The sequence below is a fragment of the Schistocerca americana genome, chromosome 4, assembly GCF_021461395.2.
Source record: "Schistocerca americana isolate TAMUIC-IGC-003095 chromosome 4, iqSchAmer2.1, whole genome shotgun sequence".
NCBI lineage: Eukaryota > Metazoa > Arthropoda > Insecta > Orthoptera > Acrididae > Schistocerca > Schistocerca americana.
This window is the reverse complement of record NC_060122.1, coordinates 485,853,825-485,998,003: the sequence shown is the minus strand read 5'-3', so window position 1 is coordinate 485,998,003 and position 144,179 is coordinate 485,853,825. Positions and strand designations below refer to the sequence as shown.

At 43.3% G+C, this 144,179-nt stretch overlaps 1 protein-coding gene across 1 annotated transcript; it reads right to left on the bottom strand.

Moving 5' to 3' along the window:
* Positions 1 to 22,692: 22,692 nt before the first annotated feature.
* Positions 22,693 to 108,499, bottom strand: LOC124612773 (facilitated trehalose transporter Tret1-like). The gene is made up of 5 exons (XM_047141167.1): positions 108,395 to 108,499; positions 79,694 to 80,079; positions 55,395 to 55,604; positions 41,749 to 42,207; positions 22,693 to 23,645 (listed from the first exon to the last, which is right to left on the bottom strand). The coding sequence occupies exons 1-5, from the start codon at positions 108,465 to 108,467 to the stop codon at positions 23,298 to 23,300; spliced, it is 1,476 nt and encodes a 491-aa protein (XP_046997123.1). The 5' UTR covers positions 108,468 to 108,499; the 3' UTR covers positions 22,693 to 23,297.
* Between the last annotated feature and the right edge of the window lie 35,680 nt (positions 108,500 to 144,179).

Genomic DNA, 144,179 nt, shown 5'->3' with positions numbered 1-144,179 from the left:
ATCCTACATTTCAGCAGGATAATGCACGACCGCATGTTGCAGGTCCTGTACGGGCATTTGTGGATACAGAAAATGTTCGACTGCTGCCCTGGCCAGCACATTCTCCAGATCTCTCACCAATTGAAAACGTCTGGTCAATGGTGTCCGAGCAACTGGCTCGTCACAACACGCCAGTGACTACTCTTGATGAACTGTGGTATGATGTTGAAGCCGCATGGGCAGCTGTACCTGTCTGTACACGCTATCCAAGCTCTGACTCAGTGCCCAGGCGTATCAAGACCGTTATTACGGCTAGAGGTGGGTTTTCTGGGTACTGATTTCTCAGGATCTATGCACCCAAATTGCGTGAAAATGTAATCACATGTCAGTTCTAGTATAATATATTTGTCCAATGAATACCCGTTTATCATATGCATTTCTTCTTGGTGAGCAATTTTAATGGCCAGTAGTGTATAACCTCTACCCATACTATTTCGCAGGAACTATCTACTACAATTTCACTACAAGGTAAACTAGTTCCGACAGCAAATCGAGGTGCTAGAAACGTTGCTTTCTTTATTACTCAACATCTTAGTCTCATTCTGGTGCCTCCAAGAGGTCACCTTGGTGTAGCTACTGAGAATCGTGTACATTGATACGTAGTAAGAGGGGATAGGGCAGCTAACTATCACTGAATTGTAGGAAGTCCAACACACGCTACGACAACTGATGAAAAATGCTTCACTGTTATAAAGACACGTCGAAATTATCGTGAAAAAAAAGCAGCACTCGTAAGAAAAGAGTCTTAACGCAGCACACGTACTGGGAATTGAGAATAATCGTTGTAATAACACAAATACCACAAAACTGACCCCAAAACATAATACTAACAGATATGGGCCGCAGCTGCAAGTATGTTCATCTATATCTATTCGACTGCAGGATACAAGTCACACCTCTCTTTCCTTACCTCTTTCTCTCTCTCTATCTATCTCTCTCTCCCCACCTCCCGTTATTTTGTGGTATCCAATTGTGCGAATAAAACGACTACAGCACTGCCCTTGATTACAGATCTGCAGAGGTCGAAGCTCTTTAGCAATACTTCTGACAGATGTATTAACTTATCGCTCATCTCATATACATGCCCACCCTATATAAAATCGAAAAATCTTCCACTATTTTGCTGTGAAAACTACAAATCACTGCAGAATTCCTAATTATTTCGAAACTTTCCTTGGAGTAAACAGAAAGCGAGAATTTAAACTCTGAAGAAAAAAGAACATACAGTCTAACGAAACATCTATATTAACCTGTTTCTTTCAGTTTGTTGGACAAAATTACATGGTTTGAGAGCGTCAGTGTATGTAAATAAACTGTCATGCACTTGGTTATTGCAAACATTTCAGTAATGTGAAATAGCATTAGGAAATACAGTCTTTCAAGGTGTCTGTTCACATGTCGGAAAAACACCATCATTTTACATTCAGCAACAACAAGCTATAATTCAAGAGGACGTCGTTGTTTTGTAAACTATGGCAGGTGCATTTTACCACTGCAATGTTATTTGGCGCTGGCGTTTACAAAACATGGAAACAAGTTGTCAGAACTTGCCTTGTAATAGATCTCCCTAATGTTAGTTAGTAGACAACACAATAAGATTTCACCGTTGCATCGAAAACAGACGCGATCTGCGTGCTGATTCTAGACGTATTTGCTCCATATCTCGCCTCTTCCGACATGCGGGTAAAGCTTCTGTCACTTATACTTGAAGAGGAAGACCACGCCATGCAGACCATCGTTTGCATGCAGACCATCATTTGCAAAAGCAGCAGACTCTTGAGTTCTAATTCCAGAGGCAATTTGGTCATCTCTAAACGTGTTTCATGCAATACAACTCACATGTGGGAGAAAAACACTATCATTCTTTTAAGTTCCGCAACAAACTATAATCCAAGAGGATGTAGTATTTATACCATGGCAGGTCCTGCTTTACCAACGTAAAGGTATATGGTGCTAGCGATTATGAAACATAAAAGAACCGGCTGGAAGAACCGTCCGCTGCCATAGGCGATGCAAGCAGATGTTCCAGCCACCCAGCAGCCGAAGTCCCTGATCTCTCGCCAAGAGTACGTAGCAGGCCGGTGGACTACAGAACAAAGAGAGACAACTAATCACTCTACAGCACAAAGAAGAGAAACATGATTTTTTCCCTAAGATGTTTACCTGTGAGCACTACATCATCTGCCGACTGCAGGTGAATCCGCTTGCGTTTGCTGTTCTGCAATAGAAAATTTATTGGAGCAATTGTATTTGACGTCAACTTACCTCTTACAAGGAACTTTCTATTAAAAAAAACGCACAATCGCGTTCCTTACGAGCATATGAAGTACCGCCCACGTCATTTTCTTTACACATGTCGGAACACTAACCGCAATAACTTTATATTCCGACAGCTTAACATTTCCGATTACCATTTGTAGGTGTATTGCGTCCGAAAAATTATGGTATGTCCATATTCGCAGCAGCTGAGTATCGTTTCGCACTCCCCAGTGGGAAAACCCTACCGTCATTTCGTCATAATCGTGTATGAGTCGAGGAATAAAGGATGTAATTACAATTGCGTCTTTTATTTATGTTACTTACGATCCTGCACGACAGTCAGCGTATACCAGAGCTTGAAGAACGGACACGATTATTACAGGAAAAGTAACTTCAGGGGGTCTAGCTAACTACTACAAAAACATCATCTCACCGCCAGACATCTCACGAGGTTTTCCGACTTCGCCACTTCCACGAAATGATTTAGCATACAGGTCGTCAAGTCGATCAGAATCGAGGAGAGGCAGCGATTTAACATACGTGCCACACTTAACGACAGGGAGGCCGTCATTTTTTCGTATTTTAGATACTTTCACACTGTTTTTAAATCCAGCCAATGCAGTGGCGTCTTATATTCGGACGGCCAAACTGGAGTTCATCAGCTGAATTTGGGTTAGTACATTCGAGCCGTATGCTACACGTTTCCTACATATTTTTACAGACATGACTCAAATGTTCAAATGTGTGTGAATTCCTAAGGGACCAAACTGCTTAGGTCATCGGTCCCTAGACTTACACACTACTTAAACTAACTTGTGCTAAGAACAACACACCCATGCCCGAGGGAGGACTCGAACCTCCGGCGGGAGGACAGACATAACTATCGTAGACTTAACACCCATGTCATACATACGAATTTATTGACAAAGGCATCGTTACTGTATATTAGCTTACAAATGTTGATAGATGACTGAGCAGCATGAATATTCGGATTTATTCTCAGACATGCGCACAAAGTATTCCAGACTGCCCTATACCTGTGGAGTTAAGCCACCTGCATACCGGATGGTTATAATTAAACTTCCCCAATTTAACAAGCTATAACACGGAAACTAATTACCGTACGAGTACCAAACATGGTAGCATTAATGACCAGAGTAAGGGAGCATGATTTCCATGCGTCAAAACCCCACCGTCCTGTTGCAACAGTGGCCACCAGGTAACATGATCAGCCTTCGTGATTCATAGTCTCACACACCTGACAAGTCGCAGTGCACTTGTTGACGTGTCAACAGGAGCTTGGAGAAACGGAGCAGGGCGTTGTTGGTGAAGCTGTATTATCAAAACAACAGTAATGCTGCAGCTGCACTTAGAGAATATTGCCGGCTGAAAGGATTATGGAAGGGTCCTATTTCTCCACCTGCTGTGCGGAGCGTGATGAAGTTCGAATCAACTGGAGAAATGGGCGTCGGTCCGGGAAGAGTGCAACGATCGGTTGCACCACAGGTGGCTGATGCAATTACTGTTGCTATGGCAAACAACGCTGCGGGCAATTCCCGATCGTCAGACAGTGCGCGTGCTGTTTCACGGCAGTTGGGTACGTTGACCATTCTCAAATGGTATACGTAAAAGGTCCATATCGTACAGCAGTTTGCACCACAGGAGGCACAACGATGTGTTGACTTCGCTCTCCACTATCTCGCAAGGATTGAAGTTAATGAGGGCTGGCCCTGGACCATCCTATGAAGCTCATTTTTCTCTAACGGGTGAGATGAACACATAGAATTCCCAGGTGTGGGGATCTTCACTTCCAGTCACTGTGCATGAAGTTCCTCTGTATGGTGAACGTGTCACCGTATGGTGTGGCTCCACGGCTACGTTCATCATTGGCCCATTCTTTTTTGATCAAGTTGGCCATGAAGGACCAAAGACATCGAGTGTAACTGACCAGCGTTACTGAGATAAACTTCACCAGCATGTCCTCCCATCCTATAGGAGAAGACGCATTGAACTCAACAGTTTTCATGTAAGATGGAGTCGCACCGTACGTCGATAGTGAAACTGACCTGTTTCTCCGAATCACATGTGGAAACGATCGAATTATCAGCCGATCGTTTCCAAATGCTTGGCCGGCACGATCACTTGATATCGCTCCCTATGATTTCTGTTTGTGGGGCTACCTAGAGGACAGGGTTTACCAGGGGAACATTCAAACATTTCCTGATCTGAAGAGCAGCATATCGAGAGAGATAGCCAGCATACCTAACGACATGCTTCGTTCTTCTATGTAAAATGCAATCCTGCTATTTCAGACTCTTCTGGACACTGACAGGCGTCGTATTGAGACCCTTTTGTAGCACTAATGATACTGGTTCGTAATGGTATGATGTACCCTAGTAGCATATTAAAAGTGTTTGAACTGAATTGATTATGCATTATTTCTCTTCCCATTTCCTTGACAATAATGCTACCAATTTTGGCACTTGTACGGTGATTAGTTTCCGTTTACAACGTGTTAAATAGGGAAAATTTAATTATAACCACCCGGTATTTCAGAACATCGATTATAGTACGAAATTTCGGTGGTCACAAGCACCGGTTCAGCCATTTTCACAAGTCCTATCCTGCATTGTGACATGTCAAATACTTTACTACGAATTGTCGTTAAATACTTGTCTGGAAAATCAAAGCTCGGCATCAATTTTTTGACGATGGACGCACAGGATCCTAATTTCCCCCCTCTCAGTTCCGACATGACAATAATCACTCCTACAACCTTTCCTAAGACACCCATCATGCTGGTAGATATTTTTTAATGCGTCTCAGAGCCCCCAACTGAGATAGGTTCTCCCTCCCCCCCCCCCCCCTACAGGCGGAGGACACTTAACACTCACTTACGGGCAGAACGGGAATGGTGTTGACTATAAGCTACCTTCCCCTATACACGATCACCGTTGGTCACGAAAGGCAAAGGCTATCCCCAACATCTTCCTCCTCTGACGTGCCGCTTCTTATGCAGTTATGCAGTGGGTGGAGCTCTCACTGTCCATCAGAAAATTCTCTAGGTGTTGCATCTCACATATTTGTCTAGTGTGTACTGAGTATTTCTCTTTTTGATCATTTGACGGCTTATGCTATAGCTACATGTGTGTGTTGGTCGCTATATGCACTAGGTTCCTCACCATGTCCTATGATCAGCACATCCAGAAAGAGTAGTTTTCAGTCCTTTTTTTACTTCCACCGTGAATTTTATGTTTATATGGAGACTATTCTGGTGTCCTAGGAAGTGACCAAGTTGTTCCTCGATAAGAAAGTATTGTCGATGTACATCCGCCACTCGAATTGCTTATAAACCAACTAGCCGCAGTTGGGAGGCTGTCTCTCAGGAAATTTACCGATTTTATAAGTCTTTTAAGTCGGAAACTCACGTACCCTCAATCACATTTCCCATGTCAGTTGTGCTTATTACTAGTACTAGTAGCGGTTTTTGAATATTTTCGTTACTTGATACATTGAGTTCCCACGCGCGTCCTTCTGCATGAAAACGCACACGAAGAAACAGCGACATCTTACGAGGAAGTAAACACCACGATCAATAGCCAATGGAGATGTAACAGTCTTATTGCTGTTTACAGCAGCATCACCACGGCGCTGATAGCCTTACTCTTGCACACAGAAGTCATTATCTGATGTTAGGTATTTTTGCTTATGAGTAGAATAATATAGCAATTCCGTCCAAACACCTTTAGAGTATACCACCTCACACTATTAAGGCAGATACATATAGCATCAGTCCACTCTTCTACTGAACACTCTACGGAATGGCGCTAGTCTCTTGAACACACTGATTCTTCTCCTTAATACTTGTGAACTAACATTGCTTGTGAGAACCAATCCTAATTCGGTCACATCCATATTCGACTGCACGTGTGAGCACACTGTCCTGGATTAGGAGACATACACTCCTGGAAATTGAAATAAGAACACCGTGAATTCATTGTCCCAGGAAGGGGAAACTTTATTGACACATTCCTGGGGTCAGATACATCACATGATCACACTGACAGAACCACAGGCACATAGACACAGGCAACAGAGCATGCACAATGTCGGCACTAGTACAGTGTATATCCACCTTTCGCAGCAATGCAGGCTGCTATTCTCCCATGGAGGCGATCGTAGAGATGCTGGATGTAGTCCTGTGGAACGGCTTGCCATGCCATTTCCACCTGGCGCCTCAGCTGGACCAGCGTTCGTGCTGGACGTGCAGACCGCGTGAGACGACGCTTCATCCGGTCCCAAACATGCTCAATGGGGGACAGATCCGGAGATCTTGCTGGCCAGGGTAGTTGACTTACACCTTCTAGAGCACGTTGGGTGGCACGGGATACATGCGGACGTGCATTGTCCTGTTGGAACAGCAAGTTCCCTTGCCGGTCTAGGAATGGTAGAACGATGGGTTCGATGACGGTTTGGATGTAACGTGCACTATTCAGTGTCCGCTCGACGATCACCAGTGGTGTACGGCCAGTGTAGGAGATCGCTCCCCACACCATGATGCCGGGTGTTGGCCCTGTGTGCCTCGGTCGTATGCAGTTCTGATTGTGGCGCTCACCTGCACGGCGCCAAACACGCATACGGCCATCATTGGCACCAAGGCAGAAGCGACTCTCATCGCTGAAGACGACACGTCTCCATTCGTCCCTCCATTCACGCCTGTCGCGACACCACTGGAGGCGGGCTGCACGATGTTGGGGCGTGAGCGGAAGACGGCCTAACGGTGTGCGGGACCGTAGCCCAGCTTCATGGAGACGGTTGCGAATGGTCCTCGCCGATACCCCAGGAGCAACAGTGTCCCTAATTTGCTGGGAAGTGGCGGTGCGGTCCCCTACGGCACTGCGTAGGATCCTACGGTCTTGGCGTGCATCCGTGCGTCGCTGCGGTCCGGTCCCAGGTCGACGGGCACGTGCACCTTCCGCCGACCACTGGCGACAACATCGATGTACTGTGGAGACCTCACGCCCCACGTGTTGAGCAATTCGGCGGTACGTCCACCCGGCCTCCCGCATGCCCACTATACGCCCTCGCCCAAAGTCCGTCAACTGCACATACGGTTCACGTCCACGCTGTCGCGGCATGCTACCAGTGTTAAAGACTGCGATGGAGCTCCGTATGCCACGGCAAACTGGCTGACACTGACGGCGGCGGTGCACAAATGCTGCGCAGCTAGCGCCATTCGACGGCCAACACCGCGGTTCCTGGTGTGTCTGCTGTGCCGTGCGTGTGATTATTGCTTGTACAGCCCTCTCGCAGTGTCCGGAGCAAGTATGGTGGGTCTGACACACCGGTGTCAATGTGTTCTTTTTTCCATTTCCAGGTGTGTATGTTTCGGCTGCTTTAATATAGCGCTTCTGTGTAATACTTATATCATCTTTGTTGAAGTATGTGTTACGAATGTATCGTTGACGTATGTGCTACGAATATTCCCATAGTTTAGAGGGGGTGGGGCACTTAAAACAATGCAGATAGAGAATGATTCTTAAGCTTTTCTCGGTCTTGAGAGCAGCGGTACCCCAACCTACCTAAATTCCCCGCATTTCATGGTATTTTTTCTCTACATTTACGTATTCCTAGTTAGTTTCCGACTTAAAAAACGTATAAAATCCATGAATTTCCTAAGAGACAGTACAGCAAGCAGCCTCCCAACTTCGACTACTTAGTTTATAAGCAGTTCGAGTGGCGCATGTACATCGACAATACCTTCGTAATGAGGAACATCTTGGTCACTTCCTAGGGCACCAAAATAGTCTCCACACCAACATAAAATTCACGATGGACGTAAAAGAAGGACAATGTGGCTTTGTTTTTTAGAAAGATATGAACAGCGGTATGAAATTTTCAAATGGCACCCTGTATTTTTATTCGGTAATTCATTTCGTCTCCTAAAGAAGTATTCAAAAATGTATTAGAGTGTACCATTCACTGAAACACAACGTTATTAATTACATATCGCAACACTGAGGTTGGCGCTCCCAGTGCTTAGTGCAGGTACTCGGAGTAATGGAACACATCCATGTGCGGACGTTGACAGAGGACAAATTAAAACATAAGTAGAATGCCCACCCGTCATTCGGTCAACCATCGTCAGTTGAAGAGTTGTGTGAGTATAATGTACACCAATGAAGAGAAGATAGAAATACTACTCATCTATGGGGAATGAAAGTTAGCAGAACAGTAATTGCATTACTGTTTTCTTATGTACGGGGCGGGTGAAGTTGCAGCTGAGCAGCGGAGGCGCGCACATCTCTAGTGAAGCGCGCTACCTGTGCTGGGCGAAAAGATGTACTGCGAAGCCGTGCTCTGACTGTGACGCGACGCTAGCGCAAATTGTCGTGTGTCGTTTTTACGACTCTGCAGATTTTGTCGTGTTTTCTCACTTCACAGTATGGGCAGAAACTGACGGAAGAAGAAGACAGTCGTCGAGAAGAAGCCGCCGACGCCGCAACCCGGCAGCAATTCGGATCGAAAGCGTGAAGAGCATTATGTACCTGTCCCCCCTCTGTACATCCAGTGCAGCAGAGGGTCGTGGACAGAGATATAGGCAGCTGCTGCAGCGAAGAAGTAGGCGTCGGGTCACTTGACTCAGGCGCCATGATCCAACTGCAGGCACCGAGTGGATCCACCCGGCGTGGAGAAGACGACCGCGCCGAAACAGCGCGCGAAGCAATACGAGGCCCTGATCAGGGGGCTCCCTTGGATCTGCGACGAGGAGACAGTCCAGGAAGGGCTGACACGCGCCGGATTCCAGGGTGCAACTATCAAGCTGCACAACCGGACGAATGGGAAGAGGCCGCCGCTGTTCATCGTCGTAGTGGGTACTGTGACGGATGGCTGCGACATCTTCGAGTTAAGGAAGCTCCTAGGCTTCCCCGTGACCGCTGAAGCTATACCCCTGGACATGGACCCTAAGCCACAGTGCTTCAGGTGCCAAGCCGAGGGCCATGTGGCCAAATGCTGCCGCAACTCACCGCGGTGCGCCGGTGCTCACGACAGCCGCGCATGAGACAGAAGAAAAGAAGAGGCGCCGAATTGTGCTCGCTGCGGCGGACCACATGTGGCGAACTGGCGCGGCTGCCCAGCTTTCGCCAGCGACGGCTGCGCTGGAGACAAGACGCATACCGAGAGGCAACGACGACGGTGCCGCAGGCGCCGCCGAAGACGTTACCGGGAGGAGAGAAGACTGCTCCCACTGCCCACAGGCGGCGGGAAACCGCGCCAGTGAGAGTGGATCGGGGGACCGGCCGCCGACGATGGCAAAGCAGGCGCCGCAAGTACAGGAGATGCGCGCCATGCTGGCGGCCGCGGCGGAGTAGGCGATTGCCTCCTTCAAAGCCACCATGCACGCGGATAGGGCGACCTTCAAGACCACCCTGACCACAGAGACGACGAAGGCATGCAACCAGCTGCGGCAGTTGCGCTCGCAGATAGCCCAAGACATCCGTGCAGACGCAGCAGGCGGAGAAGAGACGTCAGCCGCCGCTCCCCTGTCGGAGCAGCCGGTGGCAGGACACACCGCGGCGGACACACCGAGGAAGAAGACGGAACGAGCTGCACCGACACCGAAGTCCATCGGCTCCGAGCAGCTCTGCTCCGACGATTGGACAACCAGGGCGATAAGGACGCTCACGGACATGGGCTACGTCATGCGCAACACGAGGAAGACGCAGCCACGGCCCTCATTGAGCCTGCCTGGGCAGCCAACAAGCGAGGACAGGTGCCGCTACGCGGTCACGCATCTCCGAGCGCTTGGCTTCGACGCACGCCCACCAGACGCCGATGGACGACCTGGGCCCTCTTCCGCGCGATGTCATCACTGACAGCGCGGTAGGGGCTCTCACAGCTCAACCTGCCGCACTCTGTGCTGCAGCACCGTCCAGCACTGATCTCTTACGACGAAACTTGGCATGAGACGGTATCCTATCGCACGATGCCCGCTTCTAACATGACCTCCTCTCGCATGACCTATCGCAGTCAGCAAGACATCCGCTACTACTCTTACTACCCGACCTATCGCAGAGGATTTTTTACATTGGCGCTTGCCTTGGCACTTTTTCCCCTCTGCCCTTCAAACCGCTACCCTTCGTTCGACTTTCGACCCAATTTATCTCCAGATAGCGCGTGTAAATGGCTAACCGTAGCCAGACGTACGAAACCATCGCAGTACCCACATCCTGCGACACCTCACTTTAGTGAAAACTAACATTTATGCAGAGATGGCAGTAGACCTTTTGAGTTGACCATCATACCGGTGTGGGCGTGGAGCGGCTCCACCTCTTTTCTTTCTCTTCCTATGTACGGGTACGTTTAGTATAGTAGTTTGGTCCTTTTAAATACTGTTGTGTAGAGCAGGCCTACAAACTGCATCGACATAACGTTTCTTTGATTGTTGTTGAAAGTAGGCGAAATGCTATGCAGGCAGCGGAATTGACAAGAACTCACGTTCCCGACGGATGTTTTCTCGTCTTGTTGCGACGCTTCAGGAAAAGGGAAGTTTCAACCCACGACAACGCAATCGTCGTAGACGAAGCTGCCGAAGTTAATCTCGCTTCCGTTGCTATCACTCCACATGTGAGCACACGACAGCTTGAACACGAGACTGGCACTCCTAAAACCAGTGTACATCGTATTCTCACATGTCACCGGTTCCATACTTACCATGTACATCTCCACCAAGAATTGCATGGGAATGATTTCCAGAATTGTGTACAGTTCCGTCAGTGGGCACAACAGCAAACCCTCGCCAACTCGAAATTCTTCTCCAATGTTCTCTTTGCTGATGAATGTTCCTTCTCAAATAAATGACAGGTAAATACAAGGAACATCCATTATTGGTCCAGCGACAATCCACGATGGCTTAGACAGGTGGGACTTCAGCGTCAATGGAGAGTTAACGTCTGGTGTGGGATGCTTGGAACTACAATTATTGGCCCTTATTTCATCAATGGTAGTCCAAACGGCACAGCGTATGCCAACGTCCTCAGACGAATTCTTCCTCCTCTTCTGGATGAAGCGCCGCTAATAACCAGAATGTTTATGTGGTATCAACACGATGGATGTCCAGCACGTAATGCCTTGCGTGCACGTCGTGTTCTGGAGCAAAGGTATCCTGCCAGATGAATTGGTCGAGTTGGAACAGTTACTTGGCCTGCTAGGTCTACAGATTTAAATCCTGTGGACTTTTTTCTTTGGGTTTGCATTAAAGTCGTCGTCTATCGCGATATTTCAACAACTCCAGAGGACATGCCGGAACGTATCGTGATTGCTTGTAATTCTCTTCAGCAGGCAACACTGGAAGCAGTAAATAATTCTTTCATTCAACAAGTGCAGCAGTGTATCGGTGTCCAGGGTTATCACTTTGAGCACCTTTGAATGTTCTACTCCTGGTCAACGGTACAGGAGAGTCAAAGTCAATTTTGTGTTATGTTTTTACTTGGTTTTCATTTGTTTTCTGACAACTCCAGCAAGTGGACGAGTTTGTGATCCCACGGTCAAAGTCAATGTGGTTGTTGTTGTGATCTTCAGTCCTGAGACTGGTTTGATGCAGCTTCCCATGCTACTCTATCCTGTGCAAGTTTCTTCATCTCCCAGTACCTACGGCAGCCTACATCCTTCTGAATCTGCTTAGTCTATTCATTTCTTGGTCTCCCTCTACGATATTTACCCTCCACGCTGCCCTCCAGTACTAAATTGGTGATCCCTTGATGCCTCAGAACATGTTCTACCAATCGATCCCTTTTTCTAGTCAAGTTGTGTCACAAACTCCTCTTCTCCCCAATTCTATTCAATACCTCCTCATTAGTTATGTGATCTACCCATCTAATCTTTATCACTCTTCTGTAGCACCAGATTTCGAAAGCTTCTATTCTCTTCTTGTCTAAACTATTTATCGTCCATGTTTCACTTCCATGCATGGCTACAGTCCATACAAATACTTTCAGAAACGACTTCCTGACACTTAAATCAATACTCGATGTTAACAAATTTCTCTTCTTCAGAAACGCTTTCCTTGCCATTGCCAGTCTACATTTTATATCCTCTCTACTTCGACCATCATCAGTTATTTTGCTCCCCAAATAGCAAAACACCTTTACTACTTTAAGCCTCTCATTTCCTAATCTAATTCCCTCAGCATCACCCGACTTAATTTGACCACATTCCATTATCCTCGTTTTGCTTTTGTTGATGTTCATCTTATATCCTCCTTTCAAGACACTGTCCATCCCGTTCAACTGCTCTTCCAAGTCCTTTACTGTCTCTGACAGAATTACAATGTCATCGGCGAACCTCAAAGTTTTTATTTCTTCTCCATGGATTTTAATACCTACTTCGAACTTTTCTTTTGTTTCCTTTACTGCTTGCTCAATATACAGATTGAATAACATCGGGGAGAGGCTACAACCCTGTCTTACTCCCTTCCCAAACCACTGCTTCCCTTTCATGTCCCTCGACTCTTATGGCTGCCATCTGTACAAATTATAAATAGCCTTTCGCTCCCTGTATTTTACCCCTGTCATCTACAGAATTTGAAAAAGAGTATTCCGGTCGACATTGTCAAAAGCTTTCTCTAAGTCTACAAATGCTAGAAACGTAGGTTTGCCTTTCCTTAATCTTTCTTCTAAGATAAGTCGTAGGGTCAGTATTGCTTCACGTGTTCGAAAATCTCTACGGAATCTAAACTGATCTTCCCCGAGGTCGGCTTGTACCAGTTTTTCATTCGTCTGTAAAGATTTCGCGTTAGTATTTTGCAGCTGTGACTTATTAAACTGATAGTTCGGTAATTTTCACATCTGTCAACACCTGCTTTCTTTGGGATTGGAATTCTTCTTGAAGTCTGAGGGAATTTCGCCTGTCTCATACATCTTGCTCACCAGATGGTAGAGTTTTGTCAGGACTGGCTCTCCCTAGGCTGTCAGTAGTTCTAATGGAATGTTGTCTACTCCCAGAGCCTTGTTTCGACTTAGGTCTTTCAGTGCTCTGTCAAACTCTTCACGCAGTATCGTATCTCCCATTTCATCTTCATCTACATCCTCTTCTATTTCCCTAATATTGTCCTCAAGAACATCGCCCCTGTATAGACTCTCTATATACTTCTTCCACCTTTCTGCTTTTCCTTCTTTTCTTAGAACTGGGTTTCCATCTGAGCTCTTGATATTCATGCAAGTGGTTCTCTTTTCTCCAAAGGACTCTTTAATTTTCCTGTAGGCAGTAAGGCAGTATCTATCTTACCCCTCGTGAGTTAAGTCTCTACATTCTTACATTTATCACCTAGCCATCCCTGCTTAGCCATTTTGCACTTCCTGTCGATTTCATTTTTGAGACGTTTGTATTCCTTTTTTGCCTGCTTCACTTACTGCATTTTTGTATTTTCTCCTTTCATCAATTAAATTCAGTATCTCCTCTGTTACCCAAGGATTTCTACTAGCCCTCGTCTTTTTACCTATTTGATCCTCTGCTGCCTTCACTATTTCATTCCTCCAAGCTACCCATTCTTCTTCTACTGTATTTCTTTCCCTGTCAATTGTTCCCTTATGCTCTCCCTGAAACTCTGTACAACCTCCGGTTCTTTCAGTTTATCCAGGTCCCATCTCCTTAAATTCCCACCTTTTTGCAGTTTCTTCAGTTTTAATATACAGTTCATAACCAATAGATTGTGGTCAGAGTCCACATCTGCCCCTGGAAATGTCTTACAATTTAAAACCTGGTTCCTAAATCTCTGTCTTACCATTATATAATCTATCTGAAACCTTCTAGTATCTCCAGGGTTCTTCCATGTATACAGCCTTCTTTCATGATTCTTGAACCAAGTGTTAGCTATGATTAAGTTATGCTCTGTATAAAATTCTACCAGGCGGCTTCCTCTTTCATTTCTTAGCCCCAATCCATATTCACCTACTACGTTTCCTTCTCTTCCTTTTCCTACTGTCGAATTCCAATCGCCCATGACTATTTAATTTTCGTCTCCCTTCACTGCCTGAATAATTTCTTTTATCTCATCATACATTTCATCAATTTCTTCATCATCTGCAGAGCTAGTTGGCATATAAACTTCTACTACTATAGTAGGCGTGGGCATCGTGTCTATCTTGGCCACAATAATGCGTTCACTATGCTGTTTGTAGTAGCTTACCCGCACTCCTATTATTTTTTTATTAATTATTAACTCTGCTCCTGCATTACCCCTATTAGATTTTGTATTTATAACCCTGTTATCACCTGACCAAAAGTCTTGTTCCTCCTGCCACCGAACTTCACTAATTCCCACTATATCTAACTTTAACCTATCCATTTCCCTTTTTAAATTTTCTAACCTACCTGCCCGATTAAGGGATCTGATATTCCACGCTCCGATCCGTAGAACGACAGTTTTCTTCCTCCTGATAACGACGTCCTCTTGAGTAGTCCACGCCCGGAAATCCGAATGGGAGACTATTTTACCTCCGGAATATTTTACCCAAGAGGACGCCATCATCATTCAATTATACAGTAAAGCTGCATGCCCTCGGGAAAAATTACGGCTGTGGTTTCCCCTTGCTTTCAGCCGTTCGCTGTACCAGAACAGCAAGGCCGTTTTGATTAGTGTTACAAGGCCAGATCAGTCATTCATCCAGACTGTTGCCCCTGCAACTACTGAAAAGGCTGCTGCAACTCTTCAGGAACCACACGTTTTTCTGGCCTCTCAACAGATACCCCTCCGTTGTGGTTGCACCTACGGTACGCCTATCTGTATCGTTGAGGCACGCAAGCCTGCCGACCAACGGCAAGGTCCATGGTTCATGGGGAGGAAGTCAATGTTGTGTTATGTAATTAATAACGTTGTATTTCAGTGAATGGTACACTGTGATACATTTTTGATAGGTCTTTAGGAGAGGAAATGAATTACCGAATAAAAAATACATGGTGTCATTTAAAAAAGTGATACCGCTGTTCATATCTTTGTAAAAAACAAAGCTACAACGAAGGCAATCAGGCTGATTGACGTCTCCCTGACGGCTAAAGAACATTTGCTTGAAACACTTTTACAATTTGAATCTGGACAGAAAGTTAGTTAGGGTGGGCAATATAAATGAGACACCCTGTATATTAATGTATATGGCGCCTATGCTTATTAGTGTATCATTTGAAAATTTGAAGTAAATTGGTTTAGAACTTTCCGAGATTTATGTTAAAATTCGAAAGTTTAAGTAAGTTTGAAGTATATTGGTCACGAACTTTTCGAGATTTTTGATAGGGTTACGTGACACATGAGGTGACATATCAGTTATTATTTCATTCAGTAGGTGTTGTACCTAATAAAAGCATTTCTTTTGGGCTATAGTTGAGTACAATCCCTATGTCTAATATTATAGCAATAAAGATTCATTATCTCACCATCTATTTTTGCTAGGGAGGTGCTAATTACAAACGCTGTTTCGACGTATGCAAAGGAAGAAAACCAAGAAAAAACGTTTTAGTCATAATATTGACCCTGAATAATGAGCTGGAAACAAGAATAAATGATAAATAATAATTGCTTTGTTTGTAACTATTTCTTCCGAGTGTTAGTTACGTAGTGCAAGGATGGTGAATTCTAAAATATTAAACGTACTTACTTTGACTGATGTTCGACTTTATGGCTTACTGGTATGGAAAGGAATATTAAAGTTGTGTTTCTCGTCTGGGAAGAAATATTACAGATTCCAGATTTTGTATTGCTCAGTACAAGAAATACGGTGGGATACGGATGAGAGCGCGTGATATGTCTCGGAGTATGGGCATATCGCTAAACGGCGTTCAAAAAGTTACTCCCTAGAAGGAACTGTATCTCTGACCACAATGAGATGGTCTGATAGCTTCATTATGATGGCTGGAATGACTTCTTGTGAAATGATATGATGTGTTGTGGATGAGTGCGGAATGTGGCGAAAACAGGGACTGAAAATCGGTGCTACCGCTTAGTCCACTTTCCTTAAAACGCACTGAGCAGATCTCAGCATCTGGCAGTCCTATGGGAGAGATGGATTACCACAACACTGATGCACGTCATCACTCCGTGAGACACTGAGGACAAAGTTAGGATTCAGACCAGGATATTTCATTACTGTTTTGAGATTATGCTGTTGCGTCTTCTTCCGTTGTTCGCCAAATTCTTACACCGCCCTGAATGTGCTATTTCCGCATTACTGCAACATTTCGACTTGGCTATGATACAGAAGAACAACACGCGCTAATATCTCGACAGCGTATGAGTGCAGTTGCGATTGAGATTTTTGTACTCCGTAAAATCCATTCCAGTAAAATCTTCTCAGTTTTTGTTTATGAAGGTGATATACATGTTTTATTGATTTCTTTTTACTAAGGTTCAAATGAAATTTATATTAAATGTATTGTAACACTTTAAAGAAAAGATCGGTAAATTCATTCTGTAAAAATGATCTTTTGTCGAGCACCAATTCAAGATGCTTGACATAGAACGGTTCAGTTGATATTTTTACGCTATAGTTTAACGAGTAACACTTCCAGGTGGAATGACAACCTTCTATACGCCAACCGTGATACTGACATGTACTTTACAGAAAATCAGCCGAATTATTTTCTTCCAATTAACGATATTTTATTACATATCAAAATTACTAGCACAGTTGAAAAGACACAATAAATCAATACTAATGAATAGCGAAGCAGTTAAAACACGAAGTTTCTCAATGTAGCCAGTTAGTAAATAACATTGGTAACTGCCACATAATGGAAGAAACACAGAAATTCATTTACAAGAATTTATATCCTATTTTTGCACTACTAAATGAATTGAACAACAAAGAAAAAGTCACATCTTAATGAAAATCATTATCGAAATACATTTTTGACGAGAAGACGCCAGATTCACTTTCTCGTCAAATTAGTTGTACTATTAATTACCGAAATTGTAAAAGTATGTTTTCGTTATTAATCATCGATACAACACTACCTTTTTATTAAATAAAACATCAATATCTGACCTATTTTAACACTAGTATTTTTTCCTAATAAACATGGTGTAACGAAATTACGTTATAGTTGATGCTTTGGTGCAGGACGTTTGCCAAAGACTTTAGTTATTTCTGACGCGAAACTTACTTGTGATGTGAATGTCCTGATAAGGAAATAAATTTCAAACGCTTTGTAATTGTACTTACTGCGCAACGGTGTCGAGGATTGTGCAATGAATTATGCCGAGTAGAGATTTGCCTACCAGTGAATTAATGGAGATACACGCATAGCAGTTTACACTTTCTGTGGTTTTCGTTGACAAGCAGCGGAGAACATCAAACATTGCTACACGAATTCCAGGACCGGGGAACACACTACGCAAAGTTTTAAGTTAGAAGAAACCAACGCAACGAAAGATAAGTACTAATATTTCGATCTGGCTCCATTCATCTATCTTGCAGTAATGAAGTTTGAAGTTCCAACCTCACCGCATGCGAGAGCACTCCTAAATTCGTGAAGAAATTTGAATGCTGTGTTTCAGTATGGAACCACGTCTGTAAATGAATGTTTAGTTGTTTATTTTATGTAACGTCAATGAAAACATTGTGCTTGATGTGAAACAAGTTCTGTGTCAGTAGGCTAAATACCTAGCATTAATGTCCTTGTAATGGGTAAGGAGACAGTTGAAGAGTGGCGTAAAGAGAGTTTTAATGGAGAGCGTTAGCGAAAGGACGATCCCGAATTTTTTTTCGAGTTAATTTCGTACTGTGACCTGTACGAATCAGAAAAAGGAACGATTACGAGAAGTGGTTAAACTGAAGCATTTTGGAGGATTAGAAATGAACGTTACGAAGAAGTTGTTGGAGATGATATAATGGCTTCACGTTATAATAACTCAATTAACTTCTCGACAGAACATTAGGTTTCTAAAGTGATGGAGGAAGGTGTATTACGAGAGAGAAGAAAAACAATAAACTGAAGTCGCCGCAGAAGAAACATAGAACACAATAGAAGAAAAGGAGACATCGCAAGAAAGACGGCATTTACGTTATCTTGCAGACAATTAGTAACTTCTCAGACTTTCATCGATAATACGTGGACTTGGTAGTCAGATATTACGTTATCCTGAAGAAGTTAACTACCCAGACCATTTTGGTAATGTGTGGATGGAGGGAGTGAAGACTGGGTGAGAACTCTTATTTGTGGGCCTAAATGAAGACGTGCATATTAACATTTGTTAAGTGCCTGGGCTGTGATTTAGCAGTGAGCGAATTTGTAAAACTTGTTATCTGCATAGCACATTGAGCTATATTATGTTTGTAAGAGCATCGCATGTACTCGAGAATGGAAACTTTGAATTAATTGATGCCACGCCACTTGGAATATATAATCGCATTGTTGTCAGTTGCCACCTGTAATAGTTGTGTGTGTGTTCTACGAAATAACTCACTACATCCCGTCCAGATACCTCACCTGAAGTGATTTAAAGTATTTCTTGCCGCCGACCAGTGTTGCAAAGTTATATTCTTGATTTGAAGAAATTTTCGGTTAACTTATTTAATTTCTCGAGACGGGACGTCGCCAAATTAATTGTTAGAGCGGAGTATTGGTCCAGAGATCCTCTCGCCAGCAGCTGAAGACAATGGAAGCTCGACAGCGCAAGATACAGAACTTTCTGATTTAATACTTTTGTCCTCGAATCAAAATAAACAGACTGCCAGTACACAGCCAGTGTCCTTTCTACGATAGGGATGTCAAACTCTAGCTGTCTGAATGTGCCGGCCAAAGAAGCTCGTATTTCGTTTCTTGCCTAATTACAATATGGTTGCCACGAAATTTCATGAGAACATAAAATGAAAATACTTTTCGGTTCTGTTTTCACATCAGCCTATTACATCGCATTTTGATATAATGTTCAAATATAGAAAGAAGTAAAGAGTTGTTTATCATGTAAAGACCGATGAAAACGTTTAAGCTTAACTATAACATGGCGGATAATGCAGATGACAAGAATCTGCGGCACATTCAGACGACTAGATTGTAGAGTGTTTCATGCACTGAGATCTAAGATCTACATCCAGGTAGTATAGAGATCACTTACACAGCTATACGAACGCTATAGAACTGCAAAGAAGCTTTCAGCTCGGTTGATAAAAACATTCTGAAGGGCAAAATTTTAAATATAGTGAGCAATTTATCAACAACAGAAATATTCGTGTGTTACAGTAAAAACCAAACTCTTGGTTGCAGCTAGATAAAATATGGTTGCTCGAGTGAAACTTAAATCTGTGGGATTATCACTTTGCGATGAGTTTCAAAAAAGTAGATTAAATTCAGTAAGCGGTGTAAGACTTATCCACAGGACTACATATTTTGTGCAAATACGTTACAATAATCAAAGACAGTGCAACATTAACATTATTCGGCATATCATAGTAGATGTGGACATTAACTTGTTAAATGTATGAAATAGTCAATCATCATCGTAGTTCATTGCTGTTTATTTTATGTTCTGTTTGTCTCGTTGGTATGTATGAGACTGTGTGTGTGTGTGTGTGTGTGTGTGTGTGTGTGTAGACTGTGTGTGTGTGTGTGTGTGTGTGTGTGTGTGTGTGTGTGTGTTTTCGACTCCGATGCAGTGCAGTTTCAAGGAAGGCTGCTTATCAGTTTCTATTGTGTGTAGATTGCTTTTGCGAGAGCAGAGTAATAACGATTTTTGTTGACGGTAGTAGTATACAATTATCATTAAAATAGTATCTCCACAGGTAAACAGTCAAATCACAGTTTACAGCAAAGACAGTGCTACAGTAGTTTGATATAGGAACAGCTCAAACACAGAGTTCGTTTCTGGGTGAACGATAGCCAGCAGTTAAGACATACAGAGCACATGTATTTACGTCAGAATTGTTTTACATTTACTTTTCTTCCCATTCTAACTATCTCCTTTCATTTAACTAATTTTGCGGGACGTCCATACTTACTACATAAAGGAACCATTTGGAACTGTCTCTCTGAAATGGGTTATCCATCTCTAAAAAATCCTCTCTGAACAATGGAATCACTACTTCGTTGTCATTGAATACTTTACTTTGTAATAATGGGTGGCAGTCAAACTGGCTGCGTAGATATGATACAGTTAAATCTCTATTGAAAAATAGCGACGATGCTCTCTTCTGAATCAGTACTGAGGGTAAATGCTCCTATAAGTTTTATGAAAAAAAGTCCGTCGACTGTTCGTATGCTGATTTTTTCAGGTTTTTATACCCGGTACGTGTTTCAGAACGAAATCTCCATCACCTGGGTCTCACCAAGATCTGCTGAAGTAGTCGAACTTGAGGGATGGACGTTATTTTTCCAAGTTGAAGAATTTCATCAGGGACCACCCAGTGAAGAAGATTCCGGCAATGTGCAGGTATTTCATAAAGCTCTTGATTTTTAACTAATGCTGACGTTTTTTCGTTTGTATAACAATATAACACCGTTCGTATGTACTGCTTCACTATATCACGAAGAAAAGCCCCAAGTGAGGGTTGGAAACTCTGCTAAAGGAGCTTTCACTCCAAAATAAGGAACGGAAATGAAAACCTAAAAAATCGAGATACAGACAATGGACGGAGTTTCATTCACAAAATATGTATTTTTCATTATATTTGTATGCCATCTACATCAATTAAAGAGTCGTTAAAATGTTCCTAGTCTAGAAAAAAATAGCTCTGTTTCTCATGTCACATACTGATTTGTGGTACTTATTAAGGAAGATTTGCAGTTTGCAATGCTTGAAGGCAGCCTGTGCCCTAGTTGTACTGTAATCGACAGCGACCATGGCGTGACTCAGCTAAGGTTTCAGGACTCACCAGTTTTATAATCGTTATTATACCTCGTCAGAGAGAAAAATTTCTAGACTCAGGTTTTAATGCTTCAGATATCTACATAGCTCCCATACCCTCCCCCCTCCCGATTACAATGCACATAACGTTCATACAACCGTGTGACAATGTCAGAAAAATATTTCTTTGGAATGTTGCTCAACTCGAGAGTCAGATTGGCCTGAATGTCGGTTATGTCGGCAAAGCGTTGACCCTTCATGTGAATTTCTGCTCTTTTCGTTTTGTGGTACGTTCATGTTGATAACACTAACTCTAGGCACTCACCTGTGTTTTTTTCCATGGGAGAATTTTCAGCGTTTCGCATTTCAATCAGGACGCAGAAAGCATCCGTGCGTCGTTTTTGTTCAGTAGTCAAGGTGTGCACGACAAACTTTGTACACAATTTTCTTTTCTTCTGGAGAATGTTTTGTTCACTCGATTTAGAGAATTTGCTACATTGCGATTTGTCACACAGTGCCGCCACACTTGCACTGTTTAACACTGCCTGCTCGCAATTGTCTGGTCGAATACGCGTCTGTTGCTCACAGTTGCTGGTTTAAGGTGCCAACGTAGTTACTGCACTGACGTCGCTTGTACACCAGAAATAAAATCAGTCTCGTAACTTTTTGGACGGACAGCGTAAATTTTGGGATGCTGGTTGAGGTAAATGAAAAACTGAAGTACAGCACTGAATAATAATGCGGAAGTTTCTTTTAATTTAATAATTTAACACAATTAAATACTATCACATTGGTAACAGTTTTAAGGAACTTTCACAATCAATCGAAGTCTTGAGTTTCTAACGAAATCTTCAGGCCTGTGGCGAGACGTATTGTTGACTTGGAAACTCGTGGCTAGTGTTGTACTATGGTCGCTGTGCTGGATTTTCCGTCAATGTAACACAAGGCGGTATCACTGTTGTACTTAAGAGAACTGCTTACAAAACAGTCCTGCAGGAATCCCTTTATTGAAATCAGCGTGAAGTAATCAGGATATGCAGTGGGTGCGCTGTATTCCTCGACTCACTTATAAGATTCATAACACGACTGTTAGTTTTGTTGATCACTCATGATTTTTAGTTTCTATCAGCCGTTATGCAATAAAAACTTTAAAATTATTAAAGCCGATCTCTCTAATAAGAAGCGTGTAGTGGAAAACAGTAAGAAATCTGCAACATTGGTAGGAGAAGTGTTCAGTTCGATGTTCAGATTTTAATTGAAATACCAAATTTTAGTTCCATTTCTGTCCAGTGTTTTCAACTCCTAGTTCATATTTAATTACTGTAGAAATGGCTAAATACTCAACAAAATTCGGCTCACAGTAGTCAAGGTGGAGAATCAGGATTAAACAAGTTGCACGTGAGATGTGGATCCCAAAAGCCCACCCAGTGGTAATTTATAAGATACGCCGACGCTCTGTTTTTTTTCTTTCATAAACTACAGGACTAGAAACTACTACATTTACAAGGTTTTCTCGGCGTCATGGCTTATTCGAATCATCAGGATGCCAGAAACAATTGGAGCTAGTAGAGGCTGTATTTGTTATCTTTATTTGTTATCAAGGTCTTGGAAGAGAGAAAATTTCTAAGGAATCAGCACAACAGAGGAAAAGAACGGGTAATTTAATTTGTTCCGCTCATACAACGAACCGAACGCACGTCCTCTATTTATGTCTGAGTAAATGTGGTAGACACGTCGCAACTGAATCCTACGAGGTATGTCCACATACAATGCATTGTAAATGAGGTTCCCATCCATTATACGGAGCCCAGCTTTGTGTATAACGAAGTACACATGTTGTCCAGTTCGCAGTTGGCTGGATTAATCGAAATGATGCCACAGGCCTGCAGACTATCCTTCCTGGTGACGAGGAAGATATCAGCCGAGGAAGTTGCAAAAATTCTTTGTTTTTAGTCAGGCAACTGACGTAGTAGCACCTTGGGAAGCGTAATGTTGAATGGAGTGGGTCGAAGAGATGGCCATAGTCGTTGAGTCAACATGGATACACTTGAAATCTCGAGCTCATCCAAGAGCGATCAGCACAATACACAACACCGAGGGTGTCGCATGGTACACCATAATCGTGTATGGGCTAGCAGCGTCCATCCTCTGCGTCTCCGTGTGTGGGCTACACCTTGATCTTCTGCATCTCCTCTGCCGTGGCGGGCACGTCGGCAGTGCGGCCGGGTTTGAGCCCCGCTATCTCGAGTGCCACCTCCTCTGGGTGCCTGCCCTTGGTCTCGGGAACAAGCTGCCACACGAACACCATTCCCCCCAAGCAGATGGTGGCGAACATCCAGAAGGAGTAGTACAGGTCAAAATAGGTGTACATGAGGTGGTAGGTTTTGAGTGTGGCGAACGCCGATCCGCAGTTGACGATGGACAACACCGACATGGCGACGCCCTTGACACGCGGCCTGAACACCTCGCCGCACACAGTCCATATGAGGGCTCCTGGGCCCAATGTGTTGAAGATCTGTGGGCATACGATATGGCATTATAAGTACAACATTTATCGTTCTCGATAAGCCGAATAACACAATATTTCATTGCATTTGAAATTTGATATTGTTATAGTACTCGTAAGTAATAGCAAAACATCACTGCTTCTTCACTACGAACTTTCAACCTATACTGTTTTTGTTCTGGGAAACTTTAAACCTAACTTTTGCCATCGATAATAATAACGTTTTATCCTGTTTCCGACGGTCAATATCTCAATCTTTATGGGGGGATGAAGACAGGTTTTAGCTAATACTGTGTGTATAGATGTGTATTATCTCCTTTGAGAGTGCTACACTTTACGTTATGAAATAGTGTGTATAGAGACATACAGGGTGTACGGCGTCTGGAGTACAGAAATGAATGGGCAGCGTAGGACTAGTTTCTTACATTATAAAATAACTTCTTGGCAAATATGAATTATGCAAGCCAGTTTAGGCGACACCTGGACCATTTTATTCATATTCAAAAATTTTTGTTCACGTTTAAATCCAAAACAATAATTCGGCACATTCTCTCTCTCTGTGCCCGATCCAACCATCACTTCAGCATAAAAGCTGTTTGTTCTGGTTAGAGATGGTGACAAACAAAGCTTGTCAAACTGTGGCCAATTGGCAATCTCTATGAAGGTTGCCAGAGGGATACTAATTACAAAGCCGCCCATATTGTCGCAATAAATCATGCAGTTCATTTTTCAATAGAGCTCGCCGTATAAACATTACTCATGGCGATAGATTACAATCATTTTATCTACCTTCTTGTCTAAGAGCCAGTACTCAACATCACGCTAAGGTAATAAACATGAAACTTCCATGTGCAGCATATAAAGAGGAGACTGGAAAAGTAAGGAAACTAGTTAATAGAGTAAATGAGTATCTCAAAAAGTGATTGCTTGCAGTTTTATGTATATACATTGAATTCATAGACACAGGTCGTAAAACATTCGTAAGGGATAAGGTTATCTGTTTATTTTTCCTTTCTCTGTATGGTGCAGCTACTAAACAGGGTACTTCAGATACGTTTTGTTTACAGAAAGTTGAAAAGTTCTGAACCATAGTAACTTATGAGCTGTTTCAGAAAAAATATCAGACAGTAGGTTTTTGCATTTGTAGAGCTTCAATGGCTTAGTTAACACTGGGGGATTTAAATTTCCTTCTGTAGCTTCAGATCAAACTTTCTATGAAAGAAATTACAGAAACGGTGAGAGAGATATAGACAGATCAAATAAAACAGTGAGACATCCTCAGTTCATACAGTTTTGGAAAAATAACTTCAGCGTCATAGACTTAGGCTATTACATAAGCTTGGAATTTTGTGTAGCATCACTTTTCACACTTATGATGGAGGTTACATCTCGGGGTATGGACTTCACCGAAAATAAATGCGTTGGGGACCCAATCTCACAGATCAGGGGTCTCTCCAAACGTTTTCGCTTAACGGCCACACTTGCTCTTCCATTAAGTCCCAAGGCCAAGAAATGTTCAAATGTGTGTGGATTCCTAAGGGACCAAACTGCTGAGGTCATCGGTCAGACATACATACTACTTAAACTAACTTATGCTAAGAACAACACACACATTCATGCCCGAGGGAGGAATCGAACATCCGGTGGGAGGGGCCGCGCAACCCGTAACATAGCGCTTCAAACCGCGCGGCCACTCCGCGTGGCCAAGGCCAAGCCCTAACTACAGTGGGTCCAAGTTTTCTTGTGGCCTGATACCCTGGCACGGCTCAGAACTCGTCTGTAGAGCTCAGAATTTTTTGTGACCCTTACCACTACTGCCTGTCGTTATGAACTGACACTGAATGACACCACAGTATACATTACCCAGTGAACTGCTTATTTTTTGACCTTGAGCTGTGGCCTTAAGTTCATTTTATATACATTGCTATAATTAAATGCCACTCGTGAAGGTAGTTGTAAAGTGCTTTCACGAACCTTGTTACTTCCGCGCTTCATTAACATCACAGCAAGTGTTCAGAACTTAGCGCGAGGTGCATATGGTGTCAGCACTGCGGGATGCTTTCCCACCGCAACATTCCTCGCCACGAGGCGGCAATAGCGGTTACTTTTTCATTCCCTGCGATCACCGTTGGTATGGCTCAGGAAAAGTTAGACAGACTATACTTCATTGTACCAACATACTGTAGTGTTGAATTACGCGCAAATTTTCGTTTGAGGACAACACCGTGATTGAGGTGAGGTCAGTGGGTACAAAATAATGATAATAATAATAATATAATAAAATTAAAAAAAAAATGCTAATACATTTGTCCCACTGGTGCTTCCACTGTTCGAAACATTTTTTTCTCGACTTCTTCAATGTTGTCAAATCGGTATCCTTTTAGGCCAGTTTTTATGCGTGGAATTAAGAAAAAGTCGCACAGAGCTAGGTCAGGAGAGTAAAGTGCGTGGAGCAGCGGAACCATGGCATTTTTAGTCAAAAAGTGTTAACAGAGATGGCTGTGTGTGCAGGTGCGTTGTCATGGTGGAGGAGCCAGTCACCTGTCTGCCACAAATCTGGTCTTTTTTGATGAACACTGTTGCACAATCTTTTTAAAACTTCAAAATAAAGGGTTTGATTGAAGGTCTAGCCTGGAGGAACAAACTTTGAATGAACTACGCCCTTGGCATCAAAAAAGCAAATCAGCATTGTTTTCATGTTTGGTTTGGCGACATTTCTTTGGACGGGGTGACGATGACGTCTTCCATTGGCTTTGACTACCGGCCGCTGTCGCCGAGCGGTTCTAGCCGCTTCAGTCCGGACTCGCACTGCTGCTACGGTCGCAGGTTCGAATCCTGCCTCAGGCATGGATGTGTGTGATGTCCATAGGTTAGTTAGGTTTAAGTAGTTCTAAGTCTAGGGGACTGATGACCTCATATGTTAAGTCCCATAGTGGTTAGAGCCATTTGAACCATATTTTTTTTGGCTTTGACTGTTGCTTCACCAGAAATTGTGGATCAGTTTCAAGCTGTTGTTTCAAAACATGACATGTTTCATCTCGACGGTCCTTTTGACTGTCAATCAGAATCCGAGGAACAAACCTGGCAGCAACCCTTTTCATTCCCAAATTTTCCGTTAAAATTCGCTGAATCGATCTCCAAGATAACACGCTAATCTCTGACAGTTGGTCAATTGACTGTCGACTGTCTGTGAGCATAATCTCTCGAATTTTTTCAATATTTTCGGCCATTCGGGCAGTTGATGGACGTCCAGAACGAGGCTTGTCGTCAATCAACATGGCGCCTGTTTCAAATCGAGCAGACCACTCGTACACTTGACTTTTTCCCATACAGTCATCTTGGTAAGCTGTTTCCAACACTGACACGGTTTCAGCTTCATTTTGAAGGAGTAGAAAACAAAATTTCACAGCTGCACGTTGTTCACCTAAACTTTCCATCATAAAAAAATGGAACAAGAACAAAACAGTTCTAGCAAAAACAATCACACCATGTGAACAGAACAACACAGTTGGACAACACAGGCGGCACTGAACTGACAATGAGTTGAACTACACACGCGTGGCGGCAGAAATGCGCACTACACAAGCTCCGCCCACGGCAATGTTATTCCGATTTTTTTTTGGTAACCATCGTATCTACGGCTCAGGGAGCGGGGGTGGATTTCACTTCGCGATTTCTGTTGGTAATTACGAGAAAGCGTCCAGGTAATTTCATTGCTACGGTGATAGCCGATGCGTGTACTGCACTTTACGTACTGTTGCGACTACTTCTGGCAATGCTAAATGTATAGCAGTGAGACCTTTCGGAGGTTAGAGAAATCAATTGCAGTAATACAGCACCAACTTGTGGTTGGCGGCATCTGAAAAGCAAAATATGTTGGGACTAGCCTGCTTTGTGACTACAGTTTCTTGGTGAAGAAGCAGAATTTAAATTAATTAAAAATTGCCTTAAAGATAAATCCAACGCAATTCTTTACCCAGGACCCTTGCGTTTAATACTATTAATTGCTACATCCCTTTTATGTGGATTTGTGTAAATATGGAAAAGAAACGGAAGATAGTGAGTGCATAAATTTTAAAGAGCAATGGGGACATCACTGTTCCGCGGCTGAGTGAGTAGAAAGGTGTATAATTTGTATTGAAAGAATATCAGTAATCAGAGAATAGGTACAATATAAAACATCATTATAGGACTAAACATTCTCAGAGTTATTACAAATTTACCGGAAGCCAAGGGTTAGATACATATACACCTTTGAAATGAAGTTTAAAAACTCAGCAAATGTTGGTTAAGAAAGTAAATGTTAAACCAGAAGTAGCAACTCGCGTTAGCTTTCACTTGGCTCACTCAATAGCAAAACATTGATAATCATTTACTGACGCCAAATTAATACAGGACTGTATGACTGCACCAGTTGAAGCAGTGCCCGCAAAGAACTAATTTATTTAAAAATATCAGTTTGTCAGCAAATACAGCAAACATGGTTGCTTGAAGAGAAAATGTTATTGCTGAAAATATATTGACTCAACTGTCTCAGAAAATTTAATATTTAAGAGTGGCTCTATTTAGCTCTGTAAGAGTCAGCAGATGTTTCAGACACTGCGCAGGCGTTAATTTTTATTCGAGGGATAAACAAAAAATATGAAGTGTATGAAGATATTCTTGAAGTTCGTAGCATTCGTGGAGAAGAAATTTTTAAAGGAATGGAAAATGCTATTCAGAAAAACAAATTTCAGTGGAAAAATTTAAGGTGCATCACAACTGATGGTAGTAAAAAACAAGTGTGGTAGAAATAAAGAAACAGAAAGCGACTTTGGATCAAAGCCATGAATTGTACATTGCATCATTCATCAACAGTCTTTTTGCAGAAACTTCTTGGATATGTCAGAAGTTTGAAAGCTAACTCATGTCCGCTGTTAATTATACAAAACCACAATATTCCAACCTCACCAATCCCGCGCTTGTATTGAAGAGACTGAAGACAATGGCGTAGCTGTGGAAAAGCTCTGATGCAATGCTTTTGTAAGTAGACAGTTTAGGTTTTTATGTTGGTAACGTCACCTAGTGCTCTGTATGAAAATCACTGGCTGTGCTGTGTGCAGTCTGTGGCTGGTGGGCATTGTTGAAATAGTCTCTATTGTAGTGTTGGGCAGTTGGCTATTAACAGCGCGTAGCGTTGCACAGTTGGAGGTGAGCCGCCAGCAGTGGTGGATGTGGGGAGAGAGATGGCGGAGTTTTGAGAGCGGATGATCTGGACGTGTGTCCATCAAAGACAGTAAATTTGTAAGACTGGATGTCATGAACTGCTATATATATTATGACTTTTGACCACTATTAAGGTAAATACATTGTTCTCTATCAAAATCTTTCATTTACTAACTATGCCTATCAGTAGTTAGTGCCTTCAGTAGTTTGAATCTTTTATTTAGCTGGCAGTAGTGGCGCTCGCTGTATTGCAGTAGCTTGAGTAACGAAGATTTTTGTGAGGTAAGTGATCTGTGAAAGGTATAGGTTAATGTTAGTCAGGGCCATTCTTTTGCAGGGATTATTGAAAGTCAGATTGCGTTACGCTAAAAATATTGTGTGTCAGTTAAGTGTTGATCAGAATAGGTAAAGAGCAAAATGTCTGAGTACGTTCAGTTCTGCTCAGCTGTTTGAAAATCAAGTATTGTAATAGGTTTATCAGCACAGTAATTCATTAATTTTTCTAAGGGGAGGTTTCACTTTCAGCTCCAAACACTAATCGAAATTTTCTTGCATGAAAGGAATCGTTCTCTGGCTGAGACAAAAGAATGAGTTCTTATTGAGGTCATTTTTGTTCAGATTTAACTGAAAATGCCAATGACCTTAACTTAAAATTACAAGGAAAGAACCAGCTACTGCATGATTTGTGCACTCATACTAAATACTTTCTTCAAAACATTATTTTGTTTGAGTCTTAACAAAACAAAAAATATTTTATGCATTTCAATACACGCCAAACTTTTAGTCAGCAACCAGAGACTCCATTTCCTTTATATTTCGCAGCTGATGGTTTGAGTACTTCAAAACTAAATTCCCAGTCTCTTTTCACAGATTTTGATGTAATTGCAAACGGTATCGACATTTTGCAAAATCCTTTTATAGCCGATACAGAAACTATTGCCCCAGAATTTCTTAGAAATGGCAGATTTACAAGGTAGCGATGTTTATAAAGATAAATATTAATATTTCTCATTGCCGAAAATTTTTAAGAGTCATTCACTGACACCGCTTGAGGTTCATAATTTTGCTATTAGCTTTTTTCACTTTCGGCACTGCGTATCTCTGTGAAAAAACGTTCCCCAAAATGGAATATACAAAAGTTTTTGCAGATCTAAACTAATTGATGAGCATTTGAGGTCACTGCTGATAATTTCCACTAGTAAACTTGATCAACAACTCTAAACAATTGTATGTGAGAAGTTACAATTACATAAATCTAATTAATTACAATTACAGTGCCTGATTTCATTATGTGAATTGCCTATGTATGTCACGTAAGGTAAATTTTCAGGAAATTTCATATAATTAATTGTGGTTAAAATGTTCAGTTGCATCGTATACGCTAGTTAATGTGTACCTTAATTGGTCATAAAATAAAGAGAAATGATTGTTTTACGTTTGTTTGATGATCGTAATTTGTTCCTGAATCTTACTCGTAATTGACACTCGTTAAGTGAAACACTTTTTTCGGTAGGAATCCATGTAGAATGGGTAAATGCGCTTCGTTCCGATAAAATAGGTACTCAAACAGATTTATGATACAATATTGTCATCTTTTATTTATAGCGCACTACATGTTATTTTAGAAGAAAGTTGTCTAAAGATATTGGTTTATGCCTGTGCTTCAAAATTAGTCGAAAATAAGAGATGTATAATTACTGTTAATGGAATTCGTAACGTGCGTAGCTACTGCCCTGTGGGCATCTATGAATTCGTGTTAGCTAACGACAACAAATCAAAATTGGAATTCATAAGCAGATACTGCTAAGTAAAGAAGGAAAGATCTTGTGACATCGTTGCAGTGAATCTACAACATCGACGCGGAAGCCCTGGCAGTGGTTTGGCTGACAACAATTGCAGCTCGAGGCGCATTGCGAGCAGTACAGCTAACTGAGTACAGCATTGTTGGAGCCTCTACCTTAAAGAGCAATAGTTTACAGGAGAACACTTGACTAATACAGTGTTCATTTACAGTGGCCAAAGGGACCGATTCACGCCAGGAAGTGGTGTCTGAAATAGTTATAAAAGACTGAAAAGAATAACACTAAACTGTCTTCATGCGAAGCATCGTTCGTTAAAAAATATAAAAAAAATCGGTGAGCCGGATATCATGGATATCCGATCCGTCACCGCGGACCGGATTGTGGTGCTTGCGGGCCGGTGTTGACCCGCGGGATGCAGTTTGGAGACCGCTGTGATAGATAACCCTTCAAGTGTCAGTCACAACTCACTGCTCAGAGCGTGGCTCAAGGAGTGCAGTCTTCTTTGTGTCATCCCATATGCGTCCAGTGAGACAGAGATCTTGTGTTATGGTGGATCGCTCAACACACGTCTATAATATTTCTGAAGCCATTCCAACAATATCCAGAACCCATAGCGTGACACATTAGTGAAGATATGGATAGTTCGAGAAGTGCTGTTGACGTAAAAATGGATGAATGTTATTGGAAAATGAATTCTCGGATAATTTTCCAGTGGGTCGTGATGGCAGACAGATGACCCATTTTATCATCGGCCAACTTTTTCCTCATGAGAATAGCACCACCACCCGTCCTAAAGGTGTGTTATCGGCAAGCAGAATGCGTCGTGTGGAAGATAATAAAAATTATGACAGAAAAAATCGAAACAGGTTATATATAAATTATGATAGCCCTGTAACTCAACCTGGACAACGCAAACAAAGTGATGATATTGTATTAAGTGCGGTCATCACCAACCAAAACGCAATTATTATCCAGCTTACTACGACAATCAAAGCATGCTTGAGAAAGAGCAGACGACTGTGCAAAGAATGCATACTCCCACTGTGTTCACTATTAGATGTAACCTAATCCAGAACTAAATAAAAAAATAAATTACGTGTGACTAGGGCCTCCCGTCGGGTAGACCGTTCGCGGAGTGCAAGTCTTTCGATTTGACGCCACTTCGGCAACTTGCGCGTCGATGGGGATGAAATGCGGATGATTAGGATAACAAAACACCCAGTCCCTGAGCAGAGAAAATCTCCGAACGAGCCGGGAATCGAACCCGGGCCCACAGGATTGACATTATGTCGCGCTTACCACTCAGCTACCGGGGACGGACAATCCAGAACTAGGAAAGCATGAAATTTGTCACACATCCTGTTTTACACGTTATAATATAGGCATTACTGTCTTAAAGGAAGAGATTATTAAGGCAAGTGGAAATTATGACTGAAGAAATTATAATGCCATTTATAGAAGTTTTTACTTGCGAAGGACATGATGCTGGTTTGTTAGACTAAACACTAATCCTTTTTTTCTTTTCTGTGGTGAAAAATGACGAAGTGAAGCAGCCAGAAGATATGGTCGGATGTCAAATTTAAAAGAACGCAAAATCCCCAAGATTGGCAAAGTTTTACAGAAGTTCGAAATATAGCGCGTACTTCAATGCGATATGCTTTTAATAAATTGCACAACGAAATTCTGTCTCGAAATCTGGCAGAAAACCCAAAGATTCTGGTCATACATAAAGAACACCAGTGGCGATAACAACGATGAAGTCACTGATGACAGTGCCACTAAAGCAGAGTTATTCCACACGGTTTTCCGAAACTCCTTCACCAAAGAAGATGAAGTAAATATTCCTGACTTCCAAATGGCTCTGACCACCATGGGACTCAACTGCTGTGGTCATAAGTCCCCTAGAACTTAGAACTACTTAAACCTAACTAACCTAAGGACATCACACACATCCATGCCCGAGGCAGGATTCGAACCTGCGACCGTCGCGGTCGTGCGGTTCCAGACTGTAGCGCCTTTAACCGCTCGGCCACTCCGGCCGGCCCTGAATTCCAATCAAGAACAACTACCAAGATGAGAAACATAGAAGTAGATATCCTCGGCGTAACAAAGCAGCTTAAATCACTTAATAAAGGCAAGGCCTCCGGTCCAGATGTATACCAGTCAAGTTCCTCTCAGAGTATGCTGATAAAATAGCCCCATATTTAGCAATTATATATAACCACTCACTCACAGAAAGATCCGTACCTAAAGACTGGAAAATTGCTCAAGTTACACCAGTACCCAAAAATGGAAGTAGGAGTAATCCGCTGAATTACAGGCCTATATCACTAACGTCGATTTGTAGTAGGGGTTTAGGACATATACTGTATTCGAACATTATGAAGTACCTCGAAGAAAACGATTTACTGTCATATAGTCAGCACGGATGCAGAAAATGTTCTTGTGAAACAACAAGCTCTCTATACTCATGAAGTAATAAGTGCTATTGACAGGGGATATCAAATTGATTCCATATTTTTAGATTTCCAGAAGGCTTTCGACACCGTTCCTCACAAGGCTCTTCTAACCAAACTGCACGCCTACGGAGTATCGTCTCAGTTGTGCGACTGGATTCGTGATTTACTGTCAGAAACTTCACAGTTCGTAGTAATAGACGGAAAGTCATCGAGTAAAACATCCGGCGTTCCCCAAGGAAGTGTTATAGACCGTCTATTGTTCCTGATCTATATTAACGACATAGACAATCTGAGTAGCCGTCTTAGATTGTTTGCAGACGATGCTGTCATTTACCGTTTTGTAAAGTCATCAGATGATCAAAACGACTTGCAAAATGATTTAGATAAGATATCTGTATGGTGTAAAAAGTGTCAATTGACCCTGAATAAAGAAAAGTATGAAGTTGTTCACACGAGTACTAAAAGAAATCAGCTAAATTTCGATTACGCGATAAGTCACACAAATCTGAGGGCTGTAAATTCCACTAAATACTTAGGGATTACAATTACAAATAACCTAAATTGGAACGATCACATAGATAATATTGTGGGTAGAGCAGACCAAAGACTGCGATTCATTGGCAGAACACTTAGAAGGTGCAACAGGTCTAGCAAAGAGATTGCTTACACTACGCTTTTCCGCCCTATTCTGGAGTATTGCTGTGCGGTGTGGGATCCGAAACAGGTGTGACTGACGGATGACATCGAAAAAGTACAAAGAAGGGCAGCTCGTTTTGTATTATCGCAAAATAGGGGAGATAATGTCACAGACATGATACGTGAATTGGAGTGGCAATCATTAAAACAAAGGCGTTTTTCGTTGCGACGGGATCTTCTCATGAAATTTCAGTCACCAGTTTTCTCCTCCGATTGCGAAAACACTCTACTGGCACCCACCTACATAGGGAGAAATGGTCATCACGATAAAATAAGAGAAATCAGGGCTCGCACAGAAAAATTTAAGTGCTAGTTTTTCCCGCCGTTCGAGAGTGGAGGTAGAGAGACAGCTTGAAGGTGGTTCATTGAACCCTCTGCCAGGCACTTTACTGTGAATAGCAGAGTAATCACGTAGATGTAGATGTGTTGTTACCAGGCCTGGTAGGGTATATAAGCGGAGTGAACGGCGTCAAATGTTGATTGATCGCTGTGAAAGACACAGAGATGCTACGTACTCGCATGAGACAGCGTTATCAGCACTAGACAGAGTTTGAAAGGAGCCTCATTGTGGGAATACTTTTGGACGACTTATCGAATAGTACAATACCCAGATTTTTGTTTGTTCAGAGGTGACAGAGGCCCAATGTTGGACTGCGTAGGAACGTGAGGGAAAGCACACACTTTTTTCAAGGTTCTGGTCGACCAAGTCTGACTGATACAAGGAAGATTCACCATATTATGTGCCAAGCACATCTTAACCCCTTCACATCTGCGTCTGCCATCCGGGAGCAAGTAATGGATTCCCTGCAACGTCCTGCGTCATCCCGCATAATTGATCGGAGACTAGTAGCAGCTGGACAAGGAAATTACCATCCCATACATAAGCTGTAGTTAACACCACATCACAAACGGCTGCATTTGAGTTGTGTTGTGACTAGGAAGCGTGGACTGCTGATGTATGACATTGCATTGTGTCCAGCGATGATTCGTGGTACTGCACCACTCCAGATGAGATGACTATCATCGGCGAGAATGGCTACAATAAGGTGAGCAGACCATTTCTTGCCGTGCTACAAACAGGCACAATGGTCTTACTCGAGATGTAATGCTATGGGGAGCCATTGGATACCACATCAGGTCATGTTTGGTAGTAATTGAGATTACTACACTATGTGATAAAAAGTGTCCGGATACCTGGCTGAAAATATGTTACAAGTTCGTGGCGACCTCCATCGGCAACGCTGGAATTCAAAATGGTTTTGGCCCGCCCTTACCCTTGATGACAGCTTCCACTCTCGCAGGCATACGTTCGATCAGGTGCTGGAATGTTTCTTGGGGAATGGCAGCCCATTCTTCACGGAGTGCTGCACAGAGGAGCGGTATCTATGTCAGTGGGTGAGGCCTGGCACGAAGTCCGCATTCCAAAACATCCCAAAGTTGTTCTATGGTATTCAGGTCAGGACTCTGTGCAGGTCAGTTCATTACAGGTACGTTATTGTCGTGTAACCACTCTGCCACATGCCGTGCATTTTGAACAGGTACTCAATCGTATCGAAAGATTGAATCGCCGTCCCCGAATTGCTCTTCAACAGTGAGAAGCAAGACGGTGCTTAAAACCTCAATGTAGTCCTGTGCTGTGGTAGTGCCACGCAAACCAACAAGGGGTTCAAGCCTCCTCCATGAAAAACACGACCACAGCACAACAACAGCGCATCCGAATTTTACTGTTGGCACTATACATGCTGGCAGATTACGTTCACCGGGCATTCGCCATACCCACCCCCTGCCATCGGATCGCCACATTGTGTACCGTGATTCGTCACTCCACACAACGTTTTTCCACTGTTCAATGTTTAGCTCCTTACACCGAGCGAGGTGTCGTTTGGCATTTACCAGCATGATGTGTGGCTTATGAGCAGCCGCTCGACCATGAAATCCAAGTATTCTCACCTCCTGCCTAGCTTTCATAGTACATGCAATGGATCCTGATGCGGTTTGGAATTCCTGTGTCATGGTCTGGATAGATGTCTGCCTATTACACATTATGACCCTCTTCAACTGTCGGCGGTCTCTGTCAGTCAACAGACGCCGTCGGCTTATGCGGTTTGTGCTGTACGTGTCCCTTCACGTTTCCACTTCACTATCACATCGGAAACACTAGACCTAGGGATGTTTAGGAGTGTCGAAATCTCGCGTACAGACGTATGACACAGGTGTCACCCAATCACCTGACCACGTTCGAAGTCCGGAGTGCCTCACTCTGCTCTCTCACGACCTCTTATGACTTCTGAGGTCGCTGATTGGAGTACCTGACAGTAGGTGGTAGCACAACGCACCTATGAAAAACTTACGTTTTCGGGGGTGTCCAGGTACGTAGTTACGACGGCACAACTGCACTTCATGGACACTCTATGTCCTCAGTGCTACCTCTCATGCGACTGTATCGTGGTGCCCCATTTCAATAGGAAAATTTTCGCCAAACATGGCACGAGCCTCTATGAACTGTGTGTTGTAGAGGGACTCCTATAGTCTGCGAGATCTCCAGATCTGTCTTCGATGAAACATGTAAGACCAGCTTGAACGTCCTCATTGTACTAGCCAGGATATCAGTGGCCAGTTACAACAGTTACGGGTTAGCTGGCCTCAGGAGAGGATGCAACGGCTTTACTACCTCCTTCCCAACCGAGTTAGTGCATGCGTCCAGGCCAGAGGGGATGAACGAGCTAATACGACTACGTTCTTTGTAAAATTGACTCGTTTATCTAATCACTGAAAAAGTATCAAATACTCTCTCATCCCGTGGAGTTTAATTTTGTTTCCCTTTCTCTTTTGGGTGCTGAACCTTTTTGTTAGGTAGTGTATTAGAGGACGCCCAGATATCCTGTATTCCATCCCACTTCATGTTTTGAGTAAGATCACATTATATAGCAATCGATAATAGATCTGCGTAAGGGCTTTAACTAGCATTAAACTGCCTCAATATGCCACCAAAAAAATCTTGAACGTTTATTGCAAAAATTGGGAACTGTATTGTATCGTCAAAGTACAAGTAGCAGCTAACCTTTTTGTAGAAAACTTCGAGGATAATTCTCTTTGAACAACTGAACAACCGAAATCTTTTTGGAGATGTGTAGACGGTACATCTGTCATATGGTCACAGAGGGTCGCAATGCGGCCTTCGTTTGTAGGGTTCCGTACTTTAGTCGGTAAAACAAATGGAACCCTTATAGGATCACTATGTTGTTCTCTATGTCCGTCTTTTGAGATCCCTTTTTCTCAGAAACTGTTAGCGGTATAGAGCTGAAATTTCTGTAAAAAAGTTTAATCTTCTAAGTCAATGATATCAAAACATTCCGATATTTATGTCACATTTTATGATACAAAGAAATTCATCAAAACTTAGAGATGAACTGTATGTACATAAATAAATTTGTACGGAACTATCAGACCGAATGTCCTACTCGCAGTTACCTGGGTTTTAGAACATCTAAATTCTCTCCAACATACCATTTGTTTCACCAAAAAGTGGATTAAATTAGGAGATTTCCATTTTTTGGATCCATGTTTCGTAGGAAAGAAAAAGCGTCACAGCATATATCGTTAACCAAGACAGTGTATTTACGAACTACTAGCTGGGAAAGGCCGGGTGATACGGGAAGATTTCAGTTAGATTACGTTTTGATCAGACAGAGATTCCGTAATCAGATGCTGGATTGTAAGGCGTACCCAAGGGCAGATATAGACTCAGATCACAATGTAGTAGTGATGAAGAGTAGACTGAAGTTCAAGAGATTAGTCAGGACGAAACAATTCGCAAACAAGTGGGATACAGAAGTACTACGGAATGTCGAGATACTCTTGATCTCTAAGGCTAAAGAAAAACTTAGGTACAAAGAAGCCAACTGCGAAGAAACTACAGACAACAGAAGAAATACTTCAGTTGATCGATGAAAGAAGGAAGTACGAAAACGTTAAGGGAAATTCAGGAATACAGAAATACAAGCCACTGAGGAATGGAATAAATAGGAAGTGCAGGGAAGCTAAGACGAAATGGCTGCATGAAAAACGTGAAGAAATCGAAAAAGAAGCACTGACTGCTTATAACAAAGTCAAAATAACCTTCAGTGAAATTATGAAAGCAAGAGTGGTAACATTAAGAGTGCAACGGGAATTCCACTGTTAAATGCAGAGGAGAGGGCGGATAGGTGGAAAGAATACATTGAGAACTTCTATGAGGCCAAGACTTAAATGAAGTTACAGAAGAAGAAGCAGGAGCCGATTTAGAAGAGATAGGGGATCCAGTATTAGAATCGGACTTACGTTCAAATAAGGCAGAAGGGATAAATAAAATTCCCTCAGAATTTCTAAAATAGTTGGGGGAATTGGCAAGAAAACGACTATTCACGTTGGTGTGCGGAATGTATAAGTCTGGCGATACACCATCCGACTTTCGGAAAAAGATCATCGATACAATTCGAAGGATTGCAAGAGCCGACAAATGTGAGAATTATTGCACAATCAACTTAACAGCTAATGCATCCAAGTTGCTTACAACAATAATATACAGAAGAATCGAAAAGAAAATTGATGTGTTAGATGATCAGTTTGGCTTTAGGAAAGCTATGGGCGCCAGAGAGGCAATTCTGATATTGCGGTTGATAACGAAAGAAAGGATAAAGAAAAGACAAGATCATAAGATTTGATGACCTGGAAAAAGCGTTCGACAATGCAAAATGATGCAAGATGTTCGAAATTCTGAGAAAAATAGGCGTAAGCTATAGGGAGTGATTGGCAATACAAAATATTTACAAGAGCCAAGAGAGGATAATAAGAGTGGACGGCCAAGAATAAACCGTTCGGATTAAAATGGGTGCAAGACCGGGATGTAGTCTTTCACCCCGAACGTTCATTTCGCACATGACAGAAGCAATGATGGAAATAAAAGAAAGGTTCAGGAGTTGAATTAGAATACAAGGTGAAAGGATATCAATGATATGATTCGCTGATGACATTGCTATCCTGAGTGAAAGTGAAAAGGAATTAAATGATCTGCTGAACGGAATGAACAGTCTAATGAGTACACAGTATGGTTTGAGAGTAAATCGGAGAAAGACGAAGGTAATGAGAAGTAGTAGAAATGAGAACAGCCAGAAACTTAACATCAGGATTGATGGTCACGAAGTCAATTAAGTTAAGGAATTCTGCTACCTAGGCAGTAAAATAACCAATGACGGACGGAGCAAGGAGGACATCAAAAGCAGACTCGCTATGGCAAAAAAGGCATTTCTAGCCAAGAGAAGTCTACTAATATCAGATACCGGCCTTAATTTGAGGAAGAAATTTCTGAGGATGTACGTCTGGAGTACAGCATTGCATGGTAGTGAAACATGGACTGTGAGAAAACCGGGCCAGAAGAGCATTTGAGATGTGGTGCTACAGGCGAATGTTGAAAATTAGGTGGACTGATATGGTGCGTAATGAGGAGATTCTGCGCAGAATCGGAGAGGAATACATGGGAAACACTGACAAGGAGAAGGGACAGTATCCAGTATGTAAGGACATCTGTTAAGACACAAGGGAATGACTTCCCTGATACTATAGGGAACTGTAGAGGGCAAAGACTGTAGAGGAAGACCGAGATTGAAATAAATGCAGCAAATAATTGAGGACGTAGGTTGCAAGTGCTACTCTGAGATGAAGGGGTTGTCACAGGAGAGGAATTCGTGGCAGGCCGCATCAAAACAGTCAGGATACTGATGACCACAAAAAAATAAGCCTCTGGATCACGGGGCCTCGGGTTCGACGGTTTTCTCCGCCCTGGGACTGGGTGTTTGTGCTGTCCTCGTCATTCCATCATCACTCGGTGAAAGTGGCGTGACCGGACTGTGAAAAGATTGCGAATTTGTACAGGCTCTCATAACCACGGAGTTGATCGCCCCACAAACCAAATACACTACTGGCCATTAAAATTGCTACACCAAGAAGAAATGCAGATGATAAACGGGTATTCATTGGACAAGTATATTACACTAGAACTGACATGTGATTACATTTTCACGCAATTTGGGTAAACAGATCCTGAGAAATCAGTACCCAGAACAACCACCTCTGGCCGTAATAACGGCCTTGATACGCCTGGGCATTGAGTCAAACAGAGCTTGGATGGCGTGTACAGATGCAGCTGCCCATGCAGTTTGAACACGATACCACAGTTCATGAAGAGCTGTGACTGGCGTATTGTGCAGAGCGAGTTGCTCTGCCGCCATTGACCAGACATTTTCAGTTGGTGAGAGATCTGAAGAATGTGCTGGCCAGGGCAGCAGTCGAACATTTTCTGTATCCAGAAAGGCCCGTACAGGACCTGCAACATGCGGTCGTGCATTATCCTGCTGAAATGTAGGGTTTCACAGGGATCGAATGAAGGGTAGAGCCACGGGTGGTAACACATCTGAAATGTAACGTCCACTGTTCAAAGTGCCGTCAATGCGAACAAGAGGCGACCGAGACGTGTAACCAAGGGCACCCCATACCATCACGCCGGGTGATACGCCAGTATGGCGATGAAAAATACACGCTTACAATGTGCGTTCACCGCGATTTCGCCAAACACGGATGCGACCATCATGATGCTGTAAACAGTACCTGGATTCATCCGAAAAAATGACGTTTTGCCATTCGTGCACCCTCATTCGTCGTTGAGCACACCATCGCAGGCGCTCCTGACTGTGATACAGAGTCAAGGTTAACCGCAGCCATGGTCTCCGAGCTGATAGTCCATGCTGCTGCAAACGTCGAACTGTTCGTGCAGATGGTTGTCGTCTTGCAAACGTCCCCATCTGTTGACTCAGGGATCGACCCGTTGCAGCCTTGCGCATAAGATGCCTGTCACCTCGCCTGCTAGTGATACGAAGCCGTTGGGATCCAGCACGGCGTTCCGTATTACCCTCCTGAACCCACCGATTTCATATTCGGCTAACAGTCATTGGATCTCGACCAACGCACCGAGCGAGGTGGCGCAGTGGTTAGCACACTGGACTCGCATTCGGGTGGACGACGGTTCAATCCCGTCTCCAGCCATCCTGATTTAGGTTTTCCGTGATTTCCCTAAATCGTTTCAGGCAAATGCCGGGATGGTTCCTTTGAAAGGGCACGGCCGATTTCCTTCCCCATCCTTCCCTAACCCGAGCTTGCGCTCTGTCTCTAATGACCTCGTTGTCGACGGACGCTAAACACCAACCACCACCACCACCATCGACCAACGCTAGCAGCAATGTCACGATACGATAAACCGCAATCGCGATAGGCTACAATCCGACCTTTATCAAAGTCGGAAACGCATTGGTACGCATTTGTCCTACTTACACGAGGCATCTCAACAACGTTTCACCAGGCAACGCCGGTCAACTGCTGTTTGTGTATGAGAAAGCGGTAGGAAACTTTCCTCATGCCAGCACGTTGTAGGTGTCGCCACCGGCGCCAACCTTGTGTGAATGCTCTGAAAAGCTAATCATTTCCATATCACAGCATCTTCTTCCTGCCGGTTAAATTTCGCGTCTATAGCACGTCATCTTCGTGGTGTAGCAATTTTAATGGCCAGTAGTGTTTCATGACCATCATCATCACTACTAATGTAGTGCCCCTGCCCAATACTCTCTTTACTCGCGGGATTTTGCCGATTCTCGTTAGAGTTCGAGCCAGGTGTGCATGTCCACTGAAGAGATTATTGTCCGTCTTCACCTTAGTTGTCCGAAAGGACAGACTTCACATACATATATAACGTCTGTAACCATTTTGTTGGAGTAGTACATGTAAGGATTAGTGAAACGAGTTCCTTATGGAATGGACTACTGGTTAAATGCTACCTAGGTGAAATTGATCACTGTGACTGTGGTAAGCCAGTCGCTAATGACAACATAACATTAAAGCTGAAACTCAGTCCAGCACGCTTACCAAGAAAGCGATATGAGCCGTGAGTGGAAGCCAGCCAATGGAAGACACGTCGGCGTGGAGACCGTCCTTCATGTAGAAGTAGAAGCCTTCTGAGATGAGCGCCAGGCAGGCTCCCGAGAAGCACACCATGAGCGGTATCTTGCGCGTGCGGAAGCGCTCGACGGCGACGGAAGCGACAACGCTCATGATGAGCTGGATGACGGCGAGCGAGATGGACGATAGGTCGGGGTCGAGCGAGCTGCCGGACAGCTTGAAGAAGAAGGTGGCGTACGTCATCATGACGAGGAAGCCGCACCACAGCAGCAGCGCCTGCAGCGCCGACGCGAGCAGCAGCGTGCGCCGGTTCACCGGGTCGCACACCAGCTCGCGCATCGTCGCCGCGTATCCGCCGCGCGCCAGCGGGTCGCTGTTGCGCTCCTCCACCGCGCGGCGCATCGCCGCGAACTCCTCCTCCACATCCTGCACAAAGGAATTAACTGTCATGTGTCAGTGCTTCCGAGGAGGCACTGAGGGGTAGGTTCAGCCACCTAATCGGAAAATGTTTTCTCCCCCGTTCAGAATGATGTCTTTCCTCACGGGGCGTGAGGGTTGTGTGTGTATCTGTTGGGTGCAACTGACTATAAAGGTTGTGTTTACAACAAGCTCCTCGCCTAGCCGTGGACACGTAAGGGATGTCTACCGGCTTCTGTATCACCGCCTTTGAGCGTCATGCAGGGGCGTGGGACCAGGACACAGCTCTCTCGAGCGTTTTACGGTCTTTGCAGACCGTGCAGCCGCTACTGCTCGGTCAACAAGCAACTCAGTTGCCATCATGAGGCTGAGTGCACCCTATACCAGTCACCTAACTAAGGGAAACTCCTTGGGAGTACCGGGTGTCGAACCAGAGTCCTCCACATGACACCTATCTAAGCTGACCAATCAGTTATGGAGGCGGAGTTTGCGTTTAGAGATGGAGAAAAATAATCTTGCTGTGTCTACCAGAAGATGCAAGATAGCCATAACCGAGAATAGAATACTTCACAGGGCAAGGCAAGCTCCATAAAGGCTCAACATATGGCATAATGTCTAGACGACACGGACTGTATCATACACTTTTTTAAAATTTTTTAATTTTATTTGCTATTTTCCTTTAGTCTATTATCTATATAAAAGAACAGACTGAATGCTGCATATAGTTGATGTGAATATAGCACATAATATTTTAGCATAATTACAAATATTTCAGTAACAACTTAGCATTATGCTATTTGAAAGAGGAAGAAAAAACTACGTAGAATTACAACATAAAAGAAACAAATAATTAAAAAATTTAGGAAAGGTCTACATATAACCATTTGGCCGTCTGACGTACAGATATCTGTCCATCCGGACATCAGGAGGCACACGCTACTAGTTTACTGCATTATTCTGGACTACACTACACTACACTACACTACTGTACTGTACTTGGTATCAAAACCATTTGTCTAGATGGTTAGCCCCCAGCGCGCTTAGATGCAACTCAGAATTCACTGATGCTGTGCTGCTGTTCCTGACAAGGTACGGAGACTCGGACTGACAAGGTACGGAGACTCGGACTGACTGACTAACTTCATGAAAGTAGATCTTAAGTGGACACCCTCTGCTATACGCAGATAGAAGCAGGTGCACCGCTCCACTCCGCACTTAGTCAACAGTATCAACACTGTGCCACAATGCAGCATAAGATTTAGCTACAGTTGTCACCCAGAAGATCCCAACTGGACCTTCTCCTAATTTTGTTGGTCTTGTTCGTTGGATTCAGGACTGGACCAGTGTTCACAGACAGATCAGTTAATGTAACTCAAGTTACTTAACGTATCAGTGGGCCGGCCGCGGTGGTCTAGCGGTTCTGGCGCTGCAGTCCGGAACCGCGGGACTGCTACGGTCGCAGGTTCGAATCCTGCCTCGGGCATGGGTGTGTGTGATGTCCTTAGGTTAGTTAGGTTTAAGTAGTTCTAAGTTCTAGGGGACTTATGATCTAAGATGTTGAGTCCCATAGTGCTCAGAGCCATTTGAACCAATCGTATGAGTGGCATTCAGACGAAAACAGAACACTCGCTACAACGGGACCATGGGATGTTTCCGTCAACAGTAGTCACCTTACACTTTAAGACATATATCGCCCTGGCAAACGAGACGAGCAATTCCTGTTTCGTTTCGTCGAAAAGCCGCGTAGCTCGCGGAGAAGCTCAATTGTCGGAAGAGTCACTGACTCGCAGTAACCCGTAACTTCGGTTACAAACTCCCTTGGCGAGACTATCTCGTTCTGTGCTAGGGTTGATCAGTGCCAGGGGCCCGTTCACGTCGGACCACCCCGCGTACTGTAGGTCACTTCTCTTCCTCCGCACCTCCTTTAGGTGCCCCGCCACTGCACCAACGGCGCACGCTAGACCGTAGGGCATTCCCGCTCTTCTGTAGGACCTATTTGGCAGCTTTTCTTTTCAGAAAAAGCATAATTGTCGTGCCCCCTCACACCTAATAAAGCTCCTGAAAGCACCAAGATGGCAGATTCCACCGGTGTTTCCCCCGCCCTAACCCGCAGCAAGGCTGCAGTTAAAGAGGCGCGTGAGTCGGCTGTTCCCGTCGACGTCAACGTCCCGCTTGCCGCCGTTGAGGAGGTGTTGGCCGACAAGGATCGGCAGATCGCTGCGCAAGCGCAGGAACTGCTGAGCCAGCGTCGATTGATAACCGACCTCTGTGGCCCAAGTGAGTCCCCCACGCGGACAAGTACCCTCGACATCACGCTACATTCACCTGCAACTGGTGACTCATGCACTACCGTCCCACTGCGGCAGCTGACTCCAAACGGCGGAACCAGCAGCTGCAGATGCAGACACAGAACAACACTACACTGGGCCCTGGCAGGTGGAGGGCCCACGACGCAAACCGAGAAACACCACGCAAACAAGCGAGCAACCATACTCGCAAGGTAGCCGAAAGGCGCTGCTGCCTACACCAAAACCAGCACTTCCGGTTAGGAACACCAACACAACAACAAACACGACCCGACCTGCGGTCAGCAACACCACAAAAGCGCCAACCGCAGCTACTCCCGCACAACAGAAGACTGGTTTTCCCCCAGTCGTAATACAAAACTACGGGGACCTCAGTGTCCTCAACACAACATTCGCGGAAAGGCACACACCTTGCACGCTACACACGAAGTACTCTGGGGTTAGGGCCTCACTGTACGTATCAACTAACAATGAATATAAAGATCTCCTTATATTCCTCAAAGAAAAGGGGATCGAACATTATACGTACAGGACTGCTGAAGAACGGACACAGCAGTAAGTGGTAAAGGGAGTGGACCCCAGTACCCCAAACACCACAATGCAAGCGGCGCTCAACTTCCTAGGATTCGACTGCAAAAGTGCTTCCAGGATGACGGGCTTCCGCTCCCACCACCGTCTACCACACTACCTGGTCGAGATGGCCGACACGGCCGCCTCCCGCGGCCTTCTGCAGATAAAAAGCGTTCTGCGGATGGACGTAAGGGTAGAGATATACGAACCGCCACAGGTCCCACAACAATGTAACAACTGCCAGCGGTTCGGTCATTCGGCCCTCCGCTGCGGCCAGGCACACCGTTGCCGCGGATGCGCTGGCAAACACGCATCCAACGCATGTACACTAATCCACGAAAACATACGCCGTTGCGCCAACTGTGGCCAAGCCCATGCGGCCAACTACAGGGGCTGGGACGTGTACAAAGAGGCGCAGAGGCGCAAAAATCAAAAGTCGAAGCCACCCAACGTCATAACACGTCCAAGGCCCGCACCAAACCCTGTCAGGAACGGAGCGTCGTTCGCCATGGCTACACGCCCTGGAGGAGCGGAGCAGGCCGCGGAACCTCTGCGCCCAGCACACGCACCTAACACAACCGCTGCGACAACAACATAGTCGTCTCAGCCAACACGCAACACTACAACCACACCGGTACCAACACCAGCCCCCAAAAACAACACAACCCCACCCCCTGAAGCCACTGCCTGCGAACCTACACACGACACACAGGAAGGCACACTCACACAAGGAACCCCAGAACCAAAAACTCAGATAAGGCGTAGGCGACCACGCGGAAACAGGAGTGGGAACACACGTGCACCACAACAAAGTACCCAACAACAACAAAACAGTCGGCCGCGGTGGTGTCGCGGTTCTAGGCGCGCAGTCCGGAACGGCGCGACTGCTACGGTCGCAGGTTCGAATCCTGCCTCAGGCATGGATGTGTGTGATGTCCTTAGGTTAGTTAGGTTTAAGTAGTTCTAAGTTCTAGGGGACTGATGACCACAGCTGTTAAGTCCCATAGTGCTCAGAGCCATTTGAACCATTTTTTGAACAACAAAACACAGACACACAGTCAGCAAGCCAGTGATACCAGCACACACACACTACTCAACCCCTCACCACATTTGACACACAGGCACCTCAAAATGTTCCACATAACAACAACACAAGCGCCAGCCCACACAAAACGCCAACACCCCCACCAGCGGCCGCCAACACCACAACCGAGCCGCAGGCCGACACACACAACACCAACACAACAGGGTTTATTGGAAACAATATTCCCCCATCACACGACCGCTCAGATCTTTAACAAGTTCGCGGCGGCCGTCACCACACACGTCGCACGGCTCTTGACTGCTCAACCTGGGCAGTACTGGGTCGCCATACAAACAGCGCTCACCACACTGTTTACACCCATACATGGATAACACGCCACACCCGGCCCCCATCGCAAACAACCAGACACTGACACAGATCCTGTTCTGGAATGCAGACGGGATCAACAACAAAAGGGCGGAAGTTGCCGCGCTCATGGAGCGTAAGGGTATCCTTATCACACTACTGAGCGAAACTAAGCTGAAACCACGCAACCAACTAAACTTCACCGGCTACTGCGTCTATCGTACCGACCGACCGGACGGCTTCGGTCACGGCGGAACAGCCATCATCATACACAAAGACATATTACACACAAACATAGTGCTCCCTGAACTTGAAAAACTAGAGGCAACCGCCGTCAGTGTCATGTTCAACGGAGCCTACACTACACTGGTGTCAGTATACAACAGCCCTAAAAACATTAAAACACGCGACATCAGCACAATACTCAACATATCACCGCGCGTGATAGCCGCTGGAGATCTTAACGCAAAACACCCGGACTGGAACTCACGAATACGAAACTCCAACGGCAAGAAACTATACGAACACGCACTAGGACGAAACTACATCACACTAGCGCCGACCGAACCGACGCACATTCCCTACCGGAGGGGACACAGGCCAGACGTGTTAGACATGGCCCTCATCAAGGGCATAACAACGACACTCAACGTTGCCGTTGAAAACGATCTGCCCTCAAATCACCAACCCGTTATACTGTACATTGAAGAAACACTGCAGCACATGGAACAACGCAGGATGTTAGACTACAGGCGCGCGAATTGGACCCAGTTCAAGGAAACGCTTGACAGTCGCATCCCACCCACCCACGCGATTAACGAGACAGCCCAAATTGACGAAGCAGTTGAAACCCTCACCGGCGCCGTCCAGGACGCAATAGTCGACACCATACCAATCCCCACGCCACAACATCACAATGCTGCCCTGCCCCAGAAGATACTGAGCCTGATCTCAATGAGGAACCGCCTCGGGAGACATTGGCAGCGTACCAGCCGCCAGCACTTCAAACAGCACATTAACAGGCTCCAGGGTATAATCCGGGAAAAAATACAAACATTTAAGACACAACAGTGGGACCAAAAACTCGAAGGGTTGGACACCACGCGTGTGGCAGCTAGCCCGACACTTCACCAGGGAGAAACTGTACACCCCCACGTTACAAGGGCCCGACGGACCAGCATATTATGCGGAAGAAAAAGCGGAACTGATGGCCCTCACACTCGCAGCGTCATTCACACCGAACCTGGATCCCTCAGACACGGCGTTCAGACTTGCTGCGGACCAGGAGGTCACACGCATCTTGGCCCATCCAGCGCGCAACATCATCCGACAAGCTAGTACAGCTGAAGTCAAATGGGCCATCATGCATACCACCGCTAGGAAGGCCCCTGGTCACGATGGCATTCAAAACCGTGTTCTCCAGGAGCTCACAGACAAAGCTGTAGACTACCTAACACACATCACGAATGCCAAACTCAAGCACCAACACTTCCCCGCCTTTTGGAAGACGGCCAAGGTCCTAATGTTCAGGAAGCCGGGGAAAGACCACTCCCTCCCACAAAATTACCGACCCATCAGTCTGCTGAGCGCGCTCAGCAAGATCGTTGAGAAGGGAATGTTAAAACGACTCACCAGGCACTGTATCACAAACGACACCATGAGACCGGAGCAATTCGGTTTCAGGAATCACCACTCAACAACACAACAACTCCTCCGCGTCGTTGAATACATAATACACGGATACAACACAAACAAAGCAACTGGGGCGGTGTTCCTGGACATCGAAAAGGCTTTCGATCGTCTATGGCACAATGGCCTAATACGCAAACTTAGCGACGCAGGGTTCCCCGACGGGCTCGTACGTCTCATACACTCATATCTCACGGACAGGAGTTTCAACACCGACGTGCAGGGCAAACAATCGACACGACATGGTATACGGGCAGGAGTACCCCAAGGAAGTATCCTAGGGCCCTTACTGTTTAACCTCTACATTAACGACCTCCCAGCTACACACAACACGACGGTAGCAATCTACGCGGATGACACCGCCATCCTTGCGCAAGATTGGAAGCCGTCTAACATTAACTCACGACTACAGACTGCACTCAGAACGGCGGAGCCTTGGCTGCTGAAATGGCGTATTAGAGTAAACGTCGACAACTGCGAGGCCGTTCTGTTCACTAGAAGACCGAAGCAACTGCGCAAACATCAGCACTGCAACCCAATAACACTACACACACGTCCAATACGTTTCCGCGAGAAGGTCAAATACCTCGGTGTCTGGCTGGACAGGAAACGACTCTGGGGGGACCACATTCAACACGTGACCAACAAAGCTAACGCGAGGCTCAAACAACTCTACCCTATGCTTAACAGGCGTAGCACACTGAACAGGAGGGTGTCTAGGTCCATGTACATGACACTTATTAGACCCCTGATGACGTACGCAGACCCTGTCTGGGGATACGCTGCGCCAACTCGCCTGCGCCGTCTGCAGCTCATACAGAACAAAGTACTCAAAATCATAAGCAACGCTCCGCGCTACACACGCATCGCGGACCTTCACCGGGAATACCGGCTAGATACTATCTTGCAGGTATTCCAAAAACTCTCCACACGACTGTACAATAACACGAGACACTCACGCAACCTGTTTATCCTTTCTCTGGGTAACTACGACCACAACCATAGATGGAAGCATAACAGACCAAAGACATTACTGGCTAGGAACTAAACATCTATGGTCCATAGAACGCTAACACGTTAGTACTGGCGAGCCCCTGCAACACAGTTATTACTGGAAACCCCAGATGTTCGACCAGCCGAAAAACAGGCAACCGCAGGGAAACCGTACTGTACACAGCACGCAAACCAGCCACACACACCCCCTACACCGTCTGTGAGCCGATATATCACCGATCGCCCACTAATCTACAACGACTTTGAACTGTTGCAGGGACGCAGCAACCGCAGCAAGTGCCGCAACGAGCTCCAACAACGACAAAGGTAACGATGCACGATACCTCGAACTAACATAACCACACCTTGCATTCACTGTCGCAGATAGCAAGCCGCTACTGCCCTTACCACCCGTCCTACTGTCGCAGAGGTTTTTTTCTCTTGGCTCTTGCCTTGGCACTGTTTTCTCCTCTGCCCTTACAACCGCTACCCTTCAATCGTTTTCGTCCACTTTTTATCTCCTGATGGACCATGTTAATGAGTAATCTTACCCAGACGCATGGATAACATCACTGTGACTCCTGATTCAAAAACTAACATGTTATAAGGAGGCGGCAGCAGAACTTTTGGTTTGGTCACCATGTTGGTGTGGGTGTGGAGGGGCTCCATCCTTTGTGTTGTCCTGTTTCGTAGAATACGGTCGGCCGCTGACGGATCCAGAATCGAAACCACTCTTGCACTTTCTCGTCCTGCTGAAACCAACATCCGCGCATGTCTTTCTTCAGGTCTCCACAGATGTGAAAAGGATATCGTGAAAGATCTAGGCTGTACGGAGGATGTTGCAGTTTTTCCAAAGAAAATGCTGAATCGTGGCCTTCGTCCAATAATCAGTGTTGGGTCAAGCGTTATCGTGCAACATGACTCCGTCCGACACCATTCCTAGGCCTCTTTATTTATTACTGTTGTTGGATAGGAAATTTAGGAGTATTGATCATTAGGCTGAAATGGTCTGTGTCCTGTATGGTGTCTTCTGTGACGTTAAGTTTTCTTGAATTCATTCTTGTCTCTACCTGCCACCCCGTTGTATTTCTTAATTTGGAAATGAAATTAGAAGTTTTCTTCGTTAACCTATTGTCGTTCATTCCGTAAATAAGACAGTAAAACTTTAATCTCCTCTTCCTTATTGCATGAGTGTTTCTATGTTTCTGTATAAATCTTCATTTCTCCTCTTCGTCCAGATGTTGGCATTGATCTATTGTGGCCCTAAAATTTTTATGAGTATTTTCCTTTCTTCCTTTCTTTCTTTTCTTTTTCTTGGCAATCTCTTTTATACAGTGTTCAACATTTATATCCATATATGCTTCTGGTTTAATTTGCTCTGACGCAATGTTTAATTATTGCCTGGAACGACATTGATCGTTTATTACATCAGTTTCGGCTGAGTTTCATGGTTGCCACAAGTTTCCCCAAGTGAGGAGTTTTCACCATAGTCAAAGTTTTGTAATTTATTACAGTATATAATGTTTCGTTGTATGCTTACTTTGAGTAAAAATAAGCTTTAAGGATATAAGAGGATTTAATTTCTTAAAAAAACATATAACAAAACATTTCGCACGTATTGTTGAGTAGTCGTCATTTTCTTTTTCACTCCTGAGGAATAAAACCTCACAGTGCAACAAAAACAGGTATACATTGAAGAACTGTAGTTCTATTGCTTGTAAACGGAGCTGTAGGTGCGTTTCACCTGGTCACATGTAAAAACGATAACCATCGCATTAATATTAGGATTTTCGGAGAAATAGGTTAACCGCACTACTACATATGTAATATAAATAAGGCACGTTGTTTTATTGTTAAAATCAATGCTTGATTTCAGTTATAAAAGAGAAAAACAGTAACTGTCAACTCCACACAGCTCGTAATGATGGAAACTCTGCTTCCTACACCGCGACACGTGACTTAGACGTTGGTTTCAAACCTCAACACGGCAGAGATAGTGACGTGTGCAGTCTATGGTCCGTAGGAACAAATGCCAATTGCTACGTATCAACCGGCAATTGCTATGGAACACCCGACCAATGATAGTAAAAGAAACTGTGGAGGACAAAACAACTGCAGCGAAGCCTGTGCACGAACGCTCTGTATGCCTTCGACATTTCATGGTAGTTGGGTGTTAGACGAAGGTTGCTGTGGACCCAAGTAGTGCGACATTCCGTGTGGTACGGCAACATGTCTGTAGGAGATCATTTGACTATTTACGATCATGGACGGGTAGTTGGACAGCTCGAAGCCGATCAGAGTGCCACCACTGTGGCCACCGAATGGCTGTGTTCAAAAGAACCATATTGCACTTTAAAAAGGCCACTGAAGGAGTAAGTGATACGCGAAAGCGTAGTCGCAGACGGCCTACCATACCGCAAGAGGATCGACACGTAGCCCTAGTGAAGACAAGCGTATCTCACTCCTAGGCAGATCGCTGCACTTGTTGGAACCGCTACTCGTATACATATCTCTGCCAGAAACATTTCGCGGTGATTATATCAGGCTGGTGTGTATGCTTGGAAGCCTGTTGAATTCGTATATCTCCTACTACGCCACTACTGAAAAAGATTTCGTTGGTGTAGGGAGAATGTTGGTTGTGGTCAGAAAAAGTGGTCCAGAATGATAGTCTCCGATGTATCCCGCTACACTGTGGCTAGTGATTCCGGCCACTAGTTAGTGTAAAGAGAGACGGTATACCGGTGCCTCTTCTTTAGTCTTTTCCTTCTTGTTGTTTATCCCGGCTTCTTGAGATCTCTTGTGAAGAGACGCGATACAACAAGTTCCGTAGCGGTGTAGGAGAGTCAATGAAGTTACACAACAATAATTTAACTTTTGAAACTGCCGGTTTATTGGCATTTATGGAAAGAAAAACACTCTCATACTCTCAGGCGGTCAGCAAATTTCGTGTAATATTTTGTGTGTGTGTAATGGGCCTTACTACGTCGCAAAGCGTTCTAATGAATTAACTAAGCTGGTTTACAGTGATGCTAGGCAACGTAATCAACAAGGTGATACGTGTCTCAATTAAAACTGAACCTCGATATTCTGAATAATCTTTCGGTTCATTTATTTTTGTAAAAATCAGCACTTGTCTCAAAATTAATTTCCAGCTTCGTGCATTAAGTACAAACGCATTTTGCAACTATTGTACTCGATTTACTGGACAGCTCGATCACGCACTGGCGTGTAACGTATTTCAAATCGAATGTGCAGGTTTCAGTTTTCCCTAATGGGCTAAACGACTCTTTTGTAATAATGTGATGTGTCTATCTCGCGTAAAGTTTAAATGAAACTGGATTTACTCTCTATTCGGGTCAAGATCACAAAATAAAAATTCACCACATAGGTCAGCGAACTGAACACGCTCACTTTTAGCACTAAGTGATAACTAGTCTCAGACTAAAAACCGCACATAAATTCACACTTTTTGATGCATACAAAGTTCAAAACTGCATTATATTAAACAAATAAATTATGGCATGTAATTACTAAATAAAAATTTCCGATTCTATATAAACTTTAAGAACTTTTATTCCATAACCAATAAAATTTTATCAACTGAGAAAAATTATTAGTTTGCTGAAACGGATTCAGATTACTGTCGTGTCTGGACGATGACATCACGAAGCCACACTTGCTTGGAATGAACGAAATACCTGTACTGAAAAATACTGTCCGTTGAGTAATTTATTGACTTTTGTAACAAATTTGGTGCCCTTTGCATCGCTACAACGGGAACACGTTACCGACCACAGAATCATCGGTATGGCCTAGGCATTACGGTGTGAGCAAGCATTATACACAATGGCCAAACACCGCTGCTTATCTTTGTGCGAGGTACTGTTACAGCACAGCGCCATTACGGCGAGATTATTCTGGTTCATCTCCGTCTGTTTAGGGGTGCGGTAGGTTTCGATTTTCTGTTTATAGACGACAATGGCCGCAGGCACAGGACCGCTGAAGTGCTGGACACCCTGGAAAGTTAAGATATTGACAGCATGGAATGGCATACGTGTTCCCTCCACCTAAACAGTATAGAGCGTGCCTGGGAAACTCTTTGAAAAGGTGATTCTGAACGGAACACTGCCTCCCCGAAAAGGGCAAGAAAGAAAAACCCCTTTAGAGGGGAGTGGGACGATGTCCCGGAGGACTCTTTAACAGTTTGGTAGCCAGTATGAGAAACAGGTGAAAAACGTGCATCCAGAGAGGGCATACTCCTTACTGAGAGCGTCATATCAACAGTTACATTGGGAGTCTGATCTGTCTCAAGAATGAACGTTATTAAATGAAACAACAAGTTCACTGTTACCAGTCACCGTTTTATTTATTTCCAGACAGAAATTACCCCACAACATCGGCACACGAAACCCACTTCATCACACTGGTGTGTACAAAATTGAATGTTTGGACTGTGACTGCTTCTACATAGGCCAGATAGGCAGATCATTTGAGATTAGGTTCAAGGAACACATGGCAGCACTAAAAAACAAAAAATATCACACATCAGCAATAGCTACCCACCTGCATGAAACAAAACACCATGTTAACAACACAAGTATTTGCATCCTACACATCCAACCAAAAGGCAGAAAACTAGACATCCTTGAAACACTCCAAATATACAAACATCAAATGAAACAACCAGAGTCCATCTTAAATGACAAAAATGACAATATTTACAATAGTATCATCTCCGTTTTCAGCAACTACCTACACTCTTAAAAATACACACACACGCACACACACACACACACACACACACACACACACACACACGCAACTAACATTTATCATATATATTGACAGCTGTGAAGAGTACAACAGACTGACTTCATTCACAGATAATTCATCACAGCAACAGCTTGTACTCCTTGTCAGCTTGAAACTGTATGTACGTCAACTACTGGCACAAATGTATATCTATCTGCATATTTTATAGCACTGACCAATGTATTACCCCAACCTTTAGGTAGCTAATATATGCAACACGCAATCTTAAGACTCCTTGCCATGTAAATGTTTGCTCTCATATAATCACTCTTTCCTCTCTCTTTCTCTCTCTCTCTCTTTCACACACACACACACACACACACACACACGCACTCACACACTCACACACTCTTTCTCTCTCTCTACCTCTCCTTCTGCCTCCAGCCCCTCACCTCACATCTGTTTATTAATCCCAATCAAAGAGTGTAATGTATGTATGATTTTACTGTTGTAGCCAATATGATCATTGTAATTAAAGTCTGTAACATTTCACCTAATTGTTATCAACAAGTATGAAGTTTAAGCCATTTTAACATTTCACGTGATTGTATAAACGAGTACGAATGTTTAGCTGTTTTAACTTGTCAGAATTGGATTTATATACCACCTGATGTACACACACATATATTTGACACCTCAAAACAAACACCACCAAATGCTTTAAACAATTATTCTGCAATAATATTGTTACGATGTATATTCTTTGCACTTTGCGATTATGTCTTCTCTTCTGCTATACGAACCTTGCACCCAGCTGATTCCAGACGCCATATTTGTTTACAAATGTGGCAGTATACACGCGATGTGTTACGACAGCAAAAGGAACCTCTGACCACTGAAGGTACTCTACTTTACTTATTTAATGTTTACCATTAGATATCAGTTTAATTTTTTTGTCAAGGTAATTCTAAACCATATTCTGAAATAGTGTCTTGTTTCTCCACTAGGCAGTGCCACAAGTTACTCCAAAATCGTAACACAACACACACACAAATGTAATACTTACTAATGTAAATCCACCCGATGATGGAGGTTTAAACCTTCGAAACGCGTCGTGGAAATAAATAAAACGGTGACTGGTAACAGTGAACTTGTTGTTTCATTTAATGTCAGTAACGGTCACGGTAAAGCCTAACCTAAAAATGTTCGCATTTAAAATGAACGTTATATATGCCTGTTACTCTGCTTTCTCATGTGGTTAAATACGGTATCATTTTTCGTTTTAAATATATTACTCCACCCCTATTACGTATGTATTGTGTTTCATGTAGTCCCTCATTGCCTGTGATTATTCCAGTGCAACAATTCCTTTCGTTCCTTAGCACCTGTCAGGCAAAGCGGAAGTAAATGAATACGTCATACATGTTGAAAGGCGGAAGAGTGGATGTAAACAAGCATTCTTAACTGCTACTGAAGCCAAACATAATGCGCTGTACCTCGAAGTTGTTCATGCCGCGCAGCCTGACGAGCGACTGCTGGGCCTCCTTGTTGCGCCCCCTGAGCAGCAGGTAGGTGGGGGACTCCGGCATCCACGAGAGGGTGGCCACCAGCAGCAGGGGGAAGGCCAGCAGGATGCCGGCCAGAGTGCGGAAGTGCACGTACGGCGCCACGCAGAACACCACCAGCGTGCCCAGGTTCTGCATCACCTGCACAGTGCACCCACCCAACAACGTATCAGCTCCAGACGTCCACTAAGACTTCCAGTGTCTGACGAATCAAGAGATAATACTATGAATCAGTGAAAAGTGTCACGGCAGTCACTGAAAAACGTGCGTTACTTTTGCTCGCCTGCTTTTACCAACTATGATGGAGTTCTAGAGGATCACTGTTGTCCAATATACCGGGTGATCAAAAAGTCAGCATAAATTTGAAAACTGAATAAATCACGGAATAATGTAGATAGAGAGGTACAAATTGACACACATGCTTGTAATGACGTGGGGTTTGATTAGAACCAAAAAATATATACAAACGTTCAAAAAATGTCCGACAGATGGCGCTTCATCTGATCAGAATAGCATAAAGTAAGACAAAGCAGCCGGCCGGAGTGGCCGTGCGGTTCTGGGCGCTACAGTCTGGAACCGAGCGACCGCAACGGTCGCAGGTTCGAATCCTGCCTCGGGCATGGATGTATGTGATGTCCTTAGGTTAGTTAGGTTTAATTAGTTCTAAGTTCTAGGCGACTGATGACCTCAGACGTTAAGTCGCATAGTGCTTAGAGCCATTTGAACCATTTTTTTTAGACAAAGCAAAGATGATGTTCTTTACAGGAAATGCTCAATATGTCCACCATCATTCCTCAACAATAGCTGTAGTCGAGGAATAATGTTTTGAACAGCTCTGTAAAGCATGTCCGGAGTTGTGGTGAGGCATTGGCATTGGATGTTGTCTTTCAGCATTCCTAAAGATGTCGGTCGATCACGATACAGGTAACTCCAAAGCCAATAATCGCACGGGCTCTGGTTTGGGGACGTGGGTGGCCAAGCATGACGAAAGTGGCGGCTGAGCACACGATCATCACCAAACGACGCGCGCAAGAGATCTTTCACCCGTTTAGCAATATGGTTTTTTTTGTTCTAATAAAACCCCATGTCATTCCAAGCATGTGTGTCAATTTTTACCTCTCTATCTACATTATTCCGTGGATTATTAAGTTTTCAAATTTATACTGACTTTTTGATCACCCGGTATGTGCAATATATGATATTGTTCAATATATGTGCAAAACTACACTTGACATCCCACTATTGTGTTCAACTGCACAAAATGAGTGCCCAATCCCAGGCTGCGGGTTGCAAGCCGTCTCCCTCCCCTCAACCCCTTCCCCCCCCCCCTTCTCCTTCCTTCAAGCTGAGGAGACGGATTACGACATGTTACATCAAAGGTGTCGGACAGGATCTGAAATTTATTGAGGTGCAGATAAGTGAACGACCCTGACGAGGAATAAGGGCTCTACAGTCACAGGAATGGTGCGTCCAGTGCTGTTCATATGTCCTAATAACGGCATCCGGTGTCTGCAATACGTTTCGTTAGGCAAACACTGATAACACTCACTTGAATTTTGGCATGTATTGAAACAATTAATGAATAATTAAATAAGTTAATAAAGTAATGAAAATTCAGAGGGAAGTAAATAATAAGAAACGTAATCAACACTGTAGGGAAGTTGAGTTGAATGCTAAAAAAGTGTTCGTTAAAAACACAAAAATAAACATAATGCTCTTACAAAAAATCATTAAATGCATGTAGGTTCGACGGCAAGGTTAAAAATTAAGTATTCTAGGTGAATGGGTTATGATTGCGGGAATAATCAATGAAATTTGACAGATTTACTAGTTAGTTCGCCTGTGTGAAAGCTGAACCTAAATCTAGGCCACGACCATGTCTTAATGTGAAATTCTGTCACTGATCTGCTTCACTGTCTGTTAAACTTCAGCACGAAATAGAACTATCAGTCACGCAATGTTAAAATCTTACAGTCGAAAACATTCCTTGCAAAATTTTAAGTGTTGAAATGGCTCACCTGGATTACAGCTCGTAGATTAAGTTCAAACCCTGTTGAACACCGTCCAGACTCACCAGCAACTGTCCGTCAGACCCAACCATGCGAAAACCATGCAAGTTCTTACAGTGGCGTCGAACACTGCATCGAACTTGTGACAATTTGAGGTCCTCATTTATTGTGTAAATTGTTTGGCTTCAGTTTTAGTATTTTCTGCGTGGTATTGACGAGCAATGTTTCGTAACAGAGAACTGACATTTAGACCGTCGGCCATCATCTACAGCCAGCTTCAGAACCAAAAATCTGTCAGGGCTTTCTAGTTATAACCTACAGCATTCATCGCCCTGCTTTGTTCATCACCAGTACACTCGCCTCCAAGACGAAGTCAGGAGTCAGCCAGGATCGTAAACTCACAGGGTAAGGCTTCACTTCGTGGCATCAGTGATTCGTCTGGTCTCAGGCAGGCAGGCACCCACACAACGACGACACGGCAAAAATCGTAGCATATCTGTAAGCATTTATTTAACCAAAAATGAAAGAGAAGGTCCTCAGGTGTTGAGAATAAAATGATCGTGGATGTTGACAGACTGAGGCAATATAGAGAATGAATAACTTCGTCTTGCTCGGTGGGTGGTGGTGGTGTGGGGGGGGGGGGGGGGTGACTGTCTGTTAGAAGCTTGGCCTACAGGTAAATGTGGTGGACATTGACAGAAGCCATCACGGTGGTCGGAGGCTACCAGGTGTCATGAAACCTAGGCTCATAAGCATAACATTATATCAAGAAAGAGCGGAAGAGTTCAGTTAAAAGGGGGAAACTTGCCAAGAAGGGTGACCCATCTCCGTCCTTTTTGGAGTTTTGGTGCCTGATTGATAGTGGTAGGGAGTTGGCGCCACCACACACTGCGTAAACTCACGGTCCACGTGACATCGCATAGCTAACTAATTGTAAAGAATAAATTCGGCAAAAGAGTGTTTTGTAATGAGAGTGCGCCGCATTGCTAACTAACTGCTATGTATAAATCGGCAAACAAGTGCTTTGTAATGTGAATGCGATACTTATTTGCGAATAATAAAATCTTTACCAATAACATTCGCTTTATACTGCAATATAGACAGATCCGGAACAATATTCACTCCAAGTAAATTCCAGGTCTTCTGCAACACCTTAAACATTTTTTCTCCTGAAATAAATTAACAGTCAGTGTAGATTTTCCACATGAGAGACTAAAACTGTTAACTAGCGCCATCTCTCGTTTAGTTTACAAAGTTTATGCACTCAGGGTAGCACTGTCATAGTGAGAAAAGCAGAAGTAAGGAAATCAGTGATGAACATCAGTGAAATGAAAGACATTAACTTAAATTCTACGAACCACAAGTCATATTAAAGGTTTGTTCGTTGTATGAGTTTTCTTCCACTATTATATTCTGTTTTGTTAGTAATTATTTTGTAAATATTTTTGGATTTATTTATGTCAGCATAGTTGGTATTTACCTGCTATATTGAAAATAATCTGCTCGAACTTTCCTTGCAATTAGATGATTCCCGTTTTTCCCACTTTTATAACCTAGTTCCTTATTAGCATTTTTTACAAATTATGTCTCAGTTGATTAATTCATTAGAAGTTAATTTATGTGCTATATATATATAATGATCCTGTTCCTAAACAATTCAACTTGCCACCATGTCACTAGCGATTCATTCCAGTTCGGCACGTAGCTTTCTTAAGGCTTGTGAAAGTAAATACAGACAACAATGGAAAGATTGAAGGACGAACAGGGGTTGTACACCGCCAGAAATCGCGATACAACGTGGGGAGACGTTACTACACGCTCTAAAGAAGATATGCCTGCCTGTGGCATGCGGATTACAATAATTACTTCATTACAGAGGTGCATCATTCTATGGATAATGAAAAGCGTTCTCATCGCTTATCAAGAACTCTGTCATCTCCCTGACAGAACACTACTTATCAGCTTTGCACACAGTCCACTTATCGATAAGCGACCGCTATCACAGCGTGTTCTATAGTGGTTTGCGTGACCGTCGCATGTTCGGATTCTTTATCGTCGGGTAATCAAGTGCATCCCTTTATGTAACCACAATGTTTCAAGGTAAGAAAGGAACAGCTTGTGAAAATAGCAGATCTCTATTTCGAGCCTTGAGAGTAACTCCTTGGAATACACACGCACTTCGTGGATTTGCGTGTTTATGGAACAAACTGGGTTTGACGAAATAGAACCATTTGAAGGGTTAATGTGACTGGGCAACAGCGAATCTCACTAATGTTGGAAGAAAGGAAACCGTTTCAAATAAGATTCAAAATAATACCATGTAGCAGGTTTACAAAAAAATCACCATGACAACAGATACCGTGTGCAGTTGATACATTCTTGAGCTACCTGACTATAGGAAGATAAACGTTACCACATACACCTCATAGGTATGACATAACGCCCCTCGACGGAGGAAACAGCCATCAATACTATCGCAATAGGAACTTCCTAAACGCGACGAAAATGTGAAACCGAAAAAAAGACGGGCCAGGGGGGGGGTTAATTATTTACTTGTCACGGTTAACGTTGTTGGCTCTAGGTGGCATTCTGAAATGAAAATATTGACGCAACACGGAAAAGATAGTGGAACAATCAGGGTAGAAGAGACACTTCATATTACATGTTGTTGTTGTTGTTATAGTTGTTGCCTTCAGTCTGGAGACTGGTTTGATGCAGCTCTCCACGCTACTCTATCCTGCGCAAGCTTCTTCATTTCCAAGTAACTACTGCACCCAACATCCCTCTGAATCTGATTAGTGTATTCATCTCTAGGTCTCCCTCAACGATTTTTACCGTCCACGCTGCCCTCCAATACTAACTTGGAGATCCCTTGCTGCCTCAGAACATGTCCTACCAACCGACCCCTTTTACTACTCAAGTTGTACCAGAAATTCCCCTTCTTCCCAGTTCTCTTCAGTAAATCTTCATTAGTTACATGATCTACCCATCTAGTCTTCAGCATTCTTCTGTAGCACCACATTTCGAAAGCTTCTATTCCCTTCTTGTCTAAATTATTTATCGTCCATGTCTCACGTCCATACAAATACTTTTAGAAAAAGTATACTCGATGTTAACAAATTTCTTGCCATTGCCAGTCTACATTTTATATTCTCTCCACTTCGACCATCATCCGTTATCTTGTTCCCTAAATACCAACACTCATCTAGTACTTTCTCATTTCCTAATTCGATTCCCTCAGCATCACCTGGTTTAATTAGACTACATTCCATTATCCTCGTTTTGCTTTTTTTGATGTTCATCCTATATCCTCCTTTGAAGACACTGTCCATTCCGTTCAACTGCTCTTCCAGGTCCTTTGCTGTCTCCGACAGAATTAGATCGTCATCGGCTAAAGTCTAAGTTTTTATTTCTTCACATGTTTTTTAATTCCTACTCCAAATTTTTCTTTTGTTTCCTATACTTCTTGCTCAATATATAGATTGAATAACATCGAGGATAGGCTACAACCCTATCTCACTCCCTCCCCAACCATTGGTTCCCTTTCATGGTCCTCGACTCACAACTGCCTTCTGGTGTATGTACAAATTTGTTGGTTGGTTTTAGGGTTTGATGGGGGCTAAACATCGAGGTCATCAGTCCCCTGTTCCAAACCGACATACTTGTAAAAGGCGTATACAGTAAAAGTGTAACCTCTGTACTCAGAGGGAGGGAACACCAAGGGGTACAGAGGTAAAATAAACACCGCAATAACACAAAATAGAGGACACTTAAAAGGAGCAGAGCAAATAGTTGACTAGAGTAAAACAGACTACAGAGGTTGATGGATCAGGTAAAAGGTCAACCACTCAACTACAAACGAAGAACCTCCAGCTGGAAAGCGTTGACAGAGGTACCAACACAACTTGTTACCATAAAAGACACTATTTTGGTATCCACGTCACAATTAAAAGTCGCTGGAGTGGGTGTAGCCTGAAAAATCATGCGAGAGCCCCCCCCCCCCCCACTAGACAGTGATGAAACCCAGCTGCACGGATAAAACGTAAAGCTGAGTCAGCTATAGAGGCATCGTCACCTAGAATTAAAGGAAGTGCAGCTGGTAAATTAAGGGACTGCCAAGGGATCTAAAAGGGAGCAGTCCATCAGAAGATGGACCACTGTCAGCCCTGCATCACAGCGACACTTGGGCGGGTTCTCATGGCGAAGGAGACAGCTGTGGGTCAACTGCGTATGTCCAATTCGGAGATGGCAGAGAACAACTGAGTCCCTACGTGTGCTCCTCAAGGATGAGTTCCATACGGCTGTGGATGACTTTACCATGCGTGTTCAAGACAGACCATTCAGAGCTCCAGATATCGCGGACCTTGCGATGTAGGGCTGACCAGCGGTCTCTTTCCACGAGACCAAGCTCCAGGGGTGGCGAAGTGGTGGCCTGCTTGGCCAACGGATCGACACGTTCGTTTCCTGGAATGCCGATGTGGTCCGGGGTCCACACAAACGTCGCTGAACGACCACACTCGGCGAGAGCAAAAACAGCATCTTGAATACCGCGCACCAAAGGATCTCGAGAAAAACACTGGTCGAGTGCTTGAAATCCACTTGGGGAGTCACTGCATGTGACAAATGACTCCCCAGGGCAGGAGGAAAGGTGAACGAGTGCACGATAAAGAGCAACCAGCTCCGCAGTGAAAACACTGGTCCCACAAGGCAGGGAAAGCTGCTCAATGTAGTCGCCGTGGATGAAAGCAAACCCAGTGCGTCCATCGACCACAGAACCATCGGTGTAGACTACATCTGCATCGCGAAATGAGGCAAGAAGAGCCAGGAATTGTTGACGAAGACTGGCAGGTGGAACGGAGGACTTGGAGTCGCAGGACAAATATAAGCAAAGCGGCAAGCGAGGGAGGGACCAAGGAGGGGTAGAAGAAGAGGGCCAGAAGGATGGAGGAAGGGGAAAGTAGTGACGAGAGAAGGGAACGAACGCGGACCGCGATCGGAAGACCCGACATAGGCCGCCGTCGTGGGGAGGGGAGTGCAGAAGGTGGAAAAAGGAGCCTGTGGCTTGGGTGGTCAGGCGAGGCATGGACGTGGGCGATGTATGACGCAAGCAACTGTTGTCGGCGGAATCATAGGGGAGGGATTCCAGCTTCTACAAGAAGGCTAGTCACCGGACTAGTGTGGAAGGCACCTGTCGCCAGTCTGACGCTACAATGGAGAATCGGGTCGAGTATCTGCAACGTTGAAGGTGCTGCTGAGTCGTACACCACGCTTCTGTAGTCGAGACAGGACTGGACTAAGGCCTTATAGAGCTGTTGGAGGGCTGTTCGTGCAGCCCCCAAACAGTGTGGTTGAAGCAGCCAAGGATGTTGGGGTGCTGCCAGCACCGTTATTTAAGCTCGCGAAGATGCGGTGTCCAAGTGAGCTGGGTATCAAACAGTATGCCAAGAAAGCGATGCGTCTCCTCAATACGAAGGAGTTCATTGGCAAGGTAGAGCTCTGGATGGAGGTGGACCGTTCGATGACAACAGAAATGCATCACTCGGGTCTTAGAGGCTGAGAACTGAAAACCATGGTTGGATGCCCAAAAATGTGCCTTATGGATAGCTCACTGCAGTCACCGTTTAGTGACACTGATGCTTGGGGAACTGTAATAAAGATAAAAGTCATCGGCATACAGAGAGGAACAGACCAATTAGCCCACCGCAGCCGCAAGAGCATTAATCGCCACCAAAAGATGGGAACACTGAGAACTGAGCCCTGTGGGACACCATTCTCCTGAATATGAGCTGAGCTAAAATAAGTGCCAACTCTAAGGCTAAATTTACACTGCCCGCGATGCGATGCGATGCGATGCCGAGCCGAGCGGAGCGATGAAGCGCTGAAATCGCGTGACAATGGGCAGGCTTGGTTTAATACTGGCAACAGAACGGTGCCCGTTTAGACTGCAGGCAGGGCCGAGCGATGTGATGCGGTGCGATGCGATTGAATCCGCTGTAGTCGCAACCGAGTTTGCGTTTCGCGCGAGTGTTTGGAGCGATTGCTTGTTTGCGCTTGCGTCTGAAGTAATTGCTTGCTTGCAATGGACATCGAAAGACTAATTAACAGTGTGCGTGAGCGCTCCGTGTTGTGGGAGCAGAAAAATAAATATTACCACAATAGGGATTTTGTTCGTCAAGCATGGAATGAAATACGTAGCTGAAGATTGTGGAACAGACAGTAAGTACAAAAAAATAAAATAAATAGCTACAAGACTCCAAGAAATAAGTAACACAAACAACTTCGTTTATTTTCTAATTTTAATTGTGTATAGATACTATTACAGTATTTTGATAATGAAATGACGTTCACAATAGTTACAGTATTTGATAATTTCGACATGAAATATATTTGCGTTAATGACTGTTGACATAGTTTTTGAAGGCCTCTCTGACACTCCTCGCTCTTCGTGAAGCACTACTGTTTGCTCTGTCATTTTGGAATTTCACGTCTATATTTTCAGGCGAGGTACTGAAGAATAAATGGAAGAACCTACGTGACACTTTCCGCTCTGAACTCAAAAAAACTCGTGCTCAACGTTCAGGAGACGAAGGTGGCATGCCGCATTTCCAGTCCAATCGGCCGTGGTACGAAATGGCTCTGAGCACTATGGGACTTAACTTCTGAGGTCATCAGTCCCCTAGAACTTAGAACCACTTAAACCTAACTAACCTAAGGACATCACACACATCCATGCCCAAGGCAGGATTCGAACCTGCGTCCGTAGCGGTCGCGCGGTTCCAGACTGTAGCGTCTAGAACCGCTCGACCACTCTGGCCGGCCCGTGGTACGAGCTAATGACCTTCCTGACTGACATAATGACGCCACGGAGGACCAACACTAATGTTCATCACAGTAAAAGAACAGCATCGCAACACGACGACGTACCATTTTCACCAGCTCTTACAGAGAAAGAGAGCGTTTCACCTGATGAAACCAACCAAGCCAGGTCTTCAAGACAGTCTGTAAGTTCAGAGGGTAGCGTTTCGATGCCTCCTCCCTCACCCACCCTACACACAAACCAAAACAAGAGATCCAAGAAATCGACAAACTCTGAGTTGCTGTGTGTGTGTGTGTGTGTGTGTGTGTGTGTGTGTGTGTGTGTGTGTGTGGTTTGAGGTTTTCGGGCGCTAAATATAGAGAAGCAAAAGTTGAAGCTAATTGAGCAACAAATGTCGAAATCAGAAACGCAAGATGACAGCTATCATTTTGTAGTACGTTTGCTGCCAGCAATGCGAAAACCATCACCAGCAGCTCAGTTGATAGCCAAGATAAAAATTCAGCAGGTTCTTTTGGAAGAATTGGAACAATCAACCACTTCCACTGCACATTCGTTGATGTCACCCTATGCACCTGAGAATCCAGTTGAAATCGTAATTGCTGGAAATCCGCAGAATGAAATAGTCATTTCTGAAATTGAACCTGATGACATTGTTATTTCAAGCCACCAAGATTCTGAAAACTTTGATACTTAAGTGAGTGAACTGTGATGTATTTTACTTCTCATTGTCAACTATGTCAAAATTTATTAAAAGAAAGTTTGAATCTATCACAATTTGTAAATTTTTCGTAGTAAAATGATTGCTGTAAACTTAATATTGGACTTACCTAATGGTGATCATAACTTTTTCAGGGGTAATAGCCATTCTGAAATTTGTGTTTTGCTTCTGTAATCTATTTGAAACAGACGACACTATATAATCAAATGTCTCTGTACTCATTCTGAAGTAACTCCAAAATTTATCCTCCTCTTTTCTCAAGTCACTGTACAAATGATGAAATTCTCCTGAAGCCCTCCTCTCCTTGTTGATTTCATGCACCCATTCACGACTGCGTTGAATTCTCAGAGCACTGTTTTCTAATAAAAAAGAATTTACTGGGTCGAGGAAACACGACATCGTGCCGAGACTGCTCAATTGCTAGCCAGATCGCGCGCGCGCGCTGTATCGTGTGCAGTGTGAACGCTCCATCGTATTGCATCGCTTTGGCCGTTATGCTTCGCATTGCGTTGCGTCGCGTCGCATCGCATCGCAGGCAGTGTAAACGTACACTAACCCGAAAGAAGCGATTGGAGAAAAAATTCCGAAAAAATCGGAAGTGGACCCTGTAAGCCCCATTCGTGCAGTGTAGCAAGGATATGATGGCGCCAGCTGGTATCGTACGCCTTCCAAAGATCAAAGAAAACGGCAGCTAGATGTTCACGCCGAGTAAAAGCTGTACAAATAGCAAACTCTAGCGAGACTAAATTGTCGATCGCTGAGTGGCCCTGACAGAAGCCCCCCCCCCCCTGTTGCTGGGCCAGGAGGCCCCGAGCTTCGAGGATCCACATGAGCCGCCGACTCACCATCTGTTCCAGGAGTTCGCACATAACGTTGGTAATGCTGATAGGGCGATAGCTATCAACCACCAACTGATCTGCACCAGGTTTCAGCACTGGGATGGTAACACTATCCTGCCAACGAGTTGGGAAAATGCCCTCCGTCCAGATGCGGTTAAACAGGGCGAGTAATTCACCCTGACAGTGCGCTGAGAGATGGCGAAGAAACTGGTTGCGAATTTGGTCTGGCCTTGGAGAGGTATCGGGGCAACCTGTAAGGGCACTTTGGAATTCCCATTTACTAAACAGGGCGTTGTATCGTTCCCAACGGTGCTTGCGAAATGACAACTGCATACGCTCAGGCTGCTCTTTAATGGCGCGGAATTCTGCGCTGTAGCCTGCTGTCACGGAACTACGAGCGAAGCACTCTGCCAGATGTTCGGCGATGGCGATTGGGTCAGTATAATGTGTACCCTGAACAGAAAGGCAAGGGACAGACGCATGAGGGCGAAAGCCAAAAATACGCCGAACCCGCGACCACACCTGAGATGGGGAGGTGCGAGAACCTATTATGGCAACATATCATTCCCAGCAGTCTTGTTTGCTCCGCCGGAATAACCGCCTGGCCTGGGCCCGTAGCTGTTTAAAGGCAACCAGATTCTTAGGGTACTTGAAGAAGGGGGACAGTTGCCTCGGCAGCAGAAACAATAGCCATAGTGACCTCGTCCACTGCCAAATCAATGTCACCACGAAGCGGAGCAATGGTCATAGTAGCTGAAGTGTAGGCTGCCCAATCAGCTCCACGAAGAGACCATCGTGGCAGCTGGTCAGGGGGTTGGGAATAAAGAAGAGAAACCAAGATAGGAAAGTGCTCCCTATCACAGAGGTCGTCGTGGACAATCCAACTGAAGTATGGAAGAAGACCTGGGCTACTAAGAGAGAGGTGAATGGCCAAGTATGTGCCATGAGTCAAGCTAAAATATGTGGGAGCACCAGTGTTAAGGAGGCAAATGTCCTGCTGTGCCAAGAGAGCCTCAACATTCCTACCCTGGGCCCCACGCCATAAAGGGTGGTGGGCATTAAAGTCCCCCAAAAGGAGGAATGGCGGGGGGAGCTGGGAGAACAAGGCAGCTAGGTCAGCAAGAGGGACAACCTCATCTGGGGGAAGGTAGAGGGAACAGATTATAAGCTCCATTCCTGCCCAGATTCTAACAGCCACAGCCTCGAGAGCCATGTGAAGTGGCACTGGGAACAGTGGCAAGAACATAAACACAGACACCGCCAGACACCCTGTCGTATTCTACGCGGTTCTTATAGCAACCCCGGTAGCCACAGAGGGAGGGGGTCCGCCGAACAGGAAACCAGGTTTCCTGTAGGGCCAGACAAGTGGCAGGGAAGATGCACAAAAGCTGTTTCAACTCAGCAAGGTGGTGGAAAAACCACAGCAATTCCATTGAAGGATAATGGTATCCGACTGAAGACATGAAAGAACCTGGGGGGAGATATGTCACGCATTAGAAGCGCTCGCCGCCACCAATCAACTTCCATAGGAGCTGTGGGTCGAGCAACATCTAGCTCCTGAGTGGACACTAGATGCTCCACATCATCTTCAGGTGCAGTGGTGAACTCCTTTTCTGTCTCTATGTCCTCCTCCTTTTTCTTTTTTTTCTTTTTGGTAAGTTCCCATTTGTCCTTCGGTTTATCAGGCTGGGTGGGCATTTCCGACCCAGTCTCATGGACCGAGGAAGACCTGGAAGCCCTACATTCCTCAGGTGGTGGCTTTTTCAGCCACTGGATGACATCTGGAGGGGCAGTAACCGTGGAAGGGAGGGCACCAAGCGATCCCTTCTGCGTGAGGGAAGCTTGAGGTGGCGGGCACTTCTCCAGTGCAGCGGTGGGGACTGAAGTCCCCAAATAAGGAGGGGTTGTTACTCCCGATGTTGATAATGGGGGAGCAACGGAAGAGGGTGTTCCAACTACCAGGGGGGACAGGAATAGACGGCCAGGCTGGAGGGCCCACAAAAAGCGGCTGAGCTTGGGGGCTCATTGCCAGGGATGGCGACATAGAAGCTGCTGCAGCATATGTCGATGAAATGCGCACAAGGTGAAGTCAGTCGTACTTGAGTTTAGCCTCTGTGTAAGTGTGCCTGTCCAAGGTCTTATACTCAATAATCTTCCGTTCTTTTTGATAAACCATGCAGTCTGACAAGCAAGGTGAATGCTTCTGTCCGCAGTTGACACAAACAGGGGGCGGCGAACATGGGACGTTGGGGTGGGAGGCATATCCACAATCCCAACAGGTAGGGTTGGCGTCACATCTCGATGACATATGCCCAAACCTACAGCACTTAAAGCAGCGCATGGGAGGAGGGACATAAGGCCTAACATCACATCGAAATATCATCACCTTGACCTTATCGGGTAGGGTGTCACCCTCGAAAGCCAAGATGAAGGCGCCGGTAGCGACCCAACTATCTTTAGGTCCCTTGAAGACATGTCGTACAAAGTGGACACTGCAGCGTTCCAGATTTGCACAGAGCTTGTCGTCAGATTGCAACAACAGGTCACAATGAAAAATAAGTCCCTGAACCATTTAAGGCTCTAATGAGGCATATTGGAGACTGCAACATCACCGAGCTTGTCACAAGCAAGCAATGCCCGTGACTGCGCTGGGGATGCTGTCTGTATGAGGACTGCTCCAGACCATATTTTAGACATGCCCTCAACTTCTCCAAACTTGTCCTCTAAATTTTCCACAAAAAAACTGAGGCTTTGTGATCAGAAATGAGTCCCCATCTGTTCAGCTGCAAACCAGAAATCGAGGAGAATACTTCTCACCAGGTAATTTAGATCGCCGTTCCTCCCCTGGTGTGGGCAGGGAAGGGAACAATTGGGGTCATACTTTAAAGCATTGCACTTTCCTTTCTTAGAGACTCGTGCTTCCGCGCTATTCGTATTTCTTTTCATGGTGGTCCCACGAGCAGCTAGGGAAAGGAATGTCTACCCAGACAGAGCCCCACATGCCTGGGTAAGCCTAATACAACTGGGGGCAGCAAGTTCCCCAGATGTCGCCCGCTAGCAACTGTTCTATCTCAACAGCCATGCATCTCCTCGGCGCGCAGCACACCTTGAGATTGAGTTTTTTTTTATAGAAGTTTATACCATCCTCGCGACCCAGTCAGTTAAGTCAAGACCCCCAGGCTCTGTACCGTACAACGTTCCACCGTCGCGCCTTACGGTGGTCGTTGAAGCACGCTCAGAGCTTACAGTATTGAGGACTGGTGGCGCTTCCCAGACCCCAGCTCAGGGACCGTGGGGTCGCCAAGCCCATACCCAGCAACTAAATGCTGAGCCCCCTGAGGGTTTTACAAATTGTAAATAGCCTTTCGCTCCCTGTGTTTTACCCCTGCCACCTTCAGAATTTGAAAGAGAATTCAGTCTATATTGTCAAAAATTGTCTCTAAGTCTACAAATGCTAGAAAAGTAGGTTTGCCTTTCCTTAATCTCCTAAGGTAAGTCGTAGGGTCAGTATTGCCTCACGTGTTCCAAAATTTCCACGGAATCCAAACTGATGTTCCCCAAGGTCGGCTTCTACCAGTTTTTCCATTCATCTGTAAAGAATTAGTGTCAGTAGTTTGCAGCCGTGACATATGAAACTGATAGATCGGTAATTTTCACACCTGCCAGCACTTGCTTTCTTTGGGATTGGAATTATTACATTCTTGATGTCTGCGGGTATTTCTCCTGTCCCATACATCTTGCTCATCAGATGGTAGAGTTTTGTCACGGCTGGCTCTCCCAAGGCTACCAGTAGTTCTAATGGAATGTTATCTACTCCAGGGGCCTTGTTTCGAGTTAGGTCTTTCAGTCAAATTCTTCACACAGTATCATATCTCTAATTTCATCTTCACCTACGTCCTCTTCCATTTTCATAATATTGCCCTCGAGTACATCGCCCTTGTACACACCCTCTATACAGGGTGGTCCATTGATAGTGACCGGGCCAAATATCTCACGAAATAAACATCAAACGATAAAAACTACTAGTTTCCCCCTTCAAGCTAGACAAGTTTCGTTCTTTGTAGTGTTTTCCTTTGACGCTTATTTCGTGAGATATTTGGCCCAGTCACAATCAATGAACCACCCTGTATATTCCTTCCACCTTTCTGCTTTCCCTTCTTTGCTTGGAACCGGTTCTTCCATCTGAGATCTTGATATTCATACAAGTGGTTCTCTTTTCTTCAAAGGTCTCTCTAATTTTCCTGTAGGAAGTGTCTATCTTACCCCTAGTGAGATATGCCTCTACATCCTTACATTTATCCTCTAGCCATCCCTGCTTAGCCATTTTGCACTTACCGTCGATCTCATGTTTGAGACGTTTGTATTCCTTCTTGCCTGCTTCATTTACTACATATTTATAGTGTCTCCTTTTAGTGATTAAGTTCAATATCTCTTCTGCTGCCCAATGATTTCTACTAGCCCTACTGGGTGTTGTGTGATGTCCTTAGGTTAGTTAGGTTTAAGTAGTTCTAAGTTCTAGGGGACTGGTGACCATAGCTGTTAAGTCCCATAGTGCTCAGAGCCATTTTTCTACTAGCCCTCGTCTTTTTACCTAATTGATCTCTCAAGGCTACCTATTCGTCTTCTACTGTATTTCTTTCCCCAGTTCTTGTCAATCGTTCCGTAATGCTCTTTGTGAAACTCTCTACAGCCTCTGGTTACTACAGTTTATCCAGGTCCCATCTCCTTAAATTCCCACCTTTTTGCAGTTTCTTCGGTTTTAATCTACAGTTCATAACCAATCGATTGTGGTCAGAGTCCACATCTGACCCTGGAAATGCCTTACAATTTAAAACCTTGTTCCTAAATCTCTGTCTTACCATTATGCAACCTGTCTGAAACCTTCCAGTCTCCAGGCCTCTTCCACGTATATAACCTTCTTTCATGATTCTTAAACCAAGTTTTAGCTATGCTCTGTGCCAAATTCTACCAGGTGGTTTCCTCTTTCATTCCTTACCCTCATTCCATATTGACCTACTACTTTTCCTCCTCTTCTGTTTCGTACTATCTAATTCCAGTGACCCATGACTATTAAATTTTCGTCTACCTTCACTACTTGAATAATTTTTTTTATCTGTTCGTACATTTCTTTATTCTCTTCGTCATCTGCGGAGCTAGTTGGCATGTAAACTTGTACTACTATGATAGGCGTGGGCTTCGTGTCTATCTTGGCTACAATAATGCGTTCACTATGCTGTTAGTGGTAGCTTACCCGTGCTCCTATTTTTTGTTCATTATTAAACCCACTCCTGCATCAGCTTTAAATGATTTTGCAGTTATAACTCTGTATTCTTATTCCCCCTGCCAACGAACTGCACTAATTCACACTATAACTTTATCCTATCCATTTCCGTTTTTAAATTTTCTAACCTACCCGCCCGATTAAGGGATCTGACATTCCACGCTCCGATCCGTAGGATGACAATTTTGTTTCCTGTGATAACGACATCCTCCCGAGTAGTCCCCTCCCGGAGATCCGAATGGGAGATTATTTTACTTCAGGAATATTTTACCCAGAAGGACATCATCATTTAATCATACAGTAAAGCTGCATGCCCTCGGGAAAAATTACGGCTGTAGTTTCTCCTTGCTTTCAGCCGTTCGCAGTACCAGCACAGCAAGGCCGTTTTGGTTAATGTTACAAGGCCAGATCAGTCATGGTTGGTTGGTTGTTTGGGGGAAGAGACCAAACAGCGAGGTTATCAGTCTCATAGGATTAGGTAAGGATGGGGAAGGAAGTCGGCCATGCCCTTACAAAGGAACCATCCCGGCATTTGCCTCGAGCGATTTATGGAAATCGCGGAAAACCTAAATCAGGATGGCCGGAAGCGGGATTGAACCGTCGTCCTTCCGAATGCGAGGAGATCAGTCAATCATCCAAACTGTTGTCCCTGTAACTACTGAAAAGGCAGCTGCCCCTCTTCAGGAACCACAAGTTTGTCTGGCCTCTCCTTTGTGGTTGCACCTAGAGAACGGCTATCTGCACCGCTGAGGCACGCAAGTTTCCTCACGAACGGTAAGGTCTATGGTTCATCGGCCAGACGTATAACGTAAAGGAGAAAAAAGCATATGAAAATATACTAAAGCCTCGGATTAAAACTGATTTGCAGGGAGTATAATGACCGATAACGGGTAATAAAAATGAGTATTTAAAAGTAATTTGCATATGTGTTTCCGTCCACGGATATTGTAGAATGTGTGGTTTGCGGCTGTGCACGCATAAAAACATATATTTTATCAAAAGAATTGTAGCTACTACGAAATCAGCAGTCACAAACTTCGTAAGAAAATCTTCTAAGGCTTCCAGCCGCGTCATGTGGCTAATATCCACGAGCTTAGGAAAGAGCTCTCCTCGGCCATTGTCAAGTGGTAAATGATTTGCTGCGTCGCCGTTACTTCGCCGTTATATGGTCGCACTGCTGTCTGTACGTCATTAGTGCCCCTTCCTCGACGCATGTGTTAATGTTTTCGTCCCTCGCGATGACCGGGTACCAGGCTTTGCTGAGCTGCAGATCGCTTCAACCGCCGTATCAGTGTGGCTGCTACTACGTCGCCCAAACAGTACGTACGCACTGTGGAGCAACGCCTACGCAGTCTGAAAAATCAGCCATGGCAGAACACGCTTTAGAAAATCGACACTGAATTCTGTTCGAGAAACATCTGTCGTTATGAGGACGAAGGGATTTTGGGATAGTGATATAATCTATAGAAATAAAAATAAAAAACACTATCAATAAGGACGGCGGTTTGCAGCTAAGCATAGCCTGAGACCACGACATCGCGAGGTTGAAGCGGGCGCGATGGAGGCGTGACGAAAATATGGCGAGGAAGAGAGCACGAGGCCCACGAGAAAGACAGGCCGCGGCGGTTACACCACGAAGGTAGACCTGAACTCCCTCACTCGCTTAGCTCAGCAGACAAAATGCATTTCTCGACCTGTTAATTTGCAACTGGGCGTGTACGTACTAACGAGAATTGCATCTTCTACTGGAATCTGCTATTATGAAATATTGCTGATAAACAGTACAACAACAAAATTTCATTTAAGATCAATACTCGATATAAATGGTATAACTGCCTGTTTACAGCATTTAGTATCTTCTGCGTAACAGTCGTCATTTAATAGAAGAAGACGTGCATTATGCAACTGATGACCATTTTGGCATAATTTAATTTTCTTGTACCCCAGTACAGTCGTAACAAATTATAAGTAGGCTTATGGAATTCCAGTAATTGTAGGACTAATAACAGTGATATTCAATAATATCGGATTCCAGTAGAAGATGCAGTTCTCGTTTGTACGAACACACCTAGTTGCGAGTTAACAAGTGTAGGAATTGAGCGAGCGAGCGAGCTCAGGCCTAACTTCGTGACGTTCGCGCCACGACCTGTGTTTCTCGTGGGTCTCGAAGAGAGCACCAGTGACGTCACAGACAACAGCGCGGCTACAAAACGGCGAGGCCACGGCGAGACGGCATTCATTTACTACTTGACAACGGCTGAGGAGAGGTCGGTAGAAATCTAGCGATCGTTATTACAGTTAATAAACCCATCAAGAAGCCTAGGCGAGCATTTACGCTGGAAAGAGCAGACAAGCATTTGTGACCATCCTACTTGCACAATGGATGGACACCACGTAGTTCCAACATGATGAAAGTACAGGAATTGTGGGCCTGGTTTAAACAGACTGTAAATTGCGCTCTAGAGAGGTACACGCCGAGTAAATGGGCAAAGGACGAATGGGACCCACAGCGGTTTAATAACAAAATTCGGGAAATACTGAGGAACCAGAGGTTGTTGCATTCTCGGTTCAAAAAAGAACGCGGAAATGTCGTTTGGCAAAATTAGTAGAAATTCGTGCGTATATAAGAAGATCGATGCACGAAACATACAACACTTCCATATGTACATGCAATCTCCACAAGCCATCTTATGGTACAAGGTGGATGCTGTCACATACCACTACTAGTCATTTGCTTTCCTGTTCCACTCTTACACAGAGTGAGGGGAAAATGACTGTCTATAAGTGACTGTATAAGCCCAAATTATCTCAGCCTATCTTCGTTGTCCTTGCGCGAAATGTATATCGGCAGCAGTATAATTGTTCCGCAGTCGGCTTCCACCCGGACAGGGAAGGTGTGTAGCAGTGAAGTATGCAGCAATTTTTTGTGCCTGGAGGGCACTGACTGTTTCTAACAACAGGGTGCCATTTCGTAATCTGGAACAAGACTTTACAGGACCTGCAATTGCATCGACACCTTTCTGAATAATGAAAGGATTGACCGTGGAGAAGTCGTGGCCTTCATCAGACCGAGAAACAACAAGGAACTGTGGCAACGATGGAAGAACTGTCTGTGGCTGAGACTCAGTGAACTTACGCTTGTGAGCAGACATAGTGGAAGGTGAGGAAACCATTGCGGAAGAATCCCCCATGATTACCGGCGTCTCTGATGGCGCGCTCCTCCCTTGTTGGGGCCCTCTCTGAGGGCACTCCCGCCTTAGATGATTGTTCACACCTCAGGTCACACCTCCCGAGAAACGGACGGAGGGACCAATCGGCACATTCGGAAGGTATCAGTTTGGGTAATCACCCCTCCCTGGGCCTGGCCGTTACCAGGGGGTACGTACGTGTCCCACCTGTCTACCTGGGGCGGGGAATTATGCGTTACCCCGTCACCGGCTATGCATGGAAATTCGTGGGTCGGCCTTCAGACACGCACAGGGAGGAAAAAAGAGAAAGGGAAAAAACAAGGGGAAAGGAAAGAAGAGAGGTCTCAAACGCCACAGCGGAGAAAAGGGCAAAGAGAAGAGGTAAGGAAAAGAGAAGGACAAAGGAAGGACGAAGAATTGCGAGCAGAGAAAGCAAAGAATGTGTTACATTTTCGAGCGTCCGTCTCCGGACGTAGGCACAAAACATACTCCCAGAGGGGTATAAAGGGAAGGAAAGAGGCGGAGGTGGGGGGGGGGGGGTGAAGATGGGGGATGGTGAAGGATGCGGAAAGGGAAGGTATGCAGCCTGGAAAGGAAGGAAGGCCACATTAGCTCGGGGTCCCGTGCTAGCTACACACGTATTCACAAGAGAGTTGTGGACCCCCGGGGGGGGGGGGGGGGGGGGCTGACATAGTGTTTAGTGTATCTGTGATTGTAAAACAGTTAAGATCCTTAGACGCCAGAAAGGCATCTGGCCAAGACGGTTTCCCTATAAGATTTTATGTTGACTATGCTACAAATATAGTACACTTATCCATCATCTATCAGAGATCATTGGAATGGCGGAAAGTTCCACAGGACTGGAAGAAGGCCCAGGTCATAGCAATCTATAAAAAGGGTAGAAAATCGGATGCACATAATTAGCAGCCAATTTCACTGACATCGATTTGTTGTAGAATCATGGAACATATTTTGTATTCAGACATAATGACCTTTCTAGACCCTGAGAAGCTCATCTGCAGAAACCAGCACAGTCTGAGGAAGCAGCGGTCATGCGAGACACAGCTGGCCCTCTTTGTGCATGATAAACAACAGACTCTAGATACGGGCTCCCAGGTTGCTGCCATACTTCACGACCTTCGAAAGGCGTTCGACTCAGTTCCGCACTGTCGCTTGCTATAAGAAGTGCGCGCTAACGGTCTATCCAATGACATATGCGGTTGGATAGAAAGTTTTCTAACAGACAGGGAGCAGCATGTCGTCCTGAACGGGGTAACGTCAACAGAAACAAGAGTAACTTCAGGTGTGCCCCAGGATAGCGAATAGATCCTCTGCTTTTTACGATTTACATAAACGATCTGGTTGATTGTATTGACAGTGGCATTAGACTGTTTGCCGATGATGCTGTAGTCTACAGGAAAGTAGTATCACACGAAAGTTGTGAACAAATAAATGAGGATTTGCAGAAAATAAATGCGTGGTGTAATGACTGGCAGTTATCTCTCAATATTAATAAGTGCAACGTACTGCGTATAACAAGGCGAAAATCACCATTAATATACGAGTACAAAATAAATTCCCAGTCTTTGGAAGCGGTAACATCAGTCAAATATCTGGGTGTGACTATTCGAAATGATCTCAAATGGAATGATCAGATTACACAAGTAACGGGTAAGGCGAACTCTAGATTGCGGTTTATTGGTAGAATCCTGAAGCGATGCAGTCCTTCAACAAAGGAAATAGCTTACAATACGTTAGTTCGTCCAATCTTAGAGTATTGTTCGTCTGTATGGGACCCTTACCAGTTGGGTCTGATTCAAGAGATTGAGAGGGTCCAAAGAAGAGCGGTAAGATTCGTGAGTGGTACATTTAGCCATCGCGAGAGCGTTACTAATCCCATAGAAAGTTTGAAGTGGGACACACTTGCAGATAGACGACGCGCTAAACAGAAGGGGTTGCTCTCTAAATTCCGAAATCCAATCTTCACCGCGGATGTAGGGTATATATTATTACCACCAACTTTCAAATCGCGTAATGATCATGATTCAAAGATTAGGGAAATAAAGCTCTTACTGAGGCGGTCAGACAGTCGTTTTTCTCTCGCGCGATCCGCGAGTGGAACAGAGGGTGAAGGAGGGAGGGGGGGGGGGGAAGACTTTGGCGCGAATTGTGCCCTCTGCCACACACTGCTTCGTGGCTAGCGGAGTATATATATGTAGATATCCCTCTTCTACGTTATGGCTACATATTCTATCGTTGCGACTGTGTCTAGAAGCACACTACTAATGCTGTATTCGAAAGTTGCAGGATAGTTTTACCTACTCATCTGCATTTTGCTGCATGTACAGCAAGCTGCCATTCGTCACACCAAATAGAAATTCTATCTGTGGCATGTATCCTCCAACAATCACTCAACGACGGTATTTTCCCATATAATACAGTATCATCAGCAAACCGAGACTACTGCTCATCTTAAACGTCAAAACATTTATGTACGTAGATAATTGTACTTCCCGGGACCTCCTGACGACGCTCCCCTACTGGGGAAAGTACCATTACAAATCAAGCTGTCACCACAACCAAGATTTCTGGAGAGGGACTTGGAGGTGGGGGGTAATACCACACACTACCCAAACATTAAGATCTAACTCGAAACAAGGCCCTGGGAGTAGACAACATTCCATTAGAACTACTGATAGCCAGCTCCTACAAATGTTGGAACAAGTGAGGCAATACTGACGCTACGACTCATCTAGAAGATAGATTAAGGAAAGGCAAACCTACATTTCTAGTATTTGTAGACGTAGAGAAAGCTTTTGACAATGGTGACTGGAATACTCTCTTTCAAATTCTGAAGGTGGCAGGGGTAAAATACAGGGAGCGAAAGGCTATTTAGAATTTGTACAGAAACTAGATGGCAGTTATGAGTCGAGGGGCATGAAAGGGAAGCAGGGGTTGGGAAGGGAGTGAGACAGGGCTGTAGCCTACCCCCGATGTTATTCAATATGTATATTGAGCAAGCAGTAAAGGAAACAAAAGAAAAATTCGGAGTAGGAATTAAAATCCATGGAGAAGAAATAAAAACTTTGAGGTTAGCTGATGACATTGTACGTATGTCAGAGATAGCAAACTACCTGGAAGAGCAGCTGAACGGAATGGACAGTGTCTTGAAAGGAGGTTATAAGATGAAGATCAACAAAAGCAAAACGAAGATAATGGAATGTGGTCGAATCAAATCGGGTGATGTTGAGGGAATCAGATTAGGAAATGAGACAAAGTAGTAAATGAGTTTTGCTATGCCCTGTGGGAGGCATGTCAAGGAGGATCCAAGAACCTTACAATGCACGGAGTGGGGCAACATCGTTTTTAATGTTACGCACCAGCAAATTTTAATTTTACAGATGTGCACTTTTGTCAGACTGTCTTTAGTCTGGTTGCTGTTTTGTTTCTATTTCAAAGTCAAGTAATTCTTTTTTAGTTTTATAAATCTTATTCTGTCAATTCCTGCTCAGTTTGAATTTAGCCCACACGGAATTAATTGTTGCTGGCACAAAAGCTTTTCAAACAATTTGTGTCAGAGCGGCAGTCAAATGAAAATCGAACAGCCACCACAACAGGACCATGGAATGGTTCCATTCAAAGTAATCATCACATTCATTAATATATTTACCCCATTGGCAGATGAGACGATTAATTCCGGTTTCGTAGAACGCGGCCGTCCGCTTACAGATCCACAACCACACCCACTCTTGCACTGCCTGGTCCGACTGAGACCAAAGTGCATGTATGTGTTTCTTCGGGTAGCTACAGATGCGAAAATCACTCGGTGTGAAATATCTGGGCAGTACGTAGGACGCTGAAGTGTTTCCTAAGCAAATCACTGAAGTGTGGGGACGGGTGTTATCGTGCAACAGGTTGATACCGTCCGACAGAATTCCGACAACCCGAGAACAAATGGCAAAGCCACCAGTGGAAACATCCCAAACCTCCTTCGCCAAAGTGATCCAAAGCTGTTCACTCAAGTTCTGTTAAAGTCGTGACACCCTTCTTCGATTGTTGGGTCTTTCTGAATGTCGAGTTCGTCGAGCGTGGAACCACAATCAACGTGCAGCGCTATGAAGTCACTTTGCAGAAACTGCGAGGTGCCATGAAGTCAAATCGCTTGAGGAGGTGAGCAAAAGGTCACTACAGTCGAAGACGAAGGTCATCATGAACTGTCGGACGGCGAGGACGAGCGGTTCTAGGCGCTACAGTCTGGAACCGCGCGACCGCTACAGTCGCAGGTTTGAATCCTGCCGCGGTCATGGATGTGTGTGATGTCCTTAGGTTAGTTAGGTTTAAGTAGCTCTACGTTCTAGGGGACTGATGACCTCAGAAGTTAAGTTCCATAGTGCTCAGAGCCATTTGACCCATTTTTCATCATGAACTTACCAGAACTTCCGTGAGCAGCTTTGGATTTCTTTGCGGGGAGATGTAGGATGTTTCTACTGTTGGTTTTGCCATTTTCGCTTGTGCTGTCAGAATGCTGTTGGAGGGAATCATCCTGTTGCACGCTAATGCCCGCCCCCACGTTGCCAATGTGACAAAGGCTACGCTTCAGCACTTTGGTCGGAAAGCACTGCAACATCCTCCATATAGCCCAAATCTTTCACCGTGTGATTTTCACATCATTGACGACCTGAAGAAAGATTTTAATTTCATTCAGACGAGGAAGTGCAAGTGAGGGTGCGGTTGTGGATCCATCAGCGGTCGACCGCGTCCTACGAAACAGGGATCGCCGGCCGCGGTGGCCGTGCGGTTCTAGGCGCTACAGTCCGGAACCGCGGGACTGCTACGGTCGCAGGTTCGTATCCCGCCTGGGGCATGGTTGTGTGTGATGTCTTTAGGTTAGTTAGGTTTAAGTAGTTCTAAGTTGTAGGGGACTGATGACCTAAGATGTTAAGTCCCATAGTGCTCAGAGCCATTTGAAACAGGGATCGATTATTTCGTCTCGTATTGGGAGAAATGTTTTAACAAGTGTGGTGATTACTTTTGAATGGACCCATTCCATGGTCACTTTGTGCCGGGTGTTGGGTTTTCAGTTGACTTGTTGGCGCTGTAACTTATGAACATATTAACACTTGGTTGCAAACCCAGCCCCGAAATTGGTGGGAGAAGGAATCAGAATTGCGTTTATAACTACGTTGACGGCAATTCTGTGAGCGAATGGGAAAGTGCCATTTCCTTCATACTATAGTGACAGCCGGAATCTCTCGTTTATAGTCAGTCACACTTCACACATCAGGTGCTGATGAGGTGAACTTTGCTTCTGGATGACAAGTCACTCTAGAATCCAACAACAACTACGCATCAAAAAAGTCGCTTCATTGTTTGCTTACCTGGTAGATAGTGATCAATGTTCCGCGGATCTCGAGCTCGGCTATCTCGACGAGGTAGCAAGGGGAGGCGACCAGGACGATGCACTGCGCGATGGCTCCGATGACGCGGGACAACATCAACTCCCAGGGTTGTGTGGCGAAGATCTGGATCAGCCAGAGTGCCGAGTGGGGGAACACAGTGCACAGCAACATCCGCTTGCGGCCCACGATGTCAACTAGGTGGCCGATGAAGAGCATGGGGAACACCATGGAGAGCGAGCTCGACGCGATGATCCAGGAGGCCTCGTCTTCGGTGGTAGGGATGTGCGACGAGTTGGAGGTGAGTCGCGGCAGCACCGGCGCTCCCCAGCCCAGGAAGGCACCGAACGTCACGTAGCCCAGCGTCGCTGTGGATGTACAGCCTTGTTACAAGTGCTTGTATGAAAGGCTGCAACTCTTAACTTAAAAGGAAAAGTGTCTAGTACAGCACTGGACATGATGGACAGCTGTATGAATTCGAACAGGTACTCTCAAGAACAAGCAAAGAAACGCTACTAGCAGCAAAAGGAGGAGAATGTATCGTTAAAGAAGCCCAAATAAACAACAATTAGAAGGCCGTGACAATTTCAATCAGTGTGCCAGTGTCATTGATGGAAAAGAGGTACATCGATGTTTTCCAATTGCAACGTCGGTGAGTTATGTTTGTTGCGTAATCTGTTCTTAAATTGTAAGTAGGCTGGTTAGCTTATTATGTTCGTAACGCCACGTAGCGCTCTGTATGAAAATCGCTGACTGCGCTCTGTGCAGTCTGTGGCTGGTTAGACTCATTGTTGGAATATTCGCTAGTGTAGCGTTGGGCAGTTTGATGTGAACAGCGCGTAGCGTTGGGCAGTTGGAGGTGAGCCGCCAGCAGTGGTGGATGTGGGGAGAGAGATGCAATAGTTTTGAGAGGTTACTATGAGCTGACGATCTGGACGTGTGTCCGTCAGAAAAAGGAAATTTTTAAGACTGGCTGTCATGGACTGATATATATATATTATGACTTTTGAGCACTATTAAGGTAAATACATTGATTGTTCTCTATCAAAATCTTTCATTTGCTATTCCCATAAGTAGTTAGTGCCTTCAGTAGTTACAATCTTCTATTTAGCTGGCAGTATTGACGCTAGCTGTATTGCAGTAGTTCGGAGGGCCATTCTTTTGTAGGGAATATTGAAAGTCAGATTGCGTTGCGCTAAGAATATTGTGTCAGTTTAGTGACGATCAGAATAAGTGAAGAGAGAACCGTCTGAGTACGTTCAGTTTTGCTCAGGTGTTTGAAAATCAAATAACGTAAGAAGTTTACCAGTACAGTCATTCATTACATTCAAAGGAGAAGTTTCAAAGTGAACTTAGTGTTGCATATGGATTTTTTTCATTTTTAGCCTCACATCTTCTGACTGTTTTGATACTACCTGTCACAGTTTCCTGTGCCAGCCCCTTCATATCAGAGCAGTACTTGCACTCTATACCGTCGACTATACGCTGAATATATTCCAATGTACGTTTTCCCCAACAGTACCACGGAAGTTGCGTGCTGATGTCTCAACATACGTCCTAGCATCTAGTCCATCTCTTTAATGTTTTCCACATATTCCTTTCGTTGTCAACTCTGTGGACCACCTCCTCATTTTTATCTTATCAGTTTGCTAAGTTTTCAACATCTTTCTCCAACCCCAAGTTACAAACGCTTCGATTCTCTTCTTTTCCGGTTTTTCTTGCAGTTCGTGAGTCACTTCTATAAAATGCTGTCGTCGAGACTTATACTCTCAGAATTTTATTACCCGAATTAAGGGATGTTTGACACTAGTAGACACTTTTTTTGTGGAAATGCTCTATTTACCTGCACTAGATTGCTGCTTATATCCTTCTTGCTTCTGTTATTTTGCTTCCAAGGAAGCAGGATTCCCTTATTTCATCTATTACATGGTCTGCAGTTTTGGTGTTACATTTACTGGTAATGACATTTTTCATTCTTCTCATTACTTTGGTATTTCTTTACTGTCAGTCACTATTCTGTGTTCATTAGACAATTCCACTCAACAGGTGCTGTAATTCTTTCTCACATTCACTAATGATACAGATGTAATGACGCGGGGTAAATCAATAAGTGAATCCCACAACGATCATTTTTTTGATCCGCCACTGTTACTTGTATAAGTGAAGGACCTTCAACTTAACATTCATCAAGCGGACTGCTACTTTTTGCAGACGATATTAATGTTACAATAAGTCCCATTAGAGAGCAAGCAACAGGAGAGATTGTTATTTATGTTTCTGAAAGTATTATCAAGCGAGCCTCTTCAAGAAATAGAGTCGTACCAACAACTGAAGTAGCACATGGACAGAAGCCGGTAAACAGGGTAGAATCGCCAAATTTGTGGTTGCACATGTTGGTGAAAACTTGAAGTGGAAGAAGCACATTACTGAGCTGTCAAGCGATTAAGTTCAGTTACTTTTGCTATTTGTATAATTGTTAATCTTGGAAACAAAGGAAACAACCTCCTGAAATATTTTGCTTATTTCCACTACATAAGGTCCTATGGAATGATTTTCTGGGGTAATTCACCACTTAGAAAGAAAGTGTTGATAGCACAAAAACGAGCAGTACAAATAATAAATGGTATCTATCCACGGTCAAGATTTAATTACCTCTTCGAGGAGCTAGGCATTTTAACTACACCGTCATAATTTATCAATTCGCTACTGAAGTTCCTCATAATTAATCCATTCCACTATGAGAAGAATAGTAAAGTCCATACCTGCAACTAGAGACGAGAAAATAGCCTTTATTACCTATCATCAAAGCTGAAGTTGTCCAATAACAAAGTGCCTCATAGATAGCTAAGCAAGTTTGAAATCTAAACTAAAATCATTTTTTCTAGACAACTCCTGCTCGACAGACGAATTTTTATTTAGAAATGGTAATCTGTAAAAAAAGGGCGTAGTTTTTGAATATAGCTGGAAAGGTAAATCTAAAAAAATATGTTCATTGACGTTAACGATTATCACGTATACATATCCTGTAAAAGATATAGTTCAAATGATCTATGGAACATTTAACTAACTAACTAAGCAAGCAACTCGTATCGCAGACATCCTTTCACCCTGAATTTTAATCGTATTTTTATGGAATCCGTAACTGATAACTGTGATGTTGGAAAGACACCATTACATGGCCGCGATGTGTGACTTGGAATGGTTGGGTTCTCAGTGTGTCGCACCGCTGTAATGTGTACACATCGGTGAAATGATTGGTTCCGAGAAACGAGGCCTTTGTAAGGAACTGTACATCGCTTATGATGTTTTTAGATTGAGGAAGAAGATACGCTGCTGCTGGTTGAAACCTCACAGGATGATTCGTATTTAACTGCTCTGCAACTCCGTGAACGAACACGTTTGACTGGAAAATGTGATGTTTTGGCGGCGACAGAAATAAGCCGGAAGGTACCCGCTGAGTGACCCTTCAAAGAACATTATTTTAGAGGACAACATTATGTCCCATCATGCTTGAGCTGTATCTAACCGTAGTAATGATGAAAGGTAGACAGAACTTTAAGACAATCGTCTGGGAGAATCACTGTGGAACGAAACAAGATACTGAAATAGTAAGGACTGAAGAGATACGTTTGAAGTTCTCTAAGGCCGTAGATATTTCGGTAATGAACACCACAGTAGCCATTTCATCTGAGGAGGAATGGAAATCTTTAAAAAGGACACTGACAGAAGCTGGACAGACAGAGGTACAAGGAAGGTACCTGCGAAGAAACCTTGGATAACAGAAGAAATACTTGACATGCTTCCCAGAATCAAATTAAGAATAACTCTCTTATCCCCGTTCTGACCAAGGTTTTCGAGAAGTTTCCCTTGGTTGTAAGGCAAATGCTGGAACCTGAAATCAATTTTGCCCCTTACTGGCTTGGCTGGTATTTTGCTGAAAAGTCGCTGACTCTCCAATGAGTCATCACTCTAACAGCCGTTAGCGGTAATGAATGGAAATACAAAAAAAGGAAACAGATCATATAACTTAGTACCACGATCGTTACTTACACTGACGACACTCCCGCCCTCCTAGCTGAGTCTCTACTGTATCCAGCTTATCTCTCACCCAGTCCTAAGCTGAATCACTTGTTTTTTTCTTCATTCTTTATTGAACATAATGAGAATTACACGCACGAAAAAATGGTGTTTTATCTGCAGAGCCTATTTTCACACGTAATCTCCATACCGTTCTGTGGCCTTCCTTCAGCGCGAAACAAGGGCGTCTATGCCCTGTCGGTACCAATCCTTGTCCTGGTGGCGGAGCTAGTGCTTCACTCTGTGAACTTCGTTTACTGATTGACGATGCAGCACCAACTGCCGAGTCGTAATGTGTCTTTCATCGTGAATGGCAACATCAGCTCGTTGCAATATGTCAGGTGTGACAGCCGTGGATGGTCTCCCCGACCGCTGCAAATCGTGGAGTTTCGCCGAACCACTTTCTGATGACCCCCGTGCCCAGGAACAAACTGTACTTCTGTCGACAGCAGATGCTCCATAGACTTTGCATAAGCGTTTGTCAATATTCCCCACAGTTTGTCTCTGCAGTGAGAAATTCAATGACGGCACGTTGTTGCTCGTACCGTATATCACGTACAGACGCCATTCTGAAACTGTCCTGCAGCTACGCTGTCAGTCGGAAGTGACAAACGTGGCGCGCTCTATCCCAGGAGACATAAAATAATACGCAAGTAACGTTTCGCATTTGTAGCATTGTTTTCGCCCGAGAAAAAAAATGCGGTCCATTATTTTCTGGGCAACCCTCGTACAACAATGTAAGTCAACCTTAGGAGCAGTTTAGTATCTTAATACGATTTTTCTATAATATAAATACCTCTGCATTCATTGAGTATTTTTTGCAGCCTAGTAGCTCCAGTATCTATCTGAATCATCGGATAGAGAAACAATCACATACTTTCAAACATTCAACAGTAAAAGCGTTGATTTCCGTCTATCTGTCCTACAGACAAATTGACGAATTTACGTACATAGGTAGCACTGTGGCATAAGTGAGCATAGCTATAGTGTCTCGCTGACTGACTACACAAGAAGATAAACATCAGTAATTTAAGTTTTACACAACTTCATCGATTTGCCTGAAGGACAAACGAATGTCAAGTCAAAACTACGATTCAGTGTGAATTAGGATAAGCTTAAGGTTAAATGAAACGAAATTTTGTCGACTGCCACTTTCTAAACGCTGCCGTCTAAGAATTTTTGAACATTAATATGAATTATTTGATGGACGTGCTTTCCTCAGGAAAATGTAACTAACTGATCATTGATGTCACCACCCATTGTGTTACACAGTAATGTATCTCGACGTCAGGGGCAGTGTAACACTTTAATATGATTTTTCTAGAATGGAAATACGTCGGCATTCAATGATTATTCTTTGAAGCCTTGTAGCTGCTAAAACTTACGAGTGTCACGTCGTTGGTTTTATTTCGTCCATCATTTGTTAAATTGGATAACACAGAAGAATCTTTTTCCTGTAACACTGTTTGGCATTTGGATTCGAAGTAGTAGAGAACGAGTGTGGACTGTTCTGCATTTATGAATTTATTAGCTTTCTATGGCGTTTCAGCAGACACTTGCAATTTCGTTTTTGCGTTGTGTAGCTGGAGTCAGCCCAGACAAATAGTGCTCATCGCATCTTTCATATATCGTCCAATGCCATCGGAAAGCGTCGGTTTATTTCCCGTTACAAACAAAATAATTTTTAAAGCGGAATTTTACAGTGCTCTTTCGACAGAGCGGTCTCAGACTAGTCTAGTGCAATATTCGTGTTATCGGTCTGCATTAAGAGGGACAGTGAAACACTAAGAATAAACAGCAGTGCAACAGACTCAGATAACGCTGCAAATCTGGCGGCAGCAGTCAGCGTGGGCCAGGGCTGCACTATCGATACTGGGGTACTAGTTATTCTTCGAGTTTTACTGTTCATGTTAATAGGTATCAACAAAACGAGTATCGGACTAGACTTACGCGGACCGCTCTATCGAATGGACACCCAAAATTCCGCTTTAAAAATCATTTTATTTACAACAGGAAACAAACCGACGCTTTCCACTGACATTGGACGTTGGATGAAAAACATGATGGGCACTACCTGTTTGGGATGACTCCAGGTAGACAATGCAAAAATGAAATTGTAAATACCGGATGATAAAAAATTCAGTATAAATTTGAAAACTGAACAAACCACGGAATAATGTAGATAGAGAGGTAAAAATTGACACACATGCTTGGAATGACATGGGATTTAATTAAAACAAAAAAAAACAAAGTTAACAAAATGTCCGACAGATGGCGCTGGGCAGCAAAACGTCAGTGACTGCGCATGACAATCGTGTATAAAAGGAGCTGTAATGAGAGAGAGAATCAGATGCGCCAGCAGTCGCAGCATGTTGACGTTACCTGAAAAGGCGCTTTTAATGAAGCTATATTATCAGAATGTGGAATGTGCTAGTTCAGCGTTATCATATCGCCATAGGAAGGGGATTCGGACGGGTCCGTTGGCAAATGCAGCTGTAGCGAGAATGATTTCGAAGTTCGAAGCCACGGGTTGTTTAGACGATAGACCCCGTAGTGGCCGTCCGAGCACAAGGCGTAATGCTGCCGAGACAGTTCAGGAAGAAATGGAGACTGTAGCGGGTTCGTCTATGCACGGGGAAGTCGGCGCTCGTGCAGTCGCACGTCGCACCGGCATTCCATACACTTCTGTTTGGTTGGCACTTGGGCGTACCCTCCGATGCTATCCGTACAAAATCCATTGGCATCATGAACTGTTACCTGGCGATTTAGTGAAGCGGAGGGCATTTGCGGTGGGTGTTTCAAAAGATGGCAGAAGATGATTGGTTGAGTAACGTGTTGTGGACCGACGAAGCTCATTTCACGCTCCGAGGGCCTGTCAACGCCCACAACTGCAGAATATGTGCTATCGAAAATCCTAGAACTGTCGTGGAAACTCCATTGCACGACGAGAAGGTCACGGTATTTACCGTTATCGGGCCTTTTTTCTTCGAGGAAATGCGTGATTCTGGTTTTGTAACTGCTACCGTGACGTGTGAGAGGTGCGCCGATATGTTACAGAATCGCATCATCCCCAGCCAGGCTGATAAACACCTGCTGGAACGTACGATGTTTATGCAGGATGGCGCTCCACCCCATATTGCTAGACGCGTGAAAGACCTCTTGCGCGCGTCGTTTGGTGATGATAGTGTGCTCAGCCGCCACTTTCGTCATGCTTGACCTCCCAGGTCCCCAGACCTCAGTCCGTGCGATTATTGGCGTTGGGGTTACCTGAAGTCGCAAGTGTATCGTGATCGACCGACATCTCTAGGGATGCTGAAAGCCAACATCCGACGCCAATGCCTCACCAGAACTCCGGATATGCTTTACAGTGCTGTTCACAACATTATTCCTCGACTACAGCTATTGTAGAGGAATGATGGTGGACATATTGAGCATTTCGTGTAAAGATTATCATCTTTGCTTTGTCTTACTTTGTCATGCTAATTATTGCTATCCGCAATCCGAAAACAAAGGAAGTAGGTTACAGTACGCTTGTTCGCCCACTGCTTGAATACTGCTCAGCAGTGTGGGATCCTTACCAGATAGCGCTGATAGAAGAGATAGAGAAGATCAACGGAGAGCAGCGCGCTTCGTTGCAGGATCATTTAGTAATCGTGAAAGCGTTACGGAGATGATAGATAAACTCCAGTGGAAGACTCTGCAGGAGAGACGCTCGGTACGGGCTTTTGTTGAAGTTTCGAGAACATACCTTCACCGAAGAGTCAAGCAGTATATTGCTCCCTCCTACGTATATCTCGCGAAGAGACCATGAGGATAAAATCAGAGAGATTAGAGCCCACACAGAAGCATACCGACAATCCTCCTTTCCACGAACAATACGAGACTGGAATAGAGGGGAGAACCGATAGAGGTACTCAAAGTACCCTCCGCCACACACCGTCAGGTGGCTTGCGAAGTATGAATGTAGATTTTTTGAACTTTTGTATTTTTTTGATTCTAATAAAACCCCATGTCACTCCAAGCATGTGTGTCAATTTGTACCTCTCTATCTACATTATTCCGTGATTTATTCAGTTTTCAAATTTATACTGACTTTTTATCACCCGGTATATCCTCCCAGTACAAAATTAGTGCAACCTTTCCGAGGTTCCATTTCAGTCAAGATTTATTGTTGCAACAGTGAACACGGAGTACATGAAATGATTACCTTTACAGATCAATAGCACAAGCGGTTCTGAGGCACCAGGTATCGACCCATGCTGAAACACCCATACTAGTACGTGGTGCAGCCTCCACAGGCGATAATGCAGGCGCCGACTCTGGCCTCCAGTCGACCCTACAGATGGCGAGTACTTTCCCGGGATACGTTATGAAACGCCTGATCGACCTATTCACGTAGTTCTGCTGGCCAGGGAAGTTGTTGCACGTCCTGTGGACCACATTGAGTTGCACGGACAGTGTGTGGGCGAGCATTATCCCATAGGAACAACACATCTACCTCTTGCAAGAAGAAGTCTAACAACAGCCTGTACGTACTGAGCACTGGTTAGCATCTCCTCCAGAAACACCAAAGGTCAACGAGAGACTTACATTATCGTACTGGGGTGGGGCCAGTGTGTATTGGAGGAACGCGCTCTGCGAAACAGCGCTGTCCAGGTCTCCATAATAAGCGCAAACGACCAACACTTGTGTGCCTGTAGTAACTGCTTTCATCTGTGAGACCATGGCGTGCCATTCCTATGTGATCCTATGACGGCATCAGTAGACCCGCGCACGTCGATGCTGTAGCGTGAGTGGTCGATGGGCTAGAGCTGTGCGTGCCCATACTACAATTGCAAACAACTGGTTCGCAACAGTTCGTGTTGACACGTCTGGGATCACAAGCCTCATATGTGCTGTGGTAGCTTATGATCTGCCACTGCTGATCTTATAATTCGACGAACCTGGAGGGCGTCTGTGCTGCGTGGACGTCTAGAAACTCGTCCACGGTTGTGAGAATGTTCATGTGACCAATGACACCAGTCGTCGCACAAGTGACGCAGCACGTCCAGCTTCTGTGACGATTCTGCGAAAGGGCCTTTACATCACTCGGAAGGCCACAGTTTGACCCTTTCAAACTCCCTCAGCTGCACAAGCTGCGGCGTAGTCGCGAATTGACCAGTGATCCGAAAATGTAGACTAAATTTCTTTATTCCACGTCTGTGATCGCACATATTGTAAGTTCTCAGCAATGACCATCTTCAGATCTGCAACAAAGCGCAAATAGAACTAGTCAATGTCTGTTGTTGTGGTCTTCAGTCCAGAGACTGGTTTAATGTAGCTCTCCATGCTACTCTATCCTCTGCAAGCGGCTTCATCTCCCAGTATCTACTGCAAACTACATCCTTCTGAATCTGTTTAGTGTATTCATATCTTTGTCTCCCTCTACGATTTTTACCCTCCACGCTGCCCTACAATACTAAATTGGTGATCCCTTGATGCCTCAGAATGTGCCCTACCAACCGATCCCTTCTTCTAGTCAAGTTGTGCCACAAATTTCTCTTCAATTCTATTCAATACCTCCTCATTAGTTATTTGATGTACCCATCTAATCTTCAGCATTCTTCTGTAGCACCACATTTCTAAACCTTCTATTCTCTTCTTGTCCAAACTATTTATCGTCCATGTTTCACTTCCATACATGGCTACACTCCATACAAATACTTTCAGAAATGGCTTCCTGACACTTAAACCTATATTCGATGTTAACAAATTTCTCTTCTTCAGAAACGCTTTCCTTCCCATTGCCAGTCTACATTTTATATCCTCTCTACTTCGACCATCATCAGTTATTTTGCTCCCCAAATAGCAAAACTCCTTTACTACTTTAAGTATCTCATTTCCTAATCTAATTCCCTCAGCATCGCCCGACTTAATTCGACCACATTCCATTATCCTCGTTTTGCTTTTGTTGGTGTTCATCTTATATCCTCCTTTCAAGACACTGTCCATCCCGTTCAACTGCTCTTCCAAGTCCTTTGCTGTCTCTGACAGAATTACAATGTCATCGAAGAACCTCAAAGTTTTTATTTCTTCTCCCTGGATTTTAGTACCTACTCCAAGTTTTTCTTTTGTTTCCTTTACTGCTTGCTCAATATACAGATTGAATATCATCGGGGAAAGGCTACAACCCTGTCTCACTCCCTTCCCAACCACTGCTTCCCTTTCATGTCCCTCGACCCTTATAACTGCCATCTGCTTTCTGTACAAATTGTAAATAGCCTTTCGCTCCCTGTATTTTACCCCCGCCACCTTCAGAATTTGAAAGAATGTCTATAGCTTTATAAAAAGGCCACTAAGAAAAGTATTACTGACATACATGTGAAAATTACGCGCTTTAAATATAACGATGGATACCTGTTTTATAATATACTCTACCATCATGGCATCGTCAAACGCTAAACACACTAAAGTCATCTTGTTAACAGTGCTACTGCACAAAAGAAACTGCCGCACAGTAGCCACGAAATGTTTGTGTCGCAAGCTCGCCAGATGCCGCTACTGTAGGCATACACATTCTTCAACGATATAATTACACGATACAAGGTAAAAAGAAGAATAAAATCGGTAATGTCTGTACTAGGCTTACCAGGTGTAAAAGCATTACAATAATAAAATTAAATAAATTAAGACACAACAAAAGTTAGATTGTTAGAAAGGGAAAAAGGTTAGTGACAATATGCTCTAGTGGCGATTTTAGATGAAAATATAAAGGCATAAATAATAACCAGCGTAAGGAATACACAGAATAATATAAAAAATCACAGAACAAATAGCTGTAGATATCATCTACCTGCATTTGTGTATTCCAGAAGATCTGAAGATGGTAATTGCTGAGCGAAACCGGTAGTCTGAAGACCTGCAATATTTGTGGTCATAGACGTGAAATAAAGAAATTTATTCTTGCTCAGTTGGCTGTAGGAACCGCAACTGCGTCTCGTAGCATGGGTGGCTACTTGCTTCAAACGTCTGCACCAAACTGAGACTTCTGGCTGAGAACATTCCCTGTTGACGAGTAGATAAAGATGGCGCTCTGGTAGCTATCCCACAATACCATCTGTTGAAACCATTATCAGTACATCAGTTGTCCAGCAGGTGGTAAATGCCGTCACCGGATCAAAATCGATCTCGTCTTTTCAGGTGTACCATATATAATGTGATCATTGGGGGACTTAATATGCTCACCTCAGCGTGTTAGCTCTTTTCTTCTCTTTATCTGTCTACCTGCGAGGACGTCACACAATTTACTACCCGATGTTTACTGCACAGTTATAACTACACCGCGACATGGACTATGGCTATCAGTACGAACTAACCATTTTGCGGCCACACGTTCACACTGCAATACTTGACCTGCTGCCCAGGGGCAAATAAACGTTGATGGATTACTTGTGCTATGTTTGCTTGGAAGTACTAACTAATAAAAACAAATTACTCACAATAGCTTTAATTATTAGTCTGAAAATGAAGTATATACACGCATCAAAAAAGTCTTGCATCACCTCAGTTCCGAGAGTTCCGGAACCTGTACAGAAAATTGGAATAGAGATCAACGTAAACATCATATCCGAACTTTTTGTTGCTCATGAAAACCACACATTGCACGTTGTACCACCATACAGCGACTCCTTCAGAGGCGGATGCGATCGAACCGCGGTATTGACCGTCTCGGCATGGTTCAACTACAGACAAAACGAGACGTGTACCTCCTTCCTGGTGGAATGACTGGAACTGATGGGCTGTCGGACCCCCTCCGTGTATTAGGCGCTGCTCATGCATGGCTGTTTACATCTTTGGGCGGGTTTAGTGACATCTCTGAACGGTCAAAGGGACTGTGTCTGTGATACAATATCCACAGTCGACGTCTATCTTCAAGAGTTCTGGGAACTGGGGTGATGCAAACCCTTTTTTTATGTGTGTATAATGCGTGGTTAATTTACATCTTGCTTTTGTAGGCTATGGTACCAACCAAAACAGGTCCAGCACCCCCCAAAAATAAAATAAAAACACAGTTGCTTATACATTGCTTACGTAATTTCAACTGTTTATTACAACTAGCTGCGTTCACGCAAATCAATTAGTTATTTGCTACTTACATTAGAAGTTTCTCGAGCAGAGTGTCTCCTGTTGTCGGTCATGTTTCGTTAACGCTGCAGTCATATCCCTTTCTTACATGAATTCGTGGGCCTAAAGTTTATGTGTGAGAGGGAATATTAGTCCAGGGCATATTTAACTGATTAACGCTAACCTGACAACCTTTAACAAACGGCTGAATTTACAAGACCAAACTGCGAGCAAATGTGCTTATAGCTCAGTTGTGTGCCTTGGACAAGAGGGGAGCAATTTGTTAGTATCGCCTACAAATGCAAGACTTCAGTATTGTACTTAACCCTAGGACGCCTAAGGGGGGGGGGGGGGGTTCGTTGAACCCACAATTTTTTTATGTTCCCTGCTTTTGCCCAAGTAACTTTCATACTACATATTCCCTTTGAGTTATTGTTTGTTGGCTATTTTATGAAACGTTAGTGCCAATATATTTTATAGAAAATTCCTGCTTTGAAAGAAAAAAATAAATAATTATGGGTCCAACAACCCTCCCCCCCCCCCTTAGGTTTCCATGCTATAGAAAATTTCCCTTAGTAGGATTCCGTATCTCATCTCTACAACAATGCAAGTTAGTTTCTTGTTGGTTGGGATTCTTGATATTCACAACAATCGGTTTACTTTCAGGGGATGTGATTGTTGATGTCAGTCAGCTGTTATTTATCTTGTAAACTTGCAGTGAGTTAGTGCAGTTCCCTACTGTTCACACCCAGACTTAGAAATGACTAAAAGAATACATGACTCGTCTTTAGAAAGAGTTCTGAACGAAATTTTAGATGTCGATTCTGACTCGGGGAGTGAAAGTGAAAATGAGGATGGTGTTATGGAGTATGATTTAGATCGGGAAAGTGATGTGGATGTTAGAAAAGATGAAGATAGCGCAGCTTCAGGCAGTGACCGTCAGGGTGTTTTTGTGGCCAAGTCTGGAAGAAGGTACGTAACCACACAGCCTAGAATTCCACGGAAGTCTGTTGCTAATATAGTAAGAGAGCAGGCAGGAGTAACTCCAGCTGGTGTTTGCCATTCACCAGGAGAAGCCTTGAAGTTACTTCTTACGCCTGACATCGTGGATATTATAGTAAAACATTCAAATGAAGACGCAGTTAGGTGAAATGTTGCTTTGACTAATGAGAAAGAATTGTATGCCTTTATAGGAATCCTGATACTTATGGGGACAAATAAGGACAATTCTGGCAGTGTACACGATCCTTGGTCAGACCTAATGGGTCGGCCAGTTTACAAGGGTATTATGGCAAGAGAACGTTTCAAGGAACTTATTGCAATTATAAGGTTTGATGACAAAAGTACCCGCCAGCTAAGAAGAGAAGCAGACAAGTTCACAGCAATTCGTGATGTTTTCAACAAAGTGAATAATAGGTTTCCACTACTGTATAAACCAGGGGCCCACCTCACCATTGATGAGATGCTCAGCTTGTTTAGGGGGCGCTACCCGCTCAAAGTATTTATGAAGGATAAACCGGGTGAGTATGGCATCCTTATGATGTCCGATGCAGTTGACAGATACGTCTTTAATATGGAACGCTATGCAGGTAATGTTCAGAATTTGTCGAAAGAAGAACGGGGTTCAGCAGCTGTCGTCAAACATCTGGTAGCATGTGTGAAAAATACTGTCGAAATATTACTACAGACCGATACTACACATCGGTGGATTTGGCGGAAGAGTTATACCAAAACTACAAAGTTACTACATTAGGAACTCTCCAGTCAAACAGGAAGCATATTCCAGAAATAATGAACACGTCAAATCGAGAGCTACACTGATCAATGTTCTTGTTCACAGACCCATCAACAGGTAGGCCTCCAGTAACTTTGGTGTCCTAGATAGCAAAAACGAAACCAAGTAAAAACTTACTGATGTTGTCAACAATGCACCAAGATAAAGGCACTGTTGGAGGAGAGAAGAATAAAACCGAGATAAATGCATATTATAATTACACTAAATGTGGAATTGATACCATTGATCAAATGGCACGTATGTACACCTGCTAGAGGGGAACAAAGAGATGGCCTCTATCCGTATTTTACTCTCTCATCGACATTTGTGCTATCACTGCAACCACCATATTCATCCAGCAACATCCAAGATGGAATGAAAAGAAACACAACAAACGGAAACCTTATCTTCTGCAAGCTGGGATGGAACTAGTGAAATTGCAGCTAGAAGAAAGAAGTGCCAGTGCAAGAGGGTTATCTAACCAAATTGTTCAATCAATGGAGACTATTCTATAAAAGAAAATCAAAGAAGTGACAACAGAAGCACGTCAGCCTACTGCAGGGAAAGGTAGGTGCCATATTTGTGTAAGAGACGCTTAAACAAAGAAACAGAAGCAGAACAATCTAAGTAAACCAAAACAGTATTGTGGACAGGTCATAAACATGTGTGTAACACACATTCAGAAAAAATTGTGAAGTGTGTCTCTTGCCATGAAGTTGAGGATTCAGGGTAGTCTATTGTATATTAACACATCTGTATTTTGTATTGTAATATGTCAATTTTTTATTCACTCAATCCAATATTTATAACAATTAACACCCCTCCCCCTTTGGCATCCAAGTTAGAGAAAAAGGCTAGGGCGTCCTATGGTTAAGTTACCTACTGTCATTGACATTGATTGAATCAACAAGTTTACTCTTAACCAGCCACAATTTATTTTGTTTCCACTACGGGTTTCATACGTTTAAACCTTCATGATCAGGTGAATTCGTATGTTGTGTTTACGGCTTAGGGTATCCTGTGACGCTGTCTGGTAGCAGAAAACAAAAGCAAAACACTTACAGTACATGGCTCATAATTTTGTGGAGGTCTTTGATTGAAAAGATGAACAGAAATATAAATGTAAAAGTAAAAATACTTTCAGTGGCCACAGGGTTCCTTCCTTTCACGTTACATCACACCCAACATTACACGCATTTTGTAAACACTAAAGTAAGCAATTGTAAACACTAAAGTAAGCAAAAGTGTTTATGATATTGTACGTGATGTAGTATGACAGAAATCCTGTGACCACTGGAGTTATTTTTACGTTTAAATTGATATTCTTGTTCAAGTTTGCAATCAAAGACCTTCACAAAACGATGAGCCTTGTAATGAAATAGTGTTTTGTTTCTAACTTCTGCTAGATACTGTCACAGGTTGCCTCAAAGTAATAAACGCAACACATACATCCACACGATGAGGGATGAAACATCTGAAAGGCATGATGAAAAAAGAAAAGGTGGCTGGTAAGAGTAAACTTGTTGTTTCAAACGGTAATTGCCTGCGTTTCCTCACTGGAATTTCTGTAGCAGCGTTAATCTTTTATTTTTTGTCTTTAACTGGTTAGACGACAAAGTGACGTAGCTCAAACTGATACGCGCTTTGCGAATGCGGAAACATTTCTTCACGTATGGGCTCGCAGTTTCATTATCTGCTCGCGTGGTGTCTGGTGCAAGACAATTCCAATAGTTTACGATACTGTGGTTTATTATCAGCCTGTCCTACTATAAAGAACACTTTACCAAAGGGATCCACAAACAAAGTGCGATCAGAAATCAGGTACCAGTGCAGTGTTACAAACTTTCACTGAACTTGCAATTCGGTGGGAGAAAGGGGGGGCGAGGTGGAGGGGGGGCAGTAGGCTCGAACTGAGATTGCTTATATCGAACTAAATTTTTATAGTTTTTCCTATTCGACGAATGTCAGACTTGGCTACCATTCTCCTAACGAGGAAACATCAACTCGACATATTTTAAGGAGAAAAAGCACACATGCAAGACATGAGCACCAGCGTGAAAAAAAAAGTTTTGCTTATGAATCTCACTTAGGGTATTTATTACTCCTTGCAGCATGTTTTAAAATGGACTTGTTTTTCGCTCGTTTATAGCAGAGACTGCAGCCGAAAGGCTCTCGGTTGGAATTTTATCATTGTTGATTTTCCGGTTTCCAGGGACCCCTTTCGTTGCGTTTGCGTTCTTTGCACCTTGTTTCACTTTTGCAAATTGTGACACAAGTTGTCCTTGTAGAAATTACGCTGTGTGAAGATTTGCAGCATTGAAATGCAATAAACGAAGATGTCACAAAAGAATAAACTGTAGGAATGTCTTTTATGCGGTATATTTGCACAATGATTGCTGATGCCGTGTAAAAAAAAGTGAAGTATGTTTGGTAAACCACTCTTTTAAACTATATTACGCTAAAGCCAGAAAAATAGAAACCACGTAGTACCATAAAAGATACATCACACCTACTGCGGAAGATGGCTAGCAAATTAAGCATGTCTCGTTTCAGGTGATGTTTGACTCCGCCGCAAACGTTGTGGTGTTGCTTTGGCTCAGTAGTTCGATTAATGAAGACTAGAATGTGGTAATCAAAACATACGACACAAATCAATGTTCAGATGCTGAATTAAGTTAGTGTCTAATAAGTATGTAATAAAAGCTTCTAGGTGACAACTGGTGCCTACGTAGACAAAATAATTCAAAGCGTTGAGATTTATTTGCAGTCACAAATGAAAGTGAATGTGTCTATTATGCCTAGGTGGACTTGAGACTCCTGCTCCGTCCGCTCTGTCACAGACGCTACATTTCTAATACTCATTACGTTTGCTGCGGAGAAAAATTAAGAGGATCGCAGTTTATGATTTTCGATTTTCGTACTTTAACCACACGAAAAACCAAATTTCCGATTTCAATCATTACTAGGGGAAATCTGTAAATGAGTTGAATTGCATTCACTGGCATGAAATGTACAGAATCAGTTAGAACGAAATAAATTAAATGCTATGACGGGAAATACGAGGGTTGTCCGATAATTAGACAGATTGGTGTAGGGAAAAAAACTGTATTTGTACAAAATGACTTTCTACTTATCAACATAGTCCCCAGCAATATTAATACACTTGTCCCAAATATCAACTAGTTTAAGACTGATAAAAAGAAATTTTTGTCTTGTTGTCTGAGCTACTTTACCACAAATCGTTTGACCTTCTCGTTGTTGCTGAAGTGTATTCCACGTAATGACTCCTGGAGTGGACCAAAGAAATGAAAATCCGAGGTAGCCGAACCTGAACCGTAGGGAGGATGAGGTAGTATCTGCCAACACATTTTTCAGTGGTTTCTTGGGTCTACTGGGTGATGTGAGGGTGATTTAGGTTACTTTTTATGTTTTTCTTCGATAACTCGAAACCTGCTGCTCCTATTGAAAATGTAAACTACACACATCAAAAAAGTTTTGCATCACTTCCGTTCCGAGCATTCCGGAACCTGTACAGAAAATTGGAATAGGGATCAACATAAACATCACTTCCACCCTTTTTATTGCTCTTGAAAACCACGCACTGCACGTTGTACCATCATACAGCGATACGTGCGGAGGTGGTGTTCCAGATTTCTGTACACACCGGTACCTCTAATACCCAGTAGCACGTCCTCTTGCATTGATGCATGCCTGTATTCGTCGTGGCATACTATCCACAAGTTCGTCAAGCCACTGTTGATTCAGATTGTCGCACTCCTCAACGACGATTCGCCGCAGATCCGTCAGGGTGGTTGGTGGGTCATGTCGTCCATGAAGAGCCCTTTTCAACCTATCTCAGGCTTGTTCGGTAGGGGTCATGTCTGGAGAACATGCTGGCCACTAGTAGAGATATGTCGTTATCCTGAAGGAAGTCATTCACAAGATGTGCATGATGGGGGCGCGAACTGTCGTCCATGAAGATGAATGCCTCGCCAATATGCTGCTGATATCGGTCGGAGGATGGCATTCACGTATCGTACAGCAGTTACGGCGCCTTCCGTGACCATTGGTTCACTCTGAGATGCCTGGACACTTCCCTTGTTGAGAGCCCTTCCTGTCAGAAAGTAACAATGCGGACGCGATCGAACCGCGGTACTGACCGTCTCGGCATGGTTGAACTACAGACAACACGAGCTGTGTACCTCCTTCCTGGTGGAATGACAAACTGATCCGCTGTCGGATCCCTCCGTCTAATAGGCGCTGGTCATGCATAGTTGTTTACATCTTTTGGCGCGTTTAGTGAGATCTGTGAACAGTCAGAGGGCCTGTGTCTCTGATACTATATTCACAGTCAGCGTCTATCTTCAGGTTTTCTGGGAACCGGGGCGATGCAAAATTTTTATTGATGTATGACATTAAATTTCCTACAACAAATATTGTATTCATTATTTCTCTAGAACCAGTAGTCTCCGTGGTGCAGGGGTCATTCTGTACAGTAGCAGTAGCGTTATCCCAGAAAAGGCAACTTCCTTTCTGATGAGAGCTGTTCATTTTTTCAGTTTACAGGCAGACTATATACCTTCACAGCATTTCCAGTTCAGGTCTCTTGTGTGAGCACACAAAATAACTTCGCCGAGCATTGTCCTGCAAAATGATGGTCAGGCCTGCAGAAAGTGTCATCACTTCTATCTCTAAGCTGGTCGCAGGTTGTATTCCAAAAATGAACAGTATAGAGACTGAAGTGATGACACTTGCAGGACCTGACCATCATTTTGCAGGACAATTCTCAAGCACGTACAGTGCAAGCTATTACTGATTTGTTTGACTAATGGGTCTCCTTAGTGCTATACCACCTATTGCACTCCCCTAACAAGCCGTCGTGAGTTCAACTCAGTTTCTAAACTGAAGGAAACCTCACGGCATTCACTTCAGAACTGCTACAAATTCGTCGGGCAATAGACCACGCCGCTCGAACTATCAACACAACTGGCACTGCTAAGAGAATCCTACGACTTCCACATCACTGGCAACGGGTTGTACACAATGCTGGTGACTACTTTGAAGGTCAGTAAAACTTTGAAACATGTATCTATTTTCTACGAGCTGTAAATAAATAGTTGCCACTATTAAAGTTCCAACCCTTGTATAAGATGATCATAAACAAAAACGAACCAAGAATAATGAAATGTAGTTGAACTGAATTAGTGTATGCTAAGGGAATTAGATTAGGAAACGAGACACTTAAAATAGTAGGTGCGTTTTGCTTTTTGGGCAGGAAAATAACTCAGCATGGCCGAAGTAGAGAACATACAAAATGTAGACCGGCAATGGCAAGAAAAGTATTTCTGAAGAAGTAAATTTCTTAACATCGAATATAGATTTAAGTGTTAGGAAGTCTTTTATGAAGGTATGGAAGTGCAACGTGGACGATAAACAGGTTAGATAAAAAGAGTAGAAGCTTTTGAAATGTGGTGATACGGAATAATGCTGAGGATTAGAAGGGTAGATCACGTAAATAAGGAAGTACTGAGCAGAATTGGGGAGACAAGAGATTTGTGACAACTTGACCAAAACAAGGGACCGGTTGATACGACACATTCTGAGGTATCAAGGAATCACCAATTTGGTATTTGAGGGAAGAGTGTGTGTGTGGGGGGCGGGGGGGGGGGGGGGGGGTAAAATCGTAGAGGGAGACCAAAAGAACGATACAGTAAGCAGATTCAGAAAGCTGTAGGTTGCAGTAGTTATTCGAAAACGAACAGGCTCGCACAGGATAGAGTAGCATGGAGAGCTGCATCAAACCAGTCTTCGGATTTAAGACCACAAACAACAACAAAAACAACAACATCATTCATAGACAAAACGGCTGATAAATGTTTAATTTTTAGGTGAGATGCTGTCAGTGCCTGATGCAGTAGTGGTGGAAATGGATTTGATTGGTAAATATGGTACCTTGCTACTGTCTATCCCTCACAGCGTATTGTAAAACAGTAACAGTGTTGTGGTCACTTGGTGATGAATTAATGACCAGAAAGTTACTTTACTTCCATCATTAAATCTTGCTGGTAGCTGAGTGGAAACAGTTATCCAAAATACACAACATACCTGTGTGAACATATGCAATGGAAATGATTAGGTTTCAGTCTAGAGCGTTAATCTGCTGTAATGTGTTGGTTGACCTATGTTGATATATCTGGAGTTCCGTAACACGCAGGTGTTATCCCACAGGCACGTCTACTCACTGCGTCGCCAGTGATTCATAAGAATGGCTGCGGAAGGGTCAGCATAACATCTTGAAACACCCTGTAGTTGCTTCTTGTAGTGGGCAAGAGTAAGTGGGGAATCGCCTGCTCGCTCTTCAGTTTGCCGACCTATGAAAGAGCAAGTATATGATCATAATCCGGAGACTAACAGTACATTCCCTTACCTACCCTCCACCGCCCCCCACCCCTCGTCTAGCTTGTTACACCCATAGAAGACAATTTATCCCTTCACACGGCGCTACTGCAGTTACATGTGGTACACACCTAATATTTGTTCTGAATCCATTTAATTTAGTAACAAACGTTAATTTTATACCATTAAAACACTTTATAATAATCTGCGATTCTTCCGTCCCCTGAAACACAGAAACTCTTAGCTATAGAGAAAAAATAAATCGAAATTTTTCGTAGGAAATTTAATGCAGTTCAATCGGGAAACATTTTCGCTAGAAACCGTAGTTTTCGAGTTACTCAAGAAAAACACAAAAAAGGACTTCTGACTCCCCTACTCCCCCCCCCTTTCCCCACCTCCCACGTTCGCACTGCAAAGGGAAGGAACTATAGTACGTGGTTCATGGCACTCCCTCCTACTACTATACAAAACTTTGCGACTACACAAACTTTTACTCCTAATTTTCCTCTGATGACTAAACTATTAGAGATGGCGAAGCCGCTGCGCAGCTTGGCCTATGTCTCAATTAAGGCTTTCATGAGCTAGCGGCTCATGTTTGCGTGTTACTGATAGTAACCGAAATCGCTGAGGGCGGCTGGGTCACGGTTGTTGTTGTTGTTGTTGTTGTCTTCAGTCCTGAGACTGGTTTGATGCTCCTCTCCATTCTTTCTAACCTGTGCAAGCTTCTTCGTCTCCAAGTAACTACTGCAACCTACATGCCTCTGAATCTGCTTATGTATTCATCTCTTGGTCTCCCTCTACGATTTTTACCCTCCACGCTGCCCTCCAATACTAAATTGGTGATCCCTTGATGTCTCAGAACATGTCCTACCAACCGATCCCTTCTTCTAGTCAAGTTGTGCCACAAATTTCTCTTCTCCCCAATTCTATTCAATACCTCATTAGTTATGTGATCTACCCATCTAATCTTCAGCATTCTTCTGTAGCACCACATTTCGAAAGCTTCTCTTCTCTTCTTGTCTAAACTATTTATCGTCCATGTTTCACTTCCATACGTGGCTACGCTCCATACAAATACTTTCAGAAACGACTTCCTGACACTTAAATCTATACTCAGTGTTAACAAATTTCTCTTCTTCTGAAACGGTGTCCTTGCCATTGCCAGTCTACATTTTGTATCCTCTGTACTTCGACCATCATCAGTTATTTTGCTCCCCAAATAGCAAAACTCATTTACTACTTTAAGCGTTTCATTTCCAAAGTTAATACCTCAGCATCACTTGATTTAATTCGACTACGCCGGCCGCGGTGGTCTCGCGGTTCTAGGCGCTCAGTCCGGAACCGCGCGACTGCTGCGGTCGCAGATTCGAATCCTGCCTCGGGCATGGATGTGTGTGGTGTCCTTAGGTTCGTTAGGTTTAAGTAGTTCTAAGTTCTAGGGGACTGATGACCACAGATGTTAAGTCCCATAGTGCTCAGAGCCATTTGAACCGTTTGAATTCGACTACATTCCATTATCCTCGTTTTGCTTTTGTTGATGTTCATCTTATATCCTCCTTTCAAGACACTGTCCATTCCGTTCAGCTGCTCTTCCATGTCCTTTGCTGTCTGATAGAATTACAATGTCATCGGCGAACCTCGAAGTTTTTATTTCTTCTCCATGGATTTTAATTCCTACTCCGAATTTTTCTGTTGTTTCCTTTACTGCTTGCTCAATATACAGATTGAATAACATCGGGGATAGGCTACAACCCTGTCTCACTCCTTTCCCAACCACTGCTTCCCTTTTGTGTCCCTAGACTCATAATGCCGTCTGGTTTCTACGATGACTAACGTGAAATGCTCCTACATTTGCGAGTCGTGAGAAAACGTGGAAGACCCGCGCCGCAGGTCTATGTGAAGACAGGCACAGTGGTGACTGGGGAAGAGCTTTCTTCTATGTACTGTTTCAAGAAACGACCTCGCTACCAAGTAAACGTTTCTTTTGTTCTGACTGATCCATCGATCGAAACGCATCCCTAACTAAAGTAGATATTTTTCCCGCATTTAACTGTCACGGAAAGAGTATATTCCGTGATTGTGACTTTCGAAGACTACAAGCAGGTAGGTCTCGCTGGATCCCAGCCCTCCAGTCAGTGCGGCGATATGCAGTGCGTTTGATAGGAGGACCATTAGCACGCTATTTGGATGTCAGCAAAAATGGTGTGGTTCGGTGTTTTACTCAGTGTAATGCACAGGACGAAACACGCCAAGCTGCAATCAGTGATGATTTGAAAGAGATGACAATATTATCGTTTGTTGTCGGCAACCACGTTATGAGCTATAGAAACTAATGAAACCTATTTGAGAGAGGTTTCTCACAGGATATATGGGAATAATACCACTGGGGGAACAGATTTGATGGAGGTACGTGCCATGTCCTGCCATTGGGAAATGTCTAGCGGTACACTAGCTGACGAAAAGCATATGAACTCCTAACAGTTGACATTAATGTAGAGTATGGCCACCTTTGGCCTTTATGATGGCTCCATCACTGCTTGCGACACTTTTAGTGAGGTGTCTGTCTGTTGATGAATGGAAGCCCATTCTTTCTCTAGGGCCAAAACCGGTAGAAGGTAGTGACACTGGGGTGTGGAGCGCAATCGACTTCGTAACTCATCTGAAATATGTTCGATTGGGTTCATGTTGGGACTCTGGGCAGTCCAGCCGAATTCAGCAGTGTTACTGTCCACAAACCTTATCCTTCGCCTCACACATGGTACTTCATGGCAGTGTGCATTGCCATGCTGATGCAAATAATCTTCGTCAACTAGGCCTAACTGTTCCTCTACTGTATGCAATACACAGTGCTGTAAAAGCAAAAAGTATTCATACCCTTCTGAATGTAGCGTTTTCAGAAGCGCAATAAAAGGACCAAATCCAGCCACGAGAAGCATCTGAACATCGTAATACCACTTGGTTCGTATTTCAGTGTTGGCTCTACACATGATCACAGGTAAAGTGCTCCAGGAATTTATATAAGAATATACAGCCTACAGTTGCAGGTTAACTTTATCGTTTACCTAGGTTTCAACGTTAGTAATAATGTCTTCTTCAGAACATAAAATATTATTTAAATGTTTGCCTAAAACAGGCCATGTCCTAAGTCACACGACGAGGCCCATACAACGGGCTTAAAGTGAATCTGCTACAGCTTATTTAATGAAGTTACAAAACCTTATGGTTATGCATCAAGTTTTATAAAGTTGACTTAGGACATGGCCTGTTTTAGGCAAACATTTAAATAATATTTTATGTTCTGAAGAAGACGTTATTACTAACGTTGAAACCTAGGTAAACGATAAAGTTAACCTGCAAGTGTAGGCTGTATATTCTTATATAAACAATATCAGTTGCTGTCGCTGCATAAAAACGTTAAAAATTATTAAGCTCCAGGCATTTCCCAAACCAAAACCATTCCATCGGATTCCCATAAAGTGTAGCATGATAATCACTGCAAATCCTTTGTTTCTAGTCATCCACTGTCCAAGAGTGACACACTACTCCATCTCAAGCGTCGCTAAGGATTGATTACAGAAATGTGTGCCTTACACTGAAGTGAAAAAAGTTATGGGGTACCTCCAAATAACGCTTCGCACTTTATTTTTCGTGGCGGAGTCTGTAACTCCACTTAGCATGGACTCAACATGTCGTTGGAACTCCCCCGGAGAAATAGAGGGCCATGCTATAGCCGTCCACAATTGCGAAAGTGCTGCTGGTGCTGGTTATTTTGTACAAAGTTTCCTATCGCTTATGTCCTATAAATTTCCTATGGGGTTCCTATTGGGCAATGTAGGTGGCCAAATCATTCTCTAGAATTGTCAGAATTCTTCAAACCAATCGCGGATAACTGGCCAGGTGACACGGCGCATTGTCATCCATAAAAATTCCATCATTGTTTGGGAATACTAAGTCCATAAATATCGGCAAATGATCTCCAAGCAGCTGAACATAGCCATTTATAGTCAATGATCGGTTTAGATGGACCAGCAGATACAGTCCATTCCATATAAATACATTCCACACCATTATGGAGCCACCACCACCTTGCACATTGTCTTATTGACGATTTACGTCCATAGCTTAGTGGGGTCTCCGCCACACTCGAACCGTACCATCGGCTCTTAACAAGTGATACTGGGACTCATCTGACGAGCCTTGGAGAGGTGCAGCAGGCGATGTCGTGCTGTTAGCAAAGGCACTCAGTTGCTCGTCTGCTGCCATAGCCCATTGGCGCCAAACTTCGCCGCACTGCCCTACCAGCTACGTTCATCGTACACCCCACATTGATGTCTGCTATTGTTTCACGCACTTCTACTTCTCTGTTAGCACTGACAACTTTAAGCAAACGCCGCTGCTCTCGGGCTTTAATTGAAGGCCGTCGTCCGTTGCGTTGACCGTGGTGAGATGTAATGCCTAAAGTGTGGTATTCTCGGCACACTCTTGACATTGTGGATCTCGGAATACTGAATTCCCTAACGATTTCCGAAAAGGAATGTCCCAGCTCCAATTACTAATCCGCGGTCAAAGCCTCTTGATTCCCGTCGTGCGCCTATAATCACGATGGAAACCTTTCCACTTGTCCTCAGTGTGTGAGGAGCTACTGGAACATTGTTTACTGTTCTTTTCAACTTACTACGAATAGTCATTGTGCTAGCTAGATTGCTGTCAACACTTTGGAACTCACGAGTCATTCCTTCCGTTGATTTTACATTATTTTTACAACCACCCTTCGCAAGGAACAATGGTCCGTGTCCATCAGTACTTGAGATCTGCGTGGGGTTGGTTTAGCCGTGCTTGCTCCTTAACGTTTCCACTTCAACAGTCGACAGTCTACGTCGAAATGGTTGAAATGTCCCTGATGCATTTGTTACTCAAGTGATATCACACAACTCAGCCACGTTCGAAGTCACCTAGCTCTTATAACTGACGCATTCTACTGTCACTGCTTTTCTACTGACAACAGTACTCCGCGACTCCTTTTATACTGCTGGGTCTAGAGAGCCTGTATGCAGAGAGAGTGGCCATAGGTGAAGTTGCACGTGATTGGTTGATTAGCTTTGGCGCCATTTTTCTTCCTATATTCGCCGTGCTTATGAGTTGAATTTAAGTTCAGAGGACTTTTGGAAACGATTAAAAGGTATTTGAATTATTGAGAGACTTATGCGTTGTGCATGCATGTTAGATTTAGTTGTATATCGTTTTTAGTACGTAATTAGCGTTTGCGTGCATACTGGTAGCATCACAAGCTTTTCTGAAGCCAGTATCTGACAGTCCTTGCTGCAAACGGAAAGTTCCTGTAATAGTTGTGCCATGCTCATTCGACTTTATAGCGTCAAACTTTATTTCGTTCCGAATCAGAACACTAGGCATTATTTTGGCTTCAGTATTATTGCCTGACTGTTGACGCAGGCAAGTTTTAGGAACGTTTTCCGCAGTTGTCGTGGTTACTGAAACATTATTCGTTGTAAATAATGGTAGGTACTCTTGAAGACAGTTTTTAATAGGCCTACTTACTGTGGGGTAGAAGGGATACGGTAGTTTTCTTGTTATATTTGGTCGTTATTACTGTAGCCTACACTTAACATTACCTGATTTTTGTAATCTTTTTCGTTTGTTATCTACGAGAGGTATTCAGTATACATATGAAAGAAAGTCGTGAGCAGTTGTTTACTTATGACATGCAAAAAGTTTGAAGACGTGACAAGAAGTACTAATACGTCTCACACTTTTTGCATGTCACAAGTAAACAACTGCTTACGACTTTCATTCATTTGACGTAATACAGGTACGTTAAATCTTTAGCGTTATGCACTTCCGATACAAAACAAATGTTATACACTATATTTTTTTATTTACGTTACATTCATTGCAATATGTCTAGTAAACGAACATTAAAGGAGATAAATTGGAGGGCAGCGTGGAGGGTAAAAATCGTAGGGGGAGACCAAGAGATGAATACACTAAGCAGATTCAAAAGGATGTAGGTTGCAGTAGGTACTGGGAGATGAGAAAGCTTGCACAGGATAGAGTAGCATGGAGAGCTGCATCAAACCAGTCTCAGGACTGAAGACCACAACAACAACAACAAATGCAAGTAACGAATAATTTTTACAGCCACTGTATCAAATTGTCCTGTGCTGTACGTAGTAGGCTACTATGAGTATATTATAGCTGTAAAGAAAGGCATTTAACTAATGATTTCGCCATATTGTCTCGTGCTTTTGATTCGGTGACTGTACTCCACTACTCCACTACTCCACTACTCCACTACTGGCCATTCAAAAGTCCCGCCTGCAGTTTGGCAGAAAAATGGCCGCCGTATCGTCCGGATGGCCACTCTCTCCCTATATATGCTCTCTAGCTGGGTCTCGCCTCTAGTGACATCTAGTGCTCAATTCTACAGTGCATAGGAGTGTCCGGATACTTCTGATCAGATAGTGTACATTAGTCTGGTGGCGCAATTTCCAAATGGAGGTCAGGCTGATTCTTCACAATGTTAGTGGGAAAATGTTATTGATAGGAATGTTTGGGTCGAACTGGGAGCTGTGATGGGATAGCGTGATGGTTATGGTGAATGTTGGTGGAGGCGGGGAATCGTGGTTCGAGTCCCAGTGCGACACAAATTTTCATTTCGCTATTTGCAGAGTTACGATTACTCTTCACTCTGTATTGGTTTGACTGGTTATAGGAAAACGTTATAAAATAAGCTTGTTACATCTCAAACAATGGTCAACCAAAAATCTGCCACGATATGATAATGGGTCACTGTAAGCATGGGTAAAGTAATGCTAGCGTTCGTCATTGTTACCACTTTTGCACGATGATAACTGCGAGTGTAGCCATGTATGGAAGTGAAACATGGACGATAAATAGTTTAGACAAGAAGAGAATAGAAGCTTTTGAAATGTGGTGCTACAGAAGAATGCTGAAGATTAGATGGGTAGATCACATAACTAATGAGGAGGTACTGAATAGGATTGGGGAGGAGTTTGTGGCATAACTTGACTAGAAGAAGGGATCGATTGGTAGGACATGTTCTGAGGCATCAAGGGATCACCAATTTAGTATTGGAGGGCAGCGTGGAGGGTAACAATCGTAGAGGCAGACCAAGAGATGAATACACGAAGCAGATTCAGAAGGATGTAGTTTGCAGTAGGTACTGGGAGATGAAGAAGCTTGCACAGGTTAGAGTAGCATGGACAGCTGCATCAAACCAGTCTCAGGACTGAAGACCACAACAAAAACAACTGCGAGTTAGAAATCAATGGGCTTAATAAGGAAACATGCTTCGATATTACAGTGTCACTGGAGAACAAATTCCATCGGCTGTATTTTATATCTTTGTCACTGTGACTGGATGAGTAGCTTCTAATGCGTTTATCAGATGCAGTTGCAGGAAAAAGTCTTCCGTATGGTGACGTGACACCTTATCTAGTTCATGTTATCACACAGGGTTACCACGATAACTTAATCAAGAATGATGTGATCTTTGACAACTCATTTTTGCTTGGTTTCGAACATCTAAATATTAGCGATATCCGAAATCATTCTTCGCGACGATTGCTTAATTTCTGCGCGGGAAGGAAAGAAAAATAGAATTTTGCGAGGAGGTCGTTAGAGACAGCACAATGTCGCTATATCATCCGTGCTGTTTCATGGGAACCATCCCGCTATTCACCTTAAGCGATTTAAAGAAATCATAGAGAAACTAATCTCTGACGACTAGACGATCATTTGAACCGCCGTCTTCCCGAAAACGAGTCCAAGGTGCTCAGCACTGCGCCACCTCACTCGCTAATTTTTGCTCGAAACCTACTCTAATATTCTACTTCTGTGATACAGAAATTCTCTTACGTACACGGGGGGTAACTGACGCACTTTCTTCAACGTGGAAAAGATGTACAAAGGCAATCTAAAAACACCTAGGTACAGACGGATGTGACTGGATGGAAAGAGGTACAGATGCAAATATTTTGACAACCAAGTACGAGCCAAACAAAAAGCGCACATTCCATACACACTTTAATCACGTTTACTGCAAAAACGATAACATACGTTAGCGTAAAAGCAACCATTGTTCCACTTCCGTTCGTAGATGCAACGAGGGGAAGGTTTAATACACCATACGCGTACCCTCTGCCACACATTTTACAGTGGTCTCTAGTATTTACGAGACGTAGAGGTGAATAGAAGGTGTCAGTATCAAAACGTTGTGCCAAATATAATTCACAAATAATGCGCATCTAACATGAATGACGAAGTGAGATAGCATATAAGGCCGTGCCACCTACCGGAGAAGGCTGCGGCGTACTGGAGACGCCGGGAGCCCCTGGGCGCTTGCCGCTTCTGCTGCTGCTGCTCCATGCTGCCGCGCCGGCGCCCGCTGCGCGACTGGGAAATCCTCGCCGCGGCCGGCCTTCAGTGACATCGGCGGCTCGTTATCGCCTGCCAGAGCTCGCCGGTCATCGCGCAGCTGAGCACGAGCGCACCGCGGGGGATATCGCCGAATGGCTAAGCGGACGCGAACAGTTGTGCAACAGTATGAAACATCGCTTCCGCTCACGGGCCTCACTCATGTGGACACAACACCCACACACTCTTTATGGAATCATTGGCTTCACACACCGCTAGTTTGGAGCATACTTAACAAATATAATACAATAATGGCGTGCCGAATAATTCAAACAATGTTGAAAGAAACTTCCCGCCAGATGAAAACTGTATGTCGGACCGAGACGAACTCGGGACCTTTGCCTTTCGCGGGCTAGGCCATGTCTCCGCAATATCCTTTCTTCCAGAAGTGCGAGTTGTTAACATAGGTTAGTATACTTCTCTAGAATATAAAGTTCTTAGAATTGAGAAAACATAAGCTTGAATTATGCTGATTCTAGAATTAATAGAAGTATTTGCCCAATAATTAGTAGTGAGATTAAGTTTTTTAGTTCTGCAAGCTTCTTTGAAGCCTGGAAGGTAGGAGACGGCGTACTGCAGAATTGAAGTTGTGAGGGGGGGGGGAGGGGGGGGGGGGGGTCATGAGTCGTGCTTGCGTAGCTCAGGCAGTAGAGCACTTGCCCGCGAAAGGCAAAGATCCTGAGTTCGAGTTTCGGTCCAGCACACAGTTTTAATCTGTTAGGAAGATTCATATCAGCGGAAACTCCGCTGCAAAGTGAAAATCACATTCAAGAATATTGAAAGAATAGAAGATTTTAGTGACTGGGGAGAAATCACAAAGGGAGTCCCACAGGGCTGAATTTTCGGTACACTTCTGTTCCATAGACAGAGTGAATCACCTAAAATTTGCACAGCAAATATTGCTGAAATGGAGACTGCTATTGACGTTCGGTTTTTACAAAATGGTTCAAATGGCTCTGAGTACTATGGGACTCAACATCGGAGGTCATCAGTCCCCTAGAACTTAGAACTACTTTAAACCTACCTAACCGAAGGACATCACACACATCCATGCCCGAGGCAGGATTCGAACGTGCGACCGCAGCGGTCGCGCTGTTCCAGACTGAAGAGCCTAGAACCGCTCGGCCACACAGGCCGGCATTCAGTCTTCACAGAATGGGTTGGTAGTCAGGGGCTCGTCTTGTTAGATAATAAACAGACTGTAATAATGCATAGAAAGCGTATACTTTTTTAAATGGAACAATGCCTGCTGACATTAGCAATCTAAAAGTAGGGTAAATTAGAATTCAGTGGCGTTTGTTGCAGAAGTCTCGTGCGAGATGTTTACGAGATATCGTATTTTGAAAAGTTGTGACACCGATACTTGTTTGTGCCATTCACCCTGCGTAGCTGCTGAGCACGATGCTGTGTTTTCTTACAGAGTACTTTTGTGTTCCTCGAGTGCATTCCAGTGTGTGGCAGTCCAAGCTTTAGGTCGTAAATGGACTATGGTATTTGCCGATGAGGAAAAAGCCAACATACTCATGTTGCATGGAGATTGTACAAAGAATGTAATTCGTTGATGTACAACGTATGCGGCAAGATGTCCCAAAAGACGTCAACCATCTCGGCAGGTGTTTATCATCCTCTTCAACCAGTTACGTGAAAGTGTTAGTGTAACAACTCGACCACGTAACAGAAGGAAACAAGTGACGGTAGAGGAGGGAAAACCTATGTTCTTGCTGCTGTTGCAGTTCATCCGCAGTTTAGCTCCTGCGCAATCAAACGAGGAAGTGACATGAGGCAGGTAAGGGTCCTACGCATTCTCCATCCTTATCACATCTTCCTCCTTCAAGACCTGCATGGTAACGATTATGAGAAAACTTATGTACGTGGGCGAGACAGGTCACTGCAGATGCATAATGTATCTTGTTTACTGATGAAGTAACATTTACCAATCATGGCCAGCTAAATCGCCGAAACATTTACTATTGCTCTCCAGAAAGATTTTCACTCTGCAGCCGAGTTATCTGTTATTACTGACCTGCATGCCCGGGAAGCAAGTTTCTCGAATTTGGTTGAAGACAGCGTTGGAACTTGCTCTGCTGTTTGCGTCTATAGAATTCACAGGCAAGGTGGGAGTACTGAGACGTACACATCGGCGCTTGCTAGGCTTGTTTGGTCAGCAGCTTAGTGTGTAGGCTGTACAAACAGTTGTTATAGTGAAACTTCCAGGCAGATTAAAACTGTGCCGGACCGAGACTGGAACTCGGGACCACTGCCTTTCGCGGCAAGTGCTCTATCAACTGAGCTACCCAAGAACGGCTCACGACCCGCCCTCACAGCTTCAATTCTGCCAGTACATCGTCTCATACCTTGCAAGCTTCACAGAAGCTCTTCTGCGAACCTGCAGAAGTAGCAGTCCTGGAAGAAAGAATATTGTGGAGACATGACTTAGCCACAGCCTGGGGGATGGTTCCAGAATGAGATTTTCACTCTGCAGCGGAGTGTGCGCTGATATGAAACTTCCTGGTAGATTAAAACTGTGTGTCGGACTGAGACTCGAACTCGGGTCCCGAGTTCTTGTCTCGGTCCGGCACACAATTTTAATCTGCCAGGAAGTTTCACTATTGGTCTGCTGATAACCCCAGTTGGCTTCGTCAGTTGGAGCATCAGTGTTCAAGGAATGTAAACGTTCGGTGTGGGGTAGTGAACCATCAGATCATAGACCAGTTTTTCATAGACGGAACACTGAATGCGCGCAAGTATCAAAGCCTTCTAAGAGACCATCTTTTACGGGTGCTAGAAAACGTGCCTCTGCATACTAGGATGATCCTGTGATACCAACATGATGGCTATCCACTCCATAGTGCTTGTAGTACTACAGAATGGACGCAGAGGACCTGTACCCTGGCCGGCCTGTTCTCTGGATTTGATGCCTGTAGACTTCTACCTGCGGGGAAAGCTGAAAGACGCTATCTACAGTAGCATACGCACTGCACCCGATGATATGGATCGACGTATTACTGCGACGTGCTCGGACATCTCCCGCTGAACTGCTAGCACCTGTGCAGCAGTCGTTCCATACCAGACTGGAAGTGTATATTGCCGCTGCTGGAGGTCATTTTGAACGCAATCCTTGATGGTCAGTTGTCTCATTATTGGTCAGAATTCACATAACAAGCGTAGGTCCTTGTTCTTTAGTGTGTGCTACCACAGGTATTAACTTATTCTGTTTTAAGTCTGTTAACGTCAATAGGCATTGTTCTATTTAAAAATGGTATGTTCGCACAAAAAGGGCGTCTTACCACCAATCTATTTACTGTGAAAACCACACATCAAAGCGCTTTCCATTTCCGCAATATTTGCGGTGCAAGTTTTAGGTGATTCAGTCTGTGTATACGATTTTCGTTCCACTTATCATTCAACAAACAAAAATAGTATTTTTTGCAGGCGATACTAAGGCTCTAATAAACCCCATTAGAGAACACGCAACAGAAGAGACTAAGTATTGTTTCTAGGGAACTATTATGTGGTTGTCAGAAAACTGACTCAACATTTTGAAAAAGCCACAATTTTAGGCGCTACAGTCTGGAACCGAGCGACCGCTACGTCGCAGGTTCGAATCCTGCTTCGGGCATGGATTTGTGTTTTGTCCTTAGGTTAGTTAGGTTTAATTAGTTCTAAGTTCTAGGTGACTGATGACCTCAGAAGTTAAGTCGCATAGTGCTCAGAGCAATTTGAACCATTTGAACAATTTTCAGTTCTGTACAACAAATAGTGTCATACCAGCAACTGGTGCAGCACGTCAAAAACAGCTGACAAACTGGGTACAATGCTCCAAATTTCTGGGTGTACATATTAGTGAAAACTTGAACTTTAAGTATATTACTAAGCATCTCAAACAATTACGTTCAGCTAGTTTTGCTCTTTGTATAATTTCTAATCTTGGAAACAAAAGCATTAAACTCATGATATATATTGCAGATTTCCACTCAGCATCTTATGGAATAATTTATGGGGATTCCTAACCAATAAGAAAGGAAGTATTGATTACACAAAGGCGAGCAGTATAAGTATATGAAGTACTCCCACGTACGTCATGTGGGTACCTATTCGAGCAGCTGGGCATTTTAACTGCAGTGTCACAATACATATAGTTGCTAATAAAATTCGTGATAAATAATCCATTACAGGTTCAGAAGAACAGTGAGGTCCACACCTACAGCTCTGGAGGGAAGAATGATCATTATTACCCATTATAACAGCCGTCAGTGGCTTAGAAAGGAGTTCAGTGTGCAACAACAATAATTTTGATAATTGGTCCAATTGTAAGTAGGCTGTTTAGGTTTTTATATTGGTAACGCCACGTAGAGCTCTGTATGAAAATCACTGGATGTGCTATGTGCAGTCTGTGGCTGGTTTGCATTGTTGTTCGCCATTGTAGTGTTGGGCAGTTGGCTGTTAACAGCGCGTAGCGTTGCACAGTTGGAGGTGAGCCGCCAGCAGTGGTGGATGTGGGGAAGTGAGATGGCAGATTTTTGAGAGCGGATGATCTGGACGTGTGTCCATCAGAGACAGTACATTTGTAAGACTGGATGTCATGAACTGATATATATAATATAACTTTTGAACAATATTAAGGTAAATACATTGTTTGTTCTCTATCAAAATCTTTCATTTGCTAACTATGCCTATCAGTAGTTAGTGCCTTCAGTAGTTTGAATTTTTTACTTAGTTAGCAGTAGTGGCGCTCGCTGTATTGCAGTAGTTCGAGTAACGAAGATTTTTGTGAGGTAAGTGATTTGTGAAAGGTATAGGTTATTGTTAGTCAGGGCCATTCTTTTGTAGGGATTATTAAAAGTCAGATTGCGTTGCGCTAAAAATATTGTGTGTCAGTTTAAGCTCAGTAATTCATTAATTTTTCTAAGGGGATGTTTCATATGGCGACCCTGCCAGGATACCTCATTGGAATCTTCTGATTTAATCTTGGAGTTTGTGTAATTAGTGTAGCTTTTATTTATTGCTAGTGCATAATTGTAGAGAGAATCTCCTTTGTAGTTGCACTCTTTCATTATTGTACAGTAAGACAGTTGTGACATTCATGTAGATTTGCGCCAAGTATTTCGCAGCTGCACTTGCAATTAACTAGATATTATTTTCAGTGCTATGTTAATGTGTTCTCTTGTTTTTGGTCTTCAAATTGTGCATTTCTGTGTTATCATGTGAAATATTGTGACAATAATGGCGTGTGAAAAACGTAACACTAGGCTCCAAAGTAAACTGAGAAATGACAGCGAAGACGAAAGCAGTGTGTTAGGGCCACCGTGTAATGAATTAACTAATGTTCAAAGTAGTAATTTGGTAACTGGGCATGGGGAAATGGAGCGGGCTGCAAATAATGGTGTAGACAGTGAAACAATTAGTGAACAGGGAAGCATTATCGATCGGTCGGTCGGCAACAGCTCGCCTCAGGATTCCGAAATGACAGGACACAATCTTGCAAATACTGTAGATTCAGGTTTTGCGTCGTCACCATTTTCTCAAATAAGTCAAGACACATTTTCTGCTTTTCAAAATGCGAATAGTTCCAGTTCAAATGTACTGCTGAATAGCACTGAGGAACATGTTTCAGACACCAGTGCATTGTTATTACAGTTAATGCAACAAATGGGACAAAGGCTACAAAAGTTAGACACAACGCTTGAACAAAATCAGAAACAAATGGGACAAAATATTCAAAAGTTAGACGCAATGGAACAAAAGCTCCAAAAGTTAGACTCAGTGGAACATACGCTTGAACAAACACGTGAAGATTTAACTACTGAGTTACATAAAATCGAATCGAAATGTCAAAAAGTCTGTAATGACGTAAAAACACAGATTTGTGAGCATTTCCAACCTATTTTTTCGCGTCATGAAAATGCATTACAGAATCACGAAGCAGCCATAAAAGAACTGCGAACTATTGTTCATGAAAAACACGACACCTTGCAAGCAAAAACTGACTCAGTTGCATCTACCGATTCAGTTACGCAACTTGCAAAAACTCAGGAAAACTTAAAGGACACAGTAGATACGATTTCAACACAAATGGACACTCTGAAACTTGGTTCAGAAAAACACACAGAGGAAATAATTTCACTATCGGATAAAGTAGCCGAACTTTCAGATCAGTTCACTAACTTATCTACAAAGGTAGATGATGATCTGAATGACACAAGACCTGTAGCCTTCACTGACACTGAAGAGTATGAACAAATTAGAAAATTCAAACAAAATCAAAATCAAATCAAGACGCAGTACAAAAGAGGAGAAATCCGGGAAGTACAAGATCAGTTGGCACAAGTAATACAAGAATTACATATTTCAGAGGACACTCGCGCTCCAGTACAAGAAGAGGGACATAGAAATACGGAACAACCACATAATAATAACACAGGACACTTCGGAAATTATCAAAGAAATTGGCAAGGCGCATTGAATTTTGAGATGGAACCGCCGAAACGAAGTAACTATGATCGATATGCGACTCGCCGACATGATGATTTTGACTATAAGCTGTTTATTACTACACGTAAATTCAAAACATTTAAGAATTCCGGCAATGACATTCATCCACAAGCGTGGCTTCATCAATTCTCTCATTGTTTTCCTCCAAACTGGTCATCAGAGCACAGATTAGAATTTATGTGTGGCTATTTAGAGAATGAACCAGCTGTAAGAATGCGATCGGTCATTCACGATTGCCACAGTGAAGGAGAATTTTGTCATGCCTTCCTCTCAGCATATTAGTCTCAAGCTACACAAGACCGAGTAAAACATAGCATCATAATGATGAAACATTTCGAACAATCTGAATTCTCCAGTCTTGTGAAATTTTTTGAAGACATGTTGCACAAGAATCAGTATCTTTCAAACCCATATAGCCCCACAGAACTCATCCGCATTTGCTTAATCAAATTGCCTGAACATTTACGACATATTATTTTAGCAGGACGTTGCAGAGACGACATTGAAGCTTTTCAGGGACTGTTACAATAACTGAAAAATTGACACTGACAATCACGGAACACGAAAACAGGAGCACAACAATTACAGGTCACATCTGTCACAATTCCGCGATGACAGAAATAATACATGACAAGGCTATTCTTACAACGTAAATCGTGACCAAGACAGACACCACCCGTATGACAACCATTGGCAGAGTAGTAATAATTACAGGGAAAGATCACCTCTCCATGGTAATGACTATCACAGAGACAATCAGAGAAACAGACAGTATGGGAACCAAAATAATTATTATCAAGGGAGACAGAATAACTTCAGACGCAACGGTCCAGCGCGCAGTTACGATTCAGGGAGAAATTCTCCACCACGTGACTGACAAGAAAGAAACTATGGAATCTACCGACATGACGACAGACGATATGATCGTAACGACAGACCTGAATTGCATCAGAACTGGCGGGATTCAAACAGGGCAGAGCCCTCTTGACAAGGTGAATTTGTAGAAGTTAGGTCTCCAAATCCCAATAACGACACGCGCGAACAAAGAGACAGACAATGACTTGCACTGCAGGCAGCCACGAGCCCCGGCTGGCTCTGAGAAAAACAACGTAGAAACTAACCTTGAGAAAACTTTTAGCATTCCTTACCGACATATACCACATGATAACTGCGTTGAAGTTGAAACTCTGCGTACTAGGAAGAGTAAAGGTTTACACCACATTTCACATGTAAATCCGTTTATTGAGAGATAATCTGCTTTTTAACTTAGTCTTTGCCATAAAATTTTTCACTTCACACTACTAGTACAATTTGCCACACTGAGAAACTGTTAACATGCAACAATGTTTTGAAGTTAACTATCCAGTCTAGAACCTAGGGAACATATTTAGAGAGTATTTATGAATGCATTGTTATAGTGAACAGACTACATAGTGCTGTTATTTGTACATTCTTGCTTGTTAGTTGCACGATTACGTAACGACTATCAGGATTACATACTTAGAAAATATACTGGTACTGCTAATGAGATTTTAATGCAACATTTTGGTTTACTTCAAAATATATTCTGGATTTAAAGTACTTTCTGTGAGATACCAGATGACACAGTGGTTAGTTTATGTGACAGCTACATGATTTTATCACGACACTACTAATGAGTGACAATTTACAATGTTGCTTTTGCGGTGTTTCTGTTTTATATCTGCACAGTTTTTCTGAATTCTTCTGGAAAGGAAAACATGTTTTAGTAGTAACTTTTGTGGTATAGCTACAATGAGACAGCCATTTCCCTAGCACAACAATACGTTACATTATAGTACTTTCTTGATCACAGTAAGGTACGTAATAACTACGATATCTATATGCAAATCATTTCACTTTCGTTTATGATGAAGTAAGTACACTGACTTCAGCAGAACTTTGCTTACAGTGGACGATAACTACAACACTTCCAGAGAATTATCTTACAGCAAGACGCACATTTAGCGCTACAGGACACGCGTTTGAGTGATTAATTTTGTACTTGAACCATTTATTTTTCAAGATTTCTGAATTACAAAGAAAGTTTTCCGTTATACATTTCATTCCATTGCTGTAATCTGTAACACCTGAGGGTATAATTACATTTATCCTCAGGGGCGTACAGGCTTACTTGGTGTACAATGTGTCTGGCAAACACAAGGAGCCCTAGCTAATATGGTATTTGCTTATACAAATTTACACATCGGTACCATATTTATCTAACACATAATTACACAGCTACCTGATTATTTAACAGAGAAACAAACATTTTTTTACCATGTCAGTGACAGATGTTTACGCAATTACACAGTTGGATAACTTCACACTTATGAAACTGTATTTTGTATGTACTTTGTGAACTCTTCATATTTTTTCAGAACCATTGTGATACTATGAGAGCTTTGAATGATGTATTTGGTAAGGGAGCATGATTTTTAAAGTATGTTTGAGGTAGATGACACTATTGAAATGCGCAGAGAATTTTTTTTAGGTTTTGAAATTATTGGAGGAAGCTACGACGATTTTGAGAATTGACTGAGATGTTATGATATTATTACGACGATGATGTGTATTATGCTGTTGAGATGCTACCATATATGAGGAATTTGATTATGCTACATATTTCTTATGATGAAATGTTGAAGAAGTGTCGACAAATATGTATATGTATAATAAGGTAAGGAATAATGAGTAGTGTTTAGGGACTCTGATTTGTGGAGAAGGATGTTGGAAACCAAGAATCGTACTTTAAGAATTATGAAATGTGTGTACATGTGTGAATGTATTACAATTATGTCGAAAATTTTTTGGACACTATTATATTTATAGGATTTTATTTTCTACACATTTGTAATGCAAATTCTCAACCTGTGAAAATATTTTTATATGAGACTGTCACTGTAGCGGAAACTGCTGTCGTAAATATTTCAGTAAGAATGGTAAGTGACCTTGACGTAATGCATTTTGGGCGCCCAGCTGAGAGATAGTCGTCTGACAAAAGAAAGCCATTAGGTGGAAAAGAAAGAGGCCATTATCCTCGCTATTGACATTTCTTTGTAGAAAGCATTGCAAATATGACACGCTCAAACTTGAGAACATGATTACACTGTAGAGTTCTTAATTTATGATATTTACTGAAATGAAATGATGAGAAACATTTCACATCTATTGTCTTGCTAGTTGAAAGATTGTTTACTGCATTATGAAATGCCATATGGCTAGTGAATGACGTTTCACACCTTGATTTGCCTATTTTGTTTAATATCTAGTTTCTAGCTGCACTGCAGCATTGGTTAAAATAAAATTTTATACATGTACTAATATAAATATTTTCTGTCTACAGATCCAGTAAATAATAATTTTGTGATCTACTTCCAAAAAAATGAGGTAGCACAAAAAGACATTTCCCTTCACAGGAACTGCACCTTCACAGGAACTGCATACATAATTTTCTTTTCAAGTACTTGGTAATTTATTTCATAGAATAAGTTTTTGTGATGCACCACTTTAATTACATAGACATTAAGATGTGAATATACATTTCCCTTATCTGTGTTGTCTTTAGTGTACTATTTTTTCTGCTTGTGGGTTTGTCATGTTTAGATATATTACATTTACTGCTGCTAGCCTTGCCAATTTGCATTTTTTTCATTGCTGTTTGTGTTAATTGTTTTGTGCTGCTGCATTGTCTCGTCCCTTAGTTTAGCATCTGAGCTCAGTAGATTTAAGTTAGCTTAAGATGGGGTAGGCTATATAAGAGAACGAGTTGTGATGAATGGAAAGAAATGCATTGAGAAGCTATAAGAAAATGGTTTGGCCAAAAAAGTATTTAAAAGAGATTATGAACAAAGAAGTAGGGTTTAGAGACAACAGGTTTAGGTAGGATTTTCTTGGAAAAAAATGATGAGGTAAGATAATGGAAAATAAATAATGAGGTAAGAAATATGTGAACATATAAATACAGAAAGCATGCTTGGACAGGATTTTTTTGATGGAAACAAATGTTGAAATAAGACGAAAGATCTATGGAATGAAGGTTTGGGTTGGACTGCAGTAACAAATTTTACACTGAAAACAAACCCTGTCCTGTATTCTTGTGTTATTACACTATGTGAATTTGTGTTTTTCCTGTCTGTATGTGTCTAGCTCAAGATGTATGAAACAGGCGAAATACCCTCAGACTTCAAGAAGAATATAATAATTCCAATCCCAAAGAAAGCAGGTGTTGACAGATGTGAAAATTACCAAACAATCAGTTTAATAAGCCACAGCTGCAAAGTACCAACACGAATTCTTTACAGACGAATGGAAAAACTAGTAGAAGCCGACCTCGAGGAAGATCATTTTGGATTCCGTAGAAATACTGGAACACGTGAGGCAATACTGACCTTACGACTTATCTTAGAAGAAAGATTAAGGAAAGGCAAACCTACGTTTCTAGCATTTGTAGACTTAGAGAAAGCTTTTGACAATGTTGACTGGAATACTCTCTTTCAAATTCTAAAGGTGGCAGGGGTAAAATACAGGGAGCGAAAGGCTATTTACAACTTGTACAGAAACCAGATGGCAGTTATAAGAGTTGAGGGACATGAAAGGGAAGCAGTGGTTGGGAAGGGAGTAAGACAGGGTTGTAGCCTCTCCCCGATGTTATTCAATCTCTATATTGAGCAAGCAGTAAAGGAAACAAAAGAAAAATTTGGAGTAGGTATTAAAATCCAGGGAGAAGAAATAAAAACTTTGAGGTTCGCCGATGACATTGTAATTCTGTCAGAGACAGCAAAGGACTTGGAAGAGCAGTTGAACGAAATGGATGGTGTCTTGAAGGGAGGATATAAGATGAACATCAACAAAAGCAAATCGAGGATAATGGAATGTAGTCGAGTTAAGTCGGGTGATGGTGAGGGTATTAGATTAGGAAATGAGACACTTAAAGTAGTAAAGGAGTTTTGCTATTTGGGGAGCACAATAACTGATGATGGACGAAGTAGAGAGGATATAAAATGTAGACTGGCAATGGCAAGGAAAGCGTTTCTGAAGAAGAGAAATTTGTTAACATCGAGTATAGATTTAAGTGTCAGAAAGTTATTTCTGAAAGTATTTGTATGGAGTGTAGCCATGTATGGAAGTGAAACATGGACGGTAAATAGTTTGGACAAGAAGAGAATAGAAGCTTTTGAAATGTGGTGCTACAGAAGAATGCTGAAGATTAGATGGGTAGATCACATAACTAATGAGGAAGTATTGAATAGGATTGGGGAGAAGAGAAGTTTGTGGCACAACTTGACCAGAAGAAGGGATCGGTTGGTAGGACATGTTCTGAGGCATCAAGGGATCACCAATTTAGTATTGGAGGGCAGCGTGGAGGGTAAAAATCATAGGGGGAGACCAAGAGATGAATACACTAAGCAGATTCAGAAGGATGTAGGTTGCAGTAGGTACTGGGAGATGAAGAAGCTTGCACAGGATAGAGTAGCATGGAGAGCTGCATCAAACCAGTCTCAGGACTGAAGACCACAACAACAACAACAACAACATGTCTCTAGCTAATAAGATTTATATTGTAGAATTTTTCTGATAATATGTCATTTACCTTGTAAATATGCTTAGACATTATTTATTCTGTTTTGTTTTAATGCTCATGTGTAAAGTTGATGTTTCAAAAGTTATTCTGATCTTTTATGTATTTACTTATGTCATAATTCCTGTAACACTGATGTATATGTTAGTTCGATTCTTTTGTAAAGCCCGTATTACTACAAATGTTATCTGTATTGTTATGTTCTTTAATGATATATTTTGTACCTTTGTTATTGTATTCTTATGTTATAAAATTGTAATTGACACCAGTTCATCAAATTAAGTAACTTGTAAGTTACATTTCACTGTACACGTTTCTGTTGGTCATAGTATATGGACAATATGTGAAAAAAAAGAGGACTGTTAGTGTTTGGACGTTTGTTAATAATTCAGCAAAGACTTTGTGCGTGCACAAGTGGTGGTTTATGGACTTGTTATATAGTACAAGACTCTTCGACGGTGATTGTGCACCTGCACAGTCGCAACAGATGGCTGCTGGCTGTCTCTACAAGGACTGAAGTGGGTCTGCACCTTTGATGATCCACCAATACCATTATTTCTACAAAGACTGCAGTGGGTTTGCTCCTCTGGTGGCCCACCAATACCATACTCTCTACCAAGACTATAGTGGGTCTGCTCTGTGATGACCTACCTACCAATATTCTTCAAAACTTCGAATGACTCTGCTGTGGGTTTGCTCTGCTGTGGCCCATTACCTGTCTGCATGTCAAGAGTCAGCACTGTCTTTCCGTTGGAAGGACAACACTACTTCTTCAAGACTGCATGGAAATCCACTACTTCCATGTGCATTCTCTTTTACTGCTCAGACTTTCAGAAAAAAAAACACTGTAATTTTACTGTGATGAATGATCAGGACTGTCTTTATGGGACTGTGAGAAAATTTTAGCTTTTGACAAACATTGTATCAATAAGTGTGTGCATTTGATATCTTTGTTATTGTAATTATGAATTTTTTTTTCAATTCTGTATTGGCCAAGGCCCAAAACAATTTGTAAATTTTTTTGTGGGGAGCATGGGGGCTATGTTAGTAGGCTGTTTAGGTTTTTATATTGGTAACGCCACGTAGAGCTCTGTATGAAAATCACTGGATGTGCTGTGTGCAGTCTGTGGCTGGTTTGCATTGTTGTTCGCCATTGTAGTGTTGGGCAGTTGGCTGTTAACAGAGCGTAGCGTTGCGCAGTTGGAGGTGAGCCGCCAGCAGTGGTGGATGTGGGGAAGTGAGATGGCAGATTTTTGAGAGCGGATGATCTGGACGTGTGTCCATCAGAGACAGTACATTTGTAAGACTGGATGTCATGAACTGATATATATATATAATATGACTTTTGAACAATATTAAGGTAAATACATTGTTTGTTCTCTATTAAAATCTTTCATTTGCTAACTATGCCTATCGGTAGTTAGTGCCTTCAGTAGTTTGAATTTTTTACTTAGTTAGCAGTAGTGGCGCTCGCTGTATTGCAGTAGTTCGAATAACGAAGATTTTTGTGAGGTAAGTGATTTGTGAAAGGTATAGGTTATTGTTAGTCAGGGCCATTCTTTTGTAGGGATTATTAAAAGTCAGATTGCGTTGCGCTAAAAATATTGTGTGTCAGTTTAAGCACAGTAATTCATTAATTTTTCTAAGGGGACGTTTCACAATAACATAACATGTCCGATAGGTAGCAAAGCAAATTTTAAATTAACCTTATATCATTTCTCTTGGACAATTCATTCTATCCCATGGACCAATATATATTTGAAAACTGGTAGCATGTAAAAAAAAAAAAAAAAAGGGAAAAGCATACTGTCTAAACTAAGAAGTTGTATGAGTAGGACTAAATAATGTTTTCATTATTGTTAGCACTGATTGTGTATTTGTATACATATCCTTCAAACTTACTTTTTCCACACCATTTAGATAAAAGCGTCGTTCAAATGATCTCAGGAATACGTAACTAACTAATTTACTAACTTTCAGTTTTTACATCAACATACTCATTCATCCAGGGACTCTGCTTGAAGGAGACACGTTGGAAGTTTCTTTAATTTACTCCCGAACTGGTCTTTGATAACATTTTGCAAAGCTGTTCTGTAACTGGTATAGATATGCAGGGTTGGTTTTTTGATTTGTGGCAGAAGCGTACTACCTGTGGTGGTTTACGCACGCGAGTGCGCTCTCCCAACTAGTCAGTCTGTTAGTTGGGGCTCGCTCGTGTATGTGTTTGAAAGACACTTGGTTCCAGGGAATGTGTGATGGGTAGGCGCAGGTCACAAGCAGCAGCATTCAGGGGTTCAGGTGACAACGATCCATTTATTCTAAGTAATTTGCTAATAGGCAGGGTGTTGCAGTCAGTTCGTTTGCGTGGTACTTGTATCGCACGATTTATTTTTCACTAATTTCGCGTGATAAAGTTGTGATGAAATGCGAAGACGAGCTGATATTTAGGCACGAGGTGTTACGGAAGTTCAGAGTGTGTTTTTCGTGGACTTGAGGCTGTTTGCAGGATCATGTTCTGCTCATTTACTGCGAAGCGTTATGCATTCAATTTCGTCATTCTCTCCTACAACTTAGGTCATTCTTTGTTTTGCTAGAAGTTGTACATACATATTTGAATATGTGTGATTACTAAAATTCTCGACTTATGCTCTCCATATATTCTGAAAGTTAAGTGACTTGTATTTTGCTTACTCAATACAGAATATTTAATTTCTTTTCTGTTACAAATTTCTAATTTCCTCAGTCATTTATCGAATATTTTCATATATTTTGTTGCAGCTTTTGTCTGAAGCTATCTTGTGCACATATGATAGAAGGTATCCTTTTTTAGCTACTAATGACTTCAAACAGTGCAGATGATTAAGTTCTTCACGCAGTTTTCCTTCATTTATAGTAACAAATAACCCGCTCTCTGTACGCAAGTTTTCAGTTGTGAAAGTAAGTTTTGTCATTGATTGCCGAGTGCAGACCTGCTGTTGCAGATTTTCTACGGTGTCATTTCATGTTCCACAGCATTCTGCTGTTGTGTTTAGGATTCCGTATTAATTCATGGGAATTCAAATAACTTGTAGATGTAATACGTCTAACGTATTATCAGCGGTGAGTTATTTCCGTATTTAAGTACGGTGATTACAAACAGGTGATAAGATACCCATATAAGTTGGTCTCCATTACGATATTCTAATAGGATCTCACAAATTATTTTCACAGCGGTTGATGTTCAGCAATACAATCTACGCCTGCCTTTTATTAGCTGCGAGATTTAATGGAAGCGTAAGCTACTGACCTAATTTCTTATTCATCTTTGAAGCCTTACGAAATTGCTCACTTGTCATGAATTTGTTTATAAGAGGATACTACTTGAGTTTTAGTCCAGTAACCTAAAACAGTGTTCACCTTCCAACGCAGACGAGGTGTGCTCGAAAAGTAACGGGACTTTTTAATTTCGCAGGCTTTATACATCCGATTTTCAAAATTTATCTTCTTGGTATACATGTTCTTCATTTTTAATTTTTAAAGAGATGGATCAAAGATTTTTCAGTAAATTTTACTTGAAAAATGGAAAAAAGTGCATTACCGAATTCGAAATGTTGACTGTGGTTTTTGGCGAATCTGCTATGAGTAAGACAGAAGTTTAGGTGTGGTTTACAAATTTCAAAGAGGCTCGAGAAAACGTTAAAGACGACCACCGCCCTGGTCGTCCGAGCACTTGAATTACTGACAGTGTGGAAGAAGTAAAGAAACTGGTTCTAGAAAATCACCGGATGACCATCAGAGAGAGGCAGCTAATGATATCGGCATATCCTTTGGCTCGTGCTAATTAATTTTGTTCTGTTTTGGGTATGAAACGTGCAGCAGCAGAGTTTGTTGAGAAACTGATGAATTTCTACCAAAAACGGCGACTCGCAGAAATCGCCCAGTAACTGCTCAACGAAGTCGGCGACGATGTAGAATTTATGAAGGTTTTAGTATTGACGAAATATGGGTATACAGGCATGAAGTCGATACAAAGGCCCAATCATCTCAATGGAAACTGCATGAAGAGCCAACACCGACAAAAATTCGGCAATTTGTTGGGGATATGTGAACATTTTCCAGCGTGCATAGTGGCGCACAAGATATGATGTGCAGAGTGCATTAGACTTTATGGAATATACCTGTTGCGTGTTTGTTGTTGGGGCAACGTAATATAATTTTGGTAGTCAGATGTATTAATATGTGTTGTGCGAATAAAGCATAAGTTTATTTTGTCCCTTAAATCGTGTTACCTGTCATTTAGCTGCGTTAACCTGCATAAACTACAACACAATTTCGGCCACATTGAGGGATGTTCTGTTTTATTCGATTACAATGGGATGGTGTATTATGAGTTCTTGTCTTATGGTCATATGCCCAATATTCGCCGTCTGCGTGAAGCAATCCTAAGGAAACGACGAGATTTGTCACAAAACCACTCGTGGAAATTGCATCATGATAATGCTTCCACTCACCCATCAGTGATTATTCGTGTTTTTTTCAAAAAAAAAAAAAAAAAAAAACCATTATGTTGCCTCCACACTGCGTTTGTTGGTCATAGCCTCTTGCGACTTCTTATTACTCCCGAGGCTGAAAATCACTAAAGGAGCTGAATAACAAAGAAAAGTGAGTTCCAGAAGCGCTACCAAGGTTGGAAAAAGCACTGGCATTAGTGTATTGCATATAAGGGGGATTACTTTGAAGGGAAAAAAATTTTGATGTTGATGAATAGATTCTTTAAGAAAAACAAAATCCCCGTTGCTTTTTGATCACACTTCGTACATACCTTACAGCTCTATACTGCCTATGTATGACGAATCTCCTTTACCAAATACACTGGTTTTTACAAGGTAAAGAAAAATAACAAAATAGTAACTGCTTTGGACAACTTACAGGAACTAATGCGAAAGTATACTTGTGATCGTTACAACTCCAGAAGTGCCACTTTTGGCAGCAACAATCTCTCTAACCCGATTGGGCGTCGCGTAGAACTACCCTTTGATGACACACAGGTGTCATACTGTGCTACTTTAACTACACTGCGCAACGCAAAGGACCACTTTCCCGCAACGCCGTAAATATCTCCCATTGCGACGTAGAAATTTGAAATTTAGCTCAAAGGTCCGCTGTAATAGTACGAAAGCGTGGCACCCTGCAACGTCACCTCTACCATCTGAGCTACCCAAGCACGACTCACGCATAGTACAGCACTTGCCCGTGAAAGGCAAAGGTCCCGAGCTACAGTCTCGGTCCGGCACACAGTTTTAATCTGTCAGGAAGTGTCATATCAGCGCACACTCCGCTGCAGAGTGAAAATCTCATTCTGGAGTTGTTATAGTGATTAGGGAGAGAGAGAATGTGAATTGTTCAGAGCTGTCGTAGTTATGCTAATGCACATTTAGCCGTACCCGAAACTGCAAATGCAGACATGCAGCCAGGTCTGGATGCGTGTAGGTTAAGAAGCGTTGTGGCAGTAATGGAACATTGATTCAAGATTAATTCCTTCTAAACTCAACGACTTGATATTTACCTTGTCTCCCTAACGATGTATAACAATGCCTGGCCGGCCGGGGTGGCCGAGCGGTTCTAGGCGCTACAGTCTGGAACAGCGCGACCGCTACGGTCGCAGGTTCGAATCCTGCCTCGGGCATGGATGTATGTGATGTCCTTATGTTAGTTAGGTTTAAGTAGTTTTAAGTTCTAGGGGACTGATGACCTTAGAAGTTAAGTCCCATAGTGTTCAGAGCCATTTGAACCAACAATGCCGGCGTGGATACGTCGGCTGTTCTCCCTTCTTTGACTTCTCCGAAAAGGTCCATTTGAATAGGCAAGTCCTCGTCCCATGGGGATGTGAAGATTAGGACGTAGCTCGGTAGGAGAATGAAAACTTGAGACGTCCTCATATTATGACTTAACACAGCACTGGGAGGGCGCAATTACAGACGTCTTTATCGCCAAGCAACAAGATCGTTGTAAAAAGTAGAGGTACATAGAAATTGACAGTATAGCTTTCAATTTTGTCAGCTTACTGACATACGTATAATCATACCTCCCTACAATATATTTGCCGCACGGGGACGGCGAGAATAAGGATCATTACAAATATTTACTTATATGTGTAGGTCATTTAAAGATCCTACACACTATCCACTGTGCCGTTGGGGTCTTTATATAGTGTTAGTTGTGTTAGGTTTGAGCTAACCCCGTTTTTATTTAAAGAGTACTGGTTCTAACTTGGCTATATTAAATGGCTGAAACTGTCTGTGCTAAAATTATTCCTGTCTATCGGTTTGAGCCTTGTTGGATCATTCTTTTCAATAAGACTGAGGAACCTGTATCTCACATGTCATAGAAATTTCTTTTATAAAGTTCATTTTTTCTTGCACCTGCAAGTCGACGAGCCATGTATCGAAAGCTGTGTAGCAACAGCTGATTAGGCTGTGCCCTGTGGTACGAAGTATTCTTTTCCTGCCCGCAATGTTCGTGACGTTTGCCGTTCGCGCTGGGCATAACATTTGCGTTAGTTGTGTAAGTAGGCTGTTTAGCTTTTCATGTTTGTAACACCACGTAGCGCTCTGTATGAAAATCACTGACTGTGCTGTGTGCAGTCTGTGGCTGGTTGGCATTGTTGAAATATTCGCTATTGTAGTGTTGGGCAGTTGGATGTGAACAGCACGTAGCATTGCACAGTTGGAGGTGAGCCGCCAGCAGTGGTGGATGTGGGGAGAAATATGGCAGAATTTTAAGAGCAGACGATCTGGACGTGTGTCCGCCAGTATGAGTAAATTTGTAATACTGGATATCATGAAGTGATTATATATATATATATATATATATATATATATAATGACTTTTGAACACTATTAAGGTAAATACATTGTTTGTTCTCCATCAAAATCTTTCATTTGCTAACTATGCCTATCTGTAGTTAGTGCCTTCAGTAGTTAGAATCTTTTATTTAGCTGGCAGTATTGGCGCTCGCTGTATTGCAGTAGTTCGAGTAACGAAGATTTTCGAGAGGTAAGTGATTCGTGAAAGGTTGAGGTTATTGTTAGTCAGGGCCATTATATTGTAGGGATTATTGAAAGTCATATTGCGTTGCGCTAATATTGTGTGTCAGTTTAGTGTTGATCAGAATAAGTAAAGAGAGTTATGTCTGAGTACGTTCAGTTTTGCCCAGCTGTTTGAAAATCAAATAACGTAGAGATTTATCAGTACAGTAATTCATTAATTTTTCTAAGGGGACGTTTCAGTTGCAGTTGGTATCTATAGTTGGTAGGTAGCATTCATGACATGTGGGCGTGTTGATGTGCGCTTCATGGCTCAGTATCGCATTAGTTATTTCAGATAGAATGTTCGATATTTGATTCATGTCAGGATTTTTGGCTGAGCTGAACTATGAGTGTGATATAATTTCTTAAAAATCGTAGCATACAGGCGTTATTCAGGCTCTACATGATTCGTTTGTTGTTCGCCGGATGGGGACGTTAAGCTAGGCGGCTTCTGTGGTGCTATTTGAGAAGAGTTGGCACAGGGTGTTACTGTCACCCATGTCTCATCAGTATCTAACAAACATGACTACGCACTACGATAGGAAAAACCTTTCCAATTAGGCGACTGAATCTGCCCTTCGGAGTCGTCAGTTATGCCACACGATTTTACATTTTTTTATGTTCGTGTAGAATACGAGAGAATCTGAAGTTTGTTACCTCTAATTGACTGTACTCATTTATAACCCGCAGTGTTCTCGTCAACATCAGATTCTAAATTTTCACATTACTGTAAAAGGAACTGTAACTATACTTACGACCCACCGTTTGGAAAAAAATAACATAGGGTTAGAATTGAAGAGTGTTAAAATTTAATTCCCTGCTTCCTAAGGACTTTGAGGACAGTTTACGTTCAACAAAGGTCCCTGAATGGGACACCTATGTAGTTTATTTGTAGGTGACTTCCACGTGGAAATGTAATTTTGCAGATTTACGTAAATGACTTACTTGGGACCATTCTTACCACGCTGCAATTGATAATTACTGAATCCAACAAGCTGATAATAGTAGTTAAGAATTGATCATTTTATAGACGATTGCCTGTATCAGTAAACAATTTAGCGCATGGAGTGATCATTTCTCCTCCGACTTGAAATATATAGACTCACGGCACACGAGCGGCTTGCTGAAGCTCTTATCTGCTTGTTGGGATGAGTGCATAATATGATCTTATGCTACACGGACGATATGCTACCGCCGTTGAGACCTCTTTCCAGCCATCCATATTTAGTTTTTCCGTGATGTCAGTAAACAGCTGAGGGCTGCTTACAAAACACACAGCTGTTACCTTTAGTTATTCTTCCCCCATCCGAGTACTTGCTCGCCCCTCTAATAATCACATCGTCGACGCGATTACACATCGAAACTTTTCTTCCACCATCATTACTAACATCATTATTCCTTTCTTTCATTGCACTTCTGCGGGTCCTTTCACGAATCAGACTAAGAGCATATTATACGACATACAAGGGTATCGTCAGGAGTGACCCATGGGAGTTTGATAGGACCGCTGTTGTTCTCTATATACATAAAATGATTTGAAGGACAGGATGGGTGGCAATCCGCAGTTTTTTGCTGATGATGCTGTTGGGTACTGCAAGGTGTCTAAGTTGAGTGACTGTAGAAAGATACAAGACGACTTTGACAAAATTTGTAGCAAGTGTGATGTATGACAGCTACCTCTAAATGTGGAAAAATAAAAGTTAATGTGGATGAGTAGGAAGAACAATTTTCGGTTACATTATTACTACAGTCCTGCCTGAGACAGTCAAGTCATATAAATATCTGGACGTAAAGTTGCAAAGAGGTATGAAATGGAATGAGCATGTCAGAACTATAGTAGGGAAATCGAATCGTCATCTTCGGTTTATTGGCAGAATTGTAGGAAAGAGTTTCACCTGTAAAGGAGACCGCATATAGGGCGCTACTGCGACCTATTCTTAACCACTGCTCGAGAGTTTGGGGTCCGTACCAGATCGGATTGAAGGAAGAGGGAATTCAGAGGCGGGCTGCTAGATTTGTTACAGATAGGTTCGAACAAAATGTGTTACGGAGGTGCCTCAGGAGCTCAAATGAAAATCCGTCGATGGAAGGCGGCGTTCTTGTCGAGAAACCGTATTGAAAAAATTTTGAGAACGGGCAATTGAAACAGACTGCCGAACAATTCTACTGCCGCCCACATACATTACGCGTAAGGACCATGGAGGTAAGATACGAAAAATTAGGCCTCACAGGGAGGCGTACAGACAGTCGTCTTTTCCTCGCTGTATTTGCGAGCGGAACAGGAATGGAAATGACTCGTAGTGTGTAAGGCGTCAGGCAAATCCAACACCTTCCATGAAAACCCTGACATGATAGCAAATCCGGCAGTATGTCATATAGTTCCGAATAAATCCTGACATTAAATTAACCAAAGCATTACGATCAACAAGTGAGCAAATGGAGTACCACAGACTAACACAAGAACGCCTAAATGCATGTCATATCTTCCCACCGTGAAACAGACGCAGTTCCGAGGGAAGAAACGAGAACAGAAGCCGAGAGCAGAACCGTGTAAGCTAGAATGCCCTACGATAAGGGACGGACACCCACGTCGCTAGCCGACCGCGAAGACCACCTCCAGACCATGTTAAAAGATAGAGTCCTCCAGAAGAACAGTATAGATCTTACGATAACACTAAAAGGGCCACACCAGCTGCAAGTTTTAGCGTGAGACTATACGCGTCTCTGTTACATAGCAAACATTAAAAACAAAATTGTTAAGGCTTTCGTGGCCACTTGTTGACAAACTGCCTATTGGCTTCTGTCTCGGGTTCTTCGGCCGACGTTCATCTAATGATTTTTCTGACGTTTCGCCAGCACGAGTGGCTGGCATTGTCAAAGCTTCACCCTCCATTGCCGGTGGTGAACTGGAGCCGAGCGGACGGACGGACGGTGTATCATGTCGGGCCAGTTTGGTCGAGCCCGTTAGCGTTTGAAGGGCCAGTGGACTTTGCCATTTTGCCTTCTGTCATGAGCTAGGAGGTTTTGACATGTTGGTTTATTTGCATGAGTTATTTGTGTTTGTGCATGTATTGTGTTGTGAATGTGTTATACTCTGTAGTGTCGAGTTATTGTGTTTTTCGGATGTTTGTAATTGATGTGAAATGGATCTGATCCGAGAGCGGAAATGAGATGACGCGGCGAGTTTTCAGAAGATGTATAGAATGATTGTGTTTTCTGTTGGATGAGTGTGGTGATGGTTGGCACGTTGGTATCGTTGTGGATTGTGTTATTTGAGACGAACCAGGGCGCGTCTGTAATGATTCTCAGTGCCTTGCTCTGGAGAACCTGAAGCTTTTTGTGGTGACAGTCTGCTGCCATTCCCCAGACCTCACAGCCATATAGTAGAGATGGTAGGACTACCATCTTCCATATTTTAAGCTTAGTGCTGGTGGACAGGCCATTGCCTTTCAGCAGTGGATATAGGTTGTAGATGCTACCCGAACCTCTATTACACGCATTTGTAATGTGGGAGTTCCACAGCAGTTTGGCGTCTATCGTTAGTCCTAGATATCTCACTTCGTTACACCAGGGGAGGTCCCTACCATCAATGGATACTTCGCGGTTAGGAGGCCTTCTCCTGGTGGTGAACATGATTGAATTACATTTCTCTGCGTTTATTTTAATTTTCCAAATATTACACCATTGTGTGATTAAATCTAGGTGTCTCTGTAGGTGGTGTGTCGCGGCCGCAGACTATATGTACCCGGCGCGCCAACGTCAGAGGGCTTCTCCGCGGTCATTTCCGCTGCGGTTCTCCTCTTGCTACCTGGGACGGTCGTTCGCTGCAGTACGAGAAGCCAGGATCCGTTTACCTTAAGGCTTTCCTCTTTCTTGTTCAAACTGTTCGCGTGTTTTTGTATTTCTACAGCTTCTCTAAACAAGCGCGTGTGATAGTGCTTCTCTACAGCCAAAACTTCCGTGTCGGCGAATTTTATTACGTGGTCGGTCTCATTCAGTACGTGCTCTGCCACGGCTGATTTCTCCACCTGCCCCAACCTGCAATGTCGCTTATGCTCTTCGATCCTGGTGTTAATTGATCGTCCAATCATTCCGACATAAACTTTTCCGCATGTGCATGGTATACGGTATATTCCCGACATTGCAAGTGGGTCTCTTTTCTCCTTCGCCGATCTAAGACACACTTTGATCTTCCTTGTCGGTTTGAAAATCGTCTTTACGCCATGTTTGCGCAATATACGGCCGTTTCTGTCCGTCACTCTGGGAATCTACGGCAGAAAGGCCGTACCCGACATTTCTTTTGTGGTGTCACCGCCAGACACCACACTTGCTAGGTGGTAGTTTTAAATCGGCCGCGGTCCATTAGTACATGTCGGACCCGCGTGTCGCCACTGTGTGATCGCAGACCGAGCGCCACCACAAGGCAGGTCTCGAGATACTGACTAGCACTCGCCCCAGTTGTACGGACGACCTTGCTAGCGACTACATGGACGAAGCATTGCTCATTAGCCGAGCCAATAGTAAGAATAGCCTTCAGCTAAGTCAATGGCCACGACCTAGCAAGGCGCCATTAATAACATTGCATGTATCTACAGAGTCTCACTTGTATCGCCACAATCTCCAGATGTACCACAAGGATGGATTAAAGTTAAGTATTCCAGAAGCTACGTACTTTTCTTTATAGCATTCATTACGTATCCTGTTTCAGACCTCACGCCATCCAGCTTTAGCTTAGCGCGTGCCTTTCGGCTTCCTCTCATTGTGTCTAGGCTGTCTTGTCTAGACACAACATCTTTTTCTGGTTCCTTACTTCGCCGCGTGTTTGGCTCTGTTACACTTCTAACGTAATTTGTGGAGTGCCCATTGCTCCTCAGAACAGTTTCCAGGTGTTGCATTTCTCGTTTGAGGTGTTGCGGCTCACATATTCGTCCTGCTCTCGTTACGAGCGTACTGATCATGCCTCTTTTCTGGCTCGGGTGGTGGTTTGACAGATTGTGCAGGTATCGGTCCGTGTGTGTCGGTTTTCGATACACGCTGTGTCTCAGCTTTTCGCCGTCCCTTGTGACCAGCACATCTAGAAATGGCAGTTTCTTGTCTTTTTCTACTTCCATGGTAAATGTTATGTTGGCATGGAGGCTGTTCAAGTGCCTTAGGAAGTCACCGAGCTGTTCTTCACCATGGCTCCACACTACGAAAGTATCATCGACGTACTTGTATCACACCTTAGGTTTGCAAGTCGCCGAGTCCAGTGCCTGTGCTTCGAATTGTTCCATGAAGAAGTTGGCCACCACTGGACTGAGAGGACTACCCATGGCGACGCCTTCCAGCTGTTCGTAGAAATCGCCATTCCACGTGAAATAGCTCGTGGTGAGACATGCATGGAAGAGCTTTTTGATGTCTTGCGGGAACATGGAACCGATGTGCTCCAGAGCGTCACTTTGGTAAATAACGAAACAACATCAAAGCTGACCAGTATGTCGTTTGGTGCAAGTTTCAGTTTCTTCAGCTTCTCAATGAAATGTCCTGAGTCCTTAATGTATGTGCCGGTCTTCCCCACGTGTGGCTGGAGCAGAGAGGCCAAGTGTTTCGCCAGTTTATACGTTGGTGAGCCAGGAGCGCTAACGATCGGTCTCAGTGGAACGTTGTTCTTATGGATCTTGGGTAATCCATACAGCCGAGGTGGTAGGGCTTCTGTGTCGCGCAGGTTTCTCTGTATGTCCACTGGCAGAGAAGACGCCTTGATTAATCGATTCGTATTCCGAGTGATACGCTGCGTCGGATCTGCACTTAGTTTTCGGTACGTCATCGGATCTAATAGGTCTCGGATCTTTTGCTCATAATCTTCGGTCTTCATTACGACGGTCGCACTCCCCTTATCGGCAGGCAGTACCAATATACTCTTGTCGGCGTTGAGATTCTTAATGGCTTGTACCTCTTCTTTCTTCAGGTTGCAAGCTGGTGGTTTTCCTCGGCGCAGTATCCTGGCTGTTTCAGTGCGTATTTCCTCTGCCCTTTCACAAGGAAGGGTCCGAATGGCTGCTTCGGTGTTGGCAATGATGTCTTCGATAGGTATAGTTCTCGGGACGATAGAGGAATTCCCTCCTTTTTGAAGAACAGACACTTCCTCTTCGGTCAATTGTCGTTCAGTGAGGTTGACCAATGTGTGTGACATGTCGTGAACAGCCTTGTCGGTCTGCTTCCGGAATCTTTCAAACTTTTTCTTCTGCCGCTCGGTGCAGCGCTCGAGTTCGTTCTTCATGCTCCTGTGAGTGATGCTGTAGATCTTGTCCCAGTCGTCCCGATGCGTTCTGCTACTTAGTTGATAGAAAATGTCCAGAAGCTCCTGATCCGTTCTTGCCAAGTCTCTCCGTGTTGTATGTATTCACTCACGAAGAAAAGCTCGTTCCATTCTGTCGTAGATACGATGTGCTTGGGCGGTGGTGAATAGGCGCTTACATCTCAAGAACTTCGGTGTAGCACATTCATCTCGACATCGTGACAGAAAGGCGAGAGAGGACATCAGTCGCGCTTTCTTCTTCCGTCGTTGGTCAAGGCGTCGGTACAATCTGCAAATCTCCTCCCCGTAGAGGCGTAATACAAAATTGTTAAGGCTTTCCTGGCCACTTGTTGACAAACTGCCTATTGGCTTCTGTCTCAGGTTCTTCGACCGACGTTCATCTAATGATTTTTCTGACGTTTCGCCAGCACGAGTGGCTGGCATTGTCAAAGCTTCACCCTCCATTGCCGGTGGTGAACTGGAGCCGAGCTCGCGGCCGCAGACTATATGTACCTGGCGCGCCAACGTCCGAGGGCTTCTCCGCGGTCATTTCCGGTGCGGTTCTCCTCTTGCTACCTGCGACGGTCGTTCGCTGCAGTAAGGGAAGCGCCAGGTACGTATAGTCTGCGGCCGCGAGCTCGGCTCCAGTTCACCACCGGAAATGGAGGGTGAAACTTTGACAATGCCAGCCACTCGTGCTGGCGAAACGTCAGAAAAATCATTAGATGAACGTCGGCCGAAGAACCCGAGACAGAAGCCAATAGGCAGTTTGTAAACATTAAAAACATTGCCCCACCACGAAAAGTATAACGTTTCTCATTGGATAGACAGAATTTTTGTAGGTGGAGCTTAAGGTTAACGTTGAGACCCTGATTGGCCAGTTGAAAACACAGCCAGATAGCTTAATCCAACTTCGGTAAATTGTAGTAAGGAGAAGTTAGAGAGGAGTTGAGTTGCTTCCGAGATGTCGAGGTGTGTGGAGCTGCACCGCCCGCCGACCACTGACGCTGCCTAACCACCGTCAAGGTAATGAACGCACGCGATGCCGCAAGGCTTCACTCAGAATTGCAGAAGTCTCATCTGTTACATCCCCTTTTTGCGTAATACTAGTGTAGATCGCCAATTAAAGCTCATGGCATTCACATTTGCTACGAGAAGTTAAAATCTGCAACGCGATGATTTTTCTGTTATATAATTATTGAGAAGCCGCATCAGCCACTGTAATTTACGACAAGTTAAGTAAGTAATTAAAGATAATTGAGAGTCTCTGTAGACCATTTTGATAGTTTTCTCTTATGAAACTTAATTTAATCCTAGATTATAGATGTGATATGGCATAGGTCATCCTTCGATCCATTGTAGAACTTGGAAACCCATTCAGGGAATATTCGTTCACATTTTTGTTGAACGCAGTTGGTTTTTATCATCCTGTATTAAAATATTTCCTTTTATCAATAGTGCAATTTATAAGCGATGTTTTGTGAGTAGAATAAAAATTGCAATGGTAAACTGAACTACTTTCTCGACGTAACTAAAGATAGGAAAGCCTTGAACCCCTTCCACTAAATTTAGTTAGTATTAAGATTCTTTTACAGGGAGTGCAGTGGAGCTGACGCTGAAATCATTAAGTATTTGATTATATCGTCGCTAGTCTCACTGAACTCTTCTGAACTCTACATGTCATGTCATGTCTGGTCTGGCGTGTCCTTACCAGCAACAGGTCGCGGGTTCAAACCAGTCAATTCCCTAAAAACACGCTCAGAGCGTCGTTGCGCGAAAGTGGTAGCTAGGCACGACTTAGTACAAACAGACACCACGCAGAATGTAAGAAGTGATATGGGTACTCTCCGCCACGCACCGTACGGTGGCTTGCGGAGTATCAGTGTGAATGTAGAGACAAGTGAAATAACCTTTCAGTCGAGTAACTGACGAGTTTTGCATAAATGTGTGTCTGAGAGGAAGGCTTTGAAATACCAGGTTACTGTTACTGATTGCGCTAACACTGCGTTTTGGTAAATAGCACTACGTCTCGGCTAAATAAGTAATTTTTGTGACAAGAAAGCGAGCAAAATAGCAGATGACAGGATAAATAATAGAAGTAAAGCAGTTGTTATGCATGACAAAACATTTCTGTAGTAGATGATCAGCATAATGGCGGACTGTGGTACTCTGGACAAAAAATTACTCATCTCTAGGAGACATCACGCTAATAACACGAGACAACCTGTAATCTAGCTAATTTTGGCGAGGAACAGTCTGCAAATTTTTACAGGTATGTCGCGTCCAGCTGTGGGCACTCAGTGGAGACAAGATTTCGTACAGCTGTCTGATGGTTGGTAAGGATGTCACAAAACCACTGTGTCCTCTCCTGAGAGAAGCTGGTTAACAGCTGTTGTGACTGCCACTGCGTTGACGTCCGAGCTGGTCTCACACACGTTCAATCGATGGTCGATGTAGGGCTCTTGCTGGTCACAACAGAATCTCAACATAACGCAGACATTTTATTGAACCACGAGCAATGCGTAGACTAGCATTGTGCTGTTGGAAAATGTCACCACGATGCTGTTGCATCAGAAGTAACGCATGACGATGCAGGAAGTCTGTGCCTGACCGTTGTGGCGTCAGAAATGCGAGGAGTAACACTGCTGTGCCTCTCAGAAATTTTGGAAGGATGGGATGTCTCCCCAATTCCCCGGTCGTGCGGGGTAGTGCAGATCCGCGATTCAACGCTGAACACAGTGCGACATTGTTCACCGACAGACCATGCTCCCGAACACGGCACCTCTCCTACTGCAGCCGTCTGTCGTTTGATATGCGTGTAGTCGAAATTTCCTAGTCCAGTTTTGCTGTCACCTACCAATGGTGTGTGAATCCATTGCTTGATCTCTGATGGCAGTCACAGATGTGAAGGTGTTATTACGCGCTTGATCCACAATACAGCGATCTTTCCTTGTACTGCTCAAATGTGGTGGACTATATCCCTGACTACGAATATGCCTGCTCTCACGTCCAGTGCAGCCCAACGTTGGGTCACTGTCATATCCAAATGCCCGATACATCTGAATATTGCATGATTGAGTCAGCTAACCAAATGGAGACTCAATAAGACTACATTAAAACTTTGATAGGTGCTGATAACTCTGCTTCACACGAGTACCTGGAGTCTCCGTGTCCTTTACAATGAACACACAACATCTGGCGTAGTTCATGCCCCTTGTATACCCCGCCAGGCCTGATAATACTAAACACGAAAAACAATAATGTACCCATTACAGAAAATTGCAACTATAATCAGTTCCATATCCGCTGATGTTTGCGTGTACAAAGTTATTTTGAGATCCAGCTATGTCTTCTGGGTGCTTCAGTCTTTGATAGGCGATGCAGATCATATTGAAAGGTATCTTTACAATTAATCTGAATATGGGGTGGGGGGTTAAGTGTAGCCTCAATAAAACTGTCGTGCAAACGGAACGCAGTAGGATGTGCCGTACATCAGAGCTGGATGAAGCGTGGAGTGAAATTTTAGCAGTAAGAGCGTGAAGAAAAATTCTGGCAAAAAGAACATTAGATCGGTAAATTTAATTGCACACATGAACGTGTATAGTGAGTAATATGCTGGTTGCTGTGACTGCAATCTATTACGTCGCGTATTAATTAACCCTAGAACTTTACTTCGGAATCCCCTGCAAGGTCTATGATCTATGAAAGAGGAATGATCAAAGGATGGTTTAATCACGATCACTTACGTTCACACGCAATTGAGAGTCTAACAGGAAGGAAAAGAACTAAAAACCTTCACCACAGCACACGTGGGTAGCAAGAGGGACTGTTCCCTTGATTTTAACATGCGGGATAAATGAATAAAACTTCTATTTGAAATGAACTGCTATAAAAATGAAGCATAATTAAGAATCATAATTCAGATGTTCTACAGCGGAAGATCATTATGGCCTTGGCACTGTAAACTTTCTTATTAGATTGCTTCCACGTGGTCCTCACAAATAAAAGTGTGAGCAAAGAAAGTTATCAAGTGAGGAATTACACAAAATTCAGTCATAAAATCACGGAAATCATACGCAATATACATGCTCTCGCGAAAAGATACTAAACAAAATGAACTGAATCAGGATTTAACGCATTTTCACTAGTGAATTAGCAAGTAAAATTTGTCACACTTAATAATAAACCATGAACGATGAAAGGAATCATTTACTTTGACTAACTTTGAAAAACGTATATAAAACACAGCATTAACCTCTCATCGAAAATCCACACTTACCGCCAGCATTCGCTCTCCAACCAAAACCGCTCCCCGTACCTACGGAAGTGGCCAGAGGAACCCCTATTGTGGTGCCAACCTGTACAAAAGGTTTGTCCAAGGCGAACAGAAACCTCTGCTATGTGGTACTTGTTTCCTACAGTTGGTTGTTCTGACACAGTGGCAGACTACTACACTCCCACAGATCTACACACTGAAATCCTTGCTCACTCATTCATACATTCAACTGATCAGACAAGAAGAGGAAAGAAAAGATACACTGAAGCATGACACTTAAATATTTCAAACATGCGTGTGGGGCTCCGACAAGTACCAATAAGCTAATGAAATGTTAAAATTAAATGTGGATAAAATACCACAAAGACACTCGGCTGCTCAGTCTTTTCCATTTTCCTCATTACATCCAGGGTAATAGACCATTTGCACCAACAATTGAGGTGCCAGAGGCAAACAGATGAAGCTGTGTGGTATGGCAAAATCATGAAGAGGCTCATGCAGAGACCCTTCAATATTACTATGATGGACCAGTAACGTAAAGTAAAAGAAGGAAGACTTAAGTTTAATGTTTCGTCGACGATAAAATGATCAGGTACAGACCACAACTTTGTGCTGGACGAGGATGGGGAAGGAAAATGGCCGTGTCCTATTTAAAGGAGCTGTTTTATGAAACTACGGGAAACCTGTCACAGGTGTCTGGACGGGGATTTGGGTATCACTCCTCCTGTATGCAGTTCCATTGTTTTGAACACTGCGCCACGTCACGGGGTTCTCGAGAAACTCGATTGAGCTTCTAGGTTCCTGTTATTCTTTTATTTCACCTCTACAAGCTATAAGGCTTAGTATACTGTCCAGCGTTTGAAAGCGCAACAAAAGCAGAATGAACAGAAAAACTCAAAGCGGCATCTTGACGCGTTACTACGAGGGGTAGCAATAAAATTTTAATTATTACCTCGAAAACAAACTTATATTTGCAAGTACATGTCTGCAGTTCAGATACACAATGAAATGTCAAAATTTTATGACAGAACCATTAACCTAACAGATATTGTCTTTTCTAATGAAGAGCACAAGCTTTTGGATAAGTGGCTTAAGCATAATCCACGAACGAACTTCCAAGATCGAGACATCAAGAGAATGATCGCAGAAGTGAAGGTAGCATGTAGGGACGCTAAGTTAATTAAATTCCAGGAGAGATGTATCGCCATCGAAGCCAAAGAGGCAATTGAATGCCAGAAAACATTACGTAGCGGTAAATATAGTGAGCTGAGGTTAGTGAAAGAAATCAACTTAAAACTGGATTTTAACAACGCAATCGTGATTAAGTCAGATAAGGGCAGTGACTCAGTTGTGATTTACGAAAGAGCTCATGTAGATAAGACAATGCAGTTTTTTCGAGAAAATGGAATTAAAGAAATCAAAAAAGACCTAACAAAGAAGTTTCAGATAGAGTTAAAGGCTGAGGTAGAAGCAATACAATTTTTATTTACTCCAAGTGAAAAAGCTAGATTAGTAAAGGTGAATTCAAGAACAGCTGAAGCGAGAGCGTAGATAAAGTTGCATGAGGAGGACAAACCAATGCGGATTATTTGTAATGGGAAGGAAGCCGTTAATGAGCTCTTGAATAAGGCTTTGTACCGTAAGTTAAATTCTGCATATAAATACCAGCAAGTTTACAACGTAAAAATAGTGTGTGTTTCGCAAAATAAGTGAAGGACATTGGAATTCCAGAGGACGCCGTCCTAGCCTCGTTGAACGTCGTGAATACCAATTACAGAAACTTTGCAAATTATAAGGAAAAACCTGATAAAAAATAGGTCAATGAGCATGGGTGAAATCGTCGAACTCGTGGATATGCTAGAGTTCACATTGAATTTTAATAGTTTCGTCTTTTACGACAAGGTTTTTATTCAAGTTGAAGGTTTAGCTATGGGAAACAGTATCAGGAACTTTAGCTGAAATTTTTATGACTGACTTTGAGAACAAAGTTTTCAGCTCTTTTTCCAGAAATTAAGGAGAAGTTACTTTATTACAGACGGTATGCTGACGACACTTTTATTATTCAAAGGGAAAAAAGAAGAAATAGAGGAATTGCCTAAGTTTTAAACGAGCAGCATCCAAAAATTCAATTCATGCTAGAAATGGAGACCAATGGGGCGATTTACTGTTTAGATTTAACCGTCAGAAAGGAGGGTGGTAGGCACGTTTTCGGCGTCTAAAGAAAAGACACTTGTTCGACAACATCATAGAGACGTCGCACCACCCGGCACAGCATAAAAGAGCGTACTTTCATGCAATGTGCAACAGAGCCCTGAGGTTGGCACTAAAGGAAGATGAGTTGCAGAAAGAACTAGGCATTATTAAGCAAGTAGCAGCAGCTAATGGGTACAGGACACAAGATGTTACACGTAATGTTTAACAAGATCAAAAATAAATCCGCGGGTATCAGTAATGATTCTAGGAAAATTAAAGTCAAGAAGTTTGTCAACCTGAAATACAAAGGGCGTGTGTCGGGAAGAATTGCTAAATGCTTTCCAAAAAACATCGCTGTGGTATTCCAGAATGAAGGGCAAATGGCACATAGACTAAGACATAAACCAGCAACGACAAAACAAATGAAATACAACAATTTCGGAGTATACAAGATCAAATGTGCTGAGTGTGACAGTTATTATATAGGGCAGACAGGGCGGAATTTTAAAATTCGATGCTGGTAACACTGCAGTCATAGCAATCGGACAGCATTTGGAGCGCATGTAAAGCGTAGTAAACATGAAGTGAGCAATATAAATGAACAAATGGAGGTGCTACATAAAGCTCCAAAAAGTCTCTATCTCAACGTGCTCAAAGAGATTGAAATACGCGCTCATCAAAGGAAAAACCCAGACCTACTACTTAATGGGCAAAGTGATTTTATGCACAGGAGTTATTACGAGATTTTTAAAGGCATGTTTTAGGCTCACTCTTGAATGCAACAGCACGCTCCAGTAAGAACCAGCTGCAGCGGAACGACCCCCAGCGTACTGGCGGCGAGGTGAATTGGGCGCGGCGGAAGAGGACTCGGCGTGGCGCTGTATTCGTTCTGACGCAGGGAAATCCTCTCCACCACCATTCAATACAAAGAAGGGGAAACGCACATTTTCGAAAGAATATGTATATGTTTTAATTATATTTTTAAGTTTCTTCATAAATTTTTTTAAATTTGTGTAAATTATTTCAGTTCATGGTCCACTCAAAAAAGATTATTCATATGTTATTTCTTTAAAAATTGTCTTATTTTTAAGAAGTATTTTCGCCATTAATATGTATGGTGAAAAAATAACATCTTACTATATGTACAATTCTTACAGATAGAGGGCACTTTTTACTTTTACCAATCAGGTTTCTCCAAACTGTGATATAAGGTTTTAACAGATTAAAAATTACTTTAGTTATGACAGTGAAGCAATAGTTCTGTCCTGACAGGTTACTCTGTAACTGCAATGCATGTTATGTTGCATTTAATACATTCCAAAAATTATTTTTGTAAACTAAGAGAGTTCTATCAGTAATTATATCTCTCTTGTTAATTGTATTTTTAACTTTATATAACAGTTCTGAAGATGGGCAGCTAGGCTGAAACCGGTCATTGAAAATAAAAAATAACGATCAAAGACTGAAATGCCCTATTTTTATTTAAAGAACGATCGCGGCAATCCCAATAAGACAAGCACGTCTAGTTTTGTTAATGAAATCTCCGCGTCATAGTACCGATGCTTGCCTCTAGATGAGCCAAAACATAATGGCGCGGCAATTTATTTTCAGCATTCTTAGGGAAACAATGGTGCAACAATCTATGAGTAGGCGGAAATCTACAACAACGCAGCATCATATGACAGAGTGGCTAGGTGTTGCAGATGCTTCCAATGAGGTCAGATAAGTCTGAATGACGGCGAACGATTCTCTGTGAAGGAACGGGAACGCAAGGGAAGTGGCGGTCCTGGTGCTCGAACATCGGTCTATCACAGTCGAGACTCAAAAAAGCGGAAATCAATAATGGATCAGTGTTCAACATCTTGCGCGGAATTTTGAACTTGGCGTAAGTCGCTACCCGTTGGGTTCTGCGGTCATATTACACCAGGGCCGGCCAAACGCTGCACAGTGTACAGACGTGCGGAAGTGCTGCACATGTGCGCACGTGTGCGACAGCGAGCGAAAGCGACATCTGTTATTAAACATGTGTCCTAAATGAATGGTTCAAATGGCTCTGAGCACTATGGGACTCAACTGCTGAGGTCATTAGTCCCCTAGAACTTAGAACTAGTTAAACCTAACTAACCTAAGGACATCACAAACATCCATGCCCGAGGCAGGATTCGAACCTGCGACCGTAGCGGTCTTGCGGTTCCAGACTGCAGCGCCTTTAACCGCACGGCCACTACGGCCGGCTCCTAAATGAACGGCGGCGGCTCCACTCCCCTGTTTATGTGGTACAAGCAAGAGCGCAACATACCCAGTCCCGTTTACCCCTGGTGACAGTAACCTTAACAGAGAAGTACTGAGAAACGTCAGGTACTGAGAAAAAGCAAAGGACGGGAGATCTATGTTCTCAGACGTTTAAAAATGACTGGGAACTGCAATTCTTTTTCGTAGCTGTTGGCGAAAACTCACAGTGCTTGCTGTGCCGCCGAATAATAGGCGTCCTGCGTGAGTTTTCAGTTGAAACACAATACAATACATATCACAAAGACGATTGTAGTGTACTCAACAGTGAAGATCGGCAAGCAAAATTAAATGTCCTTAAGAAAATGGATGAGACACATCAACTCGATTTTAATGTACGTCAAAGTAACTGATACTTCTTGAACTCTTAGTTTCTTGTGTTACATCTATGTCTATTTTACTGCACGCTGTACAATTTACTGTTTTCAATTTTCCAGAATGACAACCACGCTAAATCTTCACTGCGAGCAAATTTTAAAATCGCATTAAGAATTGTACTGTCTGGGAAACCCTTTTTCGAAGGGGAGTTTGTGAAACGGTGTCTGATTGATGCTGCAGCTCTTGTGTGTCCCACGAACTTTAGCAGGTTTCAAGAAATCTGTCTATCCAAACAAACGGTGACAAGACGTATCAGTGCTATGGCCGGCGATGTGCACCGGCAGCTAATAAATAAGGCTAAAGATTTTGTTGCTTTCTCTGTTGCGCTCGATGAAGCAACAGATCTTACAGATACAGCCCAGGTTGTGATATACATACGAGGTGTCGATAACGCACTTTGTCTAACAGAGGACGTTTTGGACTTAGTACCTTTGAAAGGGACTACTACAGGTGCGGACTTACTACAAGCTGTCGAGCAAGCGATTGATCGTGTCGGTATGAACTGGAATCGGTTAGTCTCAGTGACCACAGATGGAGCACCATCAATGCAAGGCCATCAGAGAGGACTCATAGCACGGATGCGCAAAAAACTAGGGCGCACAGACGAGACGTCATATGGAATTCATTGCATTCTGCATCGAGAGGCGCTTTGTGCAAAATCAATAACGTTAGCAAACCTCATGCAAATTGTTGTGCGTACTGTAAACTATCTGCAAACACATGGGCTTACGCATCGCCAGTTTCGGCGGTTCTTGGAGGAATTAGGAGCGGAGTACGGCGACATACCTTACTATACCGAAGTACGTTGGCTCAGTCGAGGTACAATGCTGAAATTATTTTTTTATTTACGTTTGGTCATAGTAGCATTCTTACATGATAAGGGAAAGAGTGAACCTATGTCGAAAGACCCTTGTTGGATATCAGCCTTGCATTTCTCGTGGACATTACGTCTCACATGAACAGCCTGAACGTCAGTTTGCAAAGTGAAAATAATTTAATTTCTGACGTGTTGGAAAAAGTAAATGCCTTTGAAAGGAATCTTGAGCTTTGGGAGAGCCAGCTATTGACAGAAAACACTGCACATTTCCCGACT

Coding starts and splice junctions, on each gene's coding strand:
- LOC124612773 (XM_047141167.1), bottom strand. CDS start 108,467: ATGGAGCAGCAGCAGCAGAAGCGGCAAGCGCCCAGGGGCTCCCGGCGT. Junction 80,080..108,394: donor GTACGCCGCAGCCTTCTCCG/GTAGGTGGCACG, acceptor GTACATCCACAG/CGACGCTGGGCTACGTGACG. Junction 55,605..79,693: donor CATTGATCACTATCTACCAG/GTAAGCAAACAA, acceptor TGCACTGTGCAG/GTGATGCAGAACCTGGGCAC.